The following is a 143,881-nucleotide window of genomic DNA, read 5'->3' on the forward strand; positions in this document are numbered from 1 at the left end:
AGAATCCTGAGGTTGGAAGGGATATCAACTTCAGGCATTTCTAGCTATCCATACCAGCAGGTGGCTCCAGTGCCCAAGAGCAGTCCTTTGAAGGTTTCAAGTGAAAATCTTTAATAGCAGAGCACGCAGAAGCTGGGAGATGGGCACAATGAGGTGGCAAACAGGAAATAAGTGTATTTGGTAAGGGCACCAACGAAGCCTTCTGCAGAATTTTACTTAGGAGAAAAACAAACAACACTACTAAGAGAGATGCTCAATACAACAAAACCAGTTATTTTAAAAGAACAGTAGAGTATATAGATGTCTAGAAAAATAAATGAAGAAAAATACCAAAATTACACTTTTGAAAAGGCAATATTTGGGCAGCCAAGATTAAATAAGCCCAGGATAGCCTATCTCTTTCACCAATTACAACAAAAATTCTGGACAAAATGCAAAAAGCAGCAACCCGAGGACTTTGAAAAATTAAAAATTCTAGAGCAACCACTAAGAAAGAGTCAATAAATTAATCTAAACAAAATATACCCACCAAAATCCAAATAACCCAAAAGGAGGCAGGAAACTAAGAAGAGAGGAACAAAAAGTAGAGAAGACACACAGAAAACAAAAAATAAAATGCTGGACTTAAATCCAAACATATCAATAATCATATTAAATGTAAATTTTCTAAATATACCAAGTAAAAAGGCAGAGATCATCAGTTTGGATTTAAGGGGGGAAATGTCCAACTCAACACTGTGCAAACACTTAAGGGAGAATTAATAACAACTCTACCCAATTTATTCCAGAACATAGAAAAGGAATTAATATTTCCAAACTCATTTTGTGAGGCCTGCATTAACTTGATTCCAAATTTAACAAAGACATTATAAGACTAATTGATAAATAAACAAACTACAGAACAATATCTCTCATGAACATAGATAGATACAAAAATTCTCATGAAATTATTAGCAAATCAATTGCAATAATATTTTGAAAGAATAATACATCATGGTCACGTGAGGTTTTATCCTGGGAACTCAAGGTTAGTTCAACTTTGCAATCAATGTAAATAAATCACCATATTAACAGACTAAAGAAGAAAAAGCACGAGATCATCTTAATAGGTGCAGAAGAAACACTTGACAAAATTCGATCATTTATAATTTTTTAAAGTTCTCACCAAACTAGAAATTTATGGGAACTTCCTTAACCTGATGAAGGGCATCTACAAAAAACGTACAGATAACATCAAATTTAATGATGAAAGATGGGGGGCTTCCCTGGTGGCACAGCAGTTAAGAATCCACCTGCCAATGCAGGGGACACGGGTTCGAGCCTTGGTTTGGGAAGATCCCACATGCTGCGGAGCAACTAAGCCCGTGCGCCACAACTACTGAGCCTGTGCTCTAGAGCCCGTAAGCCACAACTACTGAAGCCTGTGCACCTAGAGCCCGTGCTCTGCAACAAGAGAAGCCACCCAAGTGAGAAGCCCATGCACCACAACGAAGAGTAGCCCCTGCTTGCCACAACTAGAGAAAGCCCATGCACAGCAACGAAGACCCAATGCAGCCAAAAATAAAATTTAAAAAAAAAAGAAAGATGGAATGATTTTCCCCTAAGATTAGAAATAAGGCAAGGATACCTATCTTATCACTTTTATTCAAACTTATACTAGAAGTCCCAATTAGTACAATAATGCCAAAAAAGGAAATAAAAGGCATACGCATTGCAAAGGAAGAAATAAATATCCCTTCATCCACAGACATGAGGTCTATGCAGAAAACCCCAAGGAATCTATAAAAGTAGCTCCTACAATTAATAAATGAGGTCACAGGATACAAGATCAACATACAAAAATTAATTGTATTTCTATATATTAGCAATAAACATTAAGAATTCAAATTTTTAAACAGTACCATTCACAATGTGTTTAGACAGCTTACCAAAAAAACCCCAAAACACTTAGGTATAAATTTAACAAAACTTGTGTCAGGTCTGTATAGAGAAAACTTCAAAACACTGCTAAAAGAAGAGAAACAAAGACCTAAATAAATGGAGTGATAAATTTGTGTTCAATGATTGGTGCCTCAGTGTTGAAATGATCTACAGATTCAATGCAGTCCCAATCAAAATCCCAATAGAAATTTTTGTATACATTGACATACTCTCTAAAATTTATTTGGAAAGACAAAGGAAATAGAATAGCCAAAAATTTTTGAAAAATAACAGCAAAGTTGGAGGACTTCCACTACCTTATTTTAATACAGTTGACCCTTGAACGACATGGGGGTTAGGGGTGTCAACTATACCTGCTGTTGAAAATACACATGTAACTTTACAGTCGGCACTCTGTATCCACAGTTCCACATCCATGGATTCAACCAACCACAGATTGTGTAGTACTGTAGTACATATTTAGTGAAAAAGTCCACATATAAGTGGACCCATGCAGTTCAAACCATGTTGTTCAAGGATCAATTGTACTTGTCATAAAGCTACAGCAACCAAGACAATACGATAGTGTAAAGATAGTGTGACAGTATAAAAATAAACATACAAATCTATGGAATAGACAGAGTCCAGAAATAGACCCAGACAAATGTAGTCAACTGATTTTTTATAAAAGCACAAAGGCGATTCAAAAAATGTTTTCAACAAATATGATTAAATAATTGTGTAGACATACATACACACATACAAAAAAACTTCAATACAAACTTCACACTTCATACAAATATGAAATAAAAATGTATTAAAGTCAAAAATGTAAAACTAGAAAATTAGAAAAAAAGAAAGAAAAAATCTTTGTGACCTTGGGTTAGGAAAAGAGTTCTTAGATACATCACAAAAACACAATCTACAATAGAAAAAAAGGAAAATTGAGCTTCATCAAAATCAAAAACTTTACTCTGTGAAAGACACTGTTAACAGAATAAATTGACAAACCACAGACTGGGAGAAAATATTTGCAAATTATATACATGACTATTGACTTATATCCAGAATATATGAAGAACCTCAAAACTCAACAGCAGGAAAACTAACAACTCAATTCAAAGTGGGTAAAAGATTTGAAAGGCACTTGGCCAAAGAAGATATACAGATAACGAATAAACACATTTAAAGGTGCTCAACATCATTAGTCATTAGGGAAATGCAAATTAAAACCGCAGTAAGATACTACTACCTACCTATTAACATGGCTAAAAGTTTTTTAACTGACAATACTAAGTGCAGAGAAGCAGGAACTTTTAAACATTGCTGATAGGAAGGTAAATTGGTATAACCACTATGAAAAACAGTTTGGTGGAATCTTATAAAATTAAACATGCATTTACCATTTGACAGCAATTCCAGTTTGGGGTATTTAACCAAGAGTATTGAAATTTACATACAGGTAAAATTCTGTACATAATTGTTTATAGTGGCTCTGTTTATAATCACCAAAAAAACTGGAAACAATGAAACTTCAACTGGTGAATAGATCAACAAACTGTGGTATAGGCATAAAATGGAATATTATTCAACAATACAAAGAAACAAGCTATTGATATGTTCAGCATGGATAAATTTCAAATACACTATAGTCAGTGGAAAAAAAAAAAAGCCAGACTCAAAAAGCTACATACTGTGTGATACGGTATTTTGGAAAAGGTAAAACTGTAAGGATGGTTGCCAGAGATTGGGGATATAGATAGTAATTGACTACAAAGGGACATTATGAGGAAGTTTTGGAGGGTGATGGAACTGCTCTATATCTTGATTTTGAGTGTGGCTACATTTGTCAAAACTTATAGAACTGTACACCACAAAGGTTGAATTTTTCTGTATATAAATTGAAAATAAATAAGAACAATTTTTTAAAACAATATTGGGAATGAAGGAGAGAGAAAATTGAAATCAAGTAAAGATGTTTTTCAATCACAAGAAAACAATATAAATAACTTTATGCCAGTAAATTTGAAAATATTATTGACAGAGACAACTTTTGAAAAAATATAAATTACTAATATTGACTCAAAATGGAAAACTTGAATGGACAAAGAACCATTAAATAAATTGAATGTATTTCCAGGCAAAAATCTTCTTCTTAAATGGACAGCAAGCTCAAATATTTTACAAGCAAATCTTCCCTAGATTCTAAATATACCACACCACCTTATTAAAAATAAAAAAAAAAACCCTATTTCAGTGAACAGAAAAACTAAAACTATCCAATTCATGTTATAGGACTACTGTAACTTCAATACCAAAACCACATAAAGACTATACTGGAAAACAAGTAGAGACCAATTTCATCTTCGAATAGAGACTTTTTTTAAAATTTAAGTTAAATATAGAAATCAAATCCAGCATTACATAATGATCAAGTGTGTGCTATCCCAGGAATGTAAAATTTTCTAACATCAGGAAATTTTCTAATGATAATCACCATAATAAGACTAGAGGGGAAGAATAAGCACATGATCATCTTTACAGATACAGAAAAAAAGCTATTTGCTGAAATAAAACATGCCTTCATAACTTACAAAAATATTAGCATACCAAGGCAATTTCCTTAACTGGTAAAGTTCAACCACTAAAATTTTTTGGTAAACATCATACCTCTTAGGATAATTTATTAACTTTAGAATAATTTATATTAAATATAGTAAGAGGATAAGAATGACAATTTTGACTGCTGCTATTCAATGTTTTGGTGGAGGTCCCAGTCAATTAAATAAGAAAAGATAAATAAATCAGTGGAATAAAGATTGGAAAGTAAGAGATAATTATGATTATTATTAGAAAATAAAAATTCCTACATAGAAGTTCCTACATAGTATACACACACACACACATCAGGAATTCTGGATTCAAGAAAAGCATACAAAAAAATAGTAGTTCTTCTAGAATCCAGCAAATAAATCATTAGAAAATGTCATTTGTAAAAGTACCATTCATACTAGCTGAAAAAACCAGCCAAAAATATAATGCAGCTATTTAATATATTTATGCAAAATATTACAAAGAATATACAAATACCAAAATAAATGAAAATATATACTAAAGTTCATGGATGAGAAGACTCATTATCATAAAGATGTCAAGTTTTCCCATATTAAACTATAAAATCAAAGCTATTTAAATTAAAATCCAAATGCTTTTTTTATGGAGCTTGGCAATCTGATGCAAAAATTCAAACTGAAAGTTTAAAAAAAAGGATAGGTGACACAGTTTTAAAAATAAAGTGTAAAGAGGGAGAACGTGCCTGGTAATAGATTTGTCATAGAGCTAACCTCATTGAAACAATGTGGTATTATTCAGAAAAGACAAATAGACCAGTAGAACCTAAGAGAAAGCACTGAAACAGACCCAGGCTAACATAGAAACTTGAATTTTAACAGACGTAGGATTTACAAATTAGTGGGGAAAGGTGAACTGTTCAACAAATTGTGCTGGGACAATGGTATATCTATTAATACATACACACATACATATGTAAGTCTGTATGTATATCTATATATGATGTGCAGAGAGATACCGAGATATTGATATAAATCTCTGTGTATGTATATGTGTGCATATATACATAAGAATATTTATATAAATACTATGTGTATATATATATATATATATTTAGAAAATGCAATCCAGGAATTGTAAAATTATAAAGGTGAAAATATAAAAAGGTTTAGAGATAGAAATCTTAAACACAATACCAAGAGCATACACCATCAAAAAGAGTAGAATGATAAATGTGATTACATTAAAATTTTAGATGGTGTCTGTGTGTCAAAACACCACAATTTTTAAAATAAGTCATAATCTAAGAGTATATATTCCAACACATAATCAACATATTAGTATCAAGAATATACAAAGTACTCCCACAACACAATTAGCAACAAATAGTTTAATAGTCAAATTCATAAGAGATGAAACCCTAATGGCCCATATGCATATGGCGTGCTGCTTAATTTCATTAATATTCAAAAAGAATTCAAATCTAAACAATGAGATGCAATTATTCCACATCAGAGCATATCACCAGATTAGCTGAAATTTTAGAATCTGGCAATATCAAGTGGTGCTTGAGGTTGAGAGGAAATAAAAACATTCACAAGTTGTTGGTAGGAATTAAAACTGATATAACTACTTTCAGAAACAATTGGCAAAAATCGAATGAAGTTCAAAGTTCATGTACCCAGTGGCTCCGGAACCCCGCTTCCAGGCATGTACTGCAGAGAAAGTGATCACACGTGCTCAGGAAGATATGCTCATGAATGTTCATGGTTACAATATAAAGTCCACAAATAGGAGAGCAGATAAATGATTGTGGTGTAGTCATACGATAGGATGTAACCTCATCATTAAAATGAATGAACTATATGTATACACATTAACAGGGATAAATCTCAAAAACATAATGTTGAGTAAGAAAAAACAAAGTGGCAGGTATGTGTTGTATGACCCTGTTTCTGTTAAATGTGGGATCACACACAACAATCCTTCATGGATACATATACATGAGGTAAAAGTATAAAACCTGATAAGGAAGCGTAAACACCCCACTTTAGGGAGTGGCCCTGGGGAGATGTATAGAAAGGGTCTTTGATTTTATCTGTAGCCATTTTCCTTAAGAAATGAGAGAGGAAAGGAGGAGAGAGACATGGATGATGAGAACATGGTTATTGCTCTATTTTCCTCTGTATTTTGTTTCTTTCTGTGTGAATTCTTTTGTAACAAAAATAAGAAAAAGAAGGAAGAGATGAGGGAGAGAGGAAGGAAAAGACTGAATGGAAATTCACCAAAATGTTTAGAGCAACTATCTCCTTAGAGCATTGTGGGGGATTTTAATTTTTTCGTTACACTTTTTCATATTTTCTAAATTATCCCCAGGAAGCATGTATGACGTTTATAATCTGAACAAAACAACGCATGCTCTTTTAAAAGCACCTTGCTAAGCTGCTGTGATTTAAAAGCCTGGATTGTGGAAAAGAGACTGGTATTTTGGACATCCAGGCTAGCTCCCATAGCGACTTGTCCAAGACAGGTTTCTGGGGGAACTGATAAGGGTACAAATGAATTAAATTCCACTATCAGAACCACCTCTGGGTCTGAGGGGTTGAGGGTTCCAGAAGTCTCGATCCCTGTGCCAGCCTCCGGGGGGCAGGGGCTGCAAGAAGAGATAAAAGCCAGCTTTATTGTTCTCTCTGAAAATCATTCTTGAGAATTGAGGTAACTGTCCCCATAGCCAGCTTATCAAGGGAAGGTCCCCTTGATGCCCTTGAAAACATGGCTGTGACCCCCTAGAGCTCCCAGCACGTGGGCATGGTCCTATGATCCTATATGCATCGTGTGGGCACCGTGCTCAACACCTTAAAGTTTACCCGGGGTGGCTTTTACATTTACTTCTCAAAACGACTCTGGGAAGTCTCAGTCTTGTCTCACAGTGGAAAAAGACTGGGACTCAGAGAAGTTAATTAACTTGGACAGGGCCACCTAGCTAATAAATGGGGCAGAGTCAAGAATCCAGGAGGCCACATAGAGCTCTAATAGTAGAATATTAGGCACCAGTAACAAACTAAGAAAAGAAATAATTCTTGGATCAGGATGGAATGTTCCCAAAAGTCCTAAATCGACACCAAGAGAGCAGCCCCAAGTGTAGGGGCTGGGCGGGCCTGTCCGGAGATTAGACTCTGGGCATTCCCATCCAGACACCAGTCCCCTGGTTCTAAGTGGGGGCGGGGGGGGTCCATGTAAGTAAGAGCCCGCCCCCTGCTCCCACCTCCACCTTCTATGCTTAATTATCAGGCACTTAATATATGAGATGTTGGAAAGGGCTAAATGAATGGGAATGAGAGAAATCCCAATGTGGTCTCCCATCAGTCTTTCTGATTGCTCTTAACTCTATTTTCTGGAGAGGATCTGTTGTAGTCAAGCTCCAAACTAGTCATTTTTTACCACCATCAGGAAAAACACACAGTACTTAGAGGCCAGCATGGACCCTTGTGCGATCCAGGCAGGGGGCAATCCGTGGGGTGGCTATTCCCCAAAATTGAAAATGGCTCTGGAAAGCCCTGCAGGTTTCTGTGTACCAGCCTAACCACCGAAGTCCCAAGAGGGAAGGGAGGAAGGCTGGAGCCTCTGGCCATCTCCTGACTTCCTTCCCAGGACCCCTGAACCTGCCAACACCAGGCCTTAGCCCAGTATCCATACTGGGTAACTTCATCCCCTCTCCCCATGGGGCAAGCTCCCTCTGTATACCAGGGTATCCTGGGGCCGAGAATATGCCCATGAAGCAGGTCTCACCCACCACACAGGGGATTATCTCAGAGCAGCAGGAACAATTACTCATCTGCATGGAACTGGGAGCCTCTGGGGGCAGCACACACTGCTGTACAGGTCTGAGGTTGCTCTCCAGATGGTCTGGGGTCCACTGTTCTCAGCAGAGCCTGATACCCCTTCGGCTGTAGCATCGTCTTGACCCAAAACCAGGCTGCTTCTCCCTCCACTCCTCACACAGTCCTGCAGGGACCAGGCAGGAACAAACTGGGGGACTCCAACTGGGGGTCCCTGGGGTGATGGGGCAGCAGCCTAGAAAGTACATGCTCCTCTAAAAGGACAACCCCACTCAGGTTATAAGTGGGGTAGAAGCAACACCCCAGACAACTGCATGTTACCCTAATGGTGGAATTCAGGCACCAGCAGCAGGCTAAGGAGAGAAACAGTTGGGGGTAGGGGTGGCTGAGTTTTGACACATGAGAAGGAAAGCCCCATCATGTCAGAACTTCCAATTTTTCAATTTTTATACAAAAGTACTCAAATTTGTAACAGTGGCAACTAATTTTAAAAGCTCTAAATCTGTCTTGACCAAATCAAACAAGTACACAAGTTGGATTTGTCCTCTGGGCTACCATCTGGTTTGTGGGCTGGCTAGTGGCAGGTCCAAGTAATATACAACCATCACCCCAATAATGATGACAGAAGACAACTCTCACTTATTATTCACTTGCCACCATTGACATCAGTTTTTGCTAAATCAACCCAGTTAGGTAGGGTCACTGGAACTTTCAGTGCCTCGCACCTGGCCCATCCCAGGTGTCAGCGGTGCTGGGGTGGGCGGGTCCGCATGCAGACACCCAGGCCTGCCCAGTCCCTCCACCCTCCTTCCAGAAGGCTGTCTTCTGGGGATGGAGGATGAAGTCTTCCAACGGGAAAGCTGGGCCAACGTTGGGGAGCCAACTGTCCAGAAGTGGGGTCCCTTGGAGACAAACTTCAGCCAAAGGGGGACAGGAATCAGTGGACAAATGCCTCAACCTGCTGGCTTTGGAGTGACAATTCTGAGGGCATTCTGCATGCCACTTTGCAGGGTCCCCAGCAGGAGGGAGCCTCGCTGCCCACGGCAGCAGCCAGCTCAGCAGCACACTGTTCACTCCCTTCTCCTCTTCCTTCATCTCACCCCCTCTCCACGCCCTCACTCCTGCTTCCTGGCATCACCTTCCAAATAAACTGCCTGCACCCAAGCTCTTCAGTCAGTCTCTGCTTTCAGAGGAATCCAAGTTAAGACAGATGGTTTGCAGATAAAGACGCTGAAGCTCAGGGAGGTTAAGTAACTTGCCCAGAGCCACTCAGCTGAGAAAGGACAGAACTGGGGTTGAATAAGGACAGGCTGGCTCTCAAGCCCTGCCCTTAACCACTGCCCACTGCCTCCTTACAGAAAGCCAGCCAGCCCCTTTGGCCTCTCTCCCTCTAAGCCCATGGCCAGTTCTCACCGTGTGAATCTGAACCCCTTGGTATACCCAGGGGAAAGTGCCAAGAATGTAGCACACCCACCGAAAAGCAAGAGTGTCTACCCTGGAACTGGGCAGAACTGGTCCACTGCACACCCCAGAGGGTCCAGGAAGAGTCCAATGGGAGACCCCACCCCCATGGGCTCAGGACACTGCCCCAGACACCCTGGGAACTTACCTGCCTGCTCCCCCTTAGGAAGGGCCCACAGCACCCTCTAGGGACCAGCAAGACCCATTCGAGCCTGGAAAATCAGAGCTGAAAGAGGCCTGGAGGCCCTGGAAGCCTCTTTGCTCTACAGACAGGAAGGCTGAAGCCCAAACAGGGGCCCACTCTTCCCAAGACCCCACCCCCACCCCAGGTCCTTGATGAGCAGAAGGCACATAAAGAAAAAGAATGAGTTCCAAAGGCTTTGCTTTCTACACTGCGGGGAGAGGCGGGTCTCCTTCTTCCCAGGACTGCACACTCTCTCAACTGGGAGGGGGGAGGCCAGGCAGGCCACAGCCTGATCGCCTCAGGGGCATGCCAGGGAAGCCAGGCAAAGTTGGAGAGACAGGGTCCTGGGCACAAGGAAGTCAGGGAGGGAAGTGAGGCTTCCCTCCCTGCAGAAGGACCCTGGCTAGGAGCCCAGGCCTGGCTGCAGGATTGGCTCTGGCACCCTCTGTGGAATCCTGGGCCCACGGGCTCCTCCTGCATCTGTTTCCCATGTACCCAGCAATAACCACAATACCAATTAAGCTTTCCCTCAATGTAGGCTTTTCCTGCATCACAACAGCCCAATGGCTCACTGCTGATTTCCCTATTTTACCTGAGGAAACTCAGGTACAGAGAGGTTAAGAAACTCGCCCAAGGTCACACATCCTACCCACAGCCCTGTGGGCTCTCTGATTCCAAAGGCCATGTGGGCTCCCTTTATTTTCAGAAAAGATGGTCTTAAAAGGAGCCTCAAGTCTAGCACTTCCAGGTTCCTTAATCTGCTGGATGTGGAGGAAGGAAAACCCTAAAAGGTCTGTGTTGAGAGCCTGTGCAGACAAAACAGCCACCCTGAGCAAAAGGGGCAGAACACAGGCTGAGGCATCCAAGGGGGCAGTGAGCGAGGAGCAGCCAGGCCAGGTCCCAGGATGCACGGGTGGACACGTCACTGGGCTGGAAGCTGGGGGCTCCTCGAACCTGGAACCCCTGGGCCTGAGCCCTGGGTTTGCCTGCAGACCCCAGGCCAAGCCACACCCTGAGACCTAACGGGGTAAACCCACCTAAGGGCCTGAGCCCAAGCAATGAAGACTCAGGGGCATGAGAGCAGAAGAGTCGCTGTGGGCTGCGAAGCCTACGGCCACACTCCACATCCCTAGGAAAGCAGAAGGTCATTGCCAGAGGGGCCTGCTCCTGGCCCCATACATGGCCACAGCACAGCAGAACTGCTGTCGGCCACACCAGCCACCTCAGGGTTGTGAGTGACCTGCACGGCCTTTTCCCACGGGAGCGGAGACTTCTCCAGCCTCTCCTACACATCCAACCCCTGCAGCCACGCCAGCCAGGGTCCACCATCCCTCGGGGCCCAAAATGCAGTCACTGACCTCAGTCAGGAGAGAAGTCAGCCCAGCCTCTGCTCTCTGCCCACCCTACTCCCCCCCGCCCCGCCCCCGCACACACAACCGGAGCATTTTAACCCCTTCACAAGACACACCCCCCCAGCTCCTTTGGGGTCCAGCCCCTGGGGAGAGTGTCAGTCCTTCCCAGCCTTGACGGGCCCCTCCCCCACAGGGAGGGTGCAGATTCTAAGAAGGAGGGGAGGGGCTTGAGGCCTCACAGGCGCCCTCACTATGGGACTGGAATCCCTCTTCTCTGCCTCCTCGCCTGGAGCTCTGTTAGCCATGGCTCCCCACCCCCCCCATCCCCCCCATCCCCCGACTCCGCACTATTACCTGTTATCTTAGTCTCTGTCCAGAAAAAGGGAGGGGGCAGAGGAGAAAACCGTCAGCTCACACAAATGAATCTCATCCATTTTGGTGAGGCCCTGTGAGCGGCCCGGATAGCTGTGCTGTCCCCGTGTTCCTAGCGTAAAGCCTGAGGTCAGACAGGGCCACATTGCAAAGCTGGGCCTGGAGCCCAGGCTCCTGACACCCAGATGCTTTGTCCCTCCCTCCTGTGTGCCCCGGTCATCACTTGGCTGGTCACACATCCATTCAACAAATGCTTGCAGAGCGCCCAGGCCAGACCCCATCGGGCACTGAGCGGCACAGCTTGGATTCTAGCTGGGCCTCTGGACCGCCTTCTCCTTGGGGTCTCAGTGCCCAGAGAAGCATGCATGGTGCCTCTGGTCTGGGTCTTTCCCATTGGACCAGCCTCCCCACATGGCTCCAGCTCAGAACCAGCCCAGGGAGTTCTGGTTTGCAGAGACAAAGCCAAGGAGAACATCTGCTCCCCCATGTGAACAGGAGAAACCCTGATTTTATTTCCCGGGTGGGGAGGATCTTGGAGTTGCCGTCAGAGCTCTCAGGAGGAAATGATTTCATGTCAGCGTGTTTCACTGGCTGGGCCACAGTGCACAGATTTACTGTTCCAGGAAGAATGGGAACAAGGACTGTGATAAACTGTAGGCCGGAGGCGACCAGAAGAGGTATGTGGAGAGAGCTTGGCATCAGGAGAGATTTGTGGAAATTTCTTGAAAACAGAAAAGAGCCCTAGTTTAAAATATACTAAATAATTCCCACCAGCATATTCCCTTCCCACTGTGCTCCCAGGAACACTCCTCCACATCCTCACAAAATCTGGAGAAAGAGCAAGCCCAGAGAGCCCGCCCTCCCAGGGGCCCCTCAGCACAGTGTTCCTGGCTGCTCCACGGCCTGGGGAAGTGACACTGACCGTTATTTCACCGCAGAGCCTTTCCGTGTACCTGGCACATGCTTAGCGCTCCCACACACTATTATTTATTGCCCACATGGACGCTCTGAAGATGGCATCTCTATTACCCCCATTTCCCAGGTGAGGAAACTGAGGTTGTGAGAAATTAAGGAATTTACTTGAGGTCACAGGACTTGGTTCATCTGACTGCAAATTGATTCTTCAAAGTGCTGTACCAGGCTGCCCCCAGCAGTGACCGAAGTGGCCCAGGATGAGGACCCTTACCTTTGAGAGTACTTAGGAGTCTCCCTGGGTCAGGATGGATGCTTGAGTGAGGGGTGCAGGCAGCCAACAGGCGTCTCCTCTGTCCCTCAGAGCCCCTCAGTGTCATACCTAATCCTTCCCAAAGTCCATTCTAAGCCACCACTACATTTGATCCTGAGGAAGGAAAGAAGGTCTGTCCAGCCCCACTTTGTACATGACGAGGGGGGAGGGCCAGGGCCTCCCAGCAGAGTGAACACAATGCCATGCCTCTGGTTCCAGGCAGTGGAAAGGAGGTGTGGGGGGACCACGTGGGTCCTGGCCTGGTGGGAAGTGGGGTGGGAGCCCTAGGCCAGGCCACAGGCAGCAGAGGTGGGGATGTCTGGTGGGAGCCTGGCAGGTGGGGGCTCCAGGCGCTCCCAGTTTCTCTCCTGGCCTCATTTCCCCAGGTCGCAGCTGTGCTCCTTACATTCCTAGGGCCTGCTGACTGACTCTGATCTACCTGGTGCTGCCAATTCCAGCTCTCAGATGCCCCACAGGGAAGTGGAGTAGTGGGGAGGCCTCTCCTGGACCCATCATCCACTGAGCAGTTCACCCTTGCCTGCCCTGGGGCCTGGGTACTCAGGGAGGGCAGTGGGACTGGGAGAAGCAGGGTGAACAGCCCGAGCCCATGGGCCTGGGCACTAGGAACCTGAGCTCTTATCTCTCCTGGGCCACCAGCACTGGCTGCGCCCCTTTCCACATCCATATGCTCCTTGTCAGTGCAGGGGCTGCCAGATGGGCAGTCCTGCCTGGCTCCCATCTGCAGGCTGGGTTTCCTGGGAGCAGACTGGAAGACTTGGCCCAGGCAGGCTGGCCTGAGCAGGGCCCCCTAAGTCAGAGACCAGAGGAAAACATCCTGTCTGGTAGAATTTGAGAGGCCCTCCCAGAAAAGCTCCGACAACCACTTAAATATGCCTGAAATGCACCATCTATGCATCATTTCTTTGAGTTATGCATAAGCCACCAGGCCCCCTCAAGCAGGAGGCCTCCGGTGGTGTCTCTTATCCAGCAAGATAGAAGGAGCAGTCCCCAGAGAGGCATGGGAGGGGGGACCACTCAGATGGGGAGAGAGGGAAGACACCTCAATCTTCTCTCACCTGATCCTCCCTGCAGCCCTGCCAAGTCTGTGCTCATATTTTCACTCCACAAATGGCCACGATGGAGAGGCAGCTGGAGCCAGAACTCAAATCTAGGTCATCTGACTTCTGAGCTCTTTTCCCACAAAGAACTGCAAGGAAGAAAGGATGAACAATACAGTAAAACTGGAAGTGAATAATAAATGTTTAATTTTTTAAACTTAATCCTTTGGAGCTTTTAAATTTTTTTAAATTTAAAACTCTCCCACAAAACTCTTGGATTAAATATTAATAGATTCTGCATGCTACTTAGAAAAGAACAACAAAGAGCTGTTCATATCACCATATCCCAAGCTATGGGATCCATCCAAAAGGAGACTCAGAGGAAAATTAATAGCCTTGCTTGGTTTCATTACTAAACAAGAGTAAAAGTAAATGAACTGAGCATTCAATTCTATACATTAGAAAATAATAGATGAAATGTAGCATAAGAAAGGCAGAGAAAGGAAGAGGCTTCAATAAGCAGGCTTCTGTCCTAACCTGAGAAGGAGGGATATCCAGGTTCCCACTTCATGTAAACATGGACGCTTTGCATAAAATAAAACAATATGGATGCTTGAGAGTATTTTGTAGATGATTTTACCAATAGAATCTGTTGAAATACACATTGTGGGATACTTCCTTAGATTAAAACTGTTTTCTCTGTAAAACATTAAATAGATGCAGCCCTTCAATATGAGGACCAGACCGGACCTTGTGAATGAAGGTTATCAACCCATATCCAGAACGACCCAGATCCAGCACTTTCTCTTGCTTACACTTTCTCTCTCTCTCTCTCTCCCCCCACATTTAACTCCAGCTATCAGATTCAAAACTAAAATGTCCTACATATATGGTTCTTTATGACCAATACAGATTAATTGAAAAGGTGAATTGATGTTGATGAAAATGTTAAGGTTAATTCATGCTAGTAACTAATAATGATTAAATATTAACTTTTTTTTTTTTTTTTACAAAAATGTCTATTGGCAGAAAAGACTATAATGAGGGCAGAAATTCTGAATCAGGTTCTACAGAAAGTCCAAAATGAGTGACTTTGGAGAACACAGCATGCTGCATGCATGAGTTTGAGGAAGGACCTCACCAAGTTAATGCCGCCTCCCCTGAGGGCATCCTGCGCCTCCAGCACTAGCCCTGCCCTCAGGAAAGCAGAGCAAGCTGGCTCTCCTGCACCTGTGAGCATAAGTCACATGATTAAAGACCATGCATCTCCTCTTGGGCTTCAGTGTTTGTGTTAACGGCTCCTCTTCCTGCAGCCTATGAACTGCCAAGGGCAGAGGCCAGAAACTGGGGCTCATAGGACCCTCCAGGAAGCCCACTATTATGTTAAGCCTAACGTAAGTACACATCAAAGAATAAATTCTGTAAAACTTTAGCACGACTGGAAAGATTCCACCCCTAGCATAAACAAGGCCAAAAAAATAGGAGATGATGAGGAAGGAGGAGAGGAAGAGGAGGAAGAGATAAAGGGACAGAGGAAGGAAGGGAGGAAAGAAAGCAGCTCATTGTAGACAGATGGCTACCAGCGTTTACTTTGGACATCTCTGCCAATCAAATCTTAGGATCATTCAGTGTCCACCTCCACATTCCCAGGTCATTTCATCCCACAAGATCTGGCCTGGGCCCACAGTAATGATTATCTCTATGATACATACATTTCCATATTTGATTATAATTAAATTAATAACTATTTTATTTTTTACCAGCTTTATTGATGTGTAAGTTACATACCATGAAATTCACAGAAACTACTTGTAAAGAATGCATAATGAGCAATTAGGAGCTGAGCAAAGTTATTGGGCGAAAAGGAGCTCTGTGAAGTTGCTTGGGGATGTGCAATTCAGACACACATGGAATCGGACCCTCCCTGAGGAGCAGCTTCTGTGCACTGGACCCTTTGATGACCTTCCTGAGCAAGAGCAAGGGCATGTGGATTCCAGGAGGCAGATGCATGTGTCCAAGAATTCCAGACATTCCTGCAGGCTGAAGAGCCCCATTTCATTGCAAAAATTATTTCTCTGAAAGCTGTTGAAAGGGATTGAGGGCTATAATTAGAATAATGCCCTGAAGGATTACGTTCACAAATGTAATTGCATAACCGTTTAGAGGTAAATGGCGCCAAGAGAGGACAGAGTTTCTCAGGAGCGCAGGGAGGGAAGGTACAGGCACCTCTTGTGGAGCAGCCCCTTCCTGTTGCCAACTGAGCCAAGAGACAGTGGAAGATGAATCTGAAGATCCCTCACTCCTGAACCAGCTTGTCTTGGGCATCAGTCCACCACAGACTTCTCAGTGATGGTGTTATCGAACACAAGTTCATGTGCCCGATGCTCAGTGAGTCCAAACAAACCAAAATGATGGAGTTTGGAGCAGAGAAAGGTTTATTGCAGGGCTGAGCAAGGAGAATAGGTGGCTCATGCTCAAAAAACCCTAAACTTCCCAAAGGGTTTCAGCAAAGCATTTTTAAAGACCAGGTAAGGGAGGGGCATCCCAGGGTATGGGATCAGTTCATGTACAATTCTCTGATTGGTTGATGGTGAGGTAACAGGGTGGGTAACATTATCAATCCTTAGGCGCCTATAGGTCTGGCGGCTACGTGCTCTTGATCATCAAATAGTTAATTTCTTCCATTTGATGGTGTTTTTTAGCAGCTGAAAAATTCAGGAAATATACATGAGATACTATTATCTGGGTACTTCAGAGAGAAGCTACAGCAGAGGATACGGGGGAGGGGTCTGACCCAGGAAGCCCCAGAGGGTCCTGCTTGATTATAATGGGGAAACATTCAAATATGACCCAAACTGGAGTTTTCAACCAGCTCCCATTAAACACACCTCGGAAGAGATGATGGGTTTAGGATCCATCAGTTGCTTCTTATTGTGCTCATAGAAACCCCGTCTGTGGCACATACGTGGTTGCAAGCACAGTGCACCCGGTCGCATTGGGAAGGTACATAGAATCTGTCATCTCACTCTCCTGAAGCCTGGGGAGCATTCAACGCTTTGGAGATTCTCAAGCATCATCTAGCTGAAGATAATGGATTGTTCCTATTTCGTAACCGAGATCAACATGGTGACCACACACCTGGGCTTCCCAAGAAGTCCTATCGCTTCATTCTATCTGCCGTGCATTATTCATATCTATTCAATGTGCCGTGATTTCCATAACTTTGTAAGGTAGTCCGTATGTTTAAATGCACAATTAAGAAAAATACATTTTGTTGGTCCAAGTGTCCTAAATTTTGGCCCAGGAAAAAAAAAAAATAGCTGTATAAGTAGACCACAGTTTTGAAAGCCATGACAATAAATCGCATTAATTTGGTCCCCATTAATGTGGAGTATGTGCTAATCCCATAGGCCTAGGAGGAAGCTTAGCTTTGAAGAAAGAGTTTGCTTTCTAAGCAAAGAAGGATGTGAACAAACCACAGTAAGCATAACCTACTTAAAAGCAGATGTTGTTCTTAAAGAAAAAGTTGCACATTAAGTTGTACCTGCTTGGGAGTCCTAATCTCCCAGGTCACTCTTCACTTTAGACATCAACTGACCCTCCTACTGCAGAATTTGGAACTCCAGGTCCCTCACCCATTCCAGCAAGTAAATGCTTCCTCCAATACTGAGTTAAGAAAAGGATGTGCCCCTGGAGATCCACCGAGGCCCAGAGAGGAGAAGGAACCAGCCCAAAATCACACATCCTGCAGTTCTGCCCAGTTGTTAGCGCCTCAAGCTTTGCCTCACACAGATCAGGGTTCTAATCTCAGCTCTGTCTCCTATGGTGTCTCTTAATGGTCTCCTTGTGCTCACCTATGTAACGCAGATGAAGGCTGGAGCTTCCCTACCCTCTGAGGTCCAGATAAGACTGGTCCAAACTCCAACTCCCCACTCTGTGAAGTGATCGCCCCAAGATCTCTGCAAATCCTGCTCCACTGCACAGCCTCTGTTTCCTACTGCATCGGCTCTGTCAACTTTAATAATATAATAGTCAGATATTTTACCACCAAAAGCAAATTTATTTGGGAATAGCCAGAAGAATTGCAATTCGGGATATGCAAACTATGGTAGACCATAGGCAAATCCAGAGAACAAGGAAAGGGAGCTGGCTTTTATAGGGAAAAGGAGGGAGTTGGGAGGGGCTGTAATAACCAGAGTCCATTGAAGGAAGCTGGGAGCCCAAAGTATGGAGGCTTCTCATTGGTTGGGCTGTTGCAGTCTCAGATTGGCTGGGCTGTCAGGGTGGAGAGAAGTTTTTTCTTCTTCCTGCTTGATAGTAAGGTGGGTTACACCTTCCTGTCAGGACGTAGGCATCCTGGTGGGGGGGCGGCGGGGTATGACAGCTCCCTCTACAGGCCTTCTTGACTCCAATTTTAGCTGAGGTTTCTTTAATTCCACAACTCCAATGGAATGCCTGGCCCATCTTTAATTCGCACACACCCACTTGCAAATGTGCTAGGCTTTGCTGAAGCGAGTCCTCTTAGGTTAGATTCCCTAGCAGCACAAGACGGGGCCCAGATTTTGCACCCCCTTTGTCACTCAGTCATCTGCTGTGGGGAGCAGGGGTGTGTAATCAGCTTGGGGCAATTCCCCAGAGAGGGGGCAGCAGCTAACGTTCACAGTTTGGGGGTGGGGGTGTGAAGAAGCAGCCCAGTAACCCTGTAACTGGGTCTGGCCGGGCACCACCAGCATCCGAGACAGGGATGAGATAGAATGGTGCTCTGAGGTTTCCATCACAAAAACACAGCTCCATGCTCAGCATCAGGCACTCAGTTCTTACAATGTCCCAGGCCCACACCTCAGGGTGCCCCTCAGCGACACGACTCCACCTTCATACCCTCCTGCCCCTTTACTCCTGTTTTCTGCCCCTCTTTCTGCTATTTCCCCTCCCTCTCTGGAAAAAACAATTTTCATTTTCTTCTGCAGAACAGCTTAATCATTCTTTTATTCTTCTGTTGCCTGAGCTGCTGCTAACACCCACTGTATATGGTGACCACCATCCTGGTTCACCAGTTTTAAGACTAAAAGTCCCACATCCCAGAAACCCCTCTGTCCTGGGCAAACTGGAACACTTGGTCACCCTCCAAATTGCTCTTTCAGCCACTGTGACTTATCAAGTCTCCCTCCCAAATGGACATTAAGTTCGGTGTTTGCTAACATGGCTAATCATCTTTTCTTTGGGATCAAGAATGAGTGGTGAATTACATCAAATGCTGCTTCAACCTGTATTAAGAGAGTCACATGATTTAATCTGCCAGTGAAGTAATTACATTAGTATATTTTCCAATGTTGAATGGTCCCTTGTTGCCGGAATAAGCCATAGTTGAACACACTATATGTTTCTTATGATCTCATTCTTGATTTGATGATATAGTAATATTTTGTAGGTAACTTGTTTCTAAATGAGGTTCATCTATGGTTTTCTTTTGCTGCCTGTGTCTGATGTTGGTGCCTGGAATAGACTCGCCTTGTAAGCTAAGCTTGGGAATCTTTCCACTTTTCTCACACCCACTTCCTTCCTGCCCAGCCTGAGCACATGAGTGAAAAATGAAAGAAGAGAGATATTCAAATATATAACACAAGATATTTTCCTCAAGATGAAGAACTTAATTTTTGCACCCAAAAGGCACAACATGTTCAGGAAAAATTGTGTTAAAAGTGATAGATATCAAGAAACAGAATAGTTAATAAAGAAAAATAATTCTTTGTGCATTCATAGAGGAAAAAGTCATTTTCAGAAGGAGAGAGGTTCATGAAATCATACTGGGTTCAGGCTTTTCCTCAGCAATTTTCAATCCAGTGGATAAGAGAGAAATGTCGACAAACTGCAGTGAAAATGTGAACCTAAAATGCTATGACCATTCAATTTGTCATTTGAGCAAAAAGAGCAGCAAACATTGTGAAAGAACATGAAGGGACTCAGTAAATATAGCACCCAGGAACTTTTCTTTAAATGTCTAATTGACAGTTATATATAGGCAAAGTATATCCAAAGGAAAAGGAAACTGGAGAAATCATGATATTAGGGGAAACAAATAGAGAGGTGGAGGGGGTTTGGTGTAACCTGGGAGTCTCTAGAGCATAGCTGAGGAAAGGCAGCTTTAAAGGCAAGACTGTATATGTTTCAGGTTGTCCTTGAAATATAAAATCAAGAGACAGTCATTTCTTGGCATGGAGAACTCAGGCAACACAGCACCAATGATTATTGAAAAGAAAAAAAAAGCTATTTCACAATAAAATAGAGCATCAAAATAGAAAAAAAAATTAATGGAAAAATAATGAAAAAATGACAAGCACTGAATATAATAAAATATAGAAAGAAGAAACCCGGTAGAAGAGAATTCAAAAGTTATAAGCATAGACAAAGTAAAAGAATAACTTTGTGAATAAAAATTGGCAGAGAATCTTCAGAAGGAAAAAAACCTGCTAATTTCCTCATCTTTTAGAATCCAAAGGCAGCTCAAGTTGTCTAGAACTGAAACATCCTTAAAATAAAATGACTCCCAGCTTATATTGTTTTTCGTAACTTTTTTTTCTTAATCTGAGGCACTCTTTTAGGAATGATGGATTATGAGGTAAAGAAATATTGTTTCCATTTCACTTCAGGTTCTTCATTGCTGCTATTAAATTCAAGTAAAATTTGACAATTTTATTTTTAAATAGCATGTTGAAATAATCTCATTTTATCAAACTCTATTTATGAATCTGTACATGTTCCTAGAGAGATATCTAGAATGACCACCACCTAAATTTAACAGTTATGCCTGGATGGAGAGATGTTAGCAAACAGGACTTCTCTTTTCCTCTTCTTTTCTTTTTGCCTCTCTCTTTTGCTTGAATTGTTTGTGATCATGCATTATCTTTGTGAAATCAATAAAGCCATTATTCTTAAAGGAAAGAAAGCAAGAGAGAAAGAGAGGGAGGAAGGCAGGGAAGGGCGATGGGAGGAAGGGTTCAGGTATAGAAACGTGACTCAAATTGGTTGATGTCACTCACTCCTACAAGTACTGCTAGAACCACTGGGGAAGGGGAAGGGGGTCTCTTTCTGCTTGAGCAGCTAACCTGGTCAGATGACAGCACATAGACAAAGGGGGTATCCACATGGGGGAGCGTGCAAGGGGATTAAGCTCAGAGAGAGGAAGGCAGATAAACACATAAAAATAGACAGCAGTTGAGCCCCTGGATCAAGCCATGCCTGAAACCTAAGCCTTCTGGTTACTGAGTCAACAAATTGCCCTCTTTGCCTAATCCAGGTATATAATGATTTTCTACTGTGTACAACAGCAAGCATTCCAAAAAAGCAGCCTCCAAAGGCCCGCCTAGTTTAGATTTGGGAATCCTTTTATCCTATAAACACCTCCCTGCTAAGCTCCTGCCAGTACTCCTGATTAAGTCTCAGCTGCACATCCTGTTCCCAAGGCTAATTGTCAAGTAAAGCAGTAGCAAGTGGCAGAGGCCCACTGAGCTGACACCGAGGTGGAACAGGAGGCTGCATGTGACAGTTCCCACATGACCAAGACACCACTCACCAGCCTCATCTAGACACTGCCCTGGCAGGCCTTACTCTGCTTCAAAAGAACTTCAAGGGAGGACTTCAGCTCTCCCACCAATTTCCAGGAAGAAAATTCTGTGGTGGAAAGCAGGAGGAATTTAGGCCAAGCATCAGTTTGAAGGTGACTTTGATAAAGATCCAGGCTGACTTCCCCAAGGAAGATGGTCCTGTGGGACTGTTGTGTGCTGTCAGCCGCAAAGGCTGCTCTTGGTGAGGACAGTGAGTTAGGAGCTCGAGGCTCCCAAGGGTCCCAGAAAATGAGGAGGGGGGTGCAGGTGAGAGGCACCAGCCTGAACTTCCTCCCGTGGCCTGCTGAGCCCCACACTGCAATTCCTGGCTCCCTCCCTGCTTTCCTTGACTTGTCATAGGGGCCTACCTCTACCTCGGAGTAAAGAGCTGAAATCTCGGAACACCTTCAGCCTAGACCCCAGCCTAGCCCAGTGTTCAGAACTGAATGAACAAATGAATGAGTGAATGAATGAAGCAGGTTCTGTGTAACTGGCACTATTCTTGGCTCTGGAGATTCCAGAAGTTTAAAGCAGGCAGGGTTCCTGCTCCATGCTGCTCACATTCTTTCAGATCACACGTCTAACTGAGAGAAAGAGGCCATCTGGACAGGAGCCTGGTGTTGGGGACATCAGACCGCCTTGGGCAGTCTCTGCCAGTGAGAATTGCCCAACCTTCTAACTAATGCCAAATATCTCCTGTCCAAGCCAATTTCTTCAAGTGTCTGCCCCAGGAGAGAGGGGCAGGTTTCCCTGAGCAGCAGAGCTGATGCAGGGAAACAGAGGGCAGAGACTTGGGGACAGGAGCCCAGGAGGAAGCAGCCCTCTCCTTTCCTGAGCTCCTATGGTGACAACTCAATCTGGTCTCAACTGTCTGTTTCAGCAACGGGCTTTTCCATAGAGTCCTCATGTGGAGAGGAGTGTCATGATCCATTTTATTGGAATCTAGAACCTATTGCTATGGCCAGACTTGGGTGTGACACTTCAGGGGGTTAGGGCTGGGGGGGAGTCTATTCAAATAAGTCCCCTCTTCCCCAGCAACCAGCCCTGGGGCTATGAGGCCAGAGGAGCAGGTCCTGAGGGACCCCTTCTACAGGGCCATAGCATCCCCCTCTTTCTCTGTTTGTATGATAAGAGGGCCACTCAGGTGCTCAAGGTCAAATAAGTTCAAGGAATTTCTATGTCCATCCAGAGAGAGAGAGAGACAGCTGGCCGACCTTCCCCTTTAAAAAGTGAGTTGTGCATCCAGGCATCCGAGATGTAGTGGGGGAAGGGATCCTGCTCCCCATCTCACCAATGGAGAAATTGAGGCCCAAAGAGGGGAAGTGATTTCCCAAAGGTCATGTAGAGCCTCCCCTGTGGACTCCTGGCCCAGTGCTCCTCCCTGTGCTGCAACCTGGAAGATGGTGGATCTTTTCCTCTCATACTGAAGTCACTAAAACAACCCAGTTGTCAAAAATATCAGGTGTGAGAAGAGGCAAGAAGATTACATGCAAAAAGTAGCAAAATTTGGTGATTCTCCAAAATTCTCTAGTTATTTGAAAAATACTCCCTTCTCTAAAATTTCCCCATGCCTAACATGTTACCAAATTTTTTTAAAGTCACAGATCAAATTGTTTCTGATATTTATTTTCAGGAGCTCCATGTCAGAAGCTGATGTTAATATTTCGTGAGAGACAGGCACAGTGGAACAAATGCAAAATCGATGTCAACTGTCTCCAGGGAACTACTCGAGATTCCAGACATCAGAGAAGCCTGATGCAAGCAGATTGAGGAACGATAGCCCCACAGAAGCGGGGAAAGATGGAAAGGGAAAAGATCGGTTTCTGGTCAAGAGAAATCCTTTGATTGTTAAAAACAAAATTAGTGAGATTAGGCCATTTCTGAATGATTCTTCCTTCTTTAAAATCCTCAGCCCAAAAACAAGTTTATAACACATTCAACACATTTTGAAGCAGGATAGCATGTGGTCAGACAGCAGGAGAGACTTCCTCAGTAAAGAGATGTTAAGTTCAGGAATAAGAAAACCAGTGAGGCTGACCAAAGTGAATGCCCATTAGCCCAGGGCTGGGGAACTGCACACGATGGCCTCCCAGGGCACTTAGAAGCCAAGTCTTCCTGGAAGGCTGGCTCGGCAGGTATACAATCAGAAGCCAGCTCTGGGAACTCGGGCAGAGGAAATGGTTAGAAAGGACCTGAGGACTCACAGCCTCACCAGTGAACCACCTGGGCTTGGGAAATGGGCCAGGGTGGCTCCAGAAGTCCCAGCTGCAGGACGCACACCCCAGACCTTAATGGGGACCTAAGTGTGATGATGGCAAGATGTGTGTGAATGGGGAGCAAGGGGCAGATTTGAAATCAAGGGAATTCTGGCCCGTGGGTGTCCTCATCACAGCCATGGACCATCTGGCAGCCACGCCCCATACAGCTCTGTGTGCTCCAGCTTCCCTGCGTGTCAGCGACATTTGCTGGCCGGGCACACAGAGCCTCCCTACCCCACGGTCCCAGCTCCTCCCTCTGTCCAGATCAGGGTCTCCCCTCCCAGACAGTGCTGAGTGGGTGCCATGGAAGGTTAACCAACAGCTCCCCCCGACACCATTTCCTCTAACCATGTGTCCCGCGGCAGTTGAAGGGGCCACACCTCTTGTCCCTTTCACTCTCTTTTCAGCCTGGTTTCCCTGAGGACTGCCTGGGTCCTTGATTGGACTGGGAGCTGCCTCAGTCAGAGCCCTTGGGTCATAAATGATGTTCACTGAATGGCTGAATTGGAGCAGATCTGCCAAAGGACGGGCTGCAATGCTGCTGCAGCCATCAGGGGCACCATGAGCAGGGGAGCCTCGGTGGCTGGACGAAGATGTCTCAATGTGGGTTGACAGGACCCAGGGTGACAAGTGACAGAAACACAATCCAAGCCAGATCCGGCAAAGAGGGAGGATGTGTGGGCTCAACAGCAAACCCCAGGAAGGGTGTGAGTCCAGAGGGACCTTGGGGACGACCTGAGTCCTCAAGACTCTGCTCCTTCTCTCACCCTGGCTCTTCCCAGGTGAGCAGCATTCTGTCAGATATGCAGCTTCCACGCGGCTGGACCACGGTAGCCACAGCTTCCGGGCTCACAAACCCCCAGCTTTCGTAGGGATGACGGGGTGGGGATGGGGCTCTTCCCTTGGCTCCAGATCGAAAATTCCTCCTGGCTTGCTGGCTTGGTTCACATACCCTCACCCTAGGAACTGCACGATGGAGTGAGGGGAGAAGTTCTCCCAAAGAGGACGGGTGCTATTGTTAGAAAAGAGGCAAAGGTGCCACCATCCAAACGAAGTGAAGGGTGCCCATGAGAACTGGACTGCAGCGCACATGGAGGAACCAGCTCCGTCAGGGCTCCCACACTGGCAAGAGCTGGCCCCGGGTGTCAGTTATACTCCCGCTATTATTTGACCGGGGGCTTTTCCTGGCTCCATCCCAATCCGTGGAGCTGCTGGCAGCAGTGGAGGGAGGGTAGTGGGGCTCCCCTCCCCACATGTGGTCTGAACAAGGCCCTCAAAGCTTTACTGTCAGCTAAACACAATCAGCTCGCTGAGCATGCGTATTCGCCAGCGGGGGCCAGCATGACAAAACATCACAGACTGGGGGCAACAGACATTTATTTTCTCACAACTCTGGAAGCCAGATGTCCAAGATCAAGGTGCCAGCAAGGTAGGTTTCATGCTGAGGCCTCTTTTGGTTTATAGGCAGCTGCTTTCTCTGTGTTTGCTCACATGGCCTTTACCCTGTGCTTAGGGTGGGGAGAGAGATCTCTTTTCCTCTTCTTAAAAGGACACCAGCCCTATAGGATTAGGACTCCAATCTTACGACCTCATTTAACCTTATGACCTCCTAAAGACCCTATCTCCAGATACAGTCACATTGGGCATTGGGAATTAGAGCTTCAACATATGAAGCTGGGGGACCCAGTTGGGTCCATAGCAGCATACCAGGCACCAAAATGAGTGGGGGCAGTGGAAGATGCCTGAAGGCAATGTATTCCTCACGCCCTTCAAGTCCCAGGCACTTCCCAGCCCTGGCACCAGGCTGAGGGCAGGTACACCTCTGAGTACACTTCCAGGCACACGGTCATGCAGTCAGGCCCCGGCCTACAAGTTGTCCTCCATCCTCTCCAACACTCTGGCCACCCATGAAGCAGACCTGAGCCAGGGCTTAAGCTCCAGTAGTTCCGTTAGGGACTGGCAAGGAGCAATGCAGGATGTGATAGTGAGCGTGTTGCTGCTGTGGGCAGCGCACTAGGAGACTGCAGACCACGTGTCAGAGCTGTCCTACCCAAAAGGTGAGGAAGTTGGGGTGTGCATCCATCAACGCCCACTTGTCATTGCTGAAGGCTGCTCCTGGGAGCATCAGTTCCTGTGTATCTCCAGGCACGTGCTCCATGGCTAGAGGGACAAGCCAGCAGAGTGGCAGGTACCCACAGCAAGAAGCTGCTGGTGAGCAAAGCAACCATGAGTGACAAGGAGATACGGGCTGGTCACTACACTCTCCAAGCGGACACCTCTATGGGGAGAGGGTAGGCACCCCACAGGGCTTAGTCGCTATGGACAAGCCCAGGCCTCATTCAAAAATGACCAAAAGCCACCATGGGGACCTGGGCGCCTCCCGAGGACTCCTGCCCACCTGATGCGAGTGTGGGAAGCCGTGTGCCCAAGTTGGCTGCTCATAAGTGACTCTTCCCTTCCTGGGTCTGTGTGCACAGCAGGACCAGGACAGAGACTCAGTCTACCAAGTTAAATCAAGTCAGATAATTCTCTTGACTGCATCATAATTTACCTTCTTCAGAGGAGCACATTATGGCAAAATGTTGGGGATTTTTTTTAAAGAAAAGCCATTTTCCTCCCTAGTTTTATTTTTAATGAGCTAAGTGGTGCTAGTTTTTAAATTGTAAGAGAGAAAATACACACACACAGAGTAGATGACAATTTTAATTTTCAACAATTGTGATTGTGAATAATGCTACTAATGGCTTCCGCAGTGGTTCATATTCATTTGCCTAAAAGCCAAGCCCCAGACTTCCATATTGAAGAATAAAAAGATGACTTGGGCCATTTAGTGACTGTCTTGTGCATCTCACCAACCTTTCTCTGGAAAATCATTCTGTGATATACCCATTTTTCAGAATCATGAGATGTACTGGGGACCTTTACTGGGAAGTGGAACAGTTTGGGGGAAGAGGTTAAATTTAGACCCTCTGGCTCATGACCTGAATCACGCATAAAGCGGGGCCCGGCCATTCCCTGCAAATGACACTCCACCACCAAGAATATGAAATGCTCCAACACAAAGTAATCAAATGGAGGGCAAGCGGCAACCAGCATGCTGTGGGCTCCTTTAAAAATAAGCCCCATGGGGCTTCCCTGGTGGCGCAGTGGTTGAGAATCTGCCTGCCAATGCAGGGGACACAGGTTCGAGCCCTGGTCTGGGAAGATCCCACGTTCCGCGGAGCAGCTGGGCCCGTGAGCCACAATTACTGAGCCGGCGCGTCTGGAGCCTGTGCTCCACAGCAAGAGAGGCCGCGATAGTGAGAGGCCCGCGCACCGCGATGAAGAGTGGCCCCCGCTTGCCACAACTAGAGAAAGCCCTCGCACAGAAACGACGACCCAACACAGCCAAAAATAAATAAATAAATACTTTTAAAAAAAATTAAAAAAAAAAAATAAGCCCCATGTTCCCCAACTGTCTATTAATAGCTTAAAAAGACATCTGCTCCTAATTTGATCTTCTTAAATCAAGACATCTTCCCTTCAGTTTCCTCCAGGGCCCGGAGGAAATCAATCAAGCAACGAAATTTATCAAGCAACAGGCACACTCTGGCCCAGAGCTCAGAGCTGTCTGCAATCTGACCCAAGCCATCCAAAAGCCCAGGTCTGCAGGGAGCATGCACCCTTTCTCCAGCCCAACATCCTTCATCCTGCACACTCAAGCAGTGCAGAGACCACTAAGGGAGACCCCAGTGTTGGCAAGTCCCACCCCCTTCAGTACTCAAGAGCCCTCTGCTCCATCACCAAGGGTCGGCTGGTGCACCAGATCCTGACTCCGAGCATAGCCCCCCTTGGACTCTGCCAGTAACAGGCAGCTCACTGCTTCTCGGGGTGATTCTTCTCATCCCTGAATATCTACAACCATTAAACACACCTAAAACCCATCTCCGCCAGTAGGTCTAATTCTGCTCTCAGGGGCCACGTATAGCAGATCAATTCTTCCTATGATAGTCCTTCAGCTACTTGAGAAGAGATGTCTGCCTGTCACTCCACCTCCTCTCCAGCTTTGATACCTGGGTAGCAGGGGGCTGTTATGGACCCAATGCCAAGACAGGACAACTGAGTCTAGTGACATAAAGCCACAGGGTGGTTCTGCTTCATTTCTGGGCAGCACCCCCGAGTGTTCATGTATCCCCCCTCCACACCCCTCCTGCAGTCCCACACCTGCAGCTCACCTTCCCTGCACGCCATGGTCACTCCCACCCAGGGACGTCGCCAGCCCTTCTCTCCACACAGCATGATTTCTCTAGTTTCTACATTGCTATGTAGAAATAGTTTCCCATCTTTCAGGTCCCAGGTCCACAAGCAGCCTTCCCCAATCTCCCTGCTAAAATGCACCACCCATCATGCCCAGGCACACTCCTCTTTTTTTAATTCTCTATAGCAGTGAACACTATCTGCTTTATTTTTCTTCCTTTTTATTCACGTGTTTATTATCTATCTCCCCATCTAGGATGTAAGACCATGAATAAGCACAGGGTAAGAACTCAATAAATGGTTGTCATTTGAATAAAGAAAACAGCTTTCCAGGCAGAACAAACAGCAGCTGGAGCCAAAGCGCCCAGAGAAGCGGTAGAGCCTTTTGATTCTGAGCACAGGCTTTGAAATGAGAAAGATTCAGGTTAGCCAGCTGTGTGGCCTTGGGCAAGTTACTTGACCATCCTGAGTCTCAGCTTCTGCACCTGCAAAGTGAGGACAATAACAGCACATGCCTCCCAATGTTGTGGGTGAGGTGGTGTCTGGGGAGCATTTGTCAAGATGACGGTTCAGAACAAACTCTCCACCTATGGGGCTATGGTGAGTAGTGGGGGTGCCCAAGGAGCCCTTCCCTGTGGAGGGAGATGAGGCTGGGCTGGGCAGCGTGGAGGGGACAGCACGGTGGGGGGAGCTACCCAGCCCGTGGAGCTGAGGGTAGAAGAGCCAGAAATCAATGCCACCACTGAAGCCCAGACTGGGAACCCAGCCCCGACCCTGTCAGCTGTTTCCCACACTTCTCCTCCTTTCCACCCCTTGGAAGACCCTCAAGCCCACTGGTGGCATCAAAGTCAGGGAAGGTGGCTAAAGGGGAGCAAATCCACAGCCATCTCATCTGCTGCTCACATCCCCCAGGAGTGCAGAGGCCAGTGAGAAAGGAGCCAGGCCCAGCACTTCAGACACAGCCTTCAGCATCCCTTTCAGGAGGCTCAACGGCCTCCCCCTTGGCCAGTGTTGGCTCCCCATGGGCAGGGCTGTGAGAGAAAGTGGAGGCCCTGGAGAAATGGACTCCCTGAGGGCCCCGCCTCCAACCTCCCAGGCCCAAAGCCCCCCACAGGTCCTGGGCCAGCGCCAAGGCACTTCCGTTGGTCCCTGGTTCCCCAGGACACAGACAGAATTGTGTGGCCTGCTGCAGGCGCCGAGCCACAGCTGAGGGGACAAGGCCCAGCTGTTCCTGGAGACAAGCAGGCAGCTTTCTTTCCACATGACAAGAGAACCTGTGTCCCCTGGGGGAAGGAGAGGAGCAGAAGGGAAGGGGCCAGGGCAGACCCAGGCGGGGCTGTAAACATCTCCTCGGGGTCCCCACTGTGCCCTGGAGCAGGGCCAGGAAGGGGAAGGCAGCAGGGGTCCTGAGCAAGCTTCCCAGCCTCCTCACAGCCGTGGGCTCAGCCCTGACTGGGGCCACAAAAGGGGGACAGACAACATGCCAACAGGGTTGAAAGATGAAACTGTGAGCACACAAGCAAGGGCTTCTAGAAAGCAGGGGGCTCATTTATGCTGGGTCTTATTAAAAAAAGCAGTAGCTTCTATTTAATGAGTAATTTTTAACTGGGGATAAAGACCTGGACAGATACTGCTGGAACTCTTCCAGTAGGAACTGACAGAAAACTGCACTCCAACTGGAGTGTACAGAGGAGGGTAATGGCCATGGAATTGAGGAGCCCGGGGATGCACCTCCTTCCAAGTGTGGCTGCACCAGGGACGCGAGCAACTTCGTAGGATCAGCTAAGTGTCTGCTCTGCCTTCCCCCAGAGGGAGGTGGCTCTGGCCATCTTCACAGCCCACCATTCTGGAGACCAAGGAGTGCTGCCTTCCCAGTAACTCTGGCTAGACTCCTTGTCATGACATGGACATTACCTCCAGCCAGGGTTCTCTGCATCCCTGGACCTAATCTTGTGGTTAGGAGCCAGAATGTTCTGATTGGCAAGGTCTGAGTCACATTTCTACCTCTGAAGCTGGGGAATGAAGTTAGCTCCACTCATCCAATAAGGATAGGGTGTGCGAGAAGGGGTTTTCTCCATGTGGAAAAGCTGCAGGCTTTTTCCTTTAAAAAATCAGCCATTGGCTATAAATGTGAACAGCATGCCAATATCACCCTTCCCCACATGGAGGGGGAGGGGTTGGGGGGTGCAACCTGCAAGAGTAGAGGGAATGAGGCTAACATGCAGAGAAAGAGCCTAGAGAAAACAGACAAGAATCCTGATAAATTCATTTGTATCCCTCGATCAAGCTCTGCCTGAAAGCCATTCCAGTTATGAGTCAATAGATTTGGTTTTGTTTGCTTGTTTGTTTTAGATAGTGTGAATTGTTTTTCTGTCACTTGCAACCAAAATGAAAGTATGTTTAAATGCCTGCCCCTCCCACCTAGATGGTGAGCTCCAAGAGATCAGACAAGACACCATATCTTCTCCATCTCTGTACACCCACCACCTAGCACAGGGTTTGACATGGAGTAGATGCTTAAAGAGTGATTGTTGGACTGGCTCCAGCAGGCTGTCGGGCGAGGCCAGGTCTTGTCGCTAAGGAGCTGGAGGCCGGCATCAGCCTCCCTCAGTGGAAGGAGCTCCCAAATACGGCTGCTGCCAGGATAAGCCCCAGTCTCCCCTCCTCACCCGGAGACCTTCCAAGACCAGCAGTTGCAGCACACAGGATCTTTGTTGCTGCCTGCGGGATCTTCAGTTGAGGCATGTGGGCTCTTCGTTGCGCTATGTGGGATCTAGCTCCCTGACCAGGGATCGAACCTGGGACCCCTGCACTGAGAGCATAGAATCTTAACCACTGGACTGACAGGGAAGTCCCTGTTTGTTTTATTTTAAAAAGTAGCTATTGGCTTCCCTCTTCGCCGCCCTACCCGTGCTCCCGCGGGTTCCACCAGCCTTCTGGCTTCTCTGCCCAGGGCGGCCTAGCTTGGACACCTCCCTCTAACGGCGGGAAAAAGGTTGGGGACCCGACTCCAAATGGTAGCCGTGTGGAGGACAGGCTCTTGGTGCTCCAGCCAGGCATCAAGGCTGTGCCTCTGAGGTGGGAGAGCCAAGTTCAGCACACTGGTCCACAAGAGACCTCCCAGCTCCACGTAATATCAAACGGTGAAAATCTCCCAGAGATGTCCATCTCAACGCCAAGACCCAGCTCCACTCAATGACCAGCAAGCTACAGTGCTGGACACCCTATGCCAAACAACTAGCAAGACAGGAACACAGCCCCATCCATTAGCACAGAGACTGCCTAAAATCATAATAAGGCCACAGACACCCCAAAACACACCACCAGACGTGGACCTGCCCACCAAAAAGACAAGATCCAGCCTCATCCACCAGAACACAGGCACTAGTCCCCTCCACCAGGAAGCCTACACAACCCACTGAACCAACCTTAGCCACTGGGGACAGACACCAAAAACAACAGAAACTATGCACCTGCAGCCTGCGAAAAGGAGATCCCAAACACAGTAAGTTAAGCACAAGGAGAAGACAGAGAAACACACAGCAGATGAAGGAGCAAGGCAAAAACCCACGAGACCTAAAAAATGAAGAGGAAATAGGCAGTCTACCTGAAAAAGAATTCAGAATAATGATAGTAAAGATGATCCAAAATCCTGGAAATAGAAAGGAGAAAATACAAGAAACATTTAACAAGGACCTAGAAGAACTAAAGAGCAAACAAACAGTGATGGACAACACAATAAATGAAATTAAAAATTCTCTAGAAGGGATCAATAGCAGAATAACTGAGGCAGAAGAACGGATAAGTGACCTGGAAGATAAAATAGTGGAAATAACTACTGCAGAGCAGAATAAAGAAAAAAGAATGAAAAGAATTGAGGACAGTCTCAGAGACCTCTGGGACAACATTAAATGCACCAACATTCGAATTATAGGGGTCCCAGAAGAAGAGAAAAAGAAAGGGACTGAGAAAATATTTGAAGAGATTATAGTTGAAAACTTCCCTAATATGGGAAAGGAAAGAGTTAATAAAGTCCAGGAAGCGCAGAGTCTCATACAGGATAAATCCAAGGAAAAACACGCCAAGACACATATTAATCAAACTATAAAAATTAAATACAAAGAACAAATATTAAAAGCAGCAAGGGAAAAACAACAAATAACACACAAGGGAATCCCCATAAGGTTAACAGCTGATCTTTCAGCAGAAACTGAAAGCCAGAAGGGAGCGGCAGGACATATTTAAAGTGATGAAGGAGAAAAACCTACAACCAAGATTACTCTACCCTGCAAGGATCTCATTCAGATTTGATGGAGAAATTAAAACCTTTACAGACAAGCAAAAGCTAAGAGAATTCAGCACCACCAAACCAGCTCTACAACAAATCCTAAAGGAACTTCTCTAAGTGGGAAACACAAGAGAAGAAAAGGACCTACAATAATAAACCCAAAACAATTAAGAAAATGGAAATAGGAACATACATATCGATAATTACCTTAAATGTAAATGGATTAAATGCTCCCACCAAAAGACATAGATTGGCTGAAAGGACACAAAAACAAGACCCATATATATGCTGTCTACAAGAGACCCACTTCAGACCTACAGACACATACAGACTGAAAGTGAGGGGATGGAAAAAGATATTCCATGCAAATGGAAATCAAAAGAAAGCTGGAGTAGCAATTCTCATATCAGACAAAATAGACTTTAAAACACAGACTATTACAAGAGACAAAGAAGGACACTACATAATGATCAAGGGATCAATCCAAGAAGAAGATATAACAATTGTAAATATTTATGCACCCAACATAGGAGCACCACAATACATAAGGCAAATACTAACAGCCATAAAAGGGGAAATCGACAGTAACACAATCATAGTAGGGGACTTTAACATCCCACTTTCACCAATGGACAGATCATCCAAAATGAAAATAAATAAGGAAACACAAGCTTTAAATGATACATTAAACAAGATGGATTTAATTGATATTTATAGGACATTCCATCCCAAAACAACAGAATACACATTATTCTCAAGTGTTCACGGAACAGTCTCCAGGATCGATCATATCTTGGGTCTCAAATCACGCCTTGGTAAATTTAAGAAAATTGAAATCGTATCAAGTATCTTTTCCAACCACAACACTATGAGACTAGATATCAATTACCGGAAAAAATCTGTAAGAAATACAAACACATGGAGGCTAAACAACACACTACTTAAAAACCAAAAGATCACTGAGGAAATCAAAGAGGAAATCAAAAAATACCTAGAAACAAATGACAATGAAAAAACAACGACTCAAAACCTATGGGATGCAGCAAAAGCAGTTCTAAGAGGGAAGTTTATAGCAATACAATCTTACCTTAAGAAACAGGAAACATCTCAAATAAACAACCTAAACTTACACCTAAACCAATTAGAGAAAGAAGAACAAAAAACCCCAAAGTTAGCAGAAGGAAAGAAATCATAAAGATCAGATCAGAAATAAATGGAAAAAAAATAAAGCAAATGATAGCAAAGATCAATAAAACTAAAACCTGGTTCTTTGAGAAGATAAACAAAATTGATAAACCATTAGCCAGACTTATCAAGAAAAAAAAGGGAGAAGACTCAAATCAATAGAATTAGAAATGAAAAAGGAGAAGTAACAACTAAAACTGGAGAAATACAAAGGATCATGAGAGATTAATACAAGCAACTATACGCCAATAAAATGGACAACCTGGAAGAAATGGACAAATTCTTAGAAATGCACAACCTTCCAAGACTAAACCAGGAAGAAATAGAAAATATGAACAGACCAATCACAAGCACTGAAATTGAAACTGTGATTAAAAATCTTCCAACAAACAAAAGCCCAGGACCAGATGGCTTCACAGGCGAATTCTATCAAACATTTAGAGAAGAGCTAATACCTATCCTTCTCAAACTCTTCCAAAATATAGCAGAGGGAGGAACACTCCCTAACTCATTCTACGAGGCCACCACCACTCTGATACCAAAACCAGACAAAGAAGTCACAAAGAAAGAAAATTACAGGCCAATATCACTGATGAACATAGATGCAAAAATCCTCAACAAAATACTAGCAAACAGAATCCAACAGCACATTAAAAGGATAGTACAATATGATCAAGTGGGGTTTATCCCAGGAATGCAAGGATTCTTCAATATATGCAAATCAATCAATGTGATACACCATATTAACAAATTGAAGGAGAAAAACCATATGATCATCTCAATAGATGCAGAGAAACCTTTCGATAAAATTCAACACCAATTTATGATAAAAACCCTCCAGAAAGTAGGCATAGAGGGAACTTTCCTCAACATAATAAAGGCCATATATGACAAACCCACAGCCAACATCGTCCCCAACGGTGAAAAACTGAAACCATTTCCACTAAGATCAGGAACAAGACAAGGTTGTCCACTCTCACCACTATTATTCAACACAATTTTGGAAGTTTTAGCCACAGCAATGAGAGAAGAAAAAGAAACAAAATGAATCCAAATTGGAAAAGAAGAAGTAAAGCTGTCACTGTTTGCAGATGACATGATACTATACATAGAGAATCCTAAAGATGCTACCAGAAAACTACTAGAGCTAATCAATGAATTTGGTAAAGTAGCAGGATACAAAATTAATGCACAGAAATCTCTTGCATTCCTATACACTAATGATGAAAAATCTGAAAGAGAAATTAAGAAAACACTCCCATTTACCACTGCAACAAGAAGAATAAAATACCTAGGAATAAATCTACCTGAGGAGACAAAAGACCTGTATGCAGAAAATTATAAGACACTGATGAAAGAAATTAAAGATGATACAAATAGATGGAGAGATATACCCTGTTCTTGGATTGGAAGAATCAACATTGTGAAAATGACTCTACCACCCAAGGCAATCTACAGATTCAATACAATCCCTACCAAACTACCACTGGCATTTTTCACAGAACTAGAACGAAAAATTTCACAATGTTTATGGAAACACAAAAGACCCTGAATAGCCAAAGCAATCTTGAGAAAGAAAAACGGAGCTGGAGGAATCAGGCTCCCTGAGTTCAAACTATACTACAAAGCTAGAGTAATCAAGACAGTATGGTACTGGCACAAAAACAGAAATACAGATCAATGGAACAGGATAGAAAGCCCAGAGATAAACCCACACACGTATAGTCACCTTATCTTTGATAAAGGAGGCAAGAGTATACAATGGAAAAAAGACAGCCTCTTCAATAAGTCGTGCTGGGAAAACTGGACAGCTACATGTAAAAGAATGAAATGAGAACACTCCCTAACACCATACACAAAAATAAACTCAAAATGGATTAAAGACCTAAATGTAAGGCCAGACATTATCAAACTCTTAGAGGAAAACATAGGCAGAACACTCTATGACATACATCACAGCAAGATCCTTTTTGACCCACCTCTCAGAGAAATGGAAATAAAAACACAAATAAACAAATGGGACCTAATGAAACTTAAAAGCTTTTGCACAGCAAAGGAAACCATAAACAAGATGAAAAGATACCCCTCAGAATGGGAGAAAATATTTGCAAATGAAGCAACTGACAAAGGATTAATCTCCAAAATTTACAAGCAGCTCATGCAGCTCAATATCAAAAAAACAAACAACCCAATCCAAAAATGGGCAGAAGACCTAAATAGACATTTCTCCAAAGAAGATATACAGATTGCCAACAGATACATGAAAGAATGCTCAACATCATTAATCATTAGAGAAATGCAAATCAAAACTACAATGAGATATCACCTCACACTGGTCAGAATGGCCATCATCAAAAAATCTACAAACAATAAATGCTGGAGAGGGTGTGGAGAAAAGGGCACTCTCCTGCACTGTTGGTGGGAATGTAAATTGATACAGCCACTATGGAGAACAGTATGGATGTTCCTTAAAAAACTAAAAATAGAACTACCATATGACCCAGCAATCCCACTACTGGGCATATACCCTGAGAAAGCCATAATTCAAAAAGAGTCATGTACCAAAATGTTCATTGCAACTCTATTTACAATAGCCAGGATATGGAAGCAACCTAAGTGTCCATCAACAGATGCATGGATAAAGAAGGTGTGGCACATATATACAATGGAATATTACTCAGCCATAAAAAGGAACAAAACTGAGTTATTTGTAGTGAGGTGGATGGACCTAGAGACTGTCATACAGAGTGAAGTAAGTCAGAAAGAGATCATAGTTGACAGAGTTTTAATTGTCTCTGAAAAGTTCTGTGACCCAGGAAAATAAACATTTATGAGTTCACAGAAAAAAAAAATCTATGCTAACACATATATATGGAAAAATCGTATGCTAACACATATATATGGAATCTAAAAAAAAAAAAAAAAAGTGGTCATGAAGAACCTAGTGGCAAGACAGGAATAAAGAGGCAGACCTACTAGAGAATGGACTTGAGGACACAGGGAGGGGGAAGGGTAAGCTGGGACAAAGTGAGAGAGTGGCATGGACATATATACACTACCAAACGTAAAACAGATAGCTAATGGGAAGCAGCCGCATAGCACAGGGAGATCAGCTCGGTGCTTTGTGACCACCTAGAGGGCTGGGATAGGGACGGTGGGAGGGAGGGAGATGCAAGAGGGAAGAGATATGGGGACATATGTATATGTATAGCTGATTCACTTTGTTATAAAGCAGAAACTAACACACCATTGTAAAGCAATTATACTCCAATAAAGATGTTTAAAAAAAAAGAGTGCTTGTTAAATGAATGAGTAAATATTATTGATGATGAAATTTTTGTCACTGTCCTCTGCAAACTCCTAGAATTTGTAGAACATGTTCGTCTATTTCATTGCACTTGAACACACAGCATCTTTCCCAGCCCCCACAGTGTCTCTGGGACTCAGGTTAGGCAGCTGGTCTGGCGCCCATTCTACAAGAAGAATGAGGGCTGAGGAAATTACCCAGCCTTCTTTCCTCAGGGACTGTCATTTTTTGTGTGCTGATTAAGATGTCTTGGAGAGGCCCGTTCACGTTACTAGAGAGCCACCTTTTGGACAGGTGGTGTCCGTGCCTCCTCAGAGGGTATCCCGTCTCCAGGGTCTCCCTGCAGAGCTGCTGATGCACACAGGCCCCCACTGATGTGGGGCTCCTGCAAAGCAAGGCAGGCAAAGCTTCGGACATGTTTTAAGAGTGAGATGGAAGTTGTTAGCTCCCATTTTAATTTAACAAGCTCAGTTTTATAAATAAGAGTAAATTTTCCCAGGCTATTATTTCTAATTATGCATTTACATCAATTCACATTATGCGGTTGATGAAATGTTAATACCAAAGGCAATTTTCTGCTGACGGGTGGCATGGAAAAGAGCTTTCTTCACATTACAAGTCAATATTTTTGGAAATAATTACCAAGTTGCTCACCAACGTCTGCACTGACTAACCCAGTAGCTGCATTTACACAGCCCCCAGTTGGAGATACTAAGAGGGGAAATCCCCCAGCGGGAAAGGAGGAGGAGACCAAGGACGCGAGGAGCTGAGCCAGGGACCCTGGACAGCTCCAATTCCTGGCCTCTGCTGGCCTCTGAGGCTTCCCTCAGCTCTACCGGGAACCAGAGCTGTGCACTTTGCTTATGTTACTAAATCGCTCCAGAACTCAGACTTTTCATCTGCATAATGGAAATGATAATAGTAACTCTCCCATAGGGTGTTAATGCGTTCATGCCTTCATTCATTTATTTGTTCAGGAAGAATTTATTGCAGATCTACTCTCTGTTGGTACTCAATAAATGGTAAGAATGATTATGAGGTAAAGAAGGAAGCACACTGGACTTCCTGACAGACCAGGCTGGTGGGTGCCTCTCAGTCCTAAGTGACAACACATCTCAGGACTGACTGAGCCTTGCAGGAAAGAGCCAGAGGCCCACCCTTCAGCACAAAGACCCAGCAACTTCACAGAGCTTCTTTCACAATAGAGGCAAATGCTAGGTGCAGGAGACCTCAGCATGGTCCAGGGATGGCCAGGCCAGTTACTGAGACAGAGATGACCACCAGGTTCACAGCAGACCAGGGTTGTGGAGGGAAGTCATGAGCCTCAGGTCGACATCATGAGGATCCTTTGTGTCATCTACATGGAAGCCCACAAGGACAAAGGACCACCCCCATCTGAGCCAGAAAAGAGGTCCTGGGACCAAGTTGTGAGGACTCCAACTCAGCAGCTTGGCAAAGATGAGCAGCCAACAAGGAGACTGAGGGGGTGTGTCCAGAGCAGTGGGAGGGAAGCCAAGAGACAGCGTCGCAGAAGCCAAGGGAGCAAGTGCTTCAGGGAGAAGAGCACGCCCAACCATGCCGAATGTGCTAGAAGGTCCAGATTAGGACTAAGCAGTGTCCCTTACACTGGAGAATTTCGAGGCACTGAGGTATCTTTTTGGGAGCCATTGCAATGAAGGAAGGGGTTGAGGCCATGCTGAGAAGGACTGAGCAGCAAGGACACAGACACAGAGCTGCCCCAAGGAAGGGAAGAGAGAGGTGGATGGTGGCCTCTGTGGGCCTCTGCAGGAAGGCCTAGGAACAAGACATACCATCTGCCCTCCCTAGCCTGAGACCTTCCATCCCAGGAGCGGGGGGACAAAGCAGGCAGGGCAGGACCTATAGGCCAAGTTCCTCCTTTCTGTGTGTGAACCCAGCTTCCTCATCTGTAAAAGGGACAGGAATTCTAGACACAGGGTTGCTGGGAGGGTGAAACAAGGGAACAGAGCCTGACTGGCACCAGCTGCACTTCCCACCCCTCCAAGGCCACTGCTTCCCCGCAGCCAGCGCCGCCCCAGGCAGTCTTTGGGCTCAAACACTCTGGCGCCAGCACAGGTAAGAGACCTAAACAACTGAAAAAAGAAAAAAGCCCGATTCAAGAATAACATTCTCACCTGAACTTGAAATGGACAGAAAATTCAGGTGAGTCTGAAAAATCCACGAGTGACGTACCTCATAGATACCTCCGGTCTCACAAGTGTCCCCACAGCTGGCACAAGAGTGTCAGTGTCAGTCCTGCATCAGTGTCTCCACAGTTTCAGTGGGAGGGTGAGGGCCACATCAAAAGTGTCTTGCCTCTGGGGCCTCGGCTGGGACTGCTAATGAGGCAAACTGGACCCCGGGGTCAAATTTAGCCTGAAGACCCTGTAGGGTTTATTTCTGTTGTGAAATCAACTTTTAAAAATTAGATTTTTCATAAGAACTTGGATTTCCAGCTTCATCAAAAACACTAGAACATCAGGCCTCTCAGGGTCTACACTGAGCAGTGCCCCCCTAAGGTGGGGTGTGACAGCGAGGGCTGCCCTGTCCTGGGTACTCCCCAGCACCTCTGGGACCAGCTGCCTCACCCCTTCACACGTCTGCCTGGCCCCGCAGGCCGGAGAATCCACATGCTGGGCTTCGGGCCTCCAAGAGAGGCCTGGGACTCAGCATGAGGGGTGAGGGAGTACCATGCTGTGTGGGCAGGTGGGCCCTCTTCTGGCCAGCCCAAGCCTGTCCAGAGTCCCCATCCACTGCCCCAACCAGAGCAGCCAGGCACAAGATGGAATGGCCCAGAGGAAGGAGGAGGAAGGGAAGCTGGCTCAGATTTGCAGTCCTTGGAGAGAGGAGAACCATTAAAAGGAGAGGAGGAAGGAAGAAAGGAGCGAGCTGGAGTCAAGGGAGGGAGAGAAAGAGGAGGAAGTGAGGGAGGGGGAGGGGAGACAGGACAAGGAGAGCAGAGTCTCCTGCTTCCTGTTCGCCAGCCCCCTGGCCACAACTTGCCTCCCTGCCTATGTGTGTACTACACACATATTCCACTTGCACACACACTGTGCACACACTGTCTGGGCAGAGGCACACCATTTACACACACCTATGCTGTCTGTCTGCTCACACCAGCTATCACTCATCCAGGCAAACACTGCCTGTGCACACACACACACAGAGGGCAGGCTGTCTGTGCACAAGTGCCCCATCCACACACACAGACACACACACACCCTCCCTGCACGTAAACACACTCAGCACGTGCCTACCACCCATGTCCTGAGGGCGCAGCCTGGGACTCCAGTCCGTGCAAGAAGGTTTGGGGTAGGAGGTCGGGCCCATCGGAGACTTGTGGAGCCGGCACAGACTGGCTCGGAGAGAGAGGCTGCAGGATGTGAGAGGACGCACAAGCGATAGGGCCTGGCCATGCTGAAGGCGGACGTGGGGTGGGCTGCCGCCCCAGTCTGAAGGCCAGGCCCAGGACTGCAGGCAGGTGTGGGGAGAGCCATGTTCCTTCGTCACCCCCCGGGGTGACTCCAGGTGCACGCTGCTGTTCGTTCTTTCTTACCACGGAGCACTGCCAGCTGTCACCTTTCACAGCTGTACCAGCCCCTCAACATGGCCACGCTGGTCTCCCTCCACCACCCTCAGCCGGGTGGGCCCTGGAAGCCACAGCCGCTGCGGAAGCCCTCCTACCTCAGAGGAGGCCCACAGCAGATGCTGCTGCGCTCCCGTGGGGCCAGACCTCCTCGTCCCCGTCCCCAGGGAGCTCCACACGTACTCAGAGCCCCCTCGACCGCTCCTCTTTGTCTAGGCTTGATTTTCCCTCACTGGGCCATGCACACAGCAGGTGCTCACTAAAGGCTTGCCAGGCTGGGCTGAGTCTCTAAATACCACCTCTCTAAATGCCACGGCACAAGGTCAAAACCTGACAAAAATTCTTGCACCCATACTCCACCCTGGAACGAGCAGGACTGGAGAGGGCAGGGGCCAAGCCAGAGAGAGGAGGAGAGGGGCACAGGCTAGTGAGGGTCGGGGCCTGGGGTCTCCCCAACTCAGACCTCTTCCCAAACCGAGAATCTCATTCAACAGTTGTTTTTTTTTTTCTGGAAAGAGAAAAATGACATTTTGAAACATTACTGTGAAAAATTAATTTAGGCCTGAAGCATCAAAGACATTTTGTAAACAAAACCAGGGCATTTTGTGGCTGGCCACTGCCTGAGTTTAAACCCCCAGGCGCCTTGGCCCAGCCATGAGTCCCCACAGGGAGAAGCAGCCACACCCACCCGAAACTGCTCTCCTGGGGAAAGTGTGGCCTGACTCCAGAGCCCAGGGGGACAGAAAAGTAATCACACACGTTCGAAGCCATAGCAGCCCCTGGCTCCCCAGGCAGGGTGTCCTTTTGTCAACTTCGGACAGGAACACAAATCTACCTACCAGCACTCTGGATTGGCCTTGATTGGATCAAAATCCCATCGGAAAACAGGGGTGGGGGGACAATAAAACCTCCAGAATTGATATTAAACCACTGACATTTCGCAAACCGAGCAGCACTGGCAGCTGCCAGTCTAAGGGCAGGAGGAACTCTACAGGGGCGAGTCAGGCATGAAGGTCACCGCTGCGCTGTGGAGCCTCTCCCAGGCCCAGGCCTCAGCACCGAGGGGGCAGGGGCCCAGATGGCCAGGGTGGGAGCCCCTGCGTGACAGATCTGTCCCTTCTGGACCCTGTCCGTGCGCTTCCCCAGGTGCACCCGAGCAGGGGACGTGAGCTGACCTCCAGAGTCTTCCAGACCAGACGCTCTGAGGCTCTGAAACCAAAGGCGATGTTGAACTCAGAACTTGTGCCCGTTCCCTACTGTACCGACTGTAGCCCCAAAGTAGGGAGGGGCCACCATCTAGTATGAAACCGGGAAAGGTCCTTCGAAAACAGCCTGGCTCTGAAACTCTCCGGGAGCCGTGCAACTGCCCGAGCCTCCTGCCACGTGCCAGGCAAAGTGTCCAGGCAGGTACAGACAAGCGTTCTCTTTCTGCGGATAACTCCACTTGGGCAGGAGCAGGGAGGCAGGCTGATATATGGTGCCACCAGTACCCTGGCACCTGTCCCTGCCACTACAGCGAGCCCTCCGGTTCACTCCCAGGCTCTGCCAACCCCAGGCACAGACCTTCGTGTGCTGGCCTTGAGGGGAAGCAAGAAGAGGAAGCTCTGTCCAGAGATCAGGGAGCCCAGGAATCCACTCCAGAGGTGGCATATCCCCTGCTCCATCTCAGCGCCCCCATGCTGTTGGCAGACGTCACCAATCCATGACAGCACGCTTCCCTGCAGAACCCGGCTGTGCACCCCTGCTCTCCTCAGCCAGAGCCCCAGCAGGCACCACCACCTCACAGGCGTCAGCCTGTGAGATGAGAGCAAGTCTAGGCCTTCCTGAGAAGAGAGCTTAACCCAGGCACGAAGGCCGCTCCGGGTGCAGGACAAAACGCAAGGGCAGCCAAGGGGGAGGAAGAGACCATGAAGAAGGCTTACTGGAGGAAGAGGGCCTGGCTGGCTGGAATCAGCCAGAAGAGTGGGGTGGACAGGCAGGTGAGCAAGCCTGAACTGTTTTGGCAGGACCACAGGCGGCTGTGAAATGGGACTCGGGTCAGCGTCCTGAGCCCAGCCTTGGGGCTTCTAGATGGCGCCAGAAGTGAACCTCCCCCCAGACCTGCAGGGGCCGCCTCAGCCCAGGACGGTCTCCGTGGATGGAGAGCCCTGCTGCTTCCCCTCGCCCTTCAGAGCCAGTCACGACACCCGGTCCAGCACCACTTCAGCCCACCCTGCAGGGAGGGAGAGGGAGCCACCAAGCGCCCGGGAGCCTCCTGTGGGCCACAGTGCCTCTCACTGGCCCCAAGGCCCCCATAGGGGTGCTCTCGGCTGAAACTTCTAGGTGGTGGCTCAGAAGGGTGTGGAAGGAAAGATGCCAAAACCTTAGGGACCTGGAAATGAAGCCATCTGTAAGCCCAACTGGCATTTCCTGAGTGGCTCCTGAGACCCAGAAATGCAGAGGATACAGTACCATAATCATCAGCATGAATCCCCCACCATGACAATTCACAAAGCTACTTCCCAGACTTCAGCTCCACTTCCCACAGCAGCCCCAGGAGGTAGGGATCCTGGTGCCCTCTGACAGGGGGAGCTGAGGTTCAGCTCAGCATGGCAGAGAAACAGCCAAGATTCCCAGCTTTGACCATCCCATCACTGCCTCCATAGCACTGTGCCCCAGGCCTCTGGGCTCTGTGCCTGCCCTGGTTCCCTGACCACATGACGCCGACTCTTCAGAAGGCTGACTGGTCAAAGGTACTGGGAGGTCACCAGAGGGGTCACCTCTGGCCCCCAACAGCATCTCCAGTGGAACCATCAAACAACATCTCGCCAAGGGGGAGATTCTCATGGGTCTAGAGAAATCACTGGAGCCAGAGCCCTGGCCGGCCCCTGGTCATTATTAGCCAGCTCCATGTTTTCTAATCACCATTCTCACCATTAAGGTGAAGAACACTCATGGGGAAGTAAGAGTTTTATCTCAAGCAGATCGATCCACTCAGATCCATCTGCCCCAGCCTCTTAATTCTCCATAATGTCAAAGCAATTTTTGGTTAAGTATACAGTCTGTCCTGTACTAAATTAAACTAATAGATCCAGTGGGAAATAAAACCCCAAGTGTATTGCGAATATTAAAAAACACACAACTCTCCATGGGTCTGTAAGATTTACTCTGGCAAATAATTATGTACATAACACACACAAAGGCTATAATAAAATCCATTAGAGGACACTCAGCTCTACTTATCACCTCCCCCTAATAACACCATCTCTCCCAAGTGCCCAGGCTCAAGCAGAGCCAGTCAAGACCCTGAAATCCCCCATCCAACATTGTCACAACACCAAAGTCAGATAGGCATGCACTTTAAAATGTGAACTGCTGCTGTTAGTACTACATTCCAGGTGCTGAGTGATCTGCTGTAAACACTTTATCTTAAAATCAATACTTCTATTCACCCTCTGCAGTCAGCACAGCTGGTATATGCTTTTTACAGATGGGAAAACTGAGGTTCCAAGAGGCCAAGGCAAGACCAGGATCTGAACCAAAGCCCATCTGACTCCATAGCCCTGGACACCACCTTGCTCTGCTTTGTTTTGTTTTGCATTTGTCTTAATTTTCCATTGAGCAATGGATAGCCCAGGCCATGAAGATGATGCTCATCAGAGATGGTATCTAGAGGCCCGGGAGCCTGCCCACATACTACTATTCCTGCCAACCCTGGCCTAGCACCATTGGCATCTCCATGGAAGGTGGGGGAGAGAGAGCAGATAGGGCAGAAATTAGAACCCATATTGCAGTTGGAGAACCTGAGGCTTGAGGGCTTTCCCAACCAAGCCCAGAGGTCCAAAGACCTCAGCAGGTCAAGGACCCAGGAAGGATAGGGTGAGGCACTCTGCTGGGGAATTGGGCACCATGTGGTTCACCTGAAACCCTCACACCTTTTTTGGGCCAGGTGTGCTGCTGTTTGTCAGAGCCAACTCTCAAGTGCCAAGGGAGTGGAGAGAAGAGAATAGTGACAGGTGAGGACTCATCAAAGCCCTCTCCTTGGAGCTGCGTCCAAACAAGGAGCGGTCTGTGGCAACTGCCTTGCACCTGCTCCCAGCTTCCAGACCTTGTCCATCTTTGGGACCTCCAGTTTCCCTGCTCCCACCCCTACCTCATGCTGCCATCAGGGTCAGATTTCCCCCTTGTCACCTCCAAGCCCAAAGCCTTAGCCTGTCCTGTCCTTCAACTCCACCTGATGATGCTGTCACTGGACTCTGCTCTTTGTCCCCAGATCTGCCACCTCCCACCCTTGCACAGGCAGCTACTCTGGGATACTGATGCACCCAAACCCTGCCCCCACACTCAGTCAAAATCCTGCTCTGGGCTCAGGGCCGAGGAGTTCAGGAAGTCTTCCCAGGTGGGATCCACCTGCCACCTCCCTGAAGGTCCCCTGCCAGGGCTGGGGTCACTCTGGACTGGATTTGTATTCCCATTGGGCTCTGAGCCCCACTCTTCTAGGCCCAGAAATCCTTACTGTGGCTACAAGGCCCCGCACGCCGTCACCTGCCTGCCCCGCCTCCTAGCCCCACCTGAGCCCCTCATTCACCACGCTCTGCTGCCTTCTACCCTCCAACCCCCCTTACCCTACCCTTGGCCTCGGCATTTGCCACGCCTTCTGCCTACAGCACCCTTCCTCTCCCAGGTCTTTGTCTGGCTGACACTTCACATCTTCCCTGACAACCAGGACTCCCGCTGTGTGTGTCTGTGTGTGTGAGCACGTCCGTGTGCGGGCTGTGGGCTGCACGTTACACATCACTGGCTGAGAGGATCAGGCTTAGTTTTTGTTTCCTCTTTGTGGGTGTGTCTCTGCCCCCTTCTGGGCTGAAATGCAGATTCTCCGTAGGCAGGACGCTGTGGGCTCCCCACCACCGGGCACACGGTAAAGTTGGTGCCCACAGGTAATGCGTTGGATAAATGAATGATGAGGTTCTCAGGACACATTGGCTAAATAAATGTTTGAGGTGAAACAGGCTCTGCCTGGAGTTTCTCTCCCTTATTCCATCTCTCCAGACAGTCTCCAAGTCCCAGCAATCCTGTCTCTGACAAGCAAACAAATAGCCCCAGGCTCAGGGAACCCAGCGTGGTGACACTGACACAGCATTCATGGGCCAGACCCTGGGGCCTGATAGCTATGGGTCCCCAACTGCTGCCGACCCAGCACAGGCTGACTGCAAGCCAGGCCCACTTTGCGGTGTGCACACAGGCAGGGGCGGGCTCACCTCCCTGGCGGCCATGAGGCCTGTGAGAGCAGAGGGCCCTCTCTTGCCTCTGTGCCATTCAGGGGCTGACGCCCCACTGTCTCTCTCCTGGAATGCAGGGCAAAAGAGGGCAACAGGAACCCGAACTGTGAGCTTCCCCACTTGCCCTCCCCGCCTCGGAGGCACTCCATCATCAGCTCCCTCTCATCATCCAGGACACAGACCACCAGGGTACAGAGGGGGCCACGCCGCTGCCATCCCCACCACCCCTCAGCTGAAGCAGCTGACCTGAGGCGTGCCCTTGGAGGGGAGTCTCCTGGGGCTAGACTTCAGGCCTTTATTCGCTGACACTAATGGCAAGTGAATGACTAAACTGGCCAAAAATAAAAGTCCCCATAAATCTGATCTTTTCCTTTAAGCTGTAGGGTACACAGAGTGTGGCCGGGATTATTGATAGAAAAGTTTATGGATGGACTGCATCTTAAAATCAAAATACATTACGCAAAATCAATGTTGCTGTATGTGGTATGGGGAGGACAGGAAAGGTCAGCCGAGAGAAGACTATCGAAACCAAAACTCCAAGAGGGCCTGAACATTCAAATAAATTTTGAAAGTGAGTTCCAGGAAAACCATTTACTCAGGGCTGTAATTTAAGGGTGCTTTCATGAGAGGCTGGGCAGTCTTTCTAACTAGCACTTTTGAAGCATCTTTGAGAGTCCAGTGAATTCAGCCACAAAATGGTATTGACAAGCACTGCATACCTCAACTCACAGCCTGATCAGAACAGCGTGTGCTGACGGTGGGAGTGAGTTAGAGAGCTGAGGATGGGCACAAGCAAGCCCCCAGGCACTGCCAGACCGTGGGTCAGGTGGGTTGAGTGCCTATTGATCACATTACAGGAGGGCTCACCTCCAAGTCCCTATACACAGTGATTCTGCAGGCATTTCAGAGCCTGTGGATGGAGAGAGAGAGGGAAAAACCTTGTAGCCCAAAGGATGGTTGTCACCACCTACTGATGAGCACTCAGGACTGGCGATGCAACGGTTCTGAAATGTTCTCTCACAAATCCATCCGTGGGAAACCAGCTTCATTTCACATGGTCAATATTCTCTCTAAACAGGGCATCTTTGTGGAAACCCAAGGGACACTGGCAGTTGGTAGGGTTGAGTAGCTGTGTCCCCAGAGAGTAGTTTTCCTTTGGAGAAGCATCACACATGCTCCATCACAGATGCCTTCCTTAGAGCTTCCAACTGAGACCATGTCCCACCATGACTCAGTGAGAAGGAACTGGCTTCCTTGCAGGAGCGGGGGCCAGCCAGACATCGGCAAGGACTGGTGGGGGCTGCGGGCTGGTTTCAGCTCACCGATCCTCCAAATGGCCAAAGGGCTAGGTGAAAGAGACAGAAGTCCCTGCCCTGCCCACCAGGAAAGCCCCAGGAAAGAAGGAGCAAAGCACCCTTCTCGACACTTCCTAACAGTGCTCCTAGTTCCTACATTCACGGAGCCCTACGCGTGGGTCAGGCCCAGCTGGGAGTTAAAGACACAGAGAAGAAAGATGCAGCCGTGGCCTCACAGTCTACGAGACAGGACAGAAGAGCAAACAGACCCTTTCGATACAGAGCTGCTGTGCACCACTGAAAAGCAGGGAAGAAGATGCACAACTAGCTCAGGCCTCACCAGGCTGCCATCAGTCAAGGCAGAGAGGCCTTACCTTCTATACCAACTCCAGGTACAAGGACCACAGTCTCACCTGGGGTAGGGGTGTTTGGGTTAAGAATTAGGACCCCAGAGTAAGACAGACCTGGGTTGAAGCCTTACTTGGTTGTGTGACTTTGGGCTAATTCCTCAAGCTCTCTTAGCTCAGCCACCACATCTCTAAGATGTGTAAAATCACAGTGTCTACCCACTGTTATAGGGTTTAAATGAGCTCATTCATTCACTCCACAACTATTTACTGAGTGCCTACTGTATGCCAGACCCTATTCTAGGTGCTGGAGATACATCAGGGAACAAAGCAATCAAAGAGCCCCACCTGAGTAGAATCTACAGACCACAAACAAGAAACACTATAAATAAGGTTATTGGATCATATGTTGGAAGGAAGTTAGTGCTAAGGAAAGGAGAAAAAGAAGAGCAAAGTGAGGGATTGGGAGTGCTGGAGGTGGGGGGTGGAAGAGTGCAAATTGCAATATTAAAATGGTGGTCCCAGTGGGCCTCATTGAGAGGTGACTTCTTAACAAAAAATCAGAAGAACATGACAGAGTTAGTGAACCAGGTATCAGAGGAAGGATCATCCCAGTCAGACGAAACACCTGGTACAAAGGCCCTGTGGGTGGGAATACACCATGTGAGTGGTATTGTAGGAAGGAGGCCAGTGTGGCTAGAAGAGTGTGACCAGGAAAAAGACAGAAAACATGAGATGAGGACAGAGGAGGTGGAGGTGGAAGGCAGATGGTTTGACCTTATCAACCACTGCAAGGTCACTGATGTTTGTCCTGAATGAAAAGGGAGCCACTGCAGGGTTTTGAGCAGAGGAAGAATAATCTGAATTCTGTTTGAGAAGGATTGCTCAGTTGTCATGTTGACAACTAATGCATGGAAAGTGCCTGGGACATGAAGAGTATGTAAAAAAGTATAGCTATTATTCTTATTAATAATAACACCAACTCATGCAGTGGGAAAGAAACACCTTACCCCACAAGGTGGTACAGGTTTACAAGATTCACAAATCTTAAAGTAAGCGAGGTATAACTCCCTCTAGCTGCAGGAATTCTCCCCATGGGCATCCCTGATCACTGGCCATCCAGCTTTACTTGGAGCTGGTATCAGGACAGGAGATCGCTGCACCTCCAGGCAGGCCACTGCACAGTAGGCAGCTCTTGCCATCATAACCCTGCTTGGAATCAGCCCCCAAATGAATCTGCTTTCCTAGAATCCCACTGGTGTCCTGAGTCTGTGTAGTACAGTGCAAGTCTGCCCCCTCCCTTTAGAAGTTGAGGACAGCAATGGGGCCCTGCAGGGTTTTACATTCAGCGATCCAAGGGTAGTTTCTAAAGAAAGGTGGAATTATCAAGGGAAAGTCTCCTCTTGGGGTGGGGTGGGGGAGTTGAAAGGGCAGAAGGCAGCTGGCAACTGCTTCCTTGGGGCACCTGGAGAGAAACTGTAGGAAGAAAAGGAAGGCCCTAGACATTCCTCCCTTCCTGGCCAGAGACCTTGGCTAACAAGGGCTCAATAGATGAGCAACAGTGGCCTGAGGGGGTAGGAATGACTCCTTGGCCACAGATGAGATGCTGAAATCCAGGCCTAGGAGGGGTAAATGGCCCTGCCCAGGGCACCCTGTTGGTAAAGACATAGCTTAGAAAGGGCCTGCGGCTTCTTCCCCACCCCACCCCCTGCCCCCCGTGAGCATCCTGGACCAGGTCAGCTGCTGGGAAGTATTTGCCCAGTCGTTTTCCTTCTCCTTAGTTCTTGGGGAGCCCTCTGGCAGAGCCTCCAGGAAGGTTAGTGAGCAGGGATAGTAGCCTCGTGAATCTGCAGGGGCTCCTCTCACCCCAACCTTAGGTCAGAGCTAAGAGGTTAGAGACCAGGGATAGCGACAGAGATACTGAAATCCACGGACTGGGGTCTCCCTTGAGGAAGGGAAGCAAGAGAGAGCCAAGGCGAGGTGTGGGAGGCGCCCCTACAGCAAGGTGCCCCTCCAAACCACAAGCCCGCCCCACGTTTCCCTTTGGGGACCAGACTGCACCCCCGCAGAGGGCTGAGGAGGGAGAAGGCTCCGGGTGAAAGCTGTGACAGGTACGGGTTGCGGGGAGGTGGCGGGGGATGCGAAGCCGGGGGATGGGCTCTGGAATGTGGCTGTGGACCCGACCTTTGCCTCCTGCCTCTTCGGGATACCCCCCTGCACCTGGTAAAGCGAGGGCCGCGACCGGCGAAGAACAAGTGGGGACGCAGGGGCCAGCGATCAAGGTGCAGGAACCCCACCCCCTCTCGGAAACCTCCGGGGCCTTGAGTCGTGCCGGGCGCTACCCCCCCACCCCACCCCCGCCGCCTCTGCCGTCACTCACGGCTGCTGCTCTCTGGCTCGCTCTTGCGCTCTCCGCGCCACTGGCACCTGCTCGCCGGGCGCTCTGCGCTCACTTCTCGTTCGCACACTGCAGACTCCCGGCGCTGCCGCCGTCACCCAGCCTCGTCCCCGGCCCAGCACAGCGCTCCGCCCTTCTCCCGGGCCCACGGCGCCCACCCACCCGCCATGGCCTGGGCCTGGGACAAAGAGCGGGGCAGCTTATTGCCCAAACCGGGGTAAGAAGTTGAGGACGGGGGTCTGCGGAGAGGGCCTCGGTACCCGCGGGGCGCAGGGATAAGCGGCCGTCTCTGGCTCTGGAGGCTGGAAAGAAGCAAGGGAGAGTTTTGGTGGGAGGACCCCCAGCCAAAGCGGGTGCGGGGCGCAGCTGCGCTGCAACCAGAGAGACTGTGGTCCCTCCAAGCGACCGGGGTCGGGGGGGGGCGCTCCGGGGCGGGGGCGGTGCCTGCTGTGGAAGGGGAGAGGAGGGGAGGAGAGGGGAGGGGAGGGGAGGGGTGATGCAGCGGTGGAGGTGGCACAGTGCCCAGCCACTGACAGCCCCCTCCCTTTCTCCTTCCCCTCCCCCACTCCTGCCTCTCTCCGGCTCTGGGTCGGCCACGCCGGACCCTCTCTCCCTGGCGCTGCGCTGGGTCGGACGCCAGGTCTGCGCGCCGCGGCTGAGCGCCCACTTGCCTTGCGGAAAGAGCCGAGGAGGGACCGGCGGAGGCGACAGCGGGAGGGCTGGGCGGGAGCCGGAGGAGGTGGCAGTCGGGAGCCAAACCAGAAGGAAACTGAGAGGCAGAAGCTCACGGCTCCGAGGCGCACACTCTCTTGGCCAGGGATGGGTCCCGGGGCGGCCCAGCCCCTGACCGGCCCGCCGGGCAGAGACTGAATTGCGGGTCCCCATCGGTCCAGTGTATAACCAGAGAGAGGGAGGCACGGACCGATCGCCAGTAGCCTCCCGGCGGGACCTCGCGTTCTGCCCACCCCGAGCAGCGCCCCCAGCCGGAGCCGCGCCGGGCAAGCCGGCGAGGGAGCGGGGCTGATTGGCGGCCGCCGGCGGCCGCGGGAGGGGGCGCCGCGCGGGGCCATGGCAGGCTCGGAGGCGTCCTAGCCCGATCCCGAGCCGGATCCGAGCCCGAGCTGCCGCCGAAGCCGCCTCTCCGCGCCCGCGCTCCCGTAGCCGCCCCGCCCCCTGCGGGAGATGGAACAGAGGAACCGGCTCGGTGCCCCCGGATACCTGCCGCCGTTGTTGCTGCACGCCCTGCTGCTCTTCGTGGCCGACGGTGAGCGCGGGAACTTTGCTGCCGCTGGGGGCTCGGGGGTCCTTGCCGGGGCCGCCAGAGCCAGTCTGCCCTGGTCGCCGAGGAGGAGGAGGAAGAGAAGGGGAAGGCTTCACAGTCTCCAGCAATCCCGGTGTGCAGCCCGGGCCCGGCGGGGTAGGGGGTTGGAGAGAGGCGAAGGGTCGCCGCATCGCTGGCGCCCGCGCCCGGGTCGTTCGGAGCCGGACCGGGGCTCCAACTGCGGACAGGCGGCTTGCGGGGTGCCGGGAGTTGGCGCGCCCCAGCCTAGCTCTGGTAGTACGGCCAGGCGCGGGGAAGAAGCGTAAGCCGCCCCTGCTGCCCCTCGCGATCTGGAGGGAAGCAGCCTGCAGCGGTAGCCGGTCTCCCCTGCAGCCCGGCAGCTGCTCGACCGAACTTTGCCAGCGCCTGGGCCACACGAGTAGCTGGGGGGTGGGAAGCACACGGCCAAGCGAGCCGGGGACCGACCGTCTCGCCTGGGGTTGCCCCAGGCCTCCGCCCCACAGCTGGTCACGCCTCTCTCTTCCCCCGCCCCCAGCTACATTTACTGAAGTCCCCAAAGATGTGACAGTACGGGAGGGAGACGACATCGAAATGCCCTGCGCGTTCCGGGCTAGCGGAGCCACCTCGTATTCGCTGGAGATTCAGTGGTGGTACCTCAAGGAGCCTCCCCGGGAGCTGCTGCACGAGCTGGCGCTTAGCGTGCCCGGCGCCCGGAGCAAGGTAACCGGCCGCCCACGCGGCGCCAGTGCTCACCCGGCTCGTGTCGGGCGGCTGGGGTAACCCGGGCGAGGAAGGCAGGGCGCCGCCCTGTGGTGCAACCCATTTCCTACCCTCCCCATGCCCACAGCACCTTCAACAGCAGCATTTGTTACCCCCAGATCCTGTTAATTCACTTCCTTCGCCGGAAACCTCCCCGAACTCCACGCCTAGCCCCTAAGAAGCCGCACCTCATCCAGTTCGCCTGCTCTTGCTGGCTGCGGGCCCAGAGGCTGATGGGTGCTGGGTGTTGAAAGAAGACCCCTTGCTGGAGCCGGGTTTTCCCTGCCCTCTGCCACTTTGAGGTCCCCAGGGCACAGGGCCAAGGAGTTAAGCTCCTCTGGGCTGCGTTCCAGAGGCCGGCAGAGCACGGTGTACAGGTTACCTCCAGCCCACGCAGGATCAGAGGGACTTCCCCCACTGCCCATCTGCCTCTTAAACCACAGTCTCTAGCACTGGCGCCTTCTCTCTCTCTCTCTCTCTCTCACACACACACACACACACACACACACACACACACACACACCACCTACCTACCCTCTACCCAGAGTCCCACCCTTAGTTACTGCTCACGTCTCCCACTGGGTCCTGTGCAGATACACCGGCCCCTCCATCCAGCTTTTCAAGGGGTTTAGAGAAACACGGCAGGGAATGAGGATGCTCCTCCGGAGGGAAATTGGCCTTTCTTCCCACCGGGTGGCAATCCAGCCTCCCCTCTTTGGCAGGCAGGTGTGCTAGGGCAGCCCCTCCTTGGCCGGGCGCCATGCTAGCTGCAAGCCCTGCTTCCTTCGGGGTAAAACTCCTGAAAATCCTGATGTCCTTCGTGCCCTCAGCTGTGGCTACCTCCCGAGCGGTTTCGAGTCCCAGTCCGCCTGCGGAGGATCCTCTTGCAGGAGGCTCATCTGAGTTCCCTGAGCCTGAAGGCCGACAGCCTAATATCTCTCTCTCCCTCTTTGCATTTTAGGTAACAAATAAGGATGCAACTAAAATCAGCGTAAGTGTGGAGCCCAGCGCGGGCCGCGGGAGACCCCTTCTGGCCGCTTTGTGCCCCGCAGCTTCCTCCCTTTTAGAAAGGCGGCCGTGCGGTGTAGGGCCCTGCTCGCAGCCTTGCATTGTCGGCTGCTTGGCGTGTCGGGGCGCCATCTGTCACCGGTAGCGGATAGGGTTCTCTTTCGTGTAAATCAAGGGTCCCAGGCCTGAATCTCCTTCCTCCTCTGTACAGTCACCTGTAAAACTCTCCTTCAGTCTCCTTGCCCTAGCCGCGACCGGTGCTGAGGCTTGTGGCCCCCACTCGTGCCCCGCACACACCCGGCGCCCAGGCGGCGCCCTCCGCTGCAGCCCTCTCCTCCGCCTGGGTTGCGGGTCGCGGTGCCGGGTGTTGTGGGCTGGCTTGGGGAGTTGTGGTAGGGGGAGGAGTCTTGCCAGTGTTGGGGAGGAGACGTGCCCAAGCTTTCCCAGCTGGAGCGTGGAAGTATCAGGGCCTGGAGACGACCAGGTCTTATGCTTGGTTCAGAGGTGACGGTTCTCTGGGAGCTCGGTGAGGGCTACAAAGCTGTTGCTCCCCGGCGTCTCCACCAGGCCGCAGGGAGATGAGCTTTGTCCGGAGCTTCATGCTGCCGAGGAGAGGCAAGTTCATAAGTAGCAGGGACTGAGCGGGTCCGGCAGCAGCCTCTGCATCACCTGCCTCCTTGGGAGAGCAGAGGGTTACCTGAGAAGGGCTGGAGCCGGGAGCAGGTATATATGCGCACTCTGAGGGCAAGGCGGCTTCCCTACGGACACCACTCCGGTCCACCGGATTCTAGAATTAAGGAACGTTAGTGCGAGTAGATGTGGAGGACCGGACGTAAGGCCATGCCTCACAGTGGATGCGGGGCCGAGCCTGAGGTTTCTCCAAGGTGCCAGAGGGAGGAAGAAGGGGTGGGTTCTGCGGTTCTGAAGGGAAAGCTATGGGAAGACACGAAGGTAGGTTTGTATGAGCAGTGGGTGCAACCTGAAGCACTCCTTTAAGATATGGGGCAGCTGGAGACACGATGCAATGGGCAGGGCCACCCAGGGTCCATTCAGAGTTGGGAGCTCCATATCACTGGGGAGCCACGGGGGTGAAGGAAACCTGAATCGTGATGATGGGCAGAGCCGGGTCTGAGAAGTGTTGGGGTGCTGTGGCCTGGGAGCGCCCTGCGGGGCTGGGCGCAGCTGCACTACGCCGGCCAGGAGCGCGAATTGCGGGCCTGCCCATCCCGGCCTCTGACCCCAGCCCCCGCTGTCTTGCAGACCGTGCGCGTCCAGGGCAATGACATCTCGCACCGGCTGCGGCTGTCGGCCGTGCGGCGTCAGGACGAGGGCGTCTACGAGTGCCGCGTGTCGGACTACGGCGACGACGACACGCAGGAACACAAGGCCCAGGCGCTGCTGCGCGTGCTCTCGCGCTTCGCGCCGCCCAACATGCAGGCCGCCGAAGCCGTGTCCCACATTCAGAGCAGCGGCCCGCGTCGCCACGGTCCCGCCAGCGCCGCCAATGCCAACAACGTCGGCGCCGCGGGCCGCGCCACCTCGGAGCCCGGCCATGGCGACAAGAGCCCGCCTCCCGGGAGCCCTCCCGCTGCCCCTCGTCCCGGAGTCCCCGAGGCCGCCGCCAACTCCGCGGCCCACGCAGCCACCACCACCGTCGCGGCCGCGACCGCTGCTTCGTCAGCGTCGCCGCCACCCCGTGAGGCGGTCCTTCTGCGCCAGAGGCACGGCTCGGGTAAGGGCGCCGCCGAGAGGGCGCGCTCGCGCGGGGGTGGCTCTCGCCGGAGGGGCGGTCCGGCTCGGGTCGTTTGCGGTTGCAGAGTCGTTGGTGGTTCATCTGGGTGCGCCCGGGAGCGTTTTCCGCAGCCTCGCTTCTGCGCTCTTCCTGCTGTTTTCCTGTCTTCACTGTTGGCCGCTTGGAGCATTCAGGGCGTGTGTTTATGAGTGCGCGGGCTGCCCAGCCGGCGACTTCCCGCTACACACGGGCTGGAGGGAGGGGAGCCCTCCTTGCGTTGGGAGAACTGAACCCTGCGGGCTGCACTCCGACGGCGGTGGGCCTGCTTTTCTCCTGGAACCCTTAGCGTCTAAAGGGTGGGCACTAGCGCCCAGTCTAGAGTGAGAGGAGGTGGTTACGACTCAGGTCTTGTAAGTCTGGCTGCTGCCTGACTGGACTGAACGGACAGACTTTGTTCAAGCCTATACGGGTGGCCTGGCTGTGTAGGCTCTGCTCTCCTTGGCTACCTCCAGGCTGGTCCTGGACACAAGCTCTGCTATAAATCGCCACTCCAGTCTGCTTTAGGCCCTCGTGGTGGGGGGTTGGGGGTGAGGATGGAGCCCCACCATTGTTAGGAGGGCACCCAGAGGTTAAGGCCTGTTCTCCTAGGGAGCTGAGAGGGTTGGGGGAAGGGGAAGGGAGTGATGGTGAGAAGGGAGTCAGAGAACAGAGAGTAAGGACAATGGACTGCAGAGCAGGCAGCTCTGGAGAAGGAGGGGCTGCTTGGCAGTGGTGGGGTTTTATGGAGGGCGGAAGGGCCTGCTGCCCACTGTGCCCTTCCTCCCAAGGCATCCCCCACTCCCAACTCAAAGATGGGGCCTCAGAGATGAGCTCAGCCCCAGTGCTCACTCTCTGTGTCTGACTTTAGGCTCATCACTCCCTCTCAGTCTTGTTTGATGCATAGTCCCATAGAGAGCATCTCTACTGGCCTTGCGTCACTGGGAGGCTGGGCTCTGGGACAGTCGTATATAAACCTACTGTGGGGGGGGGGAGCACACTGTCATGCCCTACTCTCATGGTTCTTAAAGTGCAGACCACCTGCCACCAGCATCAGCACTTTTTAAGCATGCAGGCTCCTGGGCTCTCCTGCTGAATCCAAGGAGACAGGCATCCTAGCCTCCCTCTCTGGCTGATTCTTAAGCCTTCAAGCAGTTCAGACCCTGCCAGTTGTCTTCCACATCAGTTCAGTTGTTTCTCACTAAGTTATACTCCCTGTGGGAGCTTCTCCATGTGGCTCAGACTGCTGGCTACATCTGGAGACCTCGTCCCTCTTAGGCTCCACATGGCTACCCGCAAGACCTTCCCCCAGACTGTGGGGGAAGGTGGGTCAGCTGGGAACCTGTGGAGGTCCTCTCCCCAAACTCCCCCACCTGTCTTGGAGCTTTCCCCCATATTAGTTTAAGGTAATACCAGTTGCTGTGCAAAACCTCAAAATGCCAGAGGCTTAATACAATTCAAATGTATTATTTCTGGTTTACATCACTGGGGGGGAGGGGGGGAGGAGTGGCTCTGTTCCATGCAGTCATTCAGGGACTCAGGCTGAAACTCTACCATCTTTAAGAGGCAGCTTCCATGCTCACTCTGGGCATCAACATACAGCCCACAAACAAGGGAAGAGAGAATGGAAGCAGCCCTTCTCAACCCAGTTCTCTGAGCAAACCAAGCCCTAGGGCTCTAAGGCACACATTGCATGTGATGAATTGACTTCTTTCTTATGCATTTAGAATGGATCTAGTTATCTGTCATTCTTGGAAGACTGAGAAAATGGCCACTCAGATCATTTTGGTAGGGCTTAATTCTCTCAGAGAAAAGCTGATTTGGAGAACGGCAAGGGAGTTTTTAAAGGCCAGGCCTAGAAGTGGTAAATGTTAATTCCACCCTCATCCATTGGCCAGAACTCAGTCAGATTGTTCAACAGATGCAAGGCAGGCTAGAAAATATCCTCGGCTTGGCAACTGTTATCCAGCCTCATCTTTTCAGGGTGGAAGAGGAGCCTGAATCACGGGGCATTTAGCCATCTCTGACTAGCACACAGTACATATACTGGAAAAGCGCTTACTGACTTACAGGGTGACTGACTTAGTTGATGCTAGTTGGTGAAGAAAACACCCTTCTTCCTCATCCCCTTGGGCACTAGCAAGTAAACATGTGTGTCTTGGGCTGGAATATTCCTCTGGGATATCCCATAGACCGTGAGTATAGTGGCAAAGCAGAGGATTTGGAAAGCCAGAGCCCAGATATGCATTGTGCCTTCTTCATTTACTGGCTGTGTGACTTTAGGCAAGTGGCTTACCATCTCTGAAAGTACTTCTTTCAGAAATACTTTAGTAATCCCTGAACTCAGAGGGAACTCAGAATGGAAATTGCTGTATAAAGTTCATTGTTATCACCAAGGCCATTATCTGCTCTGGCCAAAGAGGAGAGGTTGAGGGAGATGAAGTTGAGTGGCTGGTGGTTGGCAAGCTGTGGAGGGCCTTGAATGCTGAGTGGAGCAACAGGGATCATTAAAGCCTTTGATCAAGGAAGCGCCATGTGAAAAGAGATCATTCCTGCTTGAATCTCCCTTGCCCCCTGCCCAGAGCCTGACCCCCTGAGCCTAACCAAGGCTGACCTGACTATGCCTGCCATGGCTGGTCAGATGTCCAGTCTCTGGGCTCAACCACAAGGAGACTCCAGATTAACTCATCGCTATAGCAGGAACCCAGCCATGGAAGGTGTCATGGACAGTGCCCTTCTTTCTGGAAGGTCCTCAGGTCAGCCCAGTTCTGATGGCACCTGCCAGCCACAGGACAGCATATTAATGCCCACATGGATAAGGGCAGCAGCCCAGGCAGGGGGCTCCTCTGCCCTCCCTGGAGTGGAAATTAGTGTTCATTTCCCTCCAGAAAGCACAGCCAGCTGGGCTTCCACCAGGGCTGACAGGGCAGCACAACTAGGATAGGGGTATGGTGACCCCTAAGGTCTCTGTTGCCCCAAAACCATTGCTAGCTCCTGAACAGGCCAGTAACCATGCAGACATATCTCAGAAAGAACCCCAAATTTCTCTCCATCTCCTGTTTGGAAGGCCAGTAAGGTGGGGCCTTCAGCTGGAAGACCAAAAGGCTCATAACCTTCACTCTCCAGGTGAGCTCTTGGGAGAATCACTGTGCTGTGGGCCCCTCTGTGTCCCACTCTGGGCATGGAGAAGTGGATTAGAGGACTTCTAATCCACAAACATACCTGAATGGCTTGATCCCAAGGAGGGACCCATACCATCTTAAGTGCCCCATCCTGCCTCACCACTCAAGGCTGCCAAGCCTGTGGGCTGTGGACGGAATGAAGACTGCAGACTGTGTTATGAGTCACAGCATAACACAGCATTAGTAACCTTTCTATAGGGCTGTGTTGTTGAGCAGCGCTTGGGCCTCCTGAGCCTCCCTGGGATGCAGCAGGCCAGCCAATCACCCAGAGCCACCACCAGCGTGAGTCAGAAAGGGAGCTCGAGGCGGTGACCTCAGTCTTGCTCCCCCCACCACTGTCACCACTCCCGTCACCCCACTCTCAGTTCTTGGCAGCTTAGAGGGGAGGGGACGAGGAAGGACTGTTGCCACTTGGTTACCAGGCAAGGGTATTTGCAGAGTACAGCAGTGAGGATGCTGGCAAAGCAGATGGCACACTCAAGCAGAGTCATGGAGGAGAGGCAGCAAGAGTATTTTTTAAAGGTGTGAACAAGGTTAGGACAGCCAAGGATGAGAACTGGTCCCCAGGGCTAGTAGCACTGAGGGCCACTGGCCTAAAAGGGCCTGAAAGGGGCAAGGGGAGGGAGCAATTAGCAGAACCCAGAAAGGTTAGCTGGACGGAGAGGCCTCCCTGAAAGAGCTGAGGCCTTGGGAGAGGGACACAGCCGACCCACAGTAGCCCAGCAGAACCTCTCTCTTCTCCTGCCCTCCAGTTCCCTGTCAGGGCCTCCCATTGGCCAAACCTTCCTGGGTGCGGAGGGTAAGGGTACCAGGTGATGCAGGCTCTACAGGCCAGCTTCCAGGGGCTCAAAGCAGAGTGGAGAAAGCCGACGGGTGGATCTGGAGGGACAAAGGGAATAACCCAGCTCTCAAGGGAGGAAGATGAATTCTGCCCCACCCCAACTCCAAGACAAACCCAGAGCTGAGTTTCTAATTAAAGAGGTCACATAAGGCCTGGGTTGAGTGGATACACTAGCTGTTTCAGATTGGCAACCTCAGAGATGGTCCCAGCCCACCTCCCCAGACAGTCACCTGTTAAGCAATTGCTCCTGGGAGAAAGTCAGAAGCCCCAGACAACACTGTGTTGCTCTGTTTTTTAAGCAAGCCTCTTTACTAATGCTAGGAAAGGGATGAGGGTACTTACTCAGAACTTCATACTTTATAGCTACTGCACAGCCAGGCCAGAAAAGCCTTCCTATGCTCCATACATGCCCAATGTAGCCAAATACATATTTGCACTAAAAGTTTATGTGAAAACTCATTCATTTCACATCTCATTTGTCAAAAGACATTTTGATATTTGTGCTTAAAAATAACATGGGCTAGATTAGCACAGCAGAGCCAGCACAGGAGATTGGGCTCCTTCTTAGCCATGTTCATAAATCTGACTCCTAATTAATCTGAACACTGAAAATATTTCATGAACACTTTGTTGCTGGCTTCCATTTCCAGAAAAAAAAAAAAAAAGAAAGAAAGAAAGAGAGGGAAAGAAAGAGAGAAAACAAAACGGTATCTTCCAGATAAACCCTTCTAACTGGAAAGTTGCCACAGTGAAGCCAAGTGTGGCCTTAATAGAATACAGTTTGCAACTGAAATGGCTTGTATGTTGGCAAGAGGTTCCCCTCTGCAGGGACCTGGGGATCAGCTCTGTGGCGTGTGAACCTCTAATTAGCCTTGGAGCTCCGGCTTCGAGAAGAGCCACCATGGCCCCTACAGAGAACCAGCTGGATGTGGCAAACTGCTGCCTGGTACCCACACAGAGAACTGGCTCTCAATATTTCAATTAATAATGAGAGAAAGACAACCAAGGCCATAGGTGTGATGGCTTTAGAGAAACTGTTACTGCTGGAAGCCATCAAGAGGAGCATCCTTGGGTGTGGCCATGGCAACCGTAAACCATGACGGAAGGGGGCTGTGGATAAGGTGAAGGCATTTACTCTCGACCCATGCCCCTGGTGGATGACAAAGCTGGCGGAAACAATACCAGCGTGACCAGGGAGAATCTCCATGCTGTGGGGAGAGTCTCCAACTAGGCCAGCAAGCCAGGCGGCAGTCACCTGGTCTTCCCATCTTCCTAGGCCCACAAGGACCTGAAAACCATCACCTTAAATAAACAATCCACTCTTCCCTCAAGCTCTGATGTGACACAAGGATCATAATTAAAGAGAAGATAAATCTGGCAAAAGTTGTCCCAGAGAAGAGAAAGTGAGGCTCTCTGAGCATCCTGAAAGAGAAAATTAAAGGATTTCATAAAGGAAATGGCTGAGCCTCACAGCTGACAGGAGGCACCCACGTCAGTGGCAAACGTGTGCGATTATCAACTACATGGCGTCCTCTCCCTCATCAGCCAGTCCCATGGTTGCCATGATCAGGAACCAGTGATGGCAGCCACAGACTCAGCTCAGGGCCTCAAGGGCGCCCATGGAACTCCAGGACAAAGCTGTCTGTGTCAGTGGGAGTCCTGAGGGAGGATAGCCCCAATCCAGCTGAGGCAATCAGAGGAGGCCTCCTGTAGGCAGTGTGTGATTTCAGGCTTGAAAGAGGCTCCTGGGGCTTTGTCCTCCTGCTTAGGTCAGTCCTGGGGAAGTTTCTGGAGGCCTCTCTTTTCCTCCCCACTCTGTGCCCCATGGATTGAGAAAGTCACAGCAAATGGAAGGGCCGTTGTCCCTCACCGAGCAGTGAGTCGGCTCACTGTGCAGCTGTTCTCTCAGCATCAGGGAGACCCCAAATTAAGGATGAAACGGCTGCACTAAGGATTGTAATAATGATAAATAATACTTGCCTTTCACCGAGCACTTGGTGTATGCCACACACCCATCTCACTGATGTCCCCCCTTTCTGCAGTTCCCCATGACTCTTTCTGCCCCACTTCATCCAACAGTCCCCTCCCCAGAGCCCAGACCCTTTCCTCAGCCAGGGTGGCAGCCCCATGGGAAGGGCGGAGAGCCAGGCTTTCTAAATGTCACTGGGAGCCGAACCCACCAAGGAGCTTCTCATTAAATATGCCAGGCACACATTTTAAAAGCTCTGAATATTAAGGATTCCCCAAGCATCCATGGGAATAAATGAGGTCAAGAGCTTTTGTAATATGATATTGATTACTTCTGCCCCATGTGGACAGAGGCAAGGGCTTGGCTGTGGTCTAAACCTCTAAGCTTTACGGCAGATGCCGACTTGGTTTTAAGACACCTTTGCAGCGCAAGAAAAAAAAAAAGTATCATCTTTGCTATTCCCCCATGCTTTGCTGACTGTTACTAGGCATCTCTTGGAAACTCCAAAGCAGTGAGAAGCTTCACTTTGTCTTATGTAAGGGCTGCAGGAGAGTTTCAACTTACAAGCGAACAGGCCCAGCACCTGCAACTGCCGATCCCTACCTTTTCCTTATGAAGGATGACAAACCTCCTCCCCTGGGATGTAGCTTCTGGGAGAAACAGCCTGCTTGTTGGTGGTTTTGGTGTTCTCAGGGAAGGTGTGGTATAAATACAACATGGATTACCCAGTTTGGCCTCCTCTGGGTTAGGGTTTAGCTGCCGTTGAACAGAGAGCCGTGCAAGCGGCCACAAGGGGTGCTGAGCAGCAGCGAGGGCGTGAGGCCGGCCGGGACCTCACTCGGGCCTCCTCTACGCCACACCCTCCATGAGACAGCCCTTGAGAGGCAGGCCTTGTGAAGCCTTGTCCCTGCATCGGCAATCCTGGGTGAGGCTATTTCTGGAAAGTACTGGTTGTTCCATTCCATCATTACCACCCCCCAGGCTGAAATATCAAAGCTACTCTGGACTGGCTTCTGGTCTTTGTGGTTCAAGGAGAGTGTTTTAGGGGCCCCACCATTCACCCACTCAACCACGCCCTCGGGCTCTGCTCCATCCATCTCAGAAGTGACCACCCTTCCAGAGGGCTACTCATGTGTGAAGGCCAGCTGTGAACTGGGCACCTCCCCAGTGCACCCAGCTGGACACCCAGCACTGTTAAGCGGGGAGGCTATGGTCAGTCAGGGCCTAGACAAGATCTCTTAAAGGAGCTGCCCATTATGGTGGAAAAAACAAAACAAACCTGAGAGAGGCTGACAACAGTTCAGGAGAAAGTGTTACCACTTTTCCAACCACTTAATTCTTCCTCTGCATTTCACACATTCAGCTAGCTGTTCAGCTAGCTGGCTAGTAGGCAAGCCAGGGTTTGAATGCCAACCAATCTCCCTATTTCTGGGACTTACAGAGCTCCAGCCACCCAGAAGTCACAGTACATGCCTCATTCTCTCACCCTTCATAAGTACTATGCTTCTCATTTTCCACATGAGTCCAGCTGCTTGCATTCGAATCCTGATCCAACGCTTCCTGCCTCCCACGTGCAAGTTCTCACGTCTGTTATCATCTGGATGGCACCTGTGCCCCATGCCAGAAGGCGAGCGGCAGGATCAGAGGAGATAATCCACAGAAAGAATGGAGCTTAGCACAGGGCCTGGCACCTGGAAAATGCTCAGTAGATGCTGATTCTTATTATCGGCATTATTCGTGGGAATGGCACTGACTGTCCAGGGTCGTTTCATGAGGCCTGGGGGCTGGCATGGGGGCTCCGGTCTTGAGACTTCGCTCTGAGACGTGTCTCCCTCCGTGCACTGTACATGTCATGGGGCTAAAGGTGAGGAGAGGAGCTGATGGAGCTTCAGAACAGAAAATGCACTCAGATTGCCAGTGGCTCATTGAGGTGCTATTTTTGTCCTTTCTCTCTCCGTGCCATTTGGAGGGGGGAGGAAAGGAAATGGGGATGATGCCACGTCCTCATCCTTGTCTGGTTGCGGCTATTTTGCATGAGTCAGGAGCTCCTTGGTGAGCAAGGACAGGTTCACTATGGTTCCTCGTGTCCCACCTGCACATTGCACCATCACATCTGTGCACCTGGACCCGTAGTGACGGTCAAGCAGCCGAAGAGCCTCCAGGGCTGGCCTAAGTGGAGAGGAGGTGCCCAGTGTCCTCCTCACTGGGACTCTTACCACACGAGATGGAGCCACTTGTGTGGGGAGGCCGGGTGCCCCGCAGGGATGGGCGTGTCAAGTGATGGGGCTCTGGCCAGTGTTGCAGGCTCAAGCCTGCACTGTCTTCCACGTGCTCTGGCATTTTGTCTTTCATATTCATACCTGCCTGGATCCCTTCACCATGGCTCACTGAGCCTGATGACTGCCAATAAAGGCGCTGCTTGGCACCCAGGGACCAATGGGGAGAGGGTAGGATGAAGAGCGGGCTGCATGCAGAAGCAGGAGGCCAGGACCCCTTCGGGTCCCACATGAGCCTCCCTCCCACGCAGCACTGCAGGCTCATCAAGAAGGAGGTCTGCCTGCCTTTAACGGATGGATATAGCCAAAGATCCAGAGCCCCTCCCTCTGCTGCCCCCCGCCCCCACCGCCGCCCCTGCCCTTCTGCTCTCCTCTGGAAAGTCTCGGTTTTCTTTAAGCCAGGAAAGCCCAGCTGCAATGTCAGTCCCCTCACAGTGACTCTTATTACAATTGATTATCACACAAATGCCGCTTAGCCCAGAGAAAAGATCCTTAATAAACCCCCTGGGGAGATGGAGCTGACATACTTCCACGGCTCATTCTGAGCTGGGGTAGGGGTTCCTAGCTAACTATATCTGGTCTGGCTAGGGCCAAGGGGTGGGGGCTGCCCAGGGCATCAGGTAGACCCCGCCTCTGCCTCAGGGAGGGGCTGATGGCCCAGCAGTGGTGGCCAGACTGAGCAGCAGGTACTCTGAGAATGAACTCAGGGCTCCGCTGGGACGCAAAAGGGGCTCAGAAAAGGTGCAGCCAGAGTGGGTTGGTAGTGGGGGATCACTCCACAGAGGGAGGAAGTCTTCCTGGCCCTGCAGCCCAAGGGATCTCATCCATCCTGAGCACTCAGAAGGGCCCCACTGCTGTCTTAGGCCCCCAACATTTCCCTCCTGTCCTGGAGTCAGTGCCTGACTGAGCACCCCATCCAGACTGATGCCCTGGGAAGGCAGGCCCTATTCTTTCTCATGTGTGTATCCCTACCACCCCACATTCATGTTCACTGGGCCTGACACTGGTTTGTTCAATCATTCATTTCCTCGTTCATTCAGAAAATGTCCGTTGAGCATCTTATGTGCAAGAAATATGCTAGGCACTGAGAACACAATGTGAATAAGACCAACAAGGTCCTGGGAGTCAGAGCAGGGAGAGACAGACATTGATCAAACAGTCACATAGCAAGTAAAAATTTGCAGCTGTTGCTGGCACTCTAAATGAGGGACCCATGGGCTATGGGAACTAAGAATAAGGAGACATGACCCAGTCAGGAAAGGGTCCCTGAGAGAATGACACTTAAGCCATAATCTGGGAGATGATTAAGAGTTGGCTTGAGAAAGAGAGAGAGTAGGGCCTTCCAGGAAGAGGGGATAGCACGTGCAAAGATCCTGTGGCAAGGCCTGACAAAGAGTTACTATGGCTAAGGCAGAGAGAGCAAGAAGGTGTGCAGGGGGAAATTAAAGTCAAGGGTAGTTCAGGGGTTAAACCCCATGGAGATGGAGGCTTTGGCTTTTGGCAATGGATGGGGAGCAAGTGGCTGGCAGGACATGATGCTTTTTGAAATGACACCCTAGCTGCAGTTGTGGAGAATGGAGAGCTAGGAGCAGAGTGGATGTGGGGAGACCGCTTTAGAGCCAGTGATCCAGCCAAGAGATGGCAGGGCTTGGACTGAACGTTTGAATGGATGAGTGATGGGATGGATGGATGGGTAGCAAAACAAGTATCTGATGAGTGAGTGAAGGGAAGGATGTGTGACTGGGTGACTAAGAGGTTGGGGGTGGGTGGGAGGAAGGATGAATGGACATGTGGATGGGTGGATGGATGGAAGGAATGTGTGGGAAAAGGGTGTGACTGGGTGGATGGATGGGTAAATGGGGGATAGAAAGAAGGATGAGTGGATATGTGCATGAAACACGGATGGGAAGATGAGTGCATGCGAGACGCAAGATGGGCCTTGCAGGAGGAGTGGGGCTGGGGCTGCAGACGTGCCTAGGGTTCTCATTCCCCACACCTGCACTCTGTACACTCAGTCCACATCCTCCAGGAAGGGGAGGCCACAAGGAGGAAGGTCCCAGGTGGTGGCATGGCACAGACTGGCTAGGCCCAGAATTTCATGCCAGGTCATGCCTCTGCCTGCCGTCCCAGGCCACGGGTAGAGCAAGGGCACACGGCCAGTCCCCAGCCTGCCCCAGGTCCCTGAATCCCTCAATCTTCAGAAGGTGCCTCTGTCACTCGCTGGTGAGAGGCAGGAGCAAGGGACCCCTCCTTCTGCTGGACACCGGGCACTCTGGTGGATGTAGCCTGGCCAAGACTTGATGATGATTGCCCATGTAAAAGTTAATATATTTTTTCAAGCATTTAAAAAATCAAATCTCCAGGTGGGCAGATGAATAACTGTATTCGCATTAAAGACTAATGTAACAAAAAATACACAAGGCAATAATTCATAATGCATTCTGTTCTACAGAGTCATATTTTAATGCGTGACATATCCTGGGCAGCTCCTCTGTGCTAATTTTATTTAATGAGCACATGTTATAGAATTTTCAGAGCACTATCCCTGGGCAATTAAAATGTGCTAACCTTTTCAGTTAAACTGTGTTTCTGAAGAAAAGTCCTCAGTGTGAAACAGAAAGAAATATCCAGGTGTCACCTCGGTGGAATCTAGAGGAAGGAACTGCTGTTGTGTCCTTGCTGCACTGGCCTCAGGGACCTGCAGCCCTTCTTCCCTAGCCTTGGGCCTCCAGTATGTCATTCCTGCTTTTTCTTGGCCAGGCCCAGCTCCACTGAGTGGGACAAGGGAGACTGGGGCCTGGACCCACACAGAGAGAAGCCTTCACTGAGCAGGCATTAATTGAGTGTTCACTGTTTGCCTGACCTGGGGAATTTGGGGCACACTCTGCCTCGAGGGACATAAAGGCTATGGAGGGGACAAGTGGGATTTAAACAGGGCTGCAATGCCCCAAAGAGGGGAAGGGACCACTCACTTGAAGCCTTGACAGGTCTCCCTTTCCCCAACTGTATAATGGGCACACCAGCACTCCAGCATCTACAAGTCCATGAGTTTTAGGTCTGGAAGGGGCCCTGGAGAGTCTCTAATGAGTGGTTCACAAACTTTGTTCCTTGGAACCCTGGGCCCCCAGCCCTACCTCCAGCTTCAACCAGAGCAGTTCTGCCTCTAATTTTTTTTTGGGGGGGTGGGTGTTGTGTGGGTTTTTTTCCACACCGCCCAGCATGTGGGATCTTAATTCCTCAACCAGGGATGGGGCCCACACCCCCTGCACTGGAAGCACAGAGTCTTAATCACTGGACCGCCAGGGAAGTTCCCCCTCTAATGGTTTTAAATATTGGGGTTCCATGCAGCATTTAGCTTGAAAAAGGAGTTCCACTGCTTTAAAAGATTTTAAAACAACTGATTTAGTCCAAATATTTATATATATATATATATATATATATATACACATACATGCAAATATATAAATATATAAATTATACAAAATACACAAATACATTTTTATATTTTTATGTATATAAATTTTTTTCTCCTAAGGGAAAAATTTGAAGCGGTTTATAAAGCTGCACGTGGCATAATAGAACAAAAATTATTTAATGAAGAAATTGGAATAAAGGGAAAATGGTGAAGTTCATTTGAGAAAAGGTAGACAAAGAGATGTGTGCACACAGTCTTGGGCAGTTGAAAGGTCAGATAGCGATGGGCCTCCAGCCCCAGCGTGTATTTGAAGATACAGCTTGTGTTTAAGATGACAAACATGAAGCATCTGGCCGATGCCTGGCGCACATCATGCCTGCTTAGACTGTTGGGGGCGTCTAAGAAAGACTCCCATTCATTCGTTCAACAAATACTTTGTGAGCACTGCAGGTGTGGGCAGGGTCCTAGGTGATGATGGGTTCACCCACTGGCAGAGGAGACAGGGGTCGAAAGGTAAACCGCAGTGGCCGCCCAAACACAGCCCAGCGTAAATGTGACTTGCTCCGGAGCCCATGGGACAAAGGGAGCCTCCAGCAGGGCCAAGGAGGATGTGGTGTCTGAGGGAGCCCCATGGAGGGGAGGGGCAGGTGGTGAATGAGAGGACAAGGGGTAAGCAGTGTGGAAGGATACTGGACCCAGAAAGGAGAAGTAAGGGTGCAGGGGGGCTGAGGAGGGGCCCAGTGAGGAATTAGGTCTTCAGCCTAGATGAAGCCTCTAGGGGTTTGACGGGGCTGGGGTATGATGTGTACTTTGCATTTGAAAAGGGCACTCTGGCCTCTGGCTAGGCAGTTGCCTGGCTAGTTCGGTTAGTGGCTGTGGAGAGGCCAGTCAGGAGTACTGCGCTGCCCACCTGAGCGCTGATGTGGTAAGAGGGAGGGTTAAAGGACCAGGGCAGGGGTGGGCCTGGGGCAATGTGGGTCGGGGGTGAGAAGCCGACAGATTAAGAGCTGTCTTGGAGGTCACCTTGTGGGTGTCTCTGGGCTGAGCTGCGGAGCATGGGTGGGTTCTGGGCAGGAGGGAACAGGAAAGGGCTGTCTATCAGCACCAACAAAGGCCTGGGGGGCAGGAAAGTGATAGCACATGTGGCCTCTATGCAGCAGCCCAGTTTGCCTGGAGCTTGGGGCACCTGAGGCAAGTGTGGAGGCAGGTAAGGCAGAACTTTCCCCAAGGGTAGGGTCAGGAAGGCATCCTGGACTTGATTCGAAAATACCAGGGAGTAAACTAGAGATAACTCCTCTACTGCCTACCAGCTGTGCAACCTTAGGCAAGTCACTTTACCTGTCGGTCTCACCTGTGGAAGGGCATAGTGGTTCCTACCTCCCAAAGCCTCCTGAGAGGGTTAAAGGAAAGAATTCTCTTGGCACCAAGTACCAAGAACCACAGGCCTATTTGCACCCCGCAGCCTCAAAGTTTAAAGAATAAGAATGGGCAGGTGGGAGATCCTCCCCTGAAGACGAGACCTAGAACTAAGAGAGACCCCCCACCATCCCTGCCTGGGAAGTACCCTGATACTGTGGTCAGGGCTGCCCCTGGCCCTGCAGACACCAGCTGCCTTACCGTAGGGAAAAGCCTGTTAACCATTTTCATTAAGTGGCACCATTAAAGGATCATCTGGGGCAGGACTTCATTTCAAAAGAATTAAGAAGCTGGAAAGGAGCTAGCAACAAAGTTGACCACATTTAAAAGCCATTATAAATGTTAAAATACAAAAAAAAACCCAAAACATCTCATTCCCATGCTCTCTCCCTTAGAAGCAGCCTGGGGCTGTGGTCTAGCCGAGGCACTATGGGAAGAAGAGTTCTGGCTCTTCAGCCCTGAGAGTTGGTGTGTGTGGTGGTTAGGTATGTGGACAGAAGCCAGGTTGTCTGAGTTCATGTCCCAGACCTGCCATTTATTTTAGTGTGGGCTTGGTAGGGCTGCTAGATTTAGCAAATAAAAATATAGGACACCCTGTTAAATTTGAATTTCAGATACACAATCAATAGCGTTTTAGTATAAGTGTGTCCCATGCAATATTTGGGATTAACATATACTTAAATTATCAGTTGTTTATCTGAAATTCAAATTTAACTGGGCATCCTGTATTTTATCCGTCAACCCTAGGCTTTGGGCAAGTCAGTTTACCTCTCCGGATCTCAGTTTTCCCATCTGTAAAATAGGGATAAAATAGTAATTCCTGCAGTAAAGAGGATGGGATTTCAAGTAACGTGCTTGCCACAGTGCCTGGCCCCAGCAGGAGCTAGCCAAGTTTGCTATCATTATCCTGAAAGTGCTTGGCTTGGGCTACTTGAGCCCCGGATGCGGGTGGGGCTGCTTGCTGGGGGCAGAGGAGGGGAGGAGGCCTGGGGCCAGCCCTCTGGCACGTGCAGTTCCACCATGGCTGGAGAGGTAGGACGTGTGAGGAAGCCGTTTATGGGGCTGGGGGAGAAGGGGACACGGGCAAGGGCCACATGAACACAGACATTCATTTGTGCCAAGCCCTCTGTGTCTGGGTGCTCAGAAAGGGCTGCCTGGAGGAGGTGCACTTGTTCCAGGCTTGAGGTACAGGTCAGACCCAGACAGAGGGAAAGGAGGACTCAGTGGTTCTGCAGGGTGAGCCTGGAGTGCACTCGAGGTGCTGGCAGGGAACAGTGGATCGGAGCGCAGGACTGGTGGCAGAGGAGCGGAGGGGGTGAGGTTGCTGGGGAGGATTACGAAGCAGCCCCAGCTGTGCCACTGACATGGTGGCACTTTCTCCTGAGGGCAGAGGGAACCCATCGAAGGTTTGCCCCTTAGGGATAGTTATCCAGGTGTGTCAGAAGGTGGGAGATAGGCACGGTGTGGCAGTTGAGGCAGGAAAACACTTTAAGAGGTCACTGCTGCACTGGGGCCATGGCAGGGGAGAGGGCACAGTGAGGCGTGGCTAAAATATGCGCAACCCCTGTGTCTGCCCCCTTTCAGCCCAGCAGCGCTCAGGCTCCTCCCACTGCCTAGACAAGGAGGCTGCCCTGTGGGCATCACTCCCAGTAGACATGCTGTCACCCACCAGGAGGACAGCTTGTTCTCAAACCCAGGAGCCAGCTGCCTAAGGCTGGGGTAGGACAGGCCAGCAGAGTAGGGTCAACACAGGATTGAGGGACCCACATCTCATCCCTTCTCTTGCATCTCCACATCCCACACTTCCAATTTCCTTTAAAACCCAAGGCCATTTGTTGCTCCTAGTTTTTGCCCTAGTTACCAGCGCACATTAATCTTATGACAGAAATTAATTCTGTCCAATTCCGTTAGTGCTTGATTATTCCTTGCTGACTCCCTTTGAATAAATATCCATGAAGAGGCTTAAATTAAAACATCAACAACGGAAGTAGCCTCTTGCAAGGTGGCATCTTCCCACCCGGCTGTGGCTGGGCCACCTGGCCTAACCAGCACAGCGTCCAGGGGAGGGCAGAGAGCCAGAGTAGGACGGGTGCAGGTGGCCATCAGGAAGCCAGGAATGGCAGGGCAAGGAGGGCTAGCTCCCCATCATCACACAGTGGTGTAGGGATGAAGTCGGCTTGAAAGCCCGGCCCCCTGGATCCCACACCAGAGCTGGCTCAGAGGTTGCAAACTCAGTCACCCACAAAGGGCCAAGTGTGGGGGATGGAGGTGAGCGAGGCGGATTGGGAAGGGAGGCCCGACTGCACAGGGCGCCAGGGAGGTAACTGGCAGCCTCCCTGTGCCCAGCTGGGGTTCAGGAGAGAGCAGTGAGAAGGAGATTCCTGCAGAGAAGACAGCTGCTGGTCGTGTAGCTTGGTGACTAAGCAGGCCCAGAGCTGCTGTGTCTTGGGCCTTTCCAGTAGACATTCGGATCTGTGCTTTTAGGTAGAAGTCTCCCACATTTTACATGTTGGATTATAATTTACAATTTTTAGAGCTCTGTGTGCACCAAATCAGACCCTTCTGCAGTCCAGATTGAATCCTCAAGTGGCAACTTGGTGCCTTTCTGTTGCCCCTGGGCTCTGTGACCTTACGCATCTCCCCTGCAGATAACGGCATGGTGTTTAACCATAGCCAAGATGACTCCTAAGAGCTCTCTCTGTTCTACTCCACAAGCCCCTGCAAACGCACAGAGAGACTCCTCGTACCCTGGCCCCAGGAAGCTCCAAGGGGAGCCTTCCTCTTTGGCTGGGCTCGGCCACCACCACACTCACAGCGTGGGTCCAGGATGGAGCTGGGTCAGGGCTGGGGATGCAGGGCCAGTGATGGGAACAGGGTGTAAGAGCTGGTCTGTTCCCACCTGCCCCAGGCAGACAAACCGTGGTCTCCATGGTAAGTGGATGTCCAAGTCCAGCCCATAAAGGCCAGCCAAGCTCAGACTGTTGCCACTTGGGAGCTGGCCGTCTTCTCTCATTCTCAGATGGCAGCAAAGGGGGAAAGGAATAGAATCCAACATCCACGCTGAAAGAACCTCATCCAGGGCACTCCACTTGGTTTTCTAACTTTTTTAGCCAAAAAGCCCTTATTCAAAAGACATGTCATGACAGCACAAAATGCTGAATGGACATAAGTGGGCTTGCTCTGCTTGACACAGAGGAGGGGTCTGTCCTCCAGGCCCTCGTCATAGTCCTGATGTCAGGATATCCATGCTTACCGGTGGAGTGGCTTTGTCCACTGAGACTGGACTAGTTCTTTTCTGGCTACCTGTACTCAACATGGGAATATTCTAGTGCAGCGCTGGAGGGGGCAAGGGCAGACCCACAGAGTGAACCTCCAAATTTGCTTAGGTCACAAGAGCAGAACCAGCCTGTTAGCCATTCTTGCATGTAGAACCAGACCTCAGATGTATCTTAGTTTTACTTACTTTTCTCAAACCTGAAATAAATTTTTACTTTTTAAGCTGTAGCCAAAACAAACAAAACAAAAAAATACAGCCTTTGAGCAACACCAGACTCTGAGGGGCACTGTTTGCAAACTCCTGACCCAGATTGGCCCCTCGGCTGCAGCTCCCAGGCCTGCAGTGGGGAAGCGGAGAGGCTGCAGCTCTCTCCTATCCACAGCCTGCATGACAGGTGCTGCAGACCACAGCCGGGACAGAAGTTACCCTTGAGACCAAGAGAACCATCCATGATCCTAGAAGCGTGGGCTGGGCAGGTGGAGGGAGGGCAGTGGCTGTCCTGGCTAGCCATCCCCACTGGTCAGCTGGGGAGCAGCCCACCATGATCCTGATGCCTGCAGAGTGGGAGTGGTCCCCTCAGTGCCCCCAGGCCTGTAGGAGTCCAGGCCAGAGTTGGGGTGTCCAGCTACCACCTCTGCATCCCCCCAGGAACCAGACTCACAGGCTTGGCCTCCAGACAATGTGGGCAAAGTGAGGATCCCAGAGGGTGGCTGGAGCCAAGCCTCCTCCTTCACTTTCATCACTAGGTGACAAATGGCCCCAGAGGGTCCCTGTTGTTTTCTGACACGGTCTTTGGAGTTTTACCATTGCTGGGTAAATAGAGAAGCAGGATTTTCCAGTGGAAGCTGCTTGGACTGGCGCCTTTGCTGTGCCCATGGGTCTGGGTGAGCCCACATTTTTGGGAGCTCCTTTTAAATGGCTCTGGCATGAGTCTTATCCCACTCACCATCCACATGATAAAAGTTAATATTCACAGAGCAGCTTTGATTTCTTTAAGAATGATTAACAACATGGTGATATTTGTTTCATATAAAGAGTGAATCAGCTACTACTCCAACAGATGCTTCCCTCACCTCTCAAGCAGCCTGATTTTCCAGCTTAACCGTGACATAAGCTTCCGCGTGTTGTAGAGCTGTCCCCGGTACTCCTTAGGAAAGGACGAAATAGATAGACTGTTAGCAACCAGTCATCACGGCAGCCTCCACGTCCTCGGGAACACCAGGAACACAGACCTTTCCACGCCACGTGACAAAAGAGGCCAGGATAGGAGGTCCTGCCTCAACTGAGGAGCCAAAGGCACCCTCCTGGCCCCTGCCCTGGAGGGTCGAGGTGAGCCCTGGACGGCAGTGGGCAGTTCTAGCTTGCTCCAGGAAAGTGAGAACAGGGACTAGGGCAGCAGATGCTGAGAGGGGTTGGGGGGAACAGCCAGGTGCTAGACAATTGTCAATGTCCCTCCCAAGTGGATAGTATGTGGGGAGGGGGACAGTGGGCTGCCAGACTCCTGCATTCTAACCCATTCTGATGTGAAGACCCCTCTTCCTCCAGGAGCAGCCTGGAAGCCAGTCTTCCTTGGTCTGCCCTGGCTCATTTGGGTATCCGATGAGTGATGTAGCAAGAGGTTCCAAAACCTGAGTCCTCCTTTGCCCTGAGGTCCAGGGATGTCAGTCTGTCTTGAAAACAAATGCTTGGGGAGATAGTTTCCCTTGCTTATTCTATCATGGAAAATGTTTCTCTTAAAAGGAGGACAACCCTCAAAACTGGTTCTTCTCCAACACTTTTCAGAAAAGTAACTGTGTTGCCTGTTTCATTGACATTTTATTCACTTCCAGGCTGTTTGAGGCCCTTTTGTTTACATGATTGTATCTATCAGTGAGCCTTTGTTGTGTAACACAAGACCTAAAACTTGGTGGCTTTGGTGTGACACCACAGTCATCAGTTTAGGTCATGATTCTGTGGGTCAGCTGGGTGTTTCTCCTGCTGGTGTCTGTCAGGCTCATTCATGCATCTGTGGTCATCTGCCCTTTCATTTGGGGGCTGGTTGGTCTAGAGGGACCTCTGCTAGGATATCTCCTGGCTCTTATCCTGCAGCAAGCCAGCCCAGTCTTCTTCACATGGCAGTGGGTTCCAAGAGCCACAGAGAAAGGGCAAGCCTCAGTGCACTTTTCAAGCCTTTGCTTGCTTCACATTTGATACTATTCATTGGCCAAAGCAAGTCCTGTGGCCAGCCCCAGCGTGAGTGTGCGAGGGCACTATCTAGAGTGTGGACACTGGGGGCAAGTGGATGAGGGAGGATGGGGCATTAGTAGCCATTTTTGCAGTGTGCCACTGCAGTCTTGCTAATCTGGACCCCAACCTGGTGAGACGTGCCCTGCACATACTCGTTTCGTGCAGCCATGCATATGCACATCCGCATTTTATGGAGTGTGCCACAGGACCCAGAGACGTGAAGGGTGTTGCCCAGGTCACACAGCAACCTGGCCTGGAAGCTGTCCTGGTGCCAGCCCACTGCCCCATACCACCTCCCTTAGTCCCCTCTGTGGCGATGCTGGGTCAGAGAGAGGATGAAGTACCACCCAGGAGCCAAACCTGGCTCCCCCCACCCCCAGACATCCACCAGCAGAGACACTGAAGACCCTGGTGTCCACCCTCCCCAAATATTGGCCTCTGGGAGCCACCAGTCCCATCCTCCAAGCCCCTGCTGCTCTCCCCTTGGCCCAGCACAGTGGCAGGCTGGTTGCTTCAATCCAGGGTCTTTTGAAAGTCTTGTGCAACTTTTAAAAATTTTAAATATGAGTAGGTAAGATTGTAATAGTGGAAAAGACAAGTCAACAGTATTTGGAGGCAAATTAAAATTTCTCCTCCCTTTTCCTGTGCCCACGGTTCTGCAGTGTTCACCTTGCCTGGCTCGCAGCCCATTTGCCATGCCTCCTGCCCCTGAGTGCCTTGAGGATCTGGAGTTCTATTGCACACATACATCTGCTTTTAAATGCCTCACGTGCTTGTTTCTGTCTCGCCTGCACGGGCCTGAGTGTCAGGGTTTGCAGGAGCAAAAAGATCGGCACCAGGAGATGTGGAAGCCAGTGGGCCCGGTCTGGCCACATGAGCCCTGTGTGCCCAGGAGCCAGTGCTCTGCCGGCTGCATCTCTGTTTCCATGCATCTGAGCCTCGGTGAATCCACCCAGGCATCTGGCCATCTATCAACTAGTCCGTCACTGCATCCACCCTCGTCCTTCCCAGAGACATGTGGCAGTGAGGAGCAGCAAAAGAAGACCCAAGTCTTTGGAGTGACCACACTGTGGTCCTCCCCAAGGACAGATGGCAACAGGCAGGATGTCAACTCGGGCCAAGCTGCACGGAGGGTCAGGAGTGACGACTGTGTGAAAAATTAATACCCCAAGGGAAGGTTAGCACGTTTGGATTCTCCTGTCCTTGTGCTTCTCAGTGGGGGCTCAGAAATATGTGCAGAAATGATTTACCTTGGATAAGACAGACACAGCGGATGGCCTATGCCCTCTTTTATTTCAAATCTTCAAACACAACCCTTGTTTTTTGAAAGTGAACAGATGGAATCCTGACATCTCAAGCCAGAATGGTCCTGGATCATTTGTCCAATCCCCTCCTTGTACAGAGGGGAGACTGGGGCCCAAGACACAAGAATGATTTGGGATTGAGGGAAACACCTTGCAAAGAAAAGAAAAATGGCTCTTCCACCTGGAAAGGGGAGGAAGTTGTGGGTTCAGGCCCAGCCTTGTCAGGGAAGCCACAAATCTGGCCGGCCTGGCAGCAGCTCCTGCAGGCGGCTAAGTGGAAGTGGCCACAACCTCTGTACCATCTGCTTGGCACAGGGAAGGGCCTCCTGTGTCTCTCCTCCCAGGTACGGAGCTCCAGCCCAGCTGGCTAGGTGGGGTGAAGGGAGGAGAGGCCTCCATATGTTGCAGGTGAGCAGGGTGGGGCTGGAAACTGCTTCCACGGATGCAGCCCGATTCTATGCAAGTTAGTAGTGATGTCCCCAGGGTTTGGGCAGCACCTGGGGCGTGCATGGTGCTTCCACATTGGCTCCTCTCAGTGACCCTGGAGGGGGCATCCCACTCCCAGGTGAGAAGCCTGGAGTTCATGGGTAGGCTTTCGCCCAGTTACACAGGAGGCCCTCCAAACAGATGAAGACCTTATGACAGACAGATGGGGGGCCGAGCAGGCAGCCCCGGTGAGGAGGATGAAGGCACAATGTTACCATCCCAGTAGTGGGCCAGAGGCTTGGGTTAGAGGCCGCATTGAAGGAGCAGATGGGAGTGACCTCCCACCAGGACAGTGCTTGGGTCACTCCTGGGGGGCCCTGGCCCACCCACCTCCACCAGCCAGAGATTGCTGAGCGCCCCACTGTGACCCCAAGGGCTGGACTGACAGTTTGTGGAAAGGACTCACGCGCAGACATCAGGATGCCTAAGCGGGATGTTTGTGAATGCAAAACTGTGCAGTTCAGGCAGGAGTTGGAGGGGCTGGAGTTGTGCGCAACCATGGAGTCTCTCCGGAGGAGTGGGGAGCTGGGCCTTAAACACTGAGGCCACTTTGCAGCGTAGTCTTGCGGGTGGGGGTGGAGAGGGAGCATATTGTCTTCCTATTCAACTAAAATAATGTTTGGATTTTGGATCTACTATCTAGCGCACGCCCCCCTGTGTCTGACCACGGTGAGCTCCTGTGCGGTCGGTAAATCGGAAGCGAGCGCAGAGCAGCTGCGTGCCAGCTGGGTACCAGCTGGGTGCTGACATTAAGAGCCCAGCCGGGGGAGGGCTCATCCTCCCCCGTCTGTGCATAGGCCGCTGGGTTCTGGTGAATCAGGTGTTAACCCTGTCCCTCTCTCGTCCCCTGCAGGCACCGGCCCTAACTACGCCACAGACCCGCTCCTGTCCCTGCTCCTGTTAGCTGTACATAAGTTCCTCCGCCTGCTGGTGGGCCCCTGACAGACGCACTGTCCTGTGCTCCTGAGTGGGCCCACGTGGCTGCCCACTCCCTGGGTGAGGACTGCATCGCCAGACAGACGCAGACAGACTCAGAGAAGCATGACCAAGTCCACGTGGAAAATAAATAAATCATATTTTTGGGGAAGTTACACAAATGTAGACCACCTAAAATAATGCGTCTAGTTTCCAAATAAGATGGAGTTTGGACCATGCAGTATGCATGGGATTTGTGATTTCTCTATTTTAATGTATTTTTCTTTTCTAAACTTTTCCTCCAAGTCTTCATTTTGCACGAACTGTTGAGCAGTTATCTTTAGGATACTACGTAAATATGCTGGGTCAAAGCCTTTCTGACAAAGCAAAATATTTTTAGTAGATTATTGTGTTTAGGAAATTTTTAATTTACTTTTTCCTTTGGGGGCTTTTCTCTTTTTTTTATTAAAGTAAATTATTTCTTTTGAGACATTTTGATTAAAAAAAGATACATCTTATCATAATTAAAATTCACTGTCAATAATATTTATTTTTAAATAAAGATTGGAAACAAGGTCAGACACTTGTTTATAAACTGTATTGTATAATGCTGAATAACAGTTGAATAAAAAACAACTTTGAAATAACCTTTCTACAGACATGTATGAATGTTAAGCCTTGGTGCCCAAAGCAGCCCGAATGCTGAATGCCGTGACCTCATGGTCTTTGATGCCAGCTGCACCCTCAGCTGGCTGCGGCCCAGCCTGGAGGACAGCTCAGGGCACCCGGCCAAGGCCACACTGAGTAGACGGGAGTGCTTGCCCAGCCTCTGCTAGGGACAGGGAACCTCATGGAACCAGGAGTGAAAGGCACGCCCAGCCTGGGTCCTGAAGGAAAGGAGTTCCTGGGAAGAGGTGTGATATAGATCAAGAACCATTCTTTTCCCTTTTGCCTTAACTCTCTGTGCAAATGCATTTGCCCAGTTAGAGATTATGCACCCAGGTGTGATTACTGTTGTTGGACTCACTACTAGTTTGAGGAGAGAATCTGGGGAGAAGGTGGGGCATTCCACGCTCTTTCTTCATGCATCCAGAGATTGCTTTGAGCCTCTGAAATGTGTGTGTTTGGGGCAGTTTACACATGTCTTAAAGAAATAGACAAGCCCTGGGGGCTGTTATTCGTCATTCCATGACAAGATCACATTAAATCGCCAGATTCCATGGATTCGTTCAAAACCTAGCCAGTTTTTAAACAAATGTGCTTGTCACTGATGTTGCTCAGCAAACATTTCTATCTCTTCACTGGCTGGCACGTGATTAGGACTGTGCTTCTTGGTATCCTGCATGGGATACCAAGAAGATGGGGCCATGTCACCAGCTCTGGCCAGCGAGTTGTGAACAGAAGGGGCATGCATGATTTCCAATCCCAGACATTGGTTTGCTAATGCAAGAAGCATTCTTTTCCCCTGATAGGATGAATGGAAGCTTTCAAGACAGTAAATGCTCTGCCAGCCAAGGTCCCAAGTTTCTATGATGGGCAGAGCCTCCTCTGCTGGCCAGCACTGGAAATGCAGCACGATGAGGTATCAACCTTGGCTGTTTCAAGCCACTGAGCTTTGGAGTTGTTTGTTATTGCAGCATAATCCAGCCTACCCCTACTGATTTGGCAAGGTACTGCCATATTTATTTGAGAGGAAAGAGAAAATAAAAGTGAGTTTGGACAATCCCACATGTGCAGAGAGCCCCCGTGTGGAGCTGACATACTGGGATACCTGTGAGAAGACAACCTTGGGCCAGCTGTTTCTGGTGGCTACATTAAGCTGTTTCACATTTCATTTATATTGATCAGCATCAGTTGAGTTGTAAGTTTAATCATTTTGTCTGGTGGGTGGTGATTCTGTCCAGAAGGATCATCTCTGTTTATAGTTAACTCAATACTGCAGCGGGCTGTCATGTTAAATACAGGCCCTCTGTGCTTAAAAAGAAAAAGGAACTTCCTGGAGGCCAGGTTGAATGGAAGCAATGTGTCAGTGATGGGCTGATGTTGTGCCAGATCACTCTAGGGGCCAGGAGCCGGGGAGCCATTTTCCATCACCAAAACCAGATCCCTCTGCATACGTGCAATCAGCCAGGTTCCTGCCTGGAAGCAACTGGTCCTGGCGTGATGCGTGTGGGAAAGAGGAGGCAGGTGTGCTTTGGGGAACTGCTCCCACGGGCTGCCCCTTTTCAGCACAGAGAGGCAGTATCTCGCACCCAGAGGAACAAGCCCTTAAGTCTCTCCTTGGTGATCAAGGACTTCTGGGAAGGAAGTCATGACGGGGCTTGGCAAGTTCCCTAAAGTGGGAGCTTAACTGCCCCCCCATAGATGAAAATGGAAGTCAGACTAAGGAGGAATGAGTGTCCATAGGAGGCAACAGCAAATCCCTCTGACCCTGGGACACCCATGGCCCAGCATCCCTGCTAGTTTAGTGCCCTGGACTCAAAGGAGGGAGAAGTGAAGTGTGCCCCTGCAGATCCACAAAGCAGACAGATGGGGATCTGGGCACATGCTCTCTGGGGTCCTTTATGCCGCCCTCCAAGATAAGGACAAAGACTGAATAGCCTGCATTGAATTTTATGGGATGCATACAAACCAGGAGGGCCAAGCACCACTGAAAAGGGAAAAGGTGGGATTGGACTCACCACCCAAACCACCTTTTCCTTTGGATTTTGGTTCCAGCCCAGGGCAGATAGGGGTCCAAGGACAAGACAATTTATTTCAATTTGGGAAGGACACACTGTGGGTGATTCAGGACCTCTGGTCCCAGCCTGTGAGGACTACCCACTCTGCTTGAAGGGACTGTCAGCATTGCAACCAACACCAAAATGAGGGCGTGGAGGCAGGAGGGAAGAGGAGGGAGGTGATGGCAGGGCAAACTCCACCCCAGCCGGAGGCGGAGCGAGAGGGTGGAGGAGAGCAGTAGGGGAGGTGAGGGGGAGCCAGGCAAGTTGGGGAGCAGCCCCCGAATCTACAGTTGTGACAGCACCTCCTGTTGCTGACCCACATGGGCCCTTCAGACAGCAGGCGGCATTTCAGGGCACTGCCTTGGGGGAGGGACAGGAATTCTCAGTCTGACAGGAGGTGATGTGACCAGAGCCAGTGGCATTCTGAGTTTCGATTCTATCTCCACCCCACAATCTTAGTTACAGCTCTGAGTCAGAACAAAGAGCTCTGTCTGACTGATTCAAGACTGGCCTTGGTTGGAGTACAACAAATCAAGCCATTTGTGAGCTGAGCTTGTAGCTAAGGTGCTTCTTACACAGGCAGGCAGGGGTACCCGTTCTTACTTATCTTTGCATTGCTTCCCCATACAGGCCCACCTCCACATCAGACAACATTGGCATCCATTTTGCCAGGGTTCAGAGGGTGCAACCCCTTCTTTTTCTGGATAACAAGAGGCAAGAAGCTCAGTGCATCTGCTCCCTGTGTCCACGCACGTGCTTGCTTAGCAGTCTGCTGCTCTAAACACTTTCCTTCCAGAGGGAGGAAGGAAAGGGTGCAGCAGCGGAGTGACCCACCCTGTGCACCAGTTCAGCCAACCTGGCTGCGCAGCGATGCAGCTGCCCTGCAGAGCTCCCTGCCTTCCTCAGCCCAGAGGAAACTTTATCTCGTCCCTGGGACTCCAGGGGCCCTAGAATGCATGGAAAACCCCTGTCCTTCAGGAGGGACCCATCCTATTTTGTGGCTGCAGACACAGCACGAGGTAAAGTCTGGAAACAACACTGGCAGTGACCCCTTTTAAATGAGAAAGAGCCATGGAGCACTAAAAATACATTTCAAGTCAGAAAACATGACTTCACGCCAAGTCTAATCTGCCAGCAACTAGCAAAAAAACCAACAAAAATCAGATTTACTCCCTGCATCTAATTTTTTTTTAAGGGGGAAGTGATAAGTGATAACTCTTATCACTAAGTAATACTCTTGGAAGATATAGATGATATGTCTTTTAGATTTTGAAGTCAGGGAGGATATCTTAAATAAGACATCAAAAGTGGTCACTATAAAAGATAAGATGGATCATTTTAACTGCATTATAATTAAGAACATTTCTCAAAAGCCACCGTAAAGAAAGTGGATAGAATTCATGAAATACAACCAACAAAGGATTAGTATCAAGCATGTATAAAGAACTCCTAGAAATCAATAAAAAAGCACAAATAATACAATGGGAAATTAGACAGGAGACATGAACCACCATATCATGGAAGAGAAAATACAGCCAGAAAATACATAAAAAGGTGTTCAGCCTCAAAGTGATAAGAGAAATGTGAATCAAAGCCACAATGATTATGCCCACTCAATTATCAACAATTTAAAAAGTTTGACAGTACCAAGTGTTAGAGAGGATGTGGATCACAAGATCTCTTACTCATTGATTGTAGGAGGGTAAATTGGTCTAACGTCACTGGAAAACACTTTGGCACTAATTCTTTTTTTTTTTTTAATTTTATTTATTTATTTATTTATCCATTCATGGCTGTGTTGGGTCTTCGTTTCTGTGCGAGGGCTCTCTCTAGTTGCGGCAAGTGGGGGCCACTCTTCATCGCGGTGCGCGGGCCTCTCACTATCGCGGCCTCTCTTGTTGCGGAGCACAGGCTCCAGACGCGCAGGCTCAGCAATTGTGGCTCACGGGCCTAGTTGCTCCACGGCATGTGGGATCCTCCCAGACCAGGGCTCGAACCCGTGTCCCCTGCATTGGCAGGCAGATTCTCAACCACTGCGCCACCAGGGAAGCCCTTGGCACTAATTCTTAAAACTGAACATCCACATACCTTGTGGCCCAGGAGTTCCACTCCTAAGTGGCAAAAACTCTTTCTCAGGTTTATAGGCTCAGGGAAGATATAAACAAAAGTGCACGGCAGACCCAGTCACATAACCTGGAAACAGACAAGTCCCCACAGGCAGGAGAATGGCTGAATCTGCTGTAGAACACGCTGATGGCATACTACACAAGAGCCAAAGTGGATGAACTACATCTCAGCATCTATTAGTTGAAAAAAATAAGTTACAAAAGATTACATATAGTATAATACCCTTTTTATAAAGTTAAAATCCAGCTAAAACCAAGAGATAAAGAATCTAAAAAGGAAAGTAAGGGAGTGATGAATATGGATAGCTTGGTGGAGGAAGGCAGGAAGGGGGTAGGGGAGAGAGGAGCCCACAGGTGGATGTAGCTGATTCTCATGATCCTAGTTTTCGAATTGAGGGGTGGGGTAGGGAACTTACTGTATTATTTTGAATGAACGAATGATGCCATACAGGAATCAATGGTGAGAGCCTACCATAAGCAAGGACATATCATAAACAAGGACAGACCTTCTGTGCAGGTGAAATTAAAAACAAAAGAAGCAAAAAAGACTGAGACCTATCCGGGATTTATATTAAAACCAAAAACAAAATAACTTTCCCTTTCCAAGCCCCCAAGACAAATGCACATCTTAATCTCCCACCCAGAGGTTGCAAACTGGCAGTTTGTGGGCCACACAAGGATGTTTGGCCTGCACAAGGATTTTTATTATTACTTTACAATATTGGGAACTCCCATGTAAAAATCAAATTTCTGGCTTCTCTTGAAAATAATCATAACATGTGGCCACATGGGGCCCACATTCCCACATGGTGAATGTGTGGGTGCCAAGCAGTATCTGTCCCCTACAAAAGGACAGTCTCCCCACTTCACTACAAGCTCTACCACTCCCCATCACCTTACCCAGCCTGCTGTATGCAGATACACAGTCTGTGAGCACCTGCAGGAAAATGAGTATGCACCCAGGTCCTTTGCCATCTCCATCCCACCTCTCCCCTCAGCAGCCTCTGACAGCTGCGGTCACTTACAGGACCAGAAAGCAGCCATTCAGAATGCTCCTCAAAGAGGCTGAAGCAAGAGAAGGTCCAGGGCTCACCAGAATCCCATTCCCAAAGCAGGTAAATGGATGTTTTCAAGTACCATGTATCCAGTTTTTTATTTAAGCACACAGCAAAGTTCAATTGGATTGCAGATAACCTGAGTTTTCTTTTCCTTGCAAATGCTAATTTTTCTGTGCCTTTTGGTTTTAGTAAATTATAGTATACAGAATTTTCCATTTTGCTTTGGAAGGTCTGTCGTGTGTCTGCAACACAATCTACCAACATACTTTATGTAACTAATTCGGTTTGCAGCTGAACAGATTCCTGCTCCTTGAACACCAAAAGCCTTGGTCTTGTTATTCCATCTCCCTCCACTCACCCAGCTCTAAGCGCTTCCACGGTGAAAGTTTGATCCCTCCACCACCTCCTCCCACAGCTTCCCCGAACTGGGCCCTCACAGATCATCGGTGCTTTTTTTTTTTTTTTTTTCCCACTTCAAAGCACTCCTTCCAGAGGCATCAATCTCATGATTTTATTCTCAAAATATTTTTGCAACAGTTCTTTGGGATTAGCCATCATGGAGACTATCAGAATAATTTTTTTAGGCTCTGAAGGCCCTTCCCAAAGAGAAGTTCTAAAACGATTTTGGGCAGTAACCACTTCTTTGAAATATGTACTGAACATTCTTAAGGCAGAGCACAGTCACTTTTCAGAACGTTAATTCCCATAAAATGGAATGTCAGTTTTACACAGAAGGCTCCCCTTTATCAGCAAAAACTGATTCCATTTGACTGATTAATTGTCCTTAGAACTGTCAAGGCTTCCAGACTAGAGGTGATGGCTGGGGAGGGGGCGGCCACGCAGTGTTGTGATGTGGGCACTCCTGGACTGGGGAAGCCAGGAGATTACAAATGCACAAATAATTAATTCAAATCAATACAACGAGGGGTTCAGGCTGAGAGACATTCAATTATATTGTTCAAAGAGAAGATGCTCATCTTTCGCTAGTCTGCTCCATGCTGCAAATGATAGAACATTTTTAATTTGTACGGCAGGGATGTTAATCTTTTGCCGTGTAATCCAGTCCTTGGGGCACACCATGAATATGTGGCACTGAGTGCATGAGGCTCCCTGAGGAGGGCACTCAATCAAGCCAGCGCTGGCTTCCCTGCCTGTCTCTTTATCTCAATCTCTCAACACTCAGGAAATATACGATAAGCTAATAGATAATGGATGACGGATGGATGGATGAATGGATGGATGGATGGATGGATGGATGGATAGATATGGAGGCAGAGATAGAGATAGAAATTTTCAAAAATTATCAGACACAAAACTCCCCAACCATAAACAGTTTATGACTTCCAGATTTTGCCCGATCCAGTAGCACAAATAAATCCCAGAGGAATTATTCACATCCCAAAAGGAATCACTTTAGAATTCCTTTAAGTAGCAAGCTCCTGTAGCATATTTAAAATAGGATTTGAATCCCAACTTTATTACACAGAGAAAGTGAAGCACACTGCAAATATTAGGTTTGGAAGGTTATATATCAAGGTGTTAAAAGTTTATGTCTCCATGGTGGGTGGGATGATGTATAATTTAATGCCTGACTGTGAGGTTCAACTTTTCTGTGATGAACATTTATTACTTCTGTAATAAGATAAAAGCAATAAAATATTTTTAATTAAAGAAAAGACAATTTCACACACACACACAAAGGAAGATTCAATTATGAAGGTGTAACTTCCCAGTGGTTTTCAGAAGAACGTTTACTCTATGGAGAGGCTCTGCAGGAATGTAATTTTTCTCACACCTGGCTCCTTGGTGGCTGAGGGTGGAGCAGATAGCTGAGGCAGGGAGCCTGAGGTACACCTGGGGTGGGTGATCTACCACACCTGCCACCGCCAAAAATGGATCTGTTTGGCCTAAGCAGGGGAGAGGTGGCAACCAGGACTCAGAGGAAGGGGAGTTTAGGGATGTGGGGTATCCTGGGGGCCAGGGACCCACAAGGTCTGCAGGGCCTGGACATTAGCTACTTGTATTCGTTCAACAAACACATTGATTATTATTCTGTAAACTGCCCCATATAGCAGAAAGAGATGACTACGGAAGGATTCACCCCCACCCCATAAAGGAGCTGGTGGTCCAGCAGGAGGGATAACACATCCACAGTTAATTGGAATTTAAGTTGGACCATGATAAGCACAGAAATGGGGTAGAAAGGGGCCCCGAGGGAGGAATAATTATTTGTGAGGAGGTGTGGGGGAGGGATAGCAAGGACTCATCAAATGTTAGTGGAATTGAATTGAAGTGGCATTTGAGCTGAGACTTATGGGACCTCCCTCCCTCTCCCCAGTGCTTGGAGAGTCCTATTAGACCAGACACAGCTGGATTTCCCCTACCACCAGAGCTGCTGTCATTTGGGCAAAACTCAGTGCTTTTTCACAAATGGCTGTCACCAGAAGTAGAGGCCTTATTACATCTTTTTCCGAGGTGTGTTGAGATATGGAAACAAGAACCAGTGAGTCTCAGGGTGTCTGAGCAAAAGGCAGCCACGTGGGAGTCTCAGAGCCCACTCATGAACACGGGTCAGCACACGGCTGTGACAGGCAGCAGGTGCAGAGTTGAGTCAGGCACAGGGAGTGGGACCCGTCCTGAGCCATTCCAAGCAGGCGGTGTCTGGGAGAGACAGTGCTGCGCCGCGTGAATCAGAGGGCACCTATAATGATGGAGACAGATGTGGGGGAAGCCAGGCACACCACAAATCAAAAATAACAAGGAAAACTCCAGTCAAATAAGACTGAAGAAACGTCAGCTCTTCTGCTCTCAGCTTTGCCAGAGCTGGTCAGTCTGTGCACAGAGACTCACCTGGGAAAACAGAAACATGAGCCACGTGGAAATTTTGCAAATGAATAGGCAGATCCGGGTCCAAAGGATGTATTTGTTGCCTTTGTAGAAAACTAAAATCAGTCAAATAAATGAGAAATTTGCCATTTCCCTCCTAAATTTTATAAGATAGGGACTAAGAAAATGATCTATCAGGCAGGAAATATTTCAGCAGTTGGTTTTTATTTATGAAAGAGCTGCACGGTGTTTGGCATGCTACAGTGTGCGTTTTCTACAAAATAGAAATCGTAGAAAGAAGTCCATAAAACCGGGGAGAAAATTCAGAGATTTTTGTCCTTGCTTGTTACTATAAATAAGTTCTCAATTTCCCAATTTATGCCGTTGGTAAAGATTAAAAGGGAAGTTTCGCTGGAAGATCATTTGCAAATACCACTTGAGGTGATAATTTCAGCCATTCCAATTTGGGGGCATCTACTACGTTCCCACATTTGGGTTACTTAGGCACAGAGGGGATGGAGATGTGACTGTCAGTGTGTCCTGACTGTGGCGGGTACTTTCTGGGTCACATAGGACTTTGCCTCGGCCCTCTCCGACTTCACGCAGCTGTGGTGGATGCTTCCAGACAATGACTGAGGCCCCACCTCAAGGTGCAGCCTGTGCTCTCTGCTTTCCTACCAAGGGCTTCCTCTAAGCCGTGGAACCTGGTTCCATCAAGAGCAGACACAGTAGAAGCACACCGGGGGTGGGCAGTGCCCTGGAGGATCCCATGGGTGAATGCCCCTGCCTCACCATCCTCAGGTGGATCATTCTGGAAAGCATTCTGCCTGCTTCTCAGTGTACAGCCAAGCTATGCATTGTCAAACACATCTGTTTGTCTTCTCTACCAGCTGGCTCCCTTTGCTCAGGGCCCTGCAGCTGGTGAAAGTACACCTGTTATACATCCACTTACCCAAGGAGAAGTTGTATCCCCGCCCCCTGTCTCTCTTTCTCTCTCTCACACACACACACACACACACACACACACCAGTCCTATTCCAAATTCCCAGAGAAGGGCTCTGATTGGCAAATCTTAGGTCAGATGACCAGCCTTAATCTAATTGAATGTGACAAGGAGCTGGGGTCATGGCATCCAGTATGGCTGCCAACCCTACCCTATTCTGCTGGTGAGGGAACAGGGTGCCACTGTGATCTGCTAAGATATTACAATGGATCCATTATTTCTGTGCTTCTCACACTTCTCTGTGCCACAAGCCACTGGAGAATCTTGTTAAAATGCAGGTCTGGGGTAACAGGTGGTGCTGATGTGAGCGCACAGTCCATACTTTGCATAGCCAAGGAGGACACACTCAGCCCTCTTCAGTCTCACTAAGTAAGGGCCCACCCTCCCCACACCCAACAACAGAAATCTCTTTGCTAAATAGCAAAGGCAGAAAGGAAGACTTCTTACTGTTGAGATATGATAAGGAGTGAATTGTCAATGACATTTTGATGGGCCTTGTTTTTACACAGGGACATTTAACTCAGCCTACAAACCAAACCATTAAACTTATAGCCAAGTAATTACTTTTACCAAGTAATGATCAAATCAGATCACATCAGACCCCAGGCCTGAGCCTTACCCCATAATCTGCCAGGGATCGTGATGGGAACATCACTGATTAATTAAAAGCGTGATTTTACATTTCAACATAGCACTTTCGGTGTAGTCACATCAACTGGCCAAGTCAAAGTGGTCTGTCTGCTTCATCTGTCCCCTTTACCCAGCCCCTGGAGTGTTCTCAGCTGTCTATCCTGGCCCCAGCCTCTGGTAAATCTCATTCCCCTACAGCCCCCCTTGCCTCCATCTGCATCTGTTCTATCCTGCCCTGTCTGTGGCCTCAGTGACAACCAGTACCAGGTGCTCCTATTTCACCTGCTCTTCTTGGCTGTGGCCACATGCCCCTCACAGCCCTTCCCTTCTTTTTTTTTTTTTTTTTTTTTTTCCCTTCCCTTCTTAATAGCCAGTCAGGAGATGGCTAAGTTCTCTGGCCAAACCACCATGAGGTAGAGGGGGTGCCCATGTAGGGCAGCAACACAATCTCAGTGGAGAGGCTACCACCCGAATGCTGCAGAGCCCGTCTGTAAGGCTCCACAGGGGCCGGGGGGGACCACCTGGCACTGTGCTCCATGGGTGAGGCTGCAGGAGCAGCGCGGCCTTGACCCCTATTACTCAGCATTTCACATGCCCCTGTACCCCACCTTTTTGTCCAAACTCTTACATACCTCTCTTCTAGGAAAAGCCACCAAAGGCAAGTTTCCCAGTTCATAGAGTTTAATCTTTTGTAAGCCTGGCACCAGAGCCAGGAGTTTTCTTCTCAGTAACCACACCCAAGAGTAGCCCACACCTCCATTAAGAAAGCCATTTCTGAGAAGGGAACCCTGTACTCCCCCAGGGAAACCCTCTTCCCAGTTCAGCAGCTTGGTCAGGACTGGGTCAACTGCAAGTAACAGAAAAACAACTCATGTGATGAAAAGTGCAGGCATGACCTAGGGTGAAACACCATTACCAGGCCCTATTCTCCCTCCATCTCCCAGCTCTGCCTTCCTTGAGGCTCACGTGGGTCCTGGGCAGGCCCCTCTCCATGTGGTAACTCCTGTGGCTCCCAGCCTGCATCTCACTGCTTTAGCAACCTGTGGAAAGAGACCACCTCTTTCCTTAAAACTCCAGCAAAAATCCTGGGGTTGCCTCTCATTGGTCTAGGTTGGGTTATATGCCAAACCTAGAGCCAACCACGGTGGCCAGGAAGATGTAGCATTCTCACTGGCCAACATGAGTTATAAGCCTCTCACGAGAGCTGAGGACAGAGGGTGGGAGAAGAATGTTCCTGAAGGGGAAGTTGAGGGACTGCTCCAGAAGAAGGCAAGCACATTATAAGTTGGCTAAAGCAACTAGACCTCTGGGGACAATGCATAAGTTCTTATAATTGTAATTATTTTACATAATGTTATATAAGCCATTATCCAGCATGCCCAAGAAATAGCAGGTCATGGATAATCCTATATTTCTGGTTAATATGTTGGGACCACACACACAACATCCCCAGATTACTGAATGTCTTAGTTTGAGTCACCCCAGATTCAGCTACTGGGATAAAGATGTGAGCAAGAGTAGTTTGTTTGGGAGATCATGAAATATCTATAGGGGAGAGGGAAAGTGAAACAGGGAAGGAAGGCTGTCGATAAAGGGTATGTTACCAGGCCAGTTACCATGATGGGAGATTGAAACTAATCCCACTGGGGAACTCTGGAAGCCAGCAAGTCACACCTGAGAGTTATCCCACCCAAGGAATGAGGGAGCTGCGAGTTTCAGACACCAACTCCTGCTGTTGTTGAGAACTGCTCCCAGAGCTCTTCTGGCTTACAGTGCCCAGTGACAAAGGAGTCCTCTGGGAAAGAGATGCAGGTGCTGGCTGTTGGAAACGAGGCTCACATGCACTAAAGTGAGAAGGGTAACAGGACATGGGCAGGGAACCAACAACATCCGCGATTTCCAAAGGCTGACTAGACTGAACTACATTGTTTTGGAGGTACTAAAGTCACTTGAGAATGTTTCAATTCCTCCAGGCCTGTAATAGAAATACCATGTACCACTGTATCAGGCCCTTTACAAAAACATAGTTAGTAGAGATTTTTCATAGGTAGAATGTTGAGTAAAGTCACTTTATGAGCTTTAAAAGTTAGAAACGTCTTCCTGAATAGTGATACATTTTTCCTCTTTGATATTATTCTAAGAATTTCAAAACATTTTATAAATAACATGGTCTCTAAGCCACCCCAAGAAGGAAAAACTGAATTTCAAGGTTTTTTCTAAAGTCAATTTCTTTTTTTAAAAGATCCAAACTGGTTGCATAATCTTCTGGAGACAATGTAACTGACAGATTGATTTTTGCACTTTTAACTCAATTGTTCTGATTTTTGATGAGATGTCACCATAACAGATATAGAATTTAGCCTCTCGCAGGCTACCTTGGCCAGTCCCCAGAGCTGGGCCCCAAGTGTCTTCATCCCAAAGAGGTAAAAACTGGAGTTTAAAGAAGGAACACTTTGCTCCCAAAAAGTCCAAGCCGAGGGTTTGATCATGACACCTAAGAATCTTCCCAGCTGTAGGCCATTAACCCACGTGCACAGGGCACTTTACCATTTAAAAGGCCTGTGACTTGTGAGGTGGGAAGGACATGGACTGTGAGTTCCACTCCACAGACTCATCCAGGCAAGGGAGTTACCAGGGTCGATGGAAGAAGTAGGAACCAAACTCGACTCTAAACCCATCCAATCCTGGCATATGGTTCTTTCCAACTACACCATGGGGCCCCAGATGTTTGGTTTCCCAAGCGTTAGTAAAATTATTAGATTGAATCATCCAAAGTTGCCATTCTTATTGGTCAAATGATGAAATAAAGGCAAATTTGCCATTTTTATAGGTCAAAACAGTCAAATATTAGCAATTTCACATGATTCGACTGAATACAAAACAATCTGGGTAACTGACTTTAGTAAGCAAGAACATTGGGAAAAAAACTCCATTTCAAATAGGTAAGACTATTTTAACCAAAAATATAGGAAGGTTTCTGTCTCACAATGCCAGACATGAAGCACTCGTTGTGCTGTCTGCACTGCGCTCATCAGACGAGCTTTGGGAGCCAGGGACCCACATCACTCTGGAGTCTCCAGGGCTGACTTTCTCCACCTTGACAAAGAATGCCAGGGAAGCCCATCCTGGGGCCACTGCCATGGAAAGTGCCACATGCTCACTGCCTGGGGCCACTGCTCTGTGCTCCAGGCATAAAGCTCTGCTTTTATGGCCCCTCCTCCATTGCACTGACTCAGCACCGCCCTCCCCCACCTCCCCAGGAGAGGGAAGAGGGTAGAAAGTACAAGGTAACTGTCATCGGGTCCCCAGGCACTGCATGGCAAAGCATCAGAGGGGCTGCACAAGTGGCAAGAGACATGATCTGCCTGTGGAACCACCCCCACTGTACGGTGGCGACAAGCAAAGTGGACACCACGAGGGCGAGACCCCGATGCATCTCACAGCAGAAAGCTGCTGGCTGAACAGAAGTGATGACTCATAAAACCCACAACTGTTTTGAGACAAATTCCTTTTTACGTAAAAAAAAAAAGAAGAAAAAGAAAAAGAGAATTATGTCTGTTTATTCTTTCTCAGCACTGAGCTCAATATTTAAATGAAGCATTTTTATGAACGAGCCCCACAGATCATCATCTCTGCTGCATTAGTTCTAATTGCAGTATTGCTTAATTGCAAAGCAATAGAGTGTGTAATTTGGGAGCTGTAATGCCTGGGGGGCCAAGAATGATTTAACTGTTCATGCAAAGTCCAGAGTTGGCAACACTGTCCTGAGGACAGCACTGAGAGTCCAGCATCTCTCTCCAGCCGTCTCATTGGACAGTTCAGCTCTCTCCACATCAGGGAGGTGGCAGAGAACAAAGATCCCTTGGACCGTACCTCATGCTACCCTTGCAGCAGAACCTCATGAAGGGATGCAAAGTTTAGGAACAGTGTGTCCACTGTACGCCTGCTGCTGGGCTGTGTGAGCACCTGGGATGCACAGATGAATGTGGCTTAGTTCCTGTCTGCAGGAGAGCCAGTCCAGTGAGGGAAAACAGACATGTCAACAGAGCCACTCAGTGATGGAGATGAGCTGAGGAGGTTTCTTCACAAAGAGAAGCCTAGACCTGAGTCTCCAAAAGAAAAAGTTAGGTAAATAAGGAGCTATGAGACTGAGTAGGTGCTCACCAGTTCTTGCTTCTCTTGGGTGCAATTGATTTGTTGAAAATATGCTGCTGAAGATGCTAGCAAGGAGGTAGGGGGGAAGCAGGATAGAGAAGGGAAGAAGGCAAACAAGAATGTGATTGATGTGACTGCACATGAAAGTCCCAGACTCAGCCTGACCCATGGGAAGCTCTGGAGCATAAATGACATCTTGGAGTTTGACCTGCCTTAAGGCAAAAATGCTGGTCTTTTCTTCTCCCACAGCAGTCAGTCATGTCTCATGTCACACAATATTCTCTACATATACGGGAGGAGGCTCTGGTAAACAAGAGCAGCCCACAGAAGGTTGCAGGTGCCATCTGTAAGCAGAAAACAGACAGATGCTCAGGGATAGGTGCATGGAGTTGATGAAAGTGACCCAAGAGGATCAAGGTGGGCCAACACCCAGTCTGTAACATGAAGTGACTCTACTATGGCAACGAGATGTGGATGGAAGGAGATTTGCCAAATCCAGCCTGGCCATAAAACTCCAGACACAATTAGCCATTTATCTGCTTCCTTTCCAGTTTGTGCAAGTACTCCAACTTTGTTCATCCTTTTAAGAATTATTTTAGCTATTTTAGGACCTTTGCAATTCCATACAAACTTTAAAATTAGCATGTTGGTTTCTTAAAAAAAACTTCCGGAATCTTGATTGAATTTTTGACCATGTTGAATCTATAGGATCAAGTTGGAGAGAATTAACATCTTAACAATACTGAGTCTTCTGATCCATGAACATGGTATATCTCTCCCCATTTATGTAGGTCTCTTAATTTCTCTCAGCAGTGTTTTGTAGGTTTCAGTTTACAGGCTTTGCACTTTTTTTGCCAATCTCTAGATGTTTCAAAATTTTAATGCTAATGTAAATTATATTATTTTAAATTTAAATTTATGATTATTGCTAGTATATAGGAATACAATGTACTTGCTAGAAGTGAATAGAAATGAAGAGAAGTGCATAGAAATAATAAGAATGGACGTCCCTGTCTTGTTACTGATCTTACAGGGAAAGCACTTTGTCTTTCACCATTAAGTATGATGTTAGCAGAAGGTTTTTCATAGAAACCCATTATCAGGTTGAGCAAATGTCTTTTATTCAGTTTACTGAGGATTTTTATCATGTTTGTTTGTGGATTTTATCAAATTATTTTCTACATCTATTGAGATGATTATATGATTTTCCTTTTTAGTCTGTTTAAGGTCAATTACACTGATTTATTTTCAAATGTTAAACTGCTTGCATTCCTTAGATAAGCTCCACTTGGTCATGATGTATTCGTTATGTTTTGTTGGATCCAATTTGCTAACATTTTGTTAAGAATTTTTGCATCTATGTTCATGGGAAATCTTAACTGCAGTCCCCTTTTCTTGTATTGTCTTTTTCTGGGTTTGAAATTAAAAGTAATGTTGGCCTTACAGAATGAATTGGGAAGTGTTCCCTCGACTTCATTTTCTAGAAGAGTTTGGATAGAATTGATATTATTTCTTCCCTAAATGATTGGTACAATACCCCACTAAAGTCATCAAGGCCTGGAGTTTATTTTGTGGGGAGGTTTTTAGCTACAAACTTAATTTCTTTAATAGATATAAGGCTCTTTGGGTTATCTACTTTTTTTCTTGAGTAAGCTTTGGTAATTTGTATCTTTCAAGAAATTTGTCCATTTTATCTATATTGTGGAATACTGAGTATTTTTCCACTCTGGCCACTGGGAACATGACCTATTCTGGGCCTGTATCAGTTCCAGAGATTGTTCTACCTGCTTCTTCCTGGTGCTTCTTCCAGTGGCCTCAAGTACTTTCCTCACATTCACACACTGACCAATACTCAACTAAAGACTTGAGTAGAATCTGCAAATTTCCAGGGCCCTCTATCATGCTCTCTCCATCTCTTCTCTGGTATTCTTCCTGTAAATTCTAGCTACTTTGCCTCCCTGAATCCTCCACTCAGCCTTTCAACTCAGGGAAACCACTGGGCTCTGTGTGGACTCCGTCTCCCTGGAAACCCACTCCAGGCAGGAAGCTCAGGCAATCCGGCCTCACCTCATTTGTCTCCCTTCTCTCATAGATCACTGCCCTGTGCTGCCTTTTATTCAATGGCTGAGAGCAGTTGTTACATCATTTTGTCTGGTTTTTTTTTTTTTAGTTGTTTTTGATAAGTCCAGTCCTTTCGCTCTGTCATGGTCAGAGGCAGAAGTCCACTTTGGACATTTTGAAATTGAGGTTCCTGCAGAATACCCAACTGCAGATATCTACCCAACAGTTGTAAGTAATGGGAGAGGTTGGGACCAGAGATAAATATTCGGGAGCAAGTGCATAGAGCTAGTAACTAAAACCATGAGTGCCACTGGAGAGAGTCTGTAGCAGAGGAAGGACAGCATCTTAAAGGCAAAACCCACAGAGGCAGGAACACAAAGGAGACCGTGAAGTAGAGAAGTGGAAGAAAGAGAGAACTAGAAGAAAACTCATCAGAGAATGAGGTCGTGGAACTCAGGGCTTGGAGAGTTTCAAGTAACTGAAGGGCTCCAAATATCCAATGCCCCAGAGACCTACACACAGGCACATACACAGAAGGGCATACACAGGCACAAAGCCACCCATGCCTTGAGTACATTCTGTGCTGTGGTTTTGTGTATGCTGTTTCCACTGATTTTGCCAATATGGCAAACTGGTCCCCTTTACCAGAGAAGATTGCAGTGGGGGTGAGTGAATGAGATGGGAGGAAGTGGTATAGACCATATTTTCAAGAAGCTTGGCTGACAAGGGAAAGAGATTAGTAGCTAGAGGATGGCAGGACCAAGGCCAGGGTAGAGGACACTTTCTGCTCAGTATCCAAGTCTTCAATCTGTGCATGGGGGAAAAGGCAATTAACAGGTAGAACCTGAGAGGTGGAAGAGAGGATAATTGATGGAGCAAGATCCCAGATGATGGGAAGGAGAAAGGAGGGAAGAATGGGTACCAAAGCAATGAAGGTTGAAGACTAGAGAGAGAGCAAGTCTGCAATCCAAGTACCACTCTCCCTGTTTGCCAAAAGAGGTTGACAAGACACAGACAGGTCACATGCTAGACTATGACAGCCTGACCACAAACCTCAGATTTGTTTCTACCAGCCCAAGCCTACAATTCTGAGACCTGTCCTCAAGGCTGGTGGCAGATGTCCCATAAATGCATGGATACAGTGGACATCCGTGCATGGTGCTCAAGACCACAGTTTAGGACTACCTTGGGTCACTCAAATGGTGTGACACACAGACACTAAAGAAATCCATTCTCCACAGCACCTGTACCTGAAGCATCAGGTTCCATGTAGGAGAGGTGGACCCACCTGATCTCTAAGAAGTAAAAGTGTTATCATATTGACCAAATATGGCAATCCAAACTGGTTCAAGCCAAAACAGAATATATGGGCTGGATTTGGCTGCAGCTGGGTCCAGAGCACAAAAGCATTAAGGCCTGGCCTCTTCTTGCTGTCTCTCAGGTCTGCCTGATGCACAGGTGGCTACACATGGTGGTGAGCCCATGGCAGCAGGTCCACCAGCTCAACAAAAGTACCGGAGTTGAGTACTTTTCGAACTGGCCTGGCCTGGATCATATGCTCATTGGAACAAATCGCCAGGGCCAGAGGGACTAAATGGGCTGGTTGGGTGAGCCCAGGATGGACTCACCCTCATTGGATGCACATGGGCTAAGAGCAAAGAACAAGTAAGTTATTCCTAGGAGGGAGGTGCATGCTGGGAGGTATAAATAACTAGTGTCACCTACAACTAGAAATCTGAAGGGGCTTACTCCAAGGTGTCAGCTCTGGAGGGACTGCTCCAGAAATGGAAAACACAGACACAAGGAGCCATGGCCTACGCGTGCATCTGTGATGGAATGTAGTCCTCGTAGGATATGTGTGAGAAGGAGAAAGAGTAAGCCACAAGCTTGGAAAACAACAATGTCATTCTGGAAACACTGCATTTTTCAGATTGTGCATCATGTACGCTTAGAAAACAGTGTTCATTAGCTTCTCCTCAACCTTGGAGCCTGCTGCCTCTTTCATTTCACTTCAAATGAACCCATAATCCCATCTCGAGAATTGAACTGAAACTAATTCCTCTATTAAATAAACTTCATTTGGGGGCTGACTGCCATGGATCTTGGGAGAAAACGCATCTTGCTTTTGCAGAGACCAATCTAGGTCAGCAATGCAAAAGCTTCCTTTTTAGAGAGGTGAACCTCAGCTTAGATGAAGGGCCGAGGAAGCTTCCACACTGACGGTGCAAAGTGAAGAAGAGGGAGTAATCACATGGGAGCCAGCTCAGGGGGCAAACGGAGTGCACAGCCACCTGTTGCTTCCCCTGTGCCCTGCCAGGAGAGCCCTCTGAAGCAGGGGCATCTGTGTTCCCGAGCAGGCACCAGCAACACCTCCAGGGCAGACTCAGAGCTCTCCCCACTGGCGGGGACCTGAGGCAGAGGTTCCAAAAGTAGTCCCTGCAGAGGCTGTCAGTTTGATCAGGAGTAAGAGTAGACAGGGATGAACCAAACACTTAAAAATGGTTAAAATGGTAAATTGTATGGTATGCATATTTTACCATTAAAGTAAATAAATAAAAGAGAAAAAAATAGATAGGGAAATTGAGGGTTTGGTTCTCCAGTCCCGATGCCTCTTCAGGCAGGAGACAGCCCTGTGACAGCCAGCCCCCCAAATAGTCCCTAATGACCCCTGTCTCCTGGTATTGAGTAGTACTGGCTTGTGCAATCAGTTCATTGCAGAAATGATGATGTCCTTGGAGGGTAGGTCATAAAAGATACTTCGGCCTCTGCCTTGCTCTCTCTTGCATCATTCACTCTGGGAGAAGCCAGCTGCCATTTTGTGAAGAGACTCAAACAGCAAGTGGAAAGGCACACACAGCGAGGAAGCAGGGACCCCCACCCATATCCATGTGAGCCCTCCTGGGAGCAGGTCCTCCAACCCGAGTCAGGCCTTCAGATTACCGAAGCCCTGGCTGACATCTGTACTGCAAGATGAGAAACCGTGAGCTAGAACTCCTCAGTTAAGCCACTCCCAAATTCCTGACCCACAGAAACTGAGATCATAGATGTTCTTTTAAGTCACTCAGTTTGGGGTACTCTGTTATGCAGTATTAAGTAATATAACTCCACTTCCAGTTGCAGGCTAACAAGTCTTGTCTCCTTGCTATCTGTCTCATGTTTGCAGGACTTGCTCTCCCTCAGTGCCACGACCCCTCCCTGCTGGATGGACACTTCTGGAGGGCAGGGACCAGGGTGTCATTAATGCCCTCTGCCTCTCTACATCCCCAAGCCCCCTGTGCACTGTAAATGCTCAATAAACATGTACTAGATTAACTTAAATTTCTTTCTGTAGGGGAGAAACCTCGCGAGCATAGTGTTTCCTTCTCCCAGCAATCCCTTTCCGTAGCTCAAAATGAGAAATGCAGCTGTTTAATTAACAGAAAACATCTGAACCCAACAAGTCAGATCTCAACAAATTGGATGTGATTCAGGGGCTGCATCTTGCAGAGACAACAGCTGCTTGCAAAAGAATCCACAAGTCAATGCAATCAATTTCAGGAAATTGTGTCCAACCAGCAACCTCAATACCCCAAGGAGGACCTCACTGCAGCACAGATCAGCAGCACACGCCTGCTTAACCATCCCTGCCAAGTCACAGGCTTCAAACAGCCCATCAATAAGGACTTAACACGTTCCCACCACCACCTGTCACTCCACCAAGGTGGCAACGCAGAGCCCTTGGGAGAGATGTTGGGAGACAGTTCCTCATGGGCCTCTCACATTTCTGCACATCTGGTGACAAGAGACCCTTGAATTCCAGGTTTTACCCTGCTGGTTCTTGGGCAGGAAAATTACATATGTCTTCAGCCATTGAAGAGTGTCACTGAGAGCATAGGAAAGTGTTTTGATAAAGGGTCATTGATTGATTGGGTTGGGTTTTTTTTTCCCCCAAGATATACAGAAATCTCTTAAGAAAAACGTTAAATTCCTTGGATCTTTTTTCTTAGCAGGAGTTAAGTAAGAGTCTACAGGGCAGAGCGGGGAGGAAACCTGGTGTGCCCAAGCAGAACTAGAGAAAAGTGCCCGTGACTGTGAGCCCACTGAAGTCTCCAGGACACCTGCCTGGAGGGGTTAATCAAATTTGCCCAACCTCCAAAACAAAGAGACTACTGACCAAATCACCATGTTCCTCTGCAGACACGGTAGTTTGAACCTCTTTGAGCAGTATCTTAGTCTGCTCGGGCTGCCACACAAAATACCATAGACTTGGTGGCTTAAACAACAGAAATCTTCTCACAGTTCTGGAGGCTGCAAGTCCATAATCAAGGTGTCTCCATGGTTGGGTTCTGGTGAGGACCCTCTTCCTTGGCTTCTAACTGTGTCCTCACATGGCAGCAAGAGAGGGAGCAAGCTCTCCAGTGTCTCTGCTCATAAGGGCACTAACCCCATCATGAGAGCCTCATCTAAACCCAACTACCTCCCAAAGTCCCCATCTCCAAATACCCTCACACTGGGGATCAGGGCTTTGACATATGAATGGGGCGGCAGGGGGTATCAGGGGTGTGGAATTCAGTCCATCACAGGCAGCCTTAGGTCCTGATCCCCAAGAGCTCCCAGGACACCCTCACAACTACTGATTCATCCTACAGCACTCCTGGACCCCTCAAGCCCAGGGAACCTTGAAAACCACTTGTCACTGGGTGGGGAATAGCAACATTATCTACAGTAGGTGGCTGGTTATTCCATTTTTTAAATCTCAAGGGAGCAGGAACCCTCCTCATCTTCTCTCAACCACTCAGTGTACCCTGATGGTCAGATTGGTCAAATCATCTGAAGACATTCCCTTTTGTTTTCATCTAAACCCAATTTCCTGACTTTTTGGTCTCACTAAAAAAAAAAACAAAACACTTGGTTATTCTAACAATAATTTCTGCTTAAAACCCCTCTAAATTGTTTTAAAGTCAAATAGGCAGTTGCAAGAAGGAAATGTGAAGGCCCCCCCATGCCCAGGAGTTGTAAGACAGTCTGCCATTATAATTCAACCTCAGGCAAAAGCAGTAAAGAGGTGAGATGTCACAGGAAAGGAACCTACTCAACTTAGTGTCTGAGAATCCAGAAACTTCAGCAAAAACCAGGGCCTAGAAAAGCTACCGTAGCAAAGGCCAGGCTGGACTAGAGTCTTCGAGTCAACTGGGCCCGCCGTCTATGGCAGTTCCCCCTCCGTCACAGGGTAGCACAGTCACTCCATAGCAGAGGCTTTGACACTTGAGATTCCCAGAACCCCGGGGAGACAATGACTCCTGATCCCCTTCCTGGCCAGCTGTCTAGAAACGTTGCACCTTCACTCACACGATAACAAGCATTTCTCACGAAGGTGAAAATAACTCGGGCCCACCTTCAAGACCAAAACACAAAAAAAATGACATTAAAAAAAAGCGATAGGTCAACACTCAAACTAAAACCCTAGAAGCCTTGACACAGTTGTCATCTTTCACAGTAAAGTTTTCTCACAACGGTTACAAGATATGGGGCTTAGAAAATAAAACATGTGCTGGAGGGGAAGAAAGAAGAGGCTCATATCTGGCATAGAAGGAACAAAGGCTTTCCTAAGCTCTGCTATGTCATTTGTCCTTCTCAGCACTAGAGGATTGGAATGGACTTTCAACTTGTCTTCAGAGTCCACCTACCATTTTATTATCTGAAGAATAGGTTGGTAAAATCATATCTGGACACCCTTCAAGGGCGTGGTTTCCAGGTCCCACCTGGTGATACACTAAACAGGTTTATCCCTTCCAGTTAGCACCTGATGCGCGTATTGATGTACTGAAAATTAACATCGTTGATATTCAACCAAGAACATGGTCAACAAGGCATAATTTCTTCTGATCAACGCTGCTGATCAGTGACCTAATAAAAGGGGGTAAAGAGGAAGGGCTTCCTTGGCATCAGAGTGAATTTATGTGCCTCCCATGCAGCACTTATATACCTCAGGACTGTTCTCTGCTCTGGATTCTGCCTTAATAACAGATGACTTTTCAAGCCCAATGAGAAATTTGTGCTGTGTGTTTCCAAGGAAATCATGTGTGTCTCCAGGAGGGAGAAGAAGTCAGCACCTCCTGAAGCAACCAGCCTCGGGGCAAACAGAGCTTCATGCCTGCCACTGCTGGGTAAAGCAGAGTGGCCCACTGTACAAAAGAGGCAGGCACTGCTGGCCCCCACACCTGCCCCTGAGTAGTCTTTGCATACCAGTAACCAGAACCTCCATGGAGAGGAGGCCAGGGATTCATAAAGAAGGAAAACAATTGACTTCTCCCCAGTTACATCCAAGTGAGATAAAGTCAAGCTCTCAAAACGTTCATCAGGGGCTTCCCTGGTGGTGCAGTGGTTAAGAATCCACCTGCCAAATGCAGGGGACACGGGTTTGAGCCCTGGTCTGGGAAGATCCTACATGCCACGGAGCAACTAAGCCCATGCGCCACAACTACTGAGCCCGCGTGCCACAGCTACTGAAGCCCGCGCTCCTAGAGCCTGTGCTCTGCAACAAGAGAAGCCACCACAATGAGAAGCCCGTGCACCACAACGAAGAGTAGCCCCTCTCGCTGCAACTAGAGAAAGCCCACGCACAGCAATGAAGACCCAACACAGACAAAAATAAATAAATTAAATAAAATAAAAAAACAAGAACAAAAACACTCATCAGATGATATTCTAGGTCCAGGTTTTCACTGTGAAGATAAATGGGCAAATCAATCGTGTGGTCAGTCCCAAGTCTCCCCACTTTTTAGCTCCTCTCTATGCCCTCGCCTCCCACCCCATTCCGACTCCTCAGTAATGGCTCAGCTGCCCCTAGAGGAGTTCACCTAGTCACCTGGCAGGGTTAGCCTCAATAGGGATATTTGCATTTCAAAATAAAACTCTTGAGAAAGCAATGCTCTGCCTAAAAGAATGACTCTCCATTGTTGGAATTCCAGGCACTCTGGTTCCCTGGGGGCAGGAGCTTGTTTGTTATCACACTGTTGGGGGTAGAAGGGTGGTATTTTATGGTGCCCCTGGAATCACACTGCTTAGGAAGCCACCTCTTCGGCCTAAGCATGAGATGGCCCCTCTCTGTGCCTTTCAGTTGATTTCAGACATTCAGTCATTCATGCATGCCTCCTTCCACAAATGCTCTCAAGTGCCTCGTCCAAGCACTGTGGATGCACGAGATCCTGACATGCCTGTCGGCCTCTCCTCCACAAGCGCTGGCTGTCCCTTGATAAGAAGGAGGGAAAGTTGTAATCAAGTGGTTCCTAACCCAGATGTCATGAATAAATGTCACCAGATAATTTCTAACGTAAAAAATAAATTGGGGGCTTCCCTGGTGGCGCAGTGGTTAAGAATCCGCCTGCCAATGCAGGAGTCACGGGTTTGAGCCCTGGTCTGGGAAGATCCCACATGCCTCCGAGCAACTAAGCCCATGTGCCACAACTACTGAGCCCGTGCTCTAGAGCCTGTGAGCCACAACTACTGAGCCCGCGTGCTACAACTACTGAAGCCCACGCACCTAGAGCTCGTGCTACGCAACAAGAGAAGTCACTGCAATGAGAAGCCCACACACTGCAATGAAGAGTAGTCCCCGCTCGCCGCAACTAGAGAAAGCCCAGGTGCAGCAATGAAGACCCAACACAGACAAAAAAAAAAAAAATTGGTAGCAATTTTGCTAAGTAACTTCGGCTCCCTTTGTCTCAATTTCTACCTCTATAAACACAGAAAAGGACACTTTTCACATGAAATTCATGAGCTCATGTCTATACATCACTGCCCAGTGTCATATTATTTGCTCCTCAGGTAGGAGTGTCTCTTTCCATGGTAATAACAAGGTCACTGGGCAGACAATCATTTCATAATAAAAGGAAAAAGGGACACCTCCAAAAACAAACCCGACAGGAGTGGTACTGCATCCCTCACCTTCCTCTAGGCAGCGCAGTCGGGAACAGGCCACAATCCACCGCAAATCCTGCCAGCAGAACCGCTCCTTGCCTCCTCTCCTTACACCTCGTTAATGAGCCATCAATTTCAGAATGTCACTGACAATCGCACCGCTTCCACAGGGTCTCATAACTTCTCTCTCCTTTAAACTTCTATCTTATTTAAACCACTTGACTCTGTACTGTCCGTTCTGGCAGAGAAGGTGTTGATCAAAATCAACTGTTTACAGAGAAATAATCCTAGCTTCTGGATGTCGGTGCTTTGTAGTACCACAGGCTGCAGTTCTTTGAAGTGGCCGGTAAACCGGATTTTTAACGGGCTTGGAGGGAAATACCTCCAAGACTTGAGGAAGAAGCGCCAGGCCACTGATTCAATCCTTGTGTTAGGCTGCCATCTAGTGACAGATGGGATATCTGCTGTGGACCGTGGGCAGCTTTTACCTCCAACATCCTAAGTTGGGGGAGAGGGGGAGTAAACCTATAAATAATAAATGCCAATACAACCTGTCATAGTCCAAATGGCCAGATTAATATTCAAGCCATTCTTCTTCAAACATCAAGAAACATCATTATATAGGAAAAGAGATTTCAAAGCAGACTCAATCGTTGTCAAAAATCTGAAGTATGCCCTATCATTGGCACCTCCAGCCACCCCCTCCCTCAGGTTCTCCCAACAGCCAACCCAGTGTCAGATGGACTGAGGCCCTCCTCTTGACTCCTATGCGCAAAGCGTGGGGGCCTCCCTCACAGCCATCAATGCTCCAAAAGCAAAGGTCAGCAGGCTTTCAGGTGTGTGTTGGAGATGTATCCACCATCACTACATTTAGCTCCTGGGGGTCCCCACTGAATCCAAAGACCTGAGACAGAGGAGCCACTCCACGCTCACAAAGAGGGCTGCAGCCCCCCCACCCCCAAGTCCTGACTGCTCTGAAGACCAGCACCGTGGATAAAGTGGGGCCTGGTCACCAATACTGCACTGACAGGCAGAGATGGAGCCTCATGAATGTGGGTACTGAGAAGATGGAAAACAATTGAGAGTCCAGCCTAAACGTGGAGCCACTCTCCCATTGGCAAGCTCCGCGTCCCAACTTTTCTGATGCCTGAGGCTGCTCAGAGGGCTTCTGGCCAAGTAAAGTGGCCCTCAGGACCCAGAGCACACAGAGAACCTTTCCAGGACCTGACCCCTCTAGCACTGGGTCATACAAGAGCTGCAGGGAGGCTGGTAAGAGTCCCCAGGGTTCCCTCAAGCAAGACACAAGGGCCTAGAGAGGTCTCAGGGCTTATGGGAGATAAATATTTACCAGATGATTTAAAAAGAAGGGGGTGTGTGGTCTGGGAACGTATTCTCAGTAGTTATGAAAATGTTAAGTTTGAACATGCAGGCAATCACAATTGCCATCACAGGGAACAATGAAAGTCTTTTTCAGCTCAGAATTTCCACATCTCAGCTGAAATTCTTCATCTTTACACCCATTTTGTCCCTCTTTTTCTCTAAGCTCTTTGATGTATTTATTGTATAATGGTATTTTAAAGGCTTGTCTTTCAGTTCAAACAGCTGGGTCATCTACAGTCCTGTGGTAGTGACCATTCTTTTCTCTCAATTACGGTCACAGTTCCTGCTTCTTTGCATGTCATATATACTGTTGCTTTTTTTTTTTTCACATCTTAAGCTGTATGGTGTGTATTAAAGAACAGAAAAGAAGAGAGAAGACTATCTGTCCCCTACCTCCCACAGGGCTTTGACTCAAACAATACAAAACCAGGCCTCTTCACTTTTCAGCCCATCCCAATTCCAGTTTGGGGTGATTTTATATCAGCTCCTTCTCCCTCCCACTTTCCCATATTTTGGACCAGAATGGACTCACACATATGTAAACACACAGCTCTTTGGCCAGAAGCCAACGACTGCTTCCCCAAAGTTGAGCACAGGGCAGAACAGGTGAGGAGAAATAGGAGCTGCACGCACACATGCCTCATGAAGCCTGCAGTGATTTCCCTGTAAATCCTTCAAGTGTCTCAAGAATTACCCCATAAATCCAGTGGAGACCTCTTAGGACCCCAAAGAGCCTCCTGTGCATTCAGATACTCCACCATGAAAACCAAAACCAAGTGTTTCTCAGTGGGTTCAGCTTAGAGTGAAACTTCTTTAGGGAACTGGGCAAATCTATTAGAGTTATATTTTAGACCTTGGGGATCAAGGTAGCCTTGAAGTGTGACTTCTGGATGTTGACTGAGAAACCTGGCTTTCAGATACTGCTATTTGACCACACATGCCAAGTGTGTTGCCAATAGCAACAGTCCTTGCTATTCAGAATCCTAAATGGTCGGTCTTAAACTGACTTAGAGCACAGTGCCGCCTCTTGACCGGAATGGATTGATATGGCATCCTCCCGTAAACATCAGTCCTTTGCTTCTTGTAGCCAGAGCACCCAACTACCCAGCGGGAGAGGGTTTGCCTGGCAGAAATGTCCAATGTCAGTGCTAGTACCTTACTGCCTAGTCTCTTCATTCTGTCAGAATGGACAGAGGGCACTATTAAGCCTGAGGAATGACTGCTGGTGCCAGTGCGTCCAGGTCCCCACCACCACCACCACCACCATTCCCAGCTCCCCTTGTCAGTATACCACCTCTGGACCAGGGTATAGACCAAAGGTAAAGCAGGGCCAGGGAAGTTCATAATTTTGAGCCTGAGGGACTGTTCCAGCTTTGTAAGGATTAAGATAATGATGGCTATCATCTCTCAAACCGTGCTGTCTATGCCAGGCCATTTGAACATGGGCATCATTGCACTGGATGCTCAAAGGCGCCCTAGGAAGCAGGTACTGTTGTCAACCCATTATAGACAAGGCCTTCCTGCTGTAGAAAAGCAGCACAGACAGCCCTTATCCCTCTTTAATCACTTAAACACAGAAGAAAGAAACATTTACATATATATATGTGTGTGTATATATCTACGTATATACACATATATATGTGTATATATATATAATATATACAATAACATGCTGACTTTAACTTGGAGGATTACAACTTTCATTGAAAACAAAGCTTTCCATGTTCTCATTGCAGGTGTGCTGGTATTTCTTCAGGATCATTACCTTTTCTTACACTTAAAGGAATGGCAGAAAATCTACTAGAAATAATGTTTTTCTTTAATCCAAAAGTGGAGGAAAGGGAGTGCAGAAAAAATATTTTTCCACTGTATTGTTAGAGGCATTAGATAAAGGATTTCTACGGATTTAGTTGTGTTTATTTATATGGAGGTCCTAATTTTCATAGATATGCACTTATTTAATAGTTGAGGCTTAATTTTTTCACTTTACATATAAAACTTTTCTTGGGGCTTCCCTGGTGGCGCAGTGGTTGAGAATCTGCCTGCCAATGCAGGGCACACGGGTTCGAGCCCTGGTCCGGGAAGATCCCACATGCCACGGAGCAACTAGGCCCGTGAGCCACAATAACTGAGCCTGCGCGTCTGGAGCCTGTTCTCCGCAACAAGAGAGGCCGCGATAGTGAGAGGCCCGCGCACCGCGATGAAGAGTAGCCCCCACTTGCCGTAACTAGAGAAAGCCCTCGCACAGAAACAAAGACCCAACACAGCCAAAAATAAATAAATAAATATTTAAAAAAAAAAAAAACAACTTTTCTTGAGTACTCAACCTAACAGCCTGAATGTCTTAAAGCAGCAATCAAAAGAAACCTGTACAATTAAAGGAAAATGTTAATTGTATAATCTAAGAACATAAGGGTGTTCATTATAGAACTCTTTCCATTTTTCTGTATATTTGAAGTTTTTGACAATAAGTTGTTCAGGGGTAGAGGGAAGTCACCTGCAATGATACTAACAAATCTTGACTTCCCATGGAACTTTCACAAGGTCGCTAGTGGGAAAACATGTGTATCCATGTTTGAAAGTTTATCACTGATAGCTATAAAAAAGAAAAAGAAATTTAAGAAAGTCTTATTTTCACTGAATGAAATTTAGAAAATAGACCAAAAAAAGAATCTCTCATAAGTTCACTTACACAGCTACAGAAACTTTCAGTATATTGTTATATTTTTTCCAATCCTTTTTGTGTATATACTATTTGGTTTTATACGTTAATATTTTGCAAACTTTTCAAAAATTGTATGTAATTTGTTAAATGGCTGTATGGTATTCCATTATCTGTTATATAAACATACCATACTGTAGTTCCCAAACTTAATTACTCAACGGAGTCACCTGGGAACATTCTTTGGGACCCACCTACTAAATAAGAATCTCCAGGGATGGCAAGGAATATGAATTTTTGAAGCTTACCCTGTGATTATAATGCATTTAATTAACCTACATACTTCATTTGTTTAATCCACTATTTTCAAACATCAAGTAGTTTTCAAATTTCCGCCTAAATGACAATCACAATGATAATAATACCTGTAAGGACAGGTATCTCTCTGCATACATATACAATTGTTTCCTGAGGACAATAAAGTGGTTTGTTCGTTTTTAAAAAAGACTTAGTGATCAGGGAACTATAGAGTAACTGCAGCTCTGGGAGTGCTTACCCCACCACAATCAGGGAATTCTAGGGAAGACTTAGCAGTCATCCAGGGCTGCCTTGACTACTCGAGAAGGGGTCAATTGGGAGTTAAGAGTCCTAACAACCCTAGAAAAACTCTCAGAGACAGAGGTCTGCCTTCTCCCTTATCTCCATAATCACAAAGGTCCTGCTCAAAAGGGCCCCCTTGAGTATAACACTGAAATTGGCTCTTGCTGTCTTCTGCTGCTATTTTAAAAAAACAGATATGGTAGTTCACATAGTATGGATCCCCAAGAGCAGTTTCTCAAACTTAGTTCCATAGACTCCTAAGTATTCTCAGGCATCTGCAAGTGCAATACGTTTTGGTTTAAATGTTGTGTTTCAATTGTGATGGTCATATACATATAAGGTAAATGCTAGACAAGTCACTCAATTTCAGGGCCTGCAGTCTTATGTTTAAGATCAAAATGGCACAAGGTCACCACCACTTAAGAAACTTAAGTCAATGTTTCTCAAACTAGGATGCGTGGACATACTCCCAGGGTTCCCTGAGAAATTTCTTTTTCTTTAAAAGGAGTTTATACCATACTGAAAGGTGAGAACCACTAGCTTAGAATACAAACCATATTGCTTTTCTTTCCCGAGCAGCACCCTGCCTATGCCCAGCACTCAGTAAAAGTTAAGGCTGCACAGTTCTGTGCAGCATCGGGTCTCATCTAAGAGGTCTCCACCAGGCCTTGCAGGCACACTTCTTGAACCCGTCCCCAGGGCAACGAGAATCAATTCCTTGCCTTTTATCTTACTGACAGAAACTAATATGCCGGGTCTCAAGAAAACTTTCAGAGACTATCAAGTCCAACCCCACTCACACAGTACACGGGAAAAGTGAGGCCCAGAGATGGGAAGTGCCTTAAGCGAGATGACACAGCTAGCTAGCAGCAGAGACAAAACAAGAACGTAAGCCTCCTATCCCAACTTCAGTGCCTCGGCTGACGTGTGGAGAGCACGATTAGGGATCGCACAGACCTCATTCCCACCACCCTCCCCATCCCATGACCACCCTCCCCTGGTCCCCAAACTCCCTCTGTCCTCTCCAAGTCGACTCGCCTCTCTCTATTCCAGGCCTTCACAAGCATTCCACACTCCCCAACTCCAACCCTACTGCTTCTGGCCTTCCCTCGCTTACAAAACACACACTGAGAGAGCCCCACCACGGAGAGTCAGTTTCAGAACCCGCAGCAGTCCTCCGCGCTGCGGAGTCCGCTGCGAGGCGCATGCACCACCCTAAGTCGGCGCGCGTCGGTGACGTCACGGACAGCGCCATCCTCGAGCTTGGAGCTTGTGGTTCCTGATTCCGGTAGGAGCGTGTCAGTCTGTCAGCTTAGCTTACCGCGCGACTTCGGGCACAAGGAATCTCTCCACCGCAAACTTTGACGAGAGAGGCTGTGGTGGTCGAGGGCTGCTGAAGAAACTAGAGAGAGGTAGAGAGTGAGCGACGCCTGGAGAAGACGTCAACAGAGCGCACCGGAAGCGGTCCGAGAATGAACAGTAAGCCGTGTTGAGGGTCACGAAATTGGAGAGGGGTGGGATGTTAAAGAGTCGGAGACTAGGGCTTCCCTGGTGGCGCAGTGGTTGAGAATCTGCCTGCTAATGCAGGGGACACGGGTTCGAGCCGTGGTCTGGGAAGATCCCACATGCCGCAGAGTAGCTGGGCCCGTGAGCCACAATTACTGAGCCTGCGCGTCTGGAGCCTGTGCTCCGCAACAAGAGAGGCCACGATAGTGAGAGGCCCGCGCACCGCGATGAAGAGTGGCCCCCGCTTGTCACAACTAGAGAAAGCCCTCGCACAGAAACGAAGACCCAACACAGCCATAAATAAATAAATAAATAAATTTAAAAAAAAAAAAAAAAAGAGTCGGAGACTAGGTGTAGATACTGGTGGGTGAAAAGGGTCGCTGCGGAGTCCGAACGGATCTGCTGTGGAAATTGTCCCGCCTTACCTAAGTGTAACTGTGGCCCGGAGTCCCGGTTGGCCTGCCTAATCTCTGAACTATGTCAGAGCTGGAGGCAGGTTCTCTCCGGGGGCTGCTCAGTAGTAGTGAGTGGTGCTAGAGGTCGGCCCAAGGCCTTGGTACGACTTGGCCACTATCTCCCTCTTGGCGTGGTCAAGGCCCTGTTCCTCCCTGCAACCCGGTTTCCCCTTTTGTAAGGGACTGATAATGATGCCTGCCCAGCCTGCTATTCTGTGAATCACCCTTGTCTGGTGTAAAGCGCAGGGAGCGTGCTGGGGATTGATGCCACTAGCCCAAAGCTTTGAGAGTTGAGCAGAGGTGTGCCAAGGAGGGGAGCAAGCACCCAGGGCATTTAGAGGCAGGGGCATGACACCGTTAAAACTGGATTTTGAGTTCCACCTCTGCCACTCCCTACCTATGTGATCAAGTTAAGTGTCTCAGCATGTTTTAACTTCAGTTTTCTCAGTGCATACTAGGAATAATAACTCCTTTAAAGGATTGTTCAGAAAGTATAATGAGATAAAATATATGTAGCTTTTAATCAGGGGCATGGCAAGCAATGAGGGCTCAATAACTGTTAAGGTGTCTATTGTTATAGGAAATAAAAGACTTCTGGGTCTAATGCAAGGCACCTGTGACAGGTACAGAGTCATTCCTGGGGTCCAAGCCCTGCAAGTTGCTCTCTACAGACAGGTTTTAATCCCTATCTTCCGAGAGAGAACCAGACTCTATATAAAACTTGTAACCACTTTGGTTTGCTGGTTCAAATGTACTCAGGGAAGCACAGTAGAGCTGGGATGGAATTTATAGACCGTGAACCAAATTTTCTAGTCTTTTGGCCCTTAAACCAGGCCTTTGTCTCATTCTTATTACATTCACACCCATATTCTGTCCCCAGTGCCATGGTTTTCTCCTTCAGACAAATTAAGAAACAGGAGTGTGAGTTTTTAAAGGTTAAAACCACATTGAGCAATGTGTATTTTGAGCTTGAAGAAAGATCTGTATTTTATCAGTTTAGGACACCATCAATTGTATAATACATCTCAGTTTCGTAGATATTAAAATGTGGAGAGTCTTTTTTAAACATCTAACAGTAAACAAAATGTAATAGTTCCAACTATCTTCATCCTGGAAAGCCCTGTCACATAACTTTTAAATGAGTTACATCATTAGACTTCTAGAGCAACTGCTTAGGCTCCTAACCTGTGGTATTTTAAACCAGGGCAGCTCTAAGTATCATCTGCTGAGCTTCAGTAGCATCTGAGAACTTGTTAGAAATGCAGGATCTGAGAGTGGGGCCCAAGAATCTACATTTTAATAAGTTCCCAGAGATTCTGACACACATTCATGTTTGAGAAGCACTATTTTAAAGCACACCATTGGAACTTCTAGCACAGATGTGGCTGGAGGGTAGGGCAAGAGGCATCCAAGAAAGCTTTGAAGCTGTGCTCATTGTATTACCCCCATCTTCTGTCTCTGAATAAGCATAGTTATTTTCATAGTTATAAAAGTCTTAGGTCTTATAGCCATAGCCAACAGAGTTGATCATTTCGTGTTTGTCTTTTTTAAATCCCCCAGGTGTGATCTACCATGCCTTTTCTCAGAAAGAGGCAAAGGAGTTCGACATTCAGGTACAGTGCTTGGCAGGAGGTCTGGGAGCAACAGAGGTGACGACAAAGATGGCTCAGTGGCTTCTTAACCGTTATTGCTGTTTTAGATGTCCTTTCCCACATTTCACTCCTCACATTTCCAGCAGACATGTTAGGCTTAATCAAGGTTTGTTGTTCTGCTGGCCTCCTTTCCCATTATACCAGAGTCAAGTTTGGTTAACTGGGATTTCTTGATCTGTGTCATCTCCCACTGTGTAGGGGACACTAGGCTATGCTCACCTGACACCTGCCGTGGCAAGCACTGTCATTTGACCTTCTTCCTGTGCCCCTTTCACTCCTGAAGAGGGCAGTCAGATCACATTTCATAAGTGTAATTGATGGATCATGTCTGAGTGCTACAAACATTCTTTGTCAGTTTGGCAGAAGCTTCACTGGTGACTCATAATGAGGGAGTTGCTTTTGAAATCAAGATTTTGAAAGACTGATACACCTTAATTTGCCTTCTCCATGAAAGATGGGCCACTTAGGTATTTAAAGAATCAAATGTCCTCTTATAGTAATAATACTGATAATAATGAATTTTTACTTTCTAAAAGTACAAAGCTGAAGCTGACTGCCCTCCTTACCATGGGATACCATGAAGAGCGTGTGTATCACATCCTTATCCCCACCTCCCACCCATCCACGTGCCTGCTTCTGCCCGTGAAATGAGAGCTTGATTACTATTGACACATTAGCCGCAAGGTGTTTGCAGCCCAGTTAGTGCAACAAAGGTCCAGGAAATGGCGCCGTCAAGAGGGAGGACCTCAGTAGACTGTGCTCCCCAGGGCTGTGGCAAACATGAGGGCAAAGCATCCGAATGAGGAATAGACTGGTGGAACTCCAACTTGAGAAACAGTGATGCTTGTTCTTTCAAGAATTACACACAATTTATGATAGTTACTTTGCCCAGAAGTCCTCTGTAAGTGCAGGTGCTCAGTCACAGTCATGTGATGCTCTGCTGTATGTGGAAAAGAGTGAACACATGGGGCTAAGGTATGCTGACAGTTTATTTCCTCAAGTGATGCCAGAGCAGACCAGGAAAATAGCCATGCTGCATCCACAGGCTGGAAGCTCAAGTAAAGAGTATTACGATATGGCCACAATGTCAAAATCCCTACCTGCTGCGGCTGGGCCCACCCTGGAGTGCTTGGTTATGCCATTTTTCCTAGTGTTGGGGTCATTTCCTTCAAGGCCATAGCCTGGCTCTACTCTGAGCTTGCCTTCATCTGATCATGACAGTTTAAATACCGTTGTCATACATTTCTCAAGGATGAGAGAAGTCTTTTATTCCAAAGGTAATGTTTTTTTTTGTTTGTTTTGGTTTAATTTTTTCGTTGTTGTTTTTTGTTTTGTTTTGTTTTTATTCTCAGAATAACCTCAGAGAGCAGGGTAGGAGATTGGAGTTTGACGTGGCTGTTTTGTGTGGCAGTTAGGAATTGGCATTTGAATGTGACTTTCACATCTGGCCAGCTGGGGGTAGCGAACACGCAGCAGATGAGAGGCTGTGTGAGCCTCAGTGGGTAGATAGGTGGGTCAGTGAAGGCGGCCCATCTGCTGTTGCAGCGGTGTTGGGGAGGGCCTGGGGGTCTGGGTAGCCCCAACCAGAGCTGTGAGCACCACATCATCTTGTTCTCATGCAGCACCCAGGAACCCAGCGGGCCGAGGCCTTTGTGAGGGCCTTCCTGAAGCGGAGTATGCCCCGCATGAGCCAACAAGCCCAGGAGGACCACCTGCAACGCAAGGCCGTTGTTCTGGAGTACTTCACTCACCGGAAGCAGAAGGAAAAGAAAAAGAAATCTAAAGGCCTCTCTGCCAAGCAGAGGAGGGAGCTGCGGCTCTTTGACATTAATCCAGAGCAACAGAGGTATGGCAAGCCTTTCCTGCCTTTCCACCCCAGAGACTTAATCTTCCTTGTGTTGAGTATGGACTTGGGAAGCTAGGTAGCCCCTGCTCTGCTTAAGCTAAGAGAGCCTCTCCCACTTCTGCCACAAGGGGGCAGGCTTCCCTTACCAATTCGGACTGTTTGGGTTTGGCTTTTCTGCTTGGCTTCTGTCCTGTCCTTAACTAATAAGACCAGTGCCATAAGCCATGGGCAACAGACTATTTGTCTTTCAGTTTTCTTAGAAAAAGAGGAACTGATATTTCTTAACATATATCTCTTTGTAGCTTCTAATAGCACTAGACAGAATCACCCATTGGGGTCTTATTGCCAAAGAACGTGCTGCCCACATGTTTCAGAAGTTTCTGAAGGAGACACGTCACTCTCTGTGGGAGAACATGTTTCTCCCTCCAGCTGACACTCCATCCCTCCTTGGCCGCGGTTCTGCATTTGCATGTCTTAGGACTGTTCCTATGCTTTTGCTCCAAGATCTGTAACCAGATAGCCTCCCACATCCCACAAGACAGAGTCTGTCACTTTGTTCATGGCCCCTCTCACAAAGTCAGCTGGGCTTTGGGAGGAGGAAGGGACTGCTGCCTGCCCCTGGTGTGCCTCGCCCATGTCCCCACCAAGAGAGTCCACTTTGGGTTTGAGCCTGAGGTTCTCATTTCTCTAACCAGTAGCTTTGTTAAATGGACTCCCCGTGAAGTGCCAGGAAGGCCCGTTTGGGGTCGTCTCACCTGCTCCCTCTCCTTCACCCCGCCACTTCTCACTCATGCTCCAGACAGACCCTGTCACCTTGCACGGGGACTTATGACAACCAGCAACTCCTGCTTACTGAGGGCTTACTGGGTTCAGCTTCCTGTAACAGAAAACCTCAAAATAGCAGTGGCTTAAATAAGATGGAAGTTTATTTCTCTTGTGAAAAGAAGTCTAGATGAACACCATCCTGGGCTGGTGTGGTAGGCAGTTCCACAGCCATCAGACAACCAGGAGTGTAGCCCTGGGTGTGTCCTTGCTGCTCCACCATTTGTAGGTGTTACTTCGTGGTCGAAGATGTCTGCTTGAGCTCCAGCTGTCATGCCTGCATCTAACCAGCAGGAAGGATGAAGGGGCAAAGGAAGGCAACGCCTTCCTCTTCTCATTAGCAAAAACTTAGCTTTGAGAGGGTTCTACCAGTGAGGAAACTAAGGTTTGAGAGGTGAAAGTACTGGATTTTAGTGCAGTTATCGGGAGTAGAACTAGAATTTGCACCCAGGCCCCAGTGATCCAGGTCATGGTCCTTGGCATCAAGCCAAGCTCTGTGCTCTTTGGATGTTATAATCCCAAGCTCACATTGCCTAACGTTTTACCTCTATCTGACTTTGCCACAGATACAGTCTTTTTCTCCCTCTACATGAACTCTGGAAACAGTACATCCGGGATCTGTGCAATGGTCTCAAACCAGACATGTGAGTTACAATTCTGAAGCCTTGCCCTTTGAGGCAGAGCCCAAGTCTTAGGATCACTGTAAATGCAGCTTTCGGAGCCTGCTATCAGCACTGCCTGGCTGCAGAAGTTTGTAGACCTGTTTACTTCTTTCAGAATTCATTATCATGGTATACATTATGGGCTTTTGTTTACCTCGTAGGCAGCCACAGATGATTCAGGCCAAGCTTTTAAAGGCAGATCTTCACGGCGCTATTGTTTCAGGTAATTTGCCTAAGAGCACATCATCTGGATGCCCAAGCCATCATTCAGTGACAATTCCTTGCTATGTGGATATCCCTACATCGCCAGCACTTAGGATGGATGATGACTATGGCTGTCTTAGCCAATTCTGGCCACTTGTTGGATACTCTAAATGGCCTCTGTGTACCTTCTCCACACAGAAGACCCCTGCTGGTATCCCAAAGGACACAGCAGCTGCTGGCACTCACCCACAACCTGGTATCTTGAACAGCCCCATGGTTTTAAATGTCGGCTATGGACCAACAGTTCCCAAGTTGTCATCTCCAGCACAGACCTTACCCTTGAACTCCTTGAATTCAACTGTCTACTGGACATAGCCACCCAGACGTGCAGTAGACATTGTAAACTATACTTATCCAAAACAGAACTCTGGGCCTCTCCTCAGATCAGCCCCTCCCCTGGCCTTCATCATCTAAGTTGCCCCTGAGAATCACCTATAGTAATACCACTGAGTACTACTGAGTGCCACTAATACAGTGCCACTATTTACCCTGGTTGTTCAAGCCAAAAACCTAGGAGGTATCCACATTTCTTCTTTCCTAATTGCCTACCTCCAATCCATTAGCACGTCCTAACACCCAAATCTAAGCCACCACCGTCTCCCCTGGATTACTGCAAAGCTGCCTAACCCTCTCCCTGCTGACACACTGCTCCTCCCCTGACCAGGCAGCCAGAGTGAAGATTCTACAACAGAAATCAAGTTGTGTCCCTTCTGCCTCCTTACTGTGGTCTAAACAGCCTGTCCAAACTCCTTGGGCACAGGTCTAACCATACTGGCCTGCTTTCTGCTTCTCACCAGGCCTGCCCCTGCCACAGGGTCTTAGCATTTGCTTCTTCCCTCTACCCAGAGAGTTCTGTGTGCTCAGGGACTGATTCTTTCTCATTATTCAGGTCCCTACTCAGATGTCACTTCCCAGGGGTCTACCATAGCTAAAGATGACCCCACACCCCATTACCCTGCCCTTGTTTTTTTCATAGCACTCATCACTATCAGAAAATACAGTTGTCTGGTTTGGTACACATTACCCCTCCCCCTATTAGAACAGCAGCTTCGTGAGAGCAGGACTTACTACTGTGCCCAGCACCTACCTAGGACAGTGCCAGACACATAGGAGGCGTTCAGTGAATGTGTATTGACTACACTGGGGGATGGGTTGGGGGAGGTGAGAGGCCTGCTGCCTGTGGTGGCAGCTCACTGCTGGGTCGCCTATAGTGGGCTCCCATTCTGTCCAGAATTCAGGAGGTTCTGGGAAGACCATGATGAACAGGCGTTCATTCAGGTCCTGTAAGTGAGGCTTGGCCCTGCCAGAGCAACCCGACTGTGGGCCTTGGTGGTGCTAGATACACGTGTGACCTCTTGGCTCCAGAATCCTGCCCAGGACCCCTGTGGCAGCAGGCCTTCCAGAGGACACCATATCAGAGCACAGAGGCTGTAAAGCCACCGCCAAGGGATTGGGAAGCCTAGGTTCTCATCCCACTTGGTCGCTGCCCAGCCAAGGAGCCTCCACCTCACCCTGCCCCTGTGGGTGGTCTTTCTTCCTCTGCTGGCTCAAGGTTGGGACCAGAACCCACAGCCCCCGCAGGCCTGGCTGCCTGTGGCTCCCCTAACACCACAGAGGCCTGAGCCCTGAACCACCCTTTTCCTTTGCAGTTACAAAATCCAAATGCCCCTCCTATGTGGGCGTTACAGGAATCCTTCTACAGGAAACAAAGCACATGTTCAAAATTATCACTAAAGAAGATCGCCTGAAAGGTACGTAACTGGATGGCCGTGGGCTGTGGCCTCCCCAGCCGATTTGTCGGCCCTTTCCTCATGGCTCTAAAGCTCAGTTTGGCCTTTCAAGTCAGCACAGATTGCAGGTACCTGCTGACCTTACATTCCAAGCCTGCAGAGACCATCCCAGCACCCAGGGCTCTCCCTGAGGTCCTCATGAGCCCAGCCAGCAGCCTTGGCCGGATGTGATCAAGGGAAGGAAGGGCTGCTTGGCTGTGCCTCCAGACACCTGGGTCTGTTTCCAGGACTGGGACCCTCCACCTGCCCAAAGGCTGCTGCCTCCCAGAGGATTGCAGCTAGACAGATAGCAGGGACGAAGCTAAGGTAGCGCCTGCCCCTGGAGTTCCCAGAGCCAGCGCCCTTGGTGGTGATTCTCTGGGTTCCAGGGAAGCAAGTGCAAGCTCATCCGCCTGGTGTGCTAGAGCTCACTGCTCTGGCAGAGACTAGCGGCCAGTCTGTCAGGATTTCCACACCCCCTCCTTGCCCATGAATCCAGAGATTTCAAAACCACAGCGGGAGGTTTTTGTTCCTTTAATTTTTTGAAGCTTGGTTTTCTTGTTGCTTTGTTCCATTCCCCTCTATATTCTTCTGCTCTCATTTTAAACCTCAGAAAGTGGTGTACAGGTTTCCCCAGTAAGCATAAAGCCATGAGTCCATCTGAAAGTTATGTGGCAAGACCTGTTTCTGGCAGTTTTTCTGGGGGTTTCTGGTTTTGAGAGTTTGGTTCATAGCCTTTGACCCGGAAAACTAGGTGTTGAGTTATATTTGAAATGTGAATAAATTGGCCTTTTGGCAGAATAATCCCCTTTAATCCTGGTGCTGTTACCTTTGTGGGTTCCTCCATTTCTTATTATCTTTTCCTATTAGCTTGTTGTATTTTCTAATACAAACATCTTGGGAATAATAGTCTCCACAAAAGTGAACTTACTGCCAGGATTTTTTCCCTCATCCTTTTTCTCCTGCTTTTTTTTAGTTATCCCCAAGCTAAACTGTGTGTTCACTGTGGAGATCGATGGCTTTATTTCCTACATTTATGGGAGCAAATTCCAGCTGCGGTCAAGCGAGCGTTCTGCGAAGAAGTTCAAAGCAAAGGGAACAATTGACCTGTGAGCTCTTCCTGCCTAAGGGAATCGTTTATGACAGCGAAAAACTGGAAACAACCTGAATTACCCACCTTTCAGGGAAGAGATGGTCGGGCCAGTTCTGGTTAGAGACCACCTCCAGCCGGTCTAAATCAGAGTTAAGGACGTTTAATCATCTGGGAAGAAGCACACTGCACTGAGCACAGAAGTCAGAGACCACAGGGATGTGTCTTTATAGATGCTCTTGTTTTTGTATTACTCCCATGGACAGAAAAGATTGGCAGAAAACACCAGAATTAACACAGGTTGACTTGAATAGTGAGTTTATTTGGTTTTTCTTTTTCATACTTTTCAGTGTTTTCAGAATGTTCTATGATGAATGAGTTGTTTATGTGATAATAAAATATGCATGTGGGCATGAACAGGCTACAGGAGTGATTCCTGCAGCACCGCCAGGATGGAAGGGAAGGGGAAGCCCGAGCTGTGCCTGGCTCGTGCCTTTACTTTTGCTCTGTCATCAGGCACCGTGTCTCACTAGTTCAGTGGTGCCCTGCTTCTTTGATACATCACTTTAAATCATGCCTGCTGTCGAACTCTTTGACCTGAGGTTTACTTTGCTGCTTCAAGAAAGTTGAAGAGGAATGAGTGGTGAAGTTGCTCAGTGACTTAGGGCCCATTCAGGAGTTCAAACTGAGGTGGACCACAACGGCAGAATGCCGGGCCTAGGTGTGCTTATTGAAGCTTGTTCCAGTATAAGGAGCTTAAGCACACAAGAGTGTTCTCAATTCCTGAGTCTGTTAGACTCCAAAGGAAGGTGGGCTGAAGGGAAAATAAGACTGGAGCTCTTCCCAAGGCCTAACCTACTAGGAAAGCCTGAGTCCCCAGCAGTGGCACCTTGGTTGACGTCTTAGTCCCATTTTTGCTGCTGGAAGCCGTGGCTCTGCAGGCTCTGCAGTCTGACCCTAGCCCTCTGGGCAGTGTGCCTGTGGGCCAGTAGACGGGCCCTTCTGTGCAGGGCCTGAGTACAGACTGGCCGAATGAGGACGGGGTGGGGACCAGACTTCCAGGGTCTGCTACCAGGAAAGCTACATGGCTCAGATGGCCCTATCGCCCCTTTCTTTTGAGAAGCAAGTGTTTGCTGACCAACAGGGTGAGGGCAGAAGCATTCCTGGCGACAAACTGGCAGCAAATTCATGTGCTTTTTCTTCCGCACCAAGAGACGCAGCAATGCCAGAGGCTTCACTGTGTCAGCATTTTGCGCTCAGACTCCACACTGGACGAGAAACACCACAGTGGAGGGGAGAGCGTAAACACTGACTTCACATTATTGGAGGAGAGCAAGAAGACCTAGCGGTGCCTCTGCACCTCCTGAAGGCCGAGCGCGCCCAGGGTCTCCCACGGACGTGCCCGGCGGCTCGACCCCGCTTCCGTCTGTGCATGGTGTCCCTCACTTACCAGGAGGGTCTGAGTCTCCTTGGGTGCTCTCCCCAGTCTAGCCATCACTGCCTGTGATTGGGAGCTCAAGTCCCAGCACCACCTCAGACAGGGCAGCCTGACCCAGTGACAGCCCTCGGGTGTGACCACAAGGTCACTCGTACTCAGAGCACTCGTTTGCCCAAGGCCTCACAGCCTGAGACAGGTAGAGCTGGGATTTGAACCCCATAGTCTAGCTCCAGAGCCACGGGTGGCCGCAAGGATGAGAAGATACTCCAAAGTGCATGACGTGGTCCTTTTATTACCTGGGTTCCCACTGAGGGAATCTCTGGTCTTCCGTGTAATATGGCTTCTGTTCTTCTGGGTATCTGAAAGTGCCACACTGGTAACAGCATAGGTGCTATAATTTCCTAAACCCCACTGCTCTCACCCACCCCTCTGCAATGTAAAAGGCGGCCAGTGTTGTGTAAATGTACAGTTGCTTTCCAGAAAAGTTGTTGGAACCAATTGCCATGTGAAATCTGTTTTTCATTTGGCACAGACTCAAGTTTCCATGTGAGTGGCTGTTTAATTTGTAGACTTCTCTCCCCCTCCCCAGGGAGACTCGGTGAGAACGCTCACCTGCCAGGAAGCTGCTGCTACGCATGTCTGTTTCTGGGACGCCCTGTTGTCCCCAGGCCCACTTAGCACTGGGTCCTGTGCTCCAAGGACCATGCCGTCCTCCCAGGCAGAGGAGGGGGTGAGGAGGGCGCAGGCCAGGCTGGGCCCTGGCTCTGAGTGAGCGTTCCCAATGAAGCTGCACTAATCTCTGCATATGGAGGCGCACAGGGCTGGCCGTGTCCCCATGGCTGTGACACAGGGCTTGTCATGGAGAGCGGTGTGGTACTCTGCAGTCCAGTCTCTCCCATCTCCACTCCCCAGGGAGCAGGACCCCAGCAGAGCTGGGGCCTTTGACATGTAGGATACCTGTGAGACACAGCTAAATTTGCCTTGTGTGTAAACCTTCATGCCCGGGAGAACTCTGACCCAGAGAGGCCCGTGTAGCAGCAGAATGGTTAACACCTCAGGACAGGATGGAGGAGGCCACGGGGTCAGGAGACATCAGTCCAGTGACCCACTGTTCCCCAAAGAGCGAGTGGGCCCCAGGCCCTTTACATCCCCCAGGGCCAGCTCTGTGGAGGACACAGCCGCACTGTAGCGCCTGCAGAGGACAGGTCAGAGCCTCTAGGGCAGGAAAAGAGTGAAGCACCTGGAGGGTAAGAGGGACATGATGGGCCACGGCTATTGTATTAGCCCGGCCTGCTGTAACAAAATACTGCAGGTGGTGACTTAATCAACAGACATTTCTTCTCTCACTGTTCTGGAGGCTGAAAGTCCAGGATTAAGGTGCCATCAGGATTGCTGTCTGGGAAGAGCTTTCTCCTCGGCCACCTCACTGTGTCCTCAAATGGCCTTCTGTGTGCACTCAGGGGCGGGGGGGTGGGGAATCTCTGGTGTCTCTTCCTTTCTTACAAGGACACCAGTCCTATGGAATTAAAGCCCCACCTTTATAACCTCATTTAATTTTAATTACCTCCTTAAGGGCCCAGGGCTTCAACATAGGAATTTGGAGGGAACATAATTCAGTCCGTAACAGCCATGGAGCTGTCCCAGCTGGGACAGACTAGTTGTGCCCCCCACCCTGACCCCCATCCTCGGACACTGGCCTGGCCTGGCCTTCCCACACCCCCATATGGAGTGCTTGGACCATTAGCCAGCTCACCCAGCCCAGCCGCTGGACCCTGAGCTCCCGTCACCACAGGATTCTATGACCTGCTCAGAGAACTTCAGTTCAGCTTCTCCCTCCAATACCAGGAGCCCTGAGGGGGCTAGGTCCCCTTACATTTCTGCAACGGCTGAAATCCTCTTCCCTCGCCCTCTTGTTGGGGCCAGGCACAGTCTGGTTGGGGAGGAAATGCACACACAGGTAGGCAGGGTGGGCAAGGGAGGCTCCCTGGAGGAGGCAGCTCTGGATCCAGGCAGCTGTGGGATGTGAGGAGTGTGGTTACACAGGCTCAGGGCAGGGGCCTGCAGGGCCAAGGTGGAGGACCCAGGAAATCTGCCCACAGGGCCCAGGGCCAACAAGAGGAGAGGCAAGAAGGGCTGTGGGACTATGGCTGCCAAACTCAGGAGACGCCTAGCTTATCAGTGGGAGGGGAGAGATGGCGAGAGCTGCTAGCAAAGTTCTAATCCATGGGGCAGAATGTGGAATTCTGCTGATCCAGTCACCCAGTTCTGAAGTCTTTTGACACTTGAGAGTGTCACCATCTGTCAAGTGTGGCCATGAGACTAGATCAGGGTTTCCTGAAGTTGTATTCTAGCACTTCCTGTACGAGAATCAGGATGCGTGTTAAAAGCAGCCAGATCCTGGGCTGCAATCAGTCTCCAGGGGTGGGGCCCAGATAGCTTTGTGTTTCTCTAAGACCCCAGCTGGTTCCTCCAGTCGTTGATGTTTGAGGATCATGGACTCCAGATGGTGTCTAAAGTCTCTTCCAGCTCTGACATCTGGACGGTGATTTAAGATTTGGGCCTCTCGGGATGGTGCTTTCTCGATGCCAGAAAAGATTGTCAAATGACAGATCTCTCAGGTTCTGAAGAGTAAACAGGAACATTCCCCCCAAAAGCCATAAATTATGCTAAAAAGCGTTCTTTCTGGACAATGGCTTTAGTTTGCATTTCTTAGCTATAATGCCTAATTAAGACATCTGTTAAATGTCTATAATATTAATTTAATAGAGGGGGTTCTAATAGAACTGTATTGGAATTGTCCATTTAATTAACCTCATGGGCCTTTAATGGATGTCTTAAATAGACATCATTAACAAGAGTGCTAGACAAATTAAAATTAGAGTCAATAACATTCTTGGTAATCTTTCCTGAGCTGTGAAGGGCAGGCATTGCTAAGTAGACAGATACAGAGATGGGCTGCACAGAGGAGTGTTGGTACTGGCATCCCTAGCGGGGTCCACAATGGACAGACAAGGCCCCAAGCAGGGTTCAACCATTCTGTGTCCTGGTCAGTTTTGCCCAAAGAGGGCGCTGCTGTCCAGTCGTAAGAACCAGTTCTCAGGAGCACAGCCCTGCTTTGCCCCTTCATACACCTTTCACAGAAAACGTTTGCTGACCTGGTCCTTCGGACTGAGCTCCTGGATGTGGGAGGGAGCTGCAGGAAGGAGGACTCACCCAGAGATTCTCACTAAATACCATAGATGCGCGGATCAGGAAAGGTGGCACAGGCTAGGACAGGGCAGGATTGGCTGGAATGGGCAGGGGGAGTGGGATGAGATGGAATGGAAGGGAAACATTCTATCGCTTTTGGCCCTCCCACTCCACTAAACAGCTCTCCACTGCACTGCATCTTTCCAAAGGCAGTAGTCAGTTCTCTTATCTTATTTGGTCTCTCATCAGCATTTGCCATGACTGACCAAGCCCTGCCCCCTGAAACAGCTGTGTAGGCCCACGCTCCCTGACTTTCCTCCTGCCTCCCTGGCCACACCTTCTCAGTGTTTTTTCATGGACCCTCCTCCTTTTCCCAACTTCTAAATGTTGGTTGAGCCCTGAACTCCATCTTTGGGCTCTTCTGCATTTGCTCTGTAGGTGGTCTCATCCACAACTTCAAATACACTTGACTCTCAAAATCATATCGGCAGCCTAGCTTCCTCCTAACCCCAGACAGACCTGAATCTGTAATTTTATTGCCTGCCTCCCCCCAATTCCAATGTGAACTCCTGAAGGACAACGACTCTGTTTTGATCTCTGCTGTCCCCCTAGTGATCTAGAAGCACTGTCTGACCCCTAACAGCTGCTCCAAGAGGGAATGAAAACAAGTGCCCATTGACAGCCCCACCTGCAGATCTAATGGCCTCCCAGCCTGATACGGCTGCACACAGAACTACTGACTTTCCTCTGCTCCCACCTCAGTGAACGGCCTCACGTCTCTCCCTCTACTTAAGCCAGAAACCCAGGCGTCATCCTCTCTTGTGTTCATGCCCCCCCAACGAATCTTTCATTAAGTGCTGGTGGCCCCCTTCCAGCCCTCCTTGCCGTCTCCCTGTCCTACCCGCTGTCACCTCAACCAACGGCCACAGCCCCTCCTTGGACCCCAGCCTCCACACAGGGCCCCACAACAGCCAACGTGACCTTTGTGAAGCATGGCTCAGATCATATTGCCCTTCTGCTCAAAACCCACAGTGACTTCCCAGTGCACTTAGAATGAAAGCCAGCTCCTGACCAGGGTCAGCAGGGGCCTCCCACACCTGACCCCAGCCAGCATCTCCAACCCTGGCCCAGCCCACCTCCCCAGTGTCCCACCCCCGTGCCTTCTCTACATACCTCTGTTCAACTCACTGTTGGCACCTGTCACTCCCTCTGCCTGGGACTCTCTTACCCTGGGCCTTCAACCACAAGGCAGCCTGTCCTCTGCATTCAGCTCTCCACAACTGGCCTCCCTCTCAGAGGGGCCTCCTCTGAGCAGCCTCCCACACCAGTCCCTCTCTTGTATGACCCCCCATCTTACACCTTCTGTAGCAGTTCTTAATATCTAACGTAATCTTATCTGTTGTTTACTGTCATTTTCTTCCACTAGAATGTAAGCTCCTTGAACACTGGGACTTTGCCTGTCTTATTGGACATTACAGCCATCGTGACCTCAGTGCAATCTAGAACACTGCCTTGCACATAATAAGTGTTCAGTTAAATAGTTGTTGTCTGACCAAAAACTAAAAACAAAAAAACAAGGAGCCAAGGGTGTGACCTAATGACGGATACGTGTTGGGACCCAGCAGCCCAGACACTGGCCACGACCCCCTCCGGCCCAGACAGCACCGCCCCCATCACCACTTGTCCAGAGCAGAGCAGCGCTGTGTCCTGGGACCCACAGGCTGCCCACCTTCCACGCTGTCAGGCACCCCAGGCAGCAGCAGTTCCCTGGGTCATCAGGCCCTGCCCTTCCCGGCTACTCAGCCAGCTGCACTTACACTTCAGCTGTGTGTTGTGGGACATGCAGTGTGTGTGGCCCGCGCTCCTCTGCCCTTTCCAGCTTCACCCACTGGACCCCAGGGTGTGGGCGGGGGCCACGGGTGGCTGGTGCGAGTGACCCGACCTGAGAGGGGCTGAGCCCAAGGAGCCTGGCATTCAGTCAACGAAACTCGAGCTCAAGGTCCAGCTTACTCTTGACTTTCAGGTTCAACCACAAAGGACGTGAAAAAAGCGTGTTGATGGTAGTTTCATTTAATCTGCACGAATTAAACTGTACCCTCTGCCAGAAGAAAGGGCAGGAGAGAAATAATGTTGCAGATGGAGCTGCCTATGGCCCTGCCCTTCCGTTCGGTGGAAACTTACCTTGCAGTGGTGTGAGATGGAAAGCATCCTTAGTTGCCCTCTGTCTCCCCAAAAAGTGTGTGACTGTAATGCTGTTCACAGTAACACAGACCCTGAGCCGGTGGTGTGCTGGAGGGGCTCCCCCACCCAGGAGAGCTGATGTGTGCCTCTCTTCCGGTTTCACTGCACCACTCGTGTCGGCAACTCGAGACCAACCATGGCGGGAATCTCTAGACCACGCTACCAATCAGGGTGGTTCACCATTTACCAGCACGCCGCCCGCAACACCGGTCAGCGCCTCTGTGTGCAGGAGAGGCCGTGAAAAGTTCCAGCCCTGTGAGCAGGACCACCTGAGAGAGGAGGGTCTGTCTCTGCAGGGTCCCCCTGCAGGAGATTTGACGACACGATTTGAGCCTGAGGGGTTGTTTGGCACCCAGCCCACAGAAGATGGGACACTATGGGCCGGGGGCTGGAAACATGAGTGCATTTGCTGGCTGATAGCTTACAGGACTGGAAATGAAAGATCTGTGCTCTTTCTGCGTGTGAGTCTATTACGTGGGTGCTTCATACATTTCTGAAAGTTAAGCATCTCCCTGAAATCTTGTTTCTTGATGGCAGTGCTGGGTTACCCTAATGGCTCTTGCTCAAGGATCATGGATTGAAAGCAAGGAAACCCAAAGTCCTAAGAAATGTGGTGTGTCACCACATTTACAGTTTTAACACCTCCCTCTCAAAATACTGGCTCTCTCTCTCTCTCTCTCTCTCTCTCTCTCTCTCTCTCTCTCTCTCTCTGCCCTGGACCTCCAGGGACCAATAGGTCAGCAATGCTGTCACTAGGGTGTGTTGGCCACAGATGTCCTCATCCCCGCCCATGAGACGCTCTAGTAGGTGTGACAGACAGTGAGTGGTGGGAACGGGCCCGTGGGGGCTGCAGAGTGGGGTGGGGAGGGAAACGGGGCCCGTGTCAGGGGCACCTGGCAGGTCTGCAGGTGGAACAGGCTTCCCCTGGGACCTGATCTTAAGATGAGGCCAGAGGGCTGAGCTGGAGCCAGGCAGGCAAAGAGACATCCTGCAGAGGAAGTGGAGGTGGGAGGAGGAGCCTGGACGGGAGAGTGCTGACTGCAGCTAGAGGCTTTGGACACTGGGCAGGGCGGCGGGAAGCCAGGGTTGGGGGAGGAGGAGAGACAAGAGTGAGCTAGAGCAGGCCACGGCCAGGCCTGGGAGACCAGCAAGGAGGCTGTGCCTGTGAGGGAGTGTCCATGGCCTGGACCAGCGCGTCGCCCTCAGGGATACCCAAGAAATAGGTTTGAAGGGTGCACACAACTCCCCATGGACAAGGCGTTACGTTCTCAAGCCTCCTCCCACGAGCCCCCACCTGAGCCTCCATTCACAGCAAAGTGGCTGTAAGGCGGAGCCCGGCTGAATAAGCAGAGGGTGGCCTCAGCCAGCCAGGCAGTGAGCAGAAGGGCTGGAGCACAGCCAGCAGGGCCAAGGAGGAGGGCAGAGGCTGCAGCTGAGCTGTCTCAGGGAAGAGAGGAATGAATGAGCCAGTGGGCAGGCAGGAGAGGAAGGAGGAGCCCCTGGACAGCAGGAAATGAGCAGGAAGATGGGAAAGCTGGGCCAAGAATAGAGAGTGGTGTGGGCACACCTCCGAGATGTCCTTACCTGGCTTGGCTCTGTTGTTTAGGCAAGCCACCACTTTGCAGTACCTCAGTGTCACCATCTATAAAATAAGCATCACAAGTAAAGCACAATGAGTAAGATTTACTACGCATATCACCTCAGAGAGTTCCCACAATGTATGGTCTCATCTTTCAAACATACAGGAGCTGTCAGTTGTCAAAGCTGTCCCCTCCGTGGCCACACTCTTGGTGGAGCCTTTGCACTGGTCATCCGTTTGCTGGCAGAGGACACTGAGATTAATCCACCCAGGATTACACAATGGTGGCTGGAACACGTGGTTAAGGCCTCTCTCCCCACATCAGCTATTCTTCTGGAATTTGATAAAGACTCCCTTTCCCCCTGAATTTAAAGCCCCATCATTGCCTGCCAGGGTGAGAACAGGACTGATTTTTGCGATGCAGGAACCCCTGCCAGCTCCTGGCTCCTGGCGGCGTTTGCTGCAGAATTTAGACTGCAATAACTATTGAACACCCCATTATCCGGCTGCCTAATTAATGTAAATGATAGTTAATGTCCGCTCACTGAGTCTGATGTTTCTCAGCGGAGGCCCTGCCAGCCGCCTGGGCCCCATTCCAGGGGCGTTTATGGTGGCAGCCCCGTTCTGGCTTTGTTGAGTAACAGGTAAGTCGTGGCCTTAAATAATGAGGACAGAGGGCTAACGGGCCCCAAGAAGTGGGGAAGCGCAGTTCCCGAATGAGATGAGAGAGGCACTCCCTCCAAGGTTCTTTCCTCTCAGCCCCAGAGGCTCAACAGTTTTCTGAAACCCAAGTGGCAACATTTCCTAGGCCTTCCTGCAGGGACACCAAGGAGGGTTTCTCCCAGCCCCTGCACGGAGAATAAAACCCTAAAATCCCTGCCTCCCTCCAGCCTCACCTCAGCCCCAGCTACACGCTAGGGGACCAACCTGTCCAGGATTGCCCAGGACCACTGTGCAGTCCCAAGCAAACCTGCCAGAATGGTCTTTCCTGTTCACTGTCTGGCTTCTTTTAGCTCCGGGGGGAAGGGGGGCACACTAGATGCCACCCTCTCAGGAAGGCCTTCCCAGACCATCCTGTCTTAGTGATCTGCCTCCCCCCAGCGCTGGGGCACAAAGCTATCTTTCCATGCCCGCAGGTCTGTCCCCACCCTGTAGAGAGGGCTGGGCCTCGCAGTGGCTGCCCACACTTCCCTGCCCCACTCATGGGTGGAACACAGGACGGGGTGGGGCTGGCCTTTGTTAGGGAGAACCTGTGTCCAGCTCAGTGCTGCTCATCCTGGCTGCACATTTCAACCATCTAGGGAGCTTCCCGAAGAATTCCAAAGGCAAGACCTCACCTCCCCAAAATTAAGCCAGAACTCCTTGGGGCGGGGCCCCGACATCTGCATGTTTTTAATCAGTGGTAGAAAAGCCTGGGTTCAGATCCCAACTCAGACACTCCCGAGCTGCACGGCCTCCGGCAAGTCGCTTGGCTTCTGGGAGTCGGGGCTTCCTCTTTGTACAATAGGAATGTCTCCCCCGTGTTGTAAGAAATGAAAAGGGCCAGGCACAATAAGTCTCATTACTATTTGCTCTGTCCTGGCTCTTTCTGTTGCTGAATGGATAGTTCATGAGCATCAGGAACCAGTCTGAGAGCTGCGGCTTTGGAAATAGCTGTGTCTCACCACCCCAGACGTGTAGCCCCGGTCTCCAGGGTGACCACGGCTACACACAGGCCCGGTAGGCTGGGCCAGGTGCCCCTTGGCCCAGATACCAGGGGCCTGGATTTGTCACGACCCTTCCACTCTGTGTTATAAACACGCACCTGCCTCCTTGACTGTGAGCTCTGAGAAACCCATGCTGAGTCCCGGGGCTCAGCACAAAGCAGGCTCCGCGCAGGTACCGGGTGAGTGAATGAGGGCGGGAGCCAGCGAATGCACCCACAGCTGGCATAGCCAGGCACTCGTGGGTCATTTCAGGGCCCTCTCTGTGACAGGACTGTGCTTCCGAGAGGCTTCTCTTGACCACCCCACCCAGTGACCCACCTGCAGGCCAGCACATGTCCCAGCATGCCTTGCAGAGGGCACTTTGGACTAATGTTTTCAAAAAGTCTATTCCAGAAACTTTAGTGAGTCTTGTAGTCAATATAGCAGGTGGTGACCATCGTTCTGTTGTTCTTTTTTTCTTTTTTGAAAAAACAGAATAAACTGTGGAATAAAATACCAAAGTAAATTGCACATTTTATAATAATAAAGTCAGGACACTTTACTTCCTCACATTTTGTTCAGTTATATGTAAAAATGGAGGTCTCCAGACACAAGGAGTGCTGAGTTGGGTCTATGTTAGGGAGCTCTGCACCAATACCTGGTATGAGGGACAGTGAAAGCATATAACAAGGAAATGGTGTTCAGAGGAGTGAGGGAGCAAGCCCAATGTGTCACGAATTATCCGGGGTGGAGCTGGACTCCAGCCCAAGTTCCTTACTCCATTACCCAGGCCCTAATTCATCCACATCTCTGTGGAAGCCCAGGGTCTCCTCTGGCTCAGGAGCACTGAGGTGGGTGAGTCTTCTCCACTGTGGCCCCATGCAGACAGGTGTCTGAGTTGCAATTCCAGGAATCATTGACTTTGGCCTGTGGCCACTGAGTGCATCAGTTGGGGCTATTTTGGTTGCAAGTAACAGGAAACCCTACCCAAACTGGTGAAACAAAAAGGGAATTTATTGTACCCCGTAATTGAAAGGTCAGAGTAGCACTACCTTCAGGAATGGTTTGATCCAGATGAAACAACATCTTCAGGACCCTCTCTTGCCATATCTTTGCTCTGTGTTGCCTCCTTGCTCAGACAGCTTCTCCCTTCACAGCAGCAAGCCTCACATTCCCTCAGTCTAGCCGAGGTCCAGCTACAAAGAAAAGGAATGTTTCTTTCTGGTTGCCCTTCCTCCAGTCCCAGGATTTGACCATTTGGATCAGGTCTCCACCCCTGTTCTGTTCTGTGGCTGGGGCATCCAACGTGCTAATTGGCCAGGCCTGGGTCACATGCTTCTGCCCTGGAAGCACCTGGATGGATTATGGGAAAGGGGCTGTTCCTGCAAATGCATTAAGGAGCTATTTTAAAAGAAGGGAGGATGGATGCTGGTGGCAACGATAATAGTAATAGATGTCCACTCCACTGAGCTCTTGAAGAAGGGAACAGGTGCAGCACAGCGAGGGGCCCTGGGATGGATCGGTAGCGGTAATTCAGCTGAGGTGGAATTCCATCTCCCAGCATTCCCTTTCATGCACAGTTCCCAGTGTGAGGGGCCACAAGAGACCTTCTGCCTGAGAGTTGGGAGGCGGAAGCACAGTGGCAGCCATCTCCTCGGAGCTCCAAGGTCAGTGCCGGGCACAAGGCTCCACTGCCGCTCACATTGGCAAGATCTGCTGGCTCACAGGGCTGGCTGGGGCTGCAGCCAGGCCCACGGGGCCTCCAGCTCCTGCCGGGTCCTCCTTCAGCTCCTCTGGTCCTGGGCCATGAAGAAGGATGCCAGCTCCTCCTGCAGGACTCCCTCATGGGTGAAATTGGAGGCAGGGAGACGGTGAGAGGCTGATGCGGTGCCAGCCTCCCAGGTCCATTCCATCCTTGCGCCCTCCCTGTTACGTGCACCATCCCTTCCCAGTCACCTGCCCTGCAGGCTCCAGGTTCCAGGATCAGACACAGAAGTAATGGCTTCATGTAGTCTGTCTAACCAACTCCCACAATAGGATTTGGTCAAGTCCCTAAAAATAAATCCTTTATGATATATAACCTCACAGAGGTTCTGCTCCTCTGATGGACCCCTGACACAACAGTTCCTGAGCTGCGGGGCTCTGGAATCACCCTGATGAGCTCAGGAATGGTACCTAGGACCGATGCCAGGAGCAGCCTTCTGCCCCCTGCCTACGAGGACTCCCGAGTCACCCCAGGCACCATCAGTGGGTCCACTTCAGTCAGGCACCCAAGTCCATTCTGGAAGAAGCTTTGGCCCAGGTAGAAAACCTGGACTAGAGTCACTCCATCAGGACACAGGATCATCTGGGCGAAGAACATCTTCCCCACAGCCGCTGCCACCTCCCTCCCCTGGCTCATCCCAATGAAAATGCCCTCACTAGGTGTGTCTCACTATCTAAAGATGCGGTCACAGGACGTAGAGGTCTTTGCAGTTGACTAGCCAGAATCCATGCCCCATCCAAACAGTTGCTCTAAGCCAATAATAGTCATCCTGCTCTCCTTGCCAGGGATTGGCTTATAAGTGGCCCTAATCTGGCCAATGAGAGCCATTGTGGCAATTGTTAGCACTGTTTGCTAGTACTTCCATTTCTCCGCACTTCTGGGGAACATTTATTTCCTGGTCTCCTTGTGGTCAAGCGGGGCCATAAAACTAACCTTGGCCAATGAGTCATGAGAGGGAGGCCTGTGCGTCACTTCTGGGGCAGAGCCGTTAACTGCTGGGGGGAGCCCTTTGGCACAGCCGCCACCAACAAGCAAGATGGCGGCCGCTCCCTCGGCGGGGTGTCTGAGTGATGTCAGCGAGGCGGCCCTCTACGGACCTGCTCTGGCACGTAGCATACGTGGAAATAAACTTTTGTCGTTTTAAGTCGCTGAGACTGTGAGATTTTTTGTTACTGCCGTGTAACCCAACTTTTCCTGGCTGTTACAAAATTCTACTGGGGGTTCCAGGACAGATTCTTCTCCTTCTGAGAATGAGGTACATATAGAAAGAGAGCCAATAACCCCCTTTCGTTCCTCTACATGGTGCTATGTAGGGATGAGAAGCCTGGAACTCAGCCTCCATCCTGACACCAGAAGCCAGTCCGGGGGAACCACCACCCTGAAGGCCGCAGGGCAGAGGAACTGAGAGAAACGGGATCCTTAAGGACGTGGCCAAACCACTGAGTCAACCAAGCCCGCAAATTCTCTTGCTGCTCGACTTCCTGTTATGAGAGGAAATAAAATTCCTTCTTGTTAAGCCAATTTGAGTTGGAGTTTCTGCTCCTTGCAGCTGAAAACACCCCAGCAGATAAATGGTGTAGACACACTTCTTCCTCAGGTAACCTTTGGAGGGTTTTAAACCTACTTCACCTGTGGATAACCTACACCCAGAAAGGAGCAAAGTTCCAAAGCCACGTATCCTCTCCTCCTGCTCAGGCGGCTAAGCAGGATGAAACTATGTATTAGGCAGCTGGAAGTACAGAAACCAAACTCAGAACTGGCTTATGTAAAAAAAGCAGGGAGAGCAGAAAAAACTGGTTCATGTGACTGAAAAGGATGGGGCACTTGTAACTTCAGACGTGGCTGAATTCAGGGCTCAGAGATGCTGTCAGGTATCTGCCATTCTCCATCTCTTAACCATGTTTTTTTCCAGGTCGGCTTTACTCTCACTCAGGTCAATTGATCCTGGGGAGAGTTGGTTCTCATCTGATCAACCTAAACTTCCCAGTGTCGGGACACCTTTCCCAGGAGCACAGTGAAGGGCCTGGGTTGGATCCTGGCCTAGCTCAGATCATGCACACATCCCTGAACTAACTTCAGCTGGAGAACATGGTGCTCTAGTCCAGCAGACTCATATCCCACACCTACCTCCAGGGCTAAGACTGGGGTCAGTCCTCTCGGAGTGAAAGGAATGAAGGGAGAGAAAGGCTCAGTTCCCCCCCAAAAAACAAGTATTTCTGCCAGAGAAAGGATGTCACGCAGGAGAAAACAGTGGATAAATACATCTGTGTAGGCCTGGTGTACTTGATTTTAATGAGGTGGCTGGGCTGGGCTAGGGGCAGGGGATACGACAGTTATGTCAAGTCTTTGCCAGTCCGACAGCAAGGAGGGGAGGGATAAGACTGGGGGGAGGAACTGTCTTAGTTGGTGTTCACCAGGAAAGAGCCAGAGACAAGGCTTTTAATGCAAGTAGTTTATTTGGGAGGTAAAGACAAACACTGGCAGGGGAGAGAGGAAGTGAGGCAGGAAAGGGAAGGCAGCCAACAAAGGGTGTGTTTTCAGGCAAACTGGAGCTGTGGACAACTGCAGGAGACCCCACCTCAGAGTTATCCCACCTGAAGGGTGAGGGACCTGGGTTATTTACCCACCAAGGCCAAGTGGTGAGGGCTGTCACAGCAGGTTGATTCCTGGCATATCTGTACCACCATGCAGGTGAACACAGGTGTGTTCTGGAGCTTTGGAGAGAGCTCACCAGTAAATAGATCCAGAGACTGGCTGTTGGCCTTCAACTTACAGGATATGGGCAAGACACCAAATGTCTGCTACAGAACTAACATTAATTAGGCCAGTATTGTCTGCTCTACAAGTAACCACTTCAAATCCTAGCAACAGCCCAGTGAGGCAACTTTCAGCATCCTGAAAAGCCTCAGGAAGTGGCCCTCAGCTGGGGAGATGGAAGGGCACAGATACGAATCCTGGATGCCTGGCTCTGAAGCGACTGCTGTCCCCACACACCCCACAAATTCAGCAGGGCTATTCTAGGCCACTGCCAGGCTCTGCCAACTTCTCAGAGAAGGAAAACCAAGCAGCCACTTCAGAGAGCCTCAAGGGCCTGTCTTTACCAATAGTCACTTTCTGCGCCCTGTTCTGGGCTCCCTGGGTGCCCACCGTGATCACAGTCAAGGCCTCCCCTTCTGTGACAGCTGCCCTTCCCAGAGCCTCTTTTCAGGAATGTTTTTCTGCAGATGCTAATGAATGACCCTTAAATTTCCCAGGAAAGGCTACCTCTTTTTGAAGTGGCTGAAGATCTCTGCTCTTGATTGCAATCTTCCCAGGGCTGATTTTGGCCACTTGGCTCTTACTTCTGAAGTGATGATGGGGGTGGGAGGAGAGGAAAGAGAGGAGAAGACAAGTGTTTGGCGCTCAGCTCTCCTACAGAAACTGCAGTCTCAGGAGGCAATTTTTTCAGGCAATCAGAATTGTAAGGTAGAGAACAGAACTATTTTCTTTTCAGTTTTGTGCACAATTTCTCCCTGGTTTATACTCCAATATAAGGTACACCACCTGTATAAATCATGACTTGTAAAGATTTGCCACTTTTTTTGGTGATTTTAATCATAGGAACAGAAGTATTTCTAGAAGTCTCATCCCTAATTTTTAAAATTAAAGTCTATGGGGAAATGTGACTTGAGTTGGAGAAATTTATACTACATGTAATTTTTAGAAGTCACATATACATGCTCATAAATGTCAGAACACTTATGAAGCACTTGTCAGGCAGTGTTCTGAGCACTTTGCATATATTAACTAATTTAAGCTTCACTACAACCCAATGACGTCAATGCTATCATTACTCCCATTTTGCAGATAAGAAAACTGAGGTTCAGAGAGGTTAAGTCACTAGCCCAAAGCAGAGCTGGGATTTGAATCCTAGCAGCCTGGCCCCAGAATATGTGCCTTTTAATGCTATTGTCCATTCACAGACAGATGCACAGGCCCAGGGAGATACTTGGGCCTCTGCAGACACACTCACACCCACCACACACTCGTACACATGCCTCCAGCCCTCCCGCACACACGAGCACACACACGCTCCTTTCTGCAGGCTCTCTCCCACTCCCTGGTGAGTCCTGGCACAGATGGAGAGAAGGCTCTGCACTCGCAGCCTCATCTGGGAGGCTGGGACCCTCCTCTCCTGGTTTAAAGCCCAGCCCACACTCACAGCGTCTTCCTCACCCCCTACACGGGAGAGGACAGCCCCTGCCTCTCCAGCACCACCGTCCACTCTGATCACCTCGTAAGGCAGGTGGGACCTGTCCTCCTGTTCAGCTGGGGAAACTGAGGTCCAGAGAGAAAAAGCAAGCGGCCCAGAGGCATCCTGGGAGCTGCAGGCCCCGCCCACCCCCGGCCGATTCCCCTGGGCACAGAGTGTACCTTTGCAGCCCGAGCAGATAAATTAAGGCCCCGGTTAGGGTGGTAGCATTTTGGAGGGTCTGTCACAGAGCAGGGCTGTCATACTAACGCCGGGTCAGGGGCTGAGGGTTGCTATTGTCTAATAATACACGCGTCCCGCCCACGTGCCACCCTCCACAGCCCGCAGGCGGCCCCACAGGATGTTCCCATTTCACGTGGACCCCGAGCGCGCCAGCACCGGCACAGCAGCCAAAGCTGTAAATCTCCGCTTCTTCTCCCAACTGCTGGGCTCTCCCTCACACTTTGTGCGGCTGGAGCTCTTATGGGAAGACAAAAAATAAAAAAATAATAAAAAACAAAAAAAAATAAATTACTCGGGAATTTGTTTTTAATTAAGCAATAAGGCTCGATGGGGCCTGGCAGCCGCCTCATAAAGCTGCTCCTGGGGTGTGGGGAGGCATTTGGTCCAGATGAGTGCCTCAAATCAGCCCGGAATGTGATTAGATGATTACTCCCCGGAGTTAATACAAGATGATCTTCCCCAGAGTTGTCTTATTGCTATTATAAAAAGTCTGCAGGCAGGAGGGGGGAGGATGGCTTTGCTGCTTGGAGAAGAGGAAAACGCCGATTCTAGCTGTCAGGGCGACATCAGGGCCTGAGCTGCCTGCCCATGCTTCCCCTCCTTCACCACACCTGCTCAAATGGTGAAACCCACCAAGCCGGATGGATGCTAACATCTTTCAAAATAAATGGGTTCCTGTACACAGGGAATAGGATGTGTCAACAGGGCAGTGGGCCGGGGGGATGGAGGGTGGGTACAAGGAAATCTCACTTTGAGATACTTTCTCCTCTCCTGCCAGGAGCAACAAGCCATTCTCACTCCCAAGGCAGCTCAGTGCACCTCACCAATGCTACAGAGACTAAAAGTGTTAATGTCTGTGAATTTTCAAACATCTCTCATCTCTCTCTCTCTCTCTCACTCTCGCTCTCACTCTGTCTCTCTCTCAGTAAATGCTTTTAAAAAGATGTTTCATTTTGACAAAATAAATAATTCATCAAAAATATATATAATAGAGCAGTTAACAGTTGGAGAAAATTACTAGATTAATGGCAGGACAGTTGCTTCAAAAGAGAATGATTTGAATTTCAATGGGTTAAGAAAATTGATAAAATAATTAAATGTTTTTGCAAAACTGACTCTTATGACCAGGAAGAAAGAGTCAGAAGAGGAGGATGTCATATCAAGTGATTACATTTTGTCTGAAGATATATGCCTCCTCCAAACCAACGTGACTCAACCTTTGTTCATTCTAAGAATGTTTGGGTAGTTGCAAGCATAACCTACATTTTGTAGTTGCAAGCATAACCTCCAAACCAACATGACTCAACCTTTGTTCATTCTAAGAATGTTTGCGTAGTTGCAAGCATAACCTACATTTTGTTAAATGGAAGATAAACATTTTCATAATTTTATTTCATTTTTGAAGATCAAGGTACTTTCTTCTTTTTAAATTTTCTCTCTTATTGTGTCCGCATCTTGAGATGACTCACTTTAAGGGGCTTTTCTCTGATAGCAGTTGTCCTCAGATAATGAGGACCCCCGGCATGTGTAATAAACAGAGGTACGGATGTATTCTAAGGTTAAATTTCATGCTCCATCAGAAAATTCCTAAGGGAAAGAGACCTCATAAGTAACAGACACATGCAAGCACTTTCAAATACAATTGTGATGCCAACAGTCAAGAGAGATCGCTCTTAAAAAAAGACAGCTTATGAATGTAACGAATGTGGCTGAAACTTCAGGCAGAGCTCAACATGTTGGCACCATAACATTTTCTAGTACATTCCCTAACTCTAGACTGTGCTCCTAACGGACACTCAAATCAACCACAACAGGTACTGCCTTGCATATCACGGGTGTGCACATGGGGACTGAGCCCAAGTCACTTGTCCTCTGGGTCTTAGTCTCCAGGGAGGCAGAATCACAGAAGACCATGATGTCGAGCAACAGAGCAGTGAGAGGGCTCAGCAGGATGCTGTGGGAGAGAGGAAGAAGAGCGGGAGTCGGGAGCCTCTGCAGTGGGAGGGATGGAACATCTGAGACCTGAAGGCTAGATTTCCCAGGCGAACCTCAGAGAGAAGGGTGTTCCAGAAGAGGAAGCGGCGGCGATTCACAGATGTGAGAGGAGGGCTGAGCACATCTAGCCGGGACGCTGACAGCCTATGCACTGGGGAAGAACGATGCTTTGGGTGTTGACTCTAATGAAGAAGAACCACCCAAATCCAGTGTCAGACCTTTGGTAGTCCAAGCCTCTGAGGGCTGAGGAAGGAGCAGCCTTAAAGGGCTGCAGGTATGTGTGGGAACCACAGCTTTCCCTGACTGTCCAGACCTGGATATCCAAGGCGGCTACCCAGAGAGAAGCCCAGCATGGTGGAGGCAGCTGGGTCTTGCAGCTCTTGCCCAGGACTCCCCTTCCCCTGAGGGTCCTCGCCGCCTCCTTGCCGCCCCTCTGTGCAAAGGTCCAGAGTCAGGAAGGACCCTGGTCACCCACTACACTCTGACCTGCGAACAAACACAGGCCAAGGCTCCGACACTGTGGTGAGAACTTCCTCAAAGCTAGGCAGGAGCAAAAGGGAAATAAGCAAAGAAAGCAGTCATCATGGCCGTTGCTACAGTCCATCTGGAGCTGGCGATGAGCTGGGCACTCAGAACTACAACAGGAAAGTACAACCCACTTTATTTGATAGCTTTGTCCCATTCACTTTGGATAGAGTTTCTCTATAGCAGCACTGCCGACATTTGGGGCTAGATAATTCTTCGTTCTGGGGCTGCCCTGTGCATTGTAGGGTGTTTAGCATCATTCCTGGCCTCTACTACCTACAAACCAGGAGTACCACCCTCTCAGTTGTGACAACGAAAAATGTTCACAGATATTGTCCAATGTCCCCTGGGGAGGAAAATCATTCACATTTGAAAACCATTGGTTTTAAACATGAATCTTAAAAGGAACATCTCCAGGCTGTTCAAGAGACCCAGGTGCCTGACCTGCTCATACAATCCTCAACGGTTGGTTTGCTCAATGAGATGTCCTATAGAATTCAAAAGGGGTTGTGTTGTGGGCAGTAGATTAAAAAACAACAACAACCTTCCAACTCCCCTTCTAGACTGACAACTTAAGAAAAGGTGCCCCCTCTGGACTGGTGCAGCCTACAGGACACAGCATGGCAAGTGGAGTGAAGGTTGGATTTCAGCCCCCTCTCGTCTCTGCTGAGTATCTTTGTGCAGTGAACAACCTGCCCAGCTGTATGCAATGACCATGAAAAGAAAGCTCCCTTCTGGGCTCAGAACTGGGGAATGTTCAAGACCAAAGGAAAATGGAAAATAAATACATTCTGGATTTTTGTTAGTTGCCATATTGCCCATTGGGAAAGTCTGTTTATGTTTTACATGATGAATTCAGGAAAAATGTAAATTGAATAAGGAGGTTTGGACTCCAGATATTCAAACAGCCTTTGGACAGGTGAAACCCTATCTTGACACTGACTGTAGCCAGAGGCCTCATGTGACTCTGATGCTCATGTTGGCAGGGAGGAAGGGAACAGGAGGTTCAGGGTTGTCTTAATACCAGAGAAGGAAAAGCAGAAGGGACCCACTTTCTTAAACAGGAAATGGATATTCCAAAATCACATCCCAGTCACAATGCAGAAAGCAGTCATAAAAATAGCTCATCCTTACACACGGCCTGCTGTGTGCCTGCCCTGCTGTAGACCCTTCCGGTGCATTAACTCACCCACTCTGAGCTTGGCTGATCTCTATCTTGAAGAAGCAGAAAATTCAGCCCTTAACTTCATGCTCAGTCCCCTGCCTTGAGGTGCTCGGTGGGTCTCAGATGCCTTCAGTCCCATCTGAGACTGACTATAAGGCTTTTAAAAAGCCTAGATGGCTGAGACAAAGCAGCTAAGAGATATCAAAGTGGCTGACTCAGGGGAGGGTAGGAGACGTGAGGGAGGGACGTTAAGATAAACCTTTGGGTACTGTGTTGTTTATTAAACTTTGCAATTTAATTTGGTAAAACATTTGGATTTTGTTTTGCTCTTGTTTTTGTTTTGTTTGTTTTGTTTTGTTTTTTGTTTGGTTGTTTGGTTTTTCTTTTTGTCTGTTGTTTGTTTTACAGTAAGTATTTTCAGTTTCAGCAACACACACACACACACACACACACACACACACACACACACACACTTTAAAGGGCCCTTAGGCAATGCAAAGGCTAATCTTGACACTGGCCACGTCAAGTTCTCTGTGTAATTTCTTCTATTCATGCCAGACTTTCAGGACAGCCCAGTGAGCGATTCCAGCCTGGGAGGGGGAATGAAGGGAGGGATCAGGTCAGTGTCTCTCCATTAGGTAGTTAGGTTGACCTGTTGCCCCATAGTTCCTACAGGGGCCAGACCACAGACTCTAGGCAAAGCTCTGAGGTCTGCTCCCCAGTCACCAAATAGGCAATAACCACTCTGGGTAGCAAAGCAGTTGGGATGAGAGGCCCGCCACCAACAGGCGGGCAAAAGAAGGGCACGTGGGTCTTGTGCAAACTTGGTACTGACTTAAATAGGAAATAGGAGCAGTTTTTGCCCTTGGGATCTAGAATTGTTTTTTCATTGCAATCAAAAGAAATCAAAGTGCAGTGCAGCTCTAGGTGGGGAGACATTCCTACATTTCTTCAGACCCAACAGCAGTTATCTATTTTCTGAATCCCTATGGAATTTGTGGCTGGAGAAAATTAGAGCAATGGTGACATGATTGTTCTGTCTTCCATCTCTGTGTCGCCCAACCAGGAAAAATCAAAACAAGGAGGGCAGCCAGGTGGTTTATCCAGCCTCCAGTGAGACGCAGGGATGGTGGGAGTGTGGAAGACAGTCGTAATTTCTGCAGCTCTTCCCAAAGTCACAGCCTGCTGATAAACTCGGTCTAGTTTTCTCTATTGGAAGGTAGTACTCAGTTGTGCCACTAGGATTTTTTCCTCTCACTCTTTCTCTCCCTTACAGCTCTGGGGTTTGGAGGTGAGGGGTTAGGGCAGAGATAAGAACTAGGTTCATTTCTGAAATTTTGTTTCTCTTAACTCTGGTTGCTCCTTTAGAAACATTTTTGACGGGATATTTTGCTCTGGCCTTTGTAAGACCATTTCTATGCCTAGATTGTTTTTTGTTTGTTTTGTCTAGTTGTGTTTTATTTCATTTGTTATGGGAGGTTTTTGCATTTCGTTGTTGTTGCTGTGTGTCTTTGATTTTGCTGATTTAGCTTTACTTATTCTGTGTTCTGCTTGTTAAGATTCAGGGGAGGGAAATTCTGACTTCTTACCTGGGAAATTCCCTCCTGTGACTTTGGAAAAGGGAAGGAAGTTCTGACCCCTGGCCTCCTAGTCAGGAAATAGCTGAAGAATCCCTAGGTGAATGGAAGAAGGACCTTTACCTAAAGCATATTGGGAAAGAGTTCTTGACAATGAAAAATTGTGCTTGCTTTTTTTTTCTCCTCTCCTAACAATAGGTAACCTGGAAGTTTTCCCAAATGATTTTCTTTAATGCCTGGATGGCCACCAGACCCCCCTCCAGGCTTTGCCATTTCTTTTGAAAATCCAACACTTTAAACTTTTGAAACACACACACACACACACAAATTCCAATTAGTTGACAACCACGTAAAGAACAAATGTAGAAAATGCTGTACATGCAATGAGATTTTAAATTATAAATTACATAATTATGCATTTTACTAATATTTGTTTTTATTTTTTAGTTTACAATCAATGTCACTCTTTTAGTGTACAATTCTACATGTTTTGGCAAATGTACATAGTGTATAATCAGAACACAAAAGTGCTTCCCTCATCCCCAAAGTTCCCCTCATACTGCCCTTTTGTAGTCACCCCACCCCTACCCGGAAACAATACTGATCTCTTCTTCATCCTTACAGTTTTGCCTTTCCAGAATGTCATATAAATGGAAGCATACAGTATGTAGCGTTTTAGTCTGGGATTTTATTTTAGCATGGTGCATTTGAGAGATTTATCCTTGTTGCTGGGTCTACAATAGTTTATTCTCTATTATGACTAAGTTCCTTTTCATTTAATTATATGGATATACATACTTTGTTCATCCATCCACCACATAAAGGACATTTAGACCTTTTCCAATTTTTGGTTTCTATGAATAAATCTGTTACAAGCTGTTAACATATTTTGTGTGAACAAGTCTTTATTTCTCTTGGGACTTCCCTGGTGGTCCAGTGGTAAAGAATCCGCCTTCCAATGCAGGGGACGCCGGTTCAACCCCTGGTCGGGGAACTAAGATGCCACATGTGGAGGGGCAACTAAGCCCACGTGACGCAAACTACAGAGCCCACACGCTCTGGAGCCCGAGCACCACAACTAGAGAGAAAACCTGCATGCCACAACTAGAGAGAATCCCGCGTGCCACAAAGAAAGATCCCACATGCTGCAATGAAGATCCCATGTGCCTCAACTAAGACCCGAAGCAGCCAAGAATTAAATAAATTAAAAAAACAAAATAAAACAAAACTTGAATGCCTTCCTTTTTTTTTTAATAAATTTATTTATTTTATTTATTTATTTTTGGCTGCCTTGGGTCTTCATTGCTGTGCGCGGGCTTTCTCTAGTTGTGGCAAGTGGGGGCTACTCTTTGTTGCAGTGCGCAGGCTTCTCATTGTGGTGGCTTCTCTTGTTGCGGAGCACGGGCTGTAGGCACGCGGGCTTCAGTAGTTGTAGCACGTGGGCTCAGTAGTTGTGGCTCGCGGGCTCTAGAGCGCAGGCTCAGTAGTTGTGGCGCACAGGCCCAGTTGCTCCGCGGCATGTGGGATCTTCCCAGACCAGGGCTCGAACCCGTGTCCCCTGCATTGGCAGGCAGATTCTTAACCACAGTGCTACCAAGGAAGCCCCCTTCCTTTTTTTTTTTAAAAAAAGTCTATTTCTCTTGAGTAAATATCTATGAATTAGGTTGCTGTGTCACAGGTGAGAATATGCTTAACTTCTTAAGACACTGTCAAACTATTTCTCAAGTTTTTGTATTATTTTGCATTCCTAGTAGCAGTGTATGAAAGTTGCAGTTTATCTACATTCTCACTAGCATCCAGAATTATTATGTATTATTATTTTTTGTTCTGGTTTGGTTTTTAGAGCCATTCAGATAGTTATGTAGTGGTATCCCATTGTGGTTTTAATTTGCATTTCCCTAATGTCTAATGATGTTGAGTATTTTTCATGTGTGTATTTGCAATCAATATATATTCTTTGGTAAAGCATCTACTGGAATATTTTGACCATTTTTAAATTGGTCTATTTATTTCCTTTTTGTTGAGTTTTGAGAGTTCTTTATATATTTTTGACCTATATCCCTTTGTCAGGTATGCGATTTTGCAAGTATTTACCCCTTGTCTGTGGCTTTTCTTTTTATTTTAAAAGTGTCTTTCACAGAGCAAAAGATTAATTTTGATGAAGTCCAATTCATCATTTTTTCCTTTATGGAGCATGATTTTGGTATCTATCTAAGAACTCTTTGCTTAGCCCAAACTCACAAAGATTATCTCTGTTTTCTCCTAAAAGTTTTATAGTTTGACATTTTACATTTAGGTCAATAATCCATTATGAGTTAATATTTGTATAAAATGTAGGTCAAGGTTCATTTTTTGCATATAGATGTCTAGTTATTCCAGCATCATTTGTTGAAAACATTGTCCTTTCTCCTCCTCCTCTTTCAGGAGTCTAAGCAGGGAGGTTTCATGGGGCATTTATGAAGATGCTGCTGTAGTTTTTCTTAAGAAACAGGAGTAGAATGTATCTTAAAAGAGATGATCTTTCTGTCTAAAGAAAACTTCCCGATAGCCAAAGCGATCTTGAGAAAGAAGAACAAAGCTGAAGGCATCATACTTCCTGATTTCAAACTATATTACAAAGCTATAGTAATCAGAACACTATGGGAATTCCCTGGCTGTCCAGTGGTTGGGACTCCAAGTTTTCACTGCTGAGGGCCCAGGTTCAATCCCTGGTCCAGGAACTAAGATCCTGCAAGCAGCGTGACCAAAAAATAAACAAACAAAAAAATCCACTATGGCATGTATTTCCATAAAAACAGACACATAAATCAACGGATCAGAATTGAGAGTGCAGAAATAAACCCATGAATATATAGTCAATTAATTTATGACAAAGGAGTCAAGAATATACAATGGGGAAAGGACAGTCTCTCCAATAAATGATGTTGGGAAAAGTGGACAGCCACATACAAAAGAATCAAACTAGACTACTTTCTCATACCATACACAAAAATTAACTCAAAATGGATTAAAGACTTGAATGTAAGACCTGAAACCATAAAACTGCTAGAAGAAAACATAGGTAGTAAGCTCCTTGACATAGATCTTGGTGATGACTTTTTGTATTTGACATCAAAAGCAAAGGCAACAAAAGCAACAATAAACAAGTGGGACTGCATCAAACTAAAAAGCTTCTGCACAGCAAAGGAAACCATCAACAAAATGAAAAGGCCAAACAGGAAAAAGTATTTGCAAATCATATATCTGCCAAGGAGTTAATATCCAAAAATATAAAGGACTCATGCAACTCAATAGCAAACAAACACAATTTGATTAAAAAATGGGCAGAGGATCTGAATAGACATTTTTCCAGAGAAGACATACAGATGGCCAATGGATAGAAAAGATGTTCAACACCACTAATCATCAGGGAAATGCAAATCAAAGCCACAATGATTTATCACCTCACATTCATTAAAATGGCTATTATCAAAAACACAAGAAATAAGAAGTGTTGGTAATGATGTGGAGAAAGGAAATCCTTTTGTACTGTTGGTAAGAATGTAAATTGGAGCAAACACTATGGAAAACAGTATGGAGTTTCCTCAAAAAATTAAAAATAGAATTACCATATGGTCCAGCAATTCTACTTCTAGGTATTTATCCAAAGGAAATGGAAACACTAACTAAAAAAGATATATGCACCCCATGTTCATTGCAATATTATTTATAATAGACAAGGTGTGGAAGCAACCTAAGTGTCTATCAATGGATGAGTGAGTAAAGATGTGGTATGTACATATACAATTGAATATTATTCACCCACAAAAAAAGGAAAAAATCTTGCTATTTGTGATGATATGGATGGGCCTAGAGGGCATTAAACTAAGTGAAATAAGTCAGAGAAAGACAAATACTGTATGATCTCATTTACATGTGGAATCAAAACAAACAAACAAATTCATAGATACAGAGTACAGCAAATTGGTGGTTGTCAGAGGCATGAGTGAAGGGGGTCAAAAGGTACAAACTCATTTATAAAGTCCTGGGGATGTAATGCACAGCATGGTGACCACAGTTAACAATACTGTATTGTATATTTGAAGGTTGCTAGAGAGTGGATCTTAAAAGTTCTCATCACAAGAAAAACAATTTTGTAATAATGTGTGGTAGTGGGTGTTAACTAGACTTATTTTGGTGATCATATCACAGTTCGATACAAGTATTGTATCATGGTGTTGTACACCTGACACTAATGTTATACATCAATTATATCTCAATTAAAATTAAATTAAATATTTTTTAATTAAAAAAAAAGAGGGACTTCCCGGCGGACCAGTGGTTAAGACTTCGCCTTCCAATGCAGGGTGTGGGGGTTCGATCTCTGGTCGGGAAGCTAAGATCCCACATGCCTCAGGGCCAAAAAACCAAAACATAAAACAGAAGCAATATTGTAACAAATTCAATAAAGCCTTTAAAAATGGTCCACATCAAAAATATATATATCTAAAAAAAATTTAAATAAATAAATAGAAAAAGAAAACTGCCCTAAGATGTAAAGAGAGAATGTATTAAAGGTCTACCATCAACTCAGCTGGAGCGGAAGAGAGAGATGAGGGTTTGGGAGAGAGGAAATAGAGGGAGGGAAGAGGCAGGATGTCTAGACAGTTTAAAGGTGTCTGGAGATTGGGTCTTGAGTAGTGGGAAAAGAGATGACTGGTAATCTGTGTCTTAGTTGGGGTCTTCCAAAAAGCAGACACCAAGACAGGAATAGACATGCAGGAGATGTACTGGAAGGAAGACCTGTGAAGGAAGAAGAAGAGGTAGCCAGAAAAGGTGGGGAGAGCCTGCAGACTACCATGCCAGTCTACCACCTGGTTAGAGAGGGAGAAGGCAGAATTGCATAGAGTCTCAAACTGCAATGCAGTTCCAAGAAAATGTACCCTGCCAACAGGGAATCCTTGATCCAGGGCGGGCTGTCATGGACTGAGCATGTGCCCTATAAAATTCATGCATTGAAACCTAATTCTTTATGGGCCCCCTTTAGGGGGCACATAGGTCATGAATGAGATTACACAAAGAGGCAGGAGAGCTAGCTAGCTCTCTCCTTTCTCCATATGAAGATACAAGGAAAAGACAGCATCAGCAACCCAGAAGAGGGTTCTCACCAGAACCCAATCATGCTGGCACCCTGATCTCAGACTTTCAGCCTCTAGAACTGTCAGGAATAAATTTTTATTGTTTAAGTTCAGTCTATGATAATTTGTTATAGCAGCCCAAACTGACTACGACATTGCCCAAGATCCCACATCTCACAGGAACGGACCAGTATTTCAGCCCTGCATGCTCAGACAGTGGCTGGGAGCAATCTCTAGAGGAAGTAGGGCCTTGCCATGAAAGGAGTGAAACCAGAAAAGCAGCTTCTGGGGCTATCAGTTAACCAGGCAGCTGGAGGCTGAGCAGTGCTTTAATACTCTGCATCCAATCCAGACACTGTCTACCTGGAGATAGCATCAGGCCCCACAGGTTAAAGGCTCAGCCCCACAGGACTGCCAACCACCCACCCGCCCCAGTTCAGACGTCAGTCCAGGTTGTCACCTGTGCTTCCAACTGACTGGCTGCAGATGGGAGCTTCCCAACACCTCTTCTGTGGGCTCAATTAATTTACTAGAGCAGCTCAGAGAACTCAGAGAAATGTTTTACTTACTAGATTACTGGCTTATTATAAAAGATATATCTCAGGAGCAGACAGATGGAAGATGCACAGGGCAAGGTATAGGGAAGGGGCAGGGAGCTTCCATGCCCTCTCTAGGGGCACCACTCTCCCCAAATCTATACGTGTTCAACAACTTGGAAGCGCTCCCATTTCAGTCCTTTTGAGTTTTTATGGAGGCTTCATTACACAGGCATGCTTGATGAAATCATTGGCTGCTGGAGACTGATTTAATCTCCAGTCCCTCTCCTCTCCTGATATGGGGGGGGGGGGGGCAGGGCACTGAAAGTTCCAACCCTCTATTCCCAGCGGTTGGTTGTCTTGGCAACCTGCCCGCACACTTAGGTGCGTCCCAAAGTTCACCTCATTAAGATAACAAGAGACACCTTTATAGCTCCCAACACTTAGGAAATGCCAAGTGTTTTAGGAGCCCTGTGCCAGAAACAGGGCACCGACCAAATATACACTTATTATAAACCACAATATCACATGCATTTTCATTCAGCCTCCACTGTAAGGGGACTGGGCACAGCGTAGGGAAGAAAATCCCAGTAAGATTGCTCTCCTCTGTCCCTAGCTGCCCGCCCCACCCGGACTCCAGGGCTGCTCCTCTGGGGGAGGCACCAGTAGAGGGCACGTCTTGCAGGAACTGCACTCAGCCTTCAGAGCCCAGACGCTGGGGAGGAGAGAAACTGCGGGGAACCAGGATGTGCATGCCCTCTAATAGCACTCAGCGCAGATTTCTTTAAAGTTACTTCTATTTTATTTTATTGAGGTATAACATACATACAATACAGAGCATAAATCTTAAGATTTATGTTCACACTTAAGTGAACTGTTTATGTATGTATACACATTTGGAATCATCACTAAGATCAAGATAAATAAAATTCTATAAAACAGCCCTAAAGGGCTCCTTCCTACCCTTTCCCAATCAATACCAGCCATTTCCTAGATCGCCACTACCCTGATTTCTACCACTGTAGATTAGTTTTGCCTTTTTTGAAATTCAAATAATACAGTATGTAACCTTCTCTGTCTGGCTTCCCTCACTCAATGTTGGGTCTGGGAGATTCATTCCTATGAGATACATCTTCATTTTGTAGCAGTATTCTTCTTATTGCTGAGGAGTATCCAATTATATGAATACAACATTGTCTATTACACATTTACTGTTGGTAGACATTTGGGTTGTATTCATTATGGAGCTATTATGAATAACGTTCTTATAACATTCCTGAACATTTATTTTGGTGAACATGTGCCCTCAATCCTCCTGGATATGTACTTAGAGGTGGAATTTCTGGGCTGTAGGATAGCATACGTTAAGCTTTAGTAGACACTACCAAATGGTTTTCCAGAGTAGCTGTACCAATTTATATTCCCCCCAGCAACATGAGAGTACAGTTGCTCTATATCATCACCGATTCATATTGTCAATATTTATAATTTTAGCAATTCTGGTGGGTGTCAAGTTCAGA

The 143,881-nt window shown here is 48.5% G+C and overlaps 2 protein-coding genes across 3 annotated transcripts; both read left to right on the top strand.

The window, feature by feature from the left end:
* The first annotated feature begins 50,444 nt into the window (after window positions 1-50,444).
* VSTM2B (V-set and transmembrane domain containing 2B) lies at window positions 50,445-103,748 on the top strand. 2 transcript variants are annotated; one of them, XM_082370089.1, is made up of 5 exons: window positions 50,445-51,026; window positions 51,580-51,764; window positions 52,765-52,794; window positions 54,072-54,543; window positions 75,825-103,748. In XM_082370089.1, the coding sequence occupies exons 1-5, from the start codon at window positions 50,945-50,947 to the stop codon at window positions 75,911-75,913; spliced, it is 858 nt and encodes a 285-aa protein (XP_082226215.1). In that variant the 5' UTR covers window positions 50,445-50,944; the 3' UTR covers window positions 75,914-103,748. The 2 variants fall into 2 exon arrangements, with proteins under 2 accessions (XP_082226215.1, XP_082226216.1); XM_082370090.1 differs by lacking the exon at window positions 50,445-51,026 and adding an exon at window positions 51,040-51,156.
* Window positions 103,749-106,236: 2,488 nt separating this feature from the next.
* On the top strand, window positions 106,237-115,492 carry POP4 (POP4 homolog, ribonuclease P/MRP subunit). The gene is made up of 7 exons (XM_082370092.1): window positions 106,237-106,488; window positions 108,531-108,583; window positions 110,245-110,468; window positions 111,857-111,934; window positions 112,114-112,175; window positions 113,866-113,967; window positions 114,962-115,492. Exons 1-7 carry the CDS (start codon window positions 106,482-106,484, stop codon window positions 115,096-115,098), a joined length of 663 nt encoding a protein of 220 aa, XP_082226218.1. The 5' UTR covers window positions 106,237-106,481; the 3' UTR covers window positions 115,099-115,492.
* The last annotated feature ends 28,389 nt before the right edge of the window (window positions 115,493-143,881 follow it).

The sequence above is a fragment of the Balaenoptera borealis genome (genome assembly GCF_965194805.1).
Source record: "Balaenoptera borealis genome assembly, chromosome: 19".
In the NCBI taxonomy this organism is placed as follows: domain Eukaryota; kingdom Metazoa; phylum Chordata; class Mammalia; order Artiodactyla; family Balaenopteridae; genus Balaenoptera; species Balaenoptera borealis.

Coding starts and splice junctions, on each gene's coding strand:
- VSTM2B (XM_082370089.1), top strand. CDS start 50,945: ATGGAACAGAGGAACCGGCTCGGTGCCCCCGGATACCTGCCGCCGTTG. Junction 51,027..51,579: donor GCTGCTCTTCGTGGCCGACG/GTGAGCGCGGGA, acceptor CCCCGCCCCCAG/CTACATTTACTGAAGTCCCC. Junction 54,544..75,824: donor GCGCCAGAGGCACGGCTCGG/GTAAGGGCGCCG, acceptor CGTCCCCTGCAG/GCACCGGCCCTAACTACGCC.
- POP4 (XM_082370092.1), top strand. Junction 110,469..111,856: donor ATTAATCCAGAGCAACAGAG/GTATGGCAAGCC, acceptor ACTTTGCCACAG/ATACAGTCTTTTTCTCCCTC. Junction 112,176..113,865: donor TCACGGCGCTATTGTTTCAG/GTAATTTGCCTA, acceptor TTTCCTTTGCAG/TTACAAAATCCAAATGCCCC.